We start from the raw sequence: 144,179 nt of genomic DNA on the forward strand, positions 1-144,179 counted from the left end.
CCTCATAAATCAATTTGAAAGTTAGATTCAATTAAAGACTCTGTTGCCTTGCTACAGAATAGAAATCCACGCTCAGCCTAGGTGACTGCTGACAGCTACGCTGCATGGCAGAGCTAGGCACGTGCGCAAAGGCACCTCAGGGTGCAGGCTGGGCTGGAGTCATAGAAAGGAATAAAACTCCTCCCTCAAGTAGCCAAGAACATTATTCCGAATTGCAGACAATGGCACCTTACCACAGCATCTCATAATTCTGGAAGTGTTAAAAGCCAAATTACTGACTTCTGTTTTCCTGCTACACAGGTCAAAGCATAACACAGAAATCCAAACCATCTGAAATACTAGTGCTTTTATGAAGCAGAGCCGAAAAACGAGGGAGGAACACTGAAACCCCTGAGCAGTCTTCCTCCTTCAGTCAGTAGAGCAGATCAGTAAACATCATTTTTCCTACTGGATATTGCTTGGTACGGAAACACTACCTGAGAGGTCTGCAAAGAGCATTTATCGACAGTAAAATAGAGAAGTAGACAGAACCTGCAAGTTCTTAATTCACAAATGTAAACAATAAAAAGGAAACAGCCTAACATTTTAGCTGTTCTTTTTTCCTGTTGCATACAAATCTAGGCAATAAACATAATCATTTCTACAGCCCACAACAAGCTTTGTTCCCCATACTACAGGGGAAGAGAAAATCTCTCCTGGGAGCTTATCTACTCCTTCTGCTGTTCCGCTCTTGGCATTCAGAATCCATACTTTGCCATCTGTAGATACTGCTGCCAAAAGAATTTTGTTCTTTAAGTCATCAATTTGGAAAACAAATGGTGTTCCATATACACTTGAAGTGGCTTCAAATTTCCACAGTAAATTACCTTCCATATTACAGCAGTAGATAAAGCAGTCATGGGAGCCAAAAAATATTTCTTGCTTAGTTAAACTTGAGATGCATGGAGATGAAAACACTGGTCCGTTAGTGGAAAACTGCCAAACCTACAAAAAGAACATAACCATCCATTATCGCAGGTTGTTCACATTATCAGTCTAACAGCAACTGTTATTTTTTAAAAAGACAAATTGTTGACAGGACAGCACATACTTTCAACAACATACTGGATTTTGCTGAAGGCTAGGAAACACTTGTTCCATTACAAAGTAAGCTTTATACACATAGTAAGTAGTTAAGGACTCAAAATTGATGTGCAAGAGTTACTACCTTCTTGTTTGGCTCTCGAAGATTGTTAATTTGGAAAAAGAAATATTCTGGGGCTATCATAACAGAGGTAGTAATGGCCTTTGAGAACATGGCGTCACCACCTCAAAGGCAGAGGATGTTCCTCTTGCAGGATTGCTTTCCTGTCATCAAGCTGCTGCTGTGCAGACCCATCTCAACAGAGTATCAGCACCACAAGACTGCTGCAAGCAGCCAAAGGACAGAGCATGGGTTAACATGTATGCTAAAATCAGAAAAGGCTTTGGAATTACCATGTGTACCACATCTCAGGCAAACAGAAACAGTTCCAGTCTTTTAACAACAAATACAAATCATTAATCTGTGAGGAACTAACAAAAAAAAGTGTTGTCAGAATTAGGATTTGGCACATCTCTGCAATTGCACAAGTACTTGTTTAATAAATGGATAAACATTCTAAGAAAACTCTACATCCAGATAGCCACCACCTTATAGAAGAGATGGCTTTAAACATTTTTGAGAAGTTTTATCTGTTGGCACTACTCTTAACATTTGCTTTGGGTATGGGCAAGCTCTGAACTACAATTTCTGCATCAAGAAACTTGTTTATTTCTAGGTCTGCCATGAACTTGCTGGACAATTTTTTTTTTTTTTTTTTTTAAACTTTTTCCTCTCTACAAAAATGAATACATAGTGCTCTTTGGTTCACAAAATGGTGTAAACAATAATGGCATAAATAATAATGGCATATATGGTATGTTAATCATTAAGCCTCAAAACCAGTACTAATGAAGCATCTTATCCAGTCTTTTGTGAGGAACATAAGAAAAACCACCATTAGTAATAAATTTTACCTTTTCTCCAGAATGAGTAAAACAATATAAGTTTCCATCCACACATCCAACATAAACATACTTCTCATTGCAGTGAGGAGAGGAGAAGAGTGGTTTTCCCAGGGAGCTTTTCCAAGTCTTATTTCCTGTTGCCTGTGAATGACAGCATGGAATATCCCGTGTTTAACATGACTCCCAAGAAGGTAAACAGAATCACCCTTCCCCCAGAGCTTCCCCAGACCTCAGGAATTTCCAAATGTCCCTGTTTTACCCTTCTCCTTCTCCCCCTCGGCAAAAACAAGCCAACCAACCAACCAAACCACCCCACTCCCTAATCTAACATATAATTTTAAGAGAGACAGATTCATTTTCAAATCTATCTCCAGCTCCTCATTATGTGAAGAGAGCCAGTGAAGGAAAGGATATTTTTAAAGTCATATTAATTGTGCACATCATGAACTACAAATGCTGTAGGATATGCTACGATCTACAACCTATGATAGTCACAATAAGCTCCTAACATAGCTTGCACATTCCTAATCGTTACAAATACTCAGTTGGAATTAAAGCAGCAGTTGGGAAAAAAAACAAAAAAACGTGTTTTCTTACTGTAGCCTGCTAGAGCTGCAAAATATACACTGTTCTAACACTGGATCAGGTACTACCGAGGAAATTTGTAGTGGGTGGGAGGTAAAGCTAGCAAGGAGTGATGGTCAGAGTTGTGTGAGCTGAAAAATTGCAAATATCTGCTCCAAGTGACTATTTCCCTTACTACTATTTTTCCTGTATTCTGAAATACAGGAATTATAATACTGACTTGTGCGCAATAATTTAAGATCTCAAGTGAAAAGGAACTTATGTTAATATATAATTATCTAGTTCTTTTCACTAGGAAAGTGCTCTTAACTTCAGAAATACATTCTGGCTTAATACGAATTTGAGATTGGGACCAAAGGGAAGCAGGCAAAGGTACATACAGGGTTTACAGCCAATAGTAGTCCTCCTAGTGTAGCAACATAAAGATGGTGTGGAGAAAAACTTAGACAAGGAGAAGAAAACACAGCTCCACCTTCGCAATGGATCTTCCACATACATGTCTTTTTCTGCAAGCACAGAGGAAAAAAGATAAATACAAGGTTTTACAAATGCAGTTAAAATTCAAAAACTTTGCAAAGAACTTCTAATGGCACACCTTATCAAACAGTGGGTTTATTCAGCAACCATTAGTTATAAGTGAAGATATAATTCACATTCTATTATATCAACTCATATGCCATTGGCTAGTTTCTTTTCCAACAAACTAAGAAATTAAGCTAATGAACTTATGAGCTACTGAGCTTATTTTCCATCTTGCCTCATCTTTTAAAATGTAAGATTCTCCTTCCACCATTAAGTCATAGCCGGTGACCTTTTCTGAAACACCCACACATAACTTAGTAATAGAGAAACTTGAGATGCGTTTGAAACAGTACCAGCAGCAGGAGAACCACGGCTGAGACCACCACTAAAACCACTTACTACCACATAACCCTGACTCCACTTCAAGCAGGCATAACTATCTCAAAGTTTAAAAATGGATTCCTGAGATTACTAAAACCAATGGAGCTTCATCCAGTGCGTTACAAGTCAGGTCTAAGTCAGGCATTTACTCTTCTATATGTAAAAGTTAGTCAGTGTGCTTACATAAATATCCAAAGCATATACATGTTGGTCATGAGATCCTACATAGACTATTCCAGTGGAAGGATCTACAACCGCAGAACTTTTCACAGCGTCCTCTGTGACAAACGTCCAATGTATTTTGCCATCACTGCTTCCGAGCACATATATTAAGCCGTCATAACAGCCTGCGTGAAATAACACAAAGTAAAAAAAAAAAAAAGAATTTTAAATATTTGTATTTATATTGTTAGCTGCATCATTGCTGGAAAGAAATAAGATGATTCATGAGGTACAGTCTCTAAACGGTTTCCAAAGTTTTTCTTCTTTTTATTTCAAAGTCTTTGCTGATGGTTCATACACTCAAAGCTGACTGTTCAGTGCATTCTTTCCAGGTTGCGTATGAAATATGCTTATTTCACTGCTCTTCTACCCAATTTTACAGTGATAGTATGAGAAGACATGATGAGCTGCTTAAAATGGTATTTTTTTTAATTACCTCTCTCCCTAATTTACCCTTCTGGAAACACAGATACGAAAAAATAAAATCTATGTATTTGCTAATGAAACTGTAGTTCTATAGACTCCTGAGGTCGTAACAGAGCAATTTGCTTATCACAGTAAACAGCGATCAAAACACTAGTCAAAATATAGTAATGCTTGCTTTGCATAAGCAAACTCATCACTTAGATAGCTGTGCCAATCAGTGATATGTAAATATTACCTAAAAAGGTAACATTAAGAAGAATAATGACAATTCTATTGACAATACAGATGACAGAAACCAGGACAGATTGGTCAACTGACTAAGTTTTATATAAACAGTCAGTGCTACGAATAGCATGAAGCTAACAGAGATTAGAATTCACATATAATCACAGATTAGAAATTCCGTTTCCCCAATTCACATTAAAAGAGGACTAAATTCATGTTAATAAAAGGAATACCATCTTTACATTTCCAAAAAGCAAGAGTTAAAGGTTCATATTTTTCAAAAGGTTTAATTATCTGAGGCATCACATACTGATTTCTACTTCTTTCCATTTTTATAGACATTTTAAAGCTATATCACCTTTCCATACTTTTAAGTAACAGCTTAACGGTCACACTTTAATTAATCACTAAAAAGAAACTGTACCCATTGATTATTCTCCTCCTCCTTAATAAGACCCTACTAATAAATTTACATATAATAAATGAGAAATTGTTAAATATGTTAAATAAGCTCTTTTATTTATTATCATGAAACTTAATTTACTTCTTCCTTCTGTCTCTGTTTTATAGGCAAATCAGTTTTGAGGCACACATGGAAGTATATGGACAAGTGTAGGAGCAGGGCATTCAGAGGTAAAGCAAGATTCTCTGTCATTCATCTTATATTTAGCAGAAAAAGTAATTTTCAGTAAAGGCTAGAACAAAAGACATACCAACAACAATGAAATTTCCACACTTAGACACACAGGCAGAAGATTCAATACGATCTCCAAGGTTCCTCTCCCACTTTATTTCTCCCAAATCTAGATCAATCGCCTGCACCGTATGAGAGTGAGAGCCAACGTATACAGATGCAGATACTTCATCTGTAAATGGTATGACAACCAATGGTGACGCATCAACACATCTTCTTGTATTTGACTTCCATCTTATGCATAATGTCAACCTAGCCATTGTTCCAGGATTACATTCTGCATAGTTTGGCTGTGTAGCAGAAGTGTCTGTTATATTTGCCTTGTCGATAACCGCTAAACTTCTGCTCTTTTCCATTTCATACTCTTGCTCTTGGCTTTTCCTTGCATTTGGTGACAAGAAATGCAGAAAGGATGGCAGCTGTCTCAGTTCTGTTCCTATCTGCACCATATCATTGGGTTGCATAAAGGACTTGGAGGAATTCATAGAAAACAATCGATTTCCTCGGCTCACTGCAATAAATGAAATTAACCCAGAAGCAACTTCAAAATATCTTTCAGATTTCAGTTTAACATACTTTCCACAGGATTCTTCTCCACTGTCTTCACTTAATTTTCTTTTTATAGTATTGTCACAGGTCATCAATTGGTCTTCACTTGGAAACAGAGTTTTACGAATATGCGTATAAACTTCTTCAATTGAGCAGCTGAGAATAACTTCAAGGAGTCCAGGGACAGCTCTGCCTACTAGAATCTCAATTTCTTCATAAAATCTTAGAGCTTTTAAGGAGTCTCCACCACTGAAGAGAAATACTGAATCTTTAGAAATTTCTGTGGAATCCTCTAGGAGACCCAGAACAGACTACAAGAGGGAAGAAGTAAAGAGAAAACAGTTCATGGGTGGTACACAATGTCACACAGAAAAAAAAGAGTTCACTGAAATCAAGCTGAATATCCTAGAACTCCGACTAAGTCAGCAGAAATTGAGGAAACTCACTCCGCAAAAATCACATGAAATGTTTAAGCACCAACTGGGTAGTGACTGAACAAGAGCTGGGAAAGAATGAAGAAATAGGGAGATTTTGTTTTGCAGTACGAATTTTTTTACTCAATTCCAATTCTGCAGTTTAAGGAATTAAAGCAGATTGTGCTGTATTTTTGTCAGCCTTTTCCAATCTCCATTTATAAATTACAAGAACTCTAAAGATTTGTTTCAGATACTGAGAAGCAGAAACCACCTTAGCACCGGAATTAAGAAACAATAGAATCAGAAAGGCCAAGACAAAATTAAGAAACTGTGCCATCTACGTAAAAAAAGAAAATAGGGAGAGCCTCTCCAGTTCACAGTTATCTACAGAGATAAAAAAATTCTAATAACACATATTTGTTTCCGTTAGGGATACCTTATTTTTGCATGTGAAGTGGTATTCAAAAATCTGCTGACAGATTATGTCCTTCCTATGCTAACTGCACATACCCTCAGAACCCATAATTTTATCTGGTAAGAAAAATATGATTCCCTCTTGGCCATTACAGAGCAACTGTAAGTATTAACTGAATAGACAGTGTATAATACTTAAATGTATAGGCAGATAGAACGTTCTGGTTGTGTTAGTCACACTTCTTAAAAACTGTTTAATTCCTGACACATGTATAAATATCTTCTTGCAAAGATAAAAAGGCAGCTCAAAATACTACCTTCCATAAATACTGCAATCTTTCCCACAGTTCCTCTGCGCCACTCAGCTTACTGTCACATCTTCTGGAGTTTAGCTGGTTGTGGTAAATCTTGTTCAGCTCAGACCTATCAACTTTGCCTTTGTAGAAAATAAAGCATGATTTTTTTCATTTTTTACCATTTATACTTCCAAAACTTGCCTTGCCCAAATAGCCACCTTAGTCTTGCCCAGGCTTTCTTATTCATAAGCAAAATCGTACTTGTATTTTTTTTTTATCCAGTGAATCAACTATACTCTTCAAAACACAGCAAGGTTTTTGAAAATTTAATCTAGCCTCCCACATAATCCCACATACAGAGCCTGATCTTTTCCCAAGTCAAGTCAGAGTTGTCACAGACTGCAAGAGGAGCTGCTGAGAAAATAAATGTGCAATTTTAATTCTAAATGGGTTTTATTACTGCTCTTTGAATAGCAAATGAAACATTATCAAGCAAATACACATGTATGTAGCTGACACAACAAATCAGACATATTTGTTGTTTTGAAATACAGTTGTCTGCCTACACTGATATTTTCCTACAAGGAATAAGTTATCTGATCTATGTATTTAAAAAGTATGAGTCTGTATTTTGGTCAATGAAAAAAGAAACTAAAAGAATGGAGCTAATTAAAGTAAGTCAAAGGGTACTTATAGTTTCATTTACCATGTGATGTTAAAGGCAAAGCTTTAATCAATACAAGCTCGTCAGGGACTGCATGAGTTGGTAGATGTTTCTGAAGTTCTTTAAGAGTTTCTCTCTCTTTGAAATTGTCTTTGGGTACAACAAACAAGATAAGTCTTTCTTGCTGGTACCAGGTTACTACACAAGCTTCTACCTGACAAAGATCTTCAGCAGTCTGTAATTTAAAAATATTAAGTCTTACTCCTTTCACTCTATTACAGAATTACATTTCAAAACAAGTAAAACCCACAATTTTTTAAAAAAATTGCAGACTTAAATTTGTATTTATCTTCCTACATAACATCCTATAAATACATATATATCCTAGGTATTTCACTTATGTTAATTTAAGCAGCAGTATTCAGTGTCAGACACTAAAGAATGAATTTAATATAGCAAAATCAATACAGCTATCAGCAAAGCGAACTTTCCAGTTATCTAAATAACTGTCTCCTGAGAAAAAGCATGAAGAAACACTTCCACACAGTGTCTTTGCCTAAACTGTCAATAAAGACACAGAACATAATCACTGCTCTTGAAACATAGATACTTCTAAGAAAAACTGAAACCACTAATTTGTGATGGAAGGACTATCAGATAACAGTACAACATAGTGGTTAGATGTTACCTCTGTCTTAAATAATGTAGTCCAAACCCCATCTGATTGATTACCTACTACTATAGTAAGAATAGCTTTAATGAGATCAAAAAAAGGCCGAAAGATGATTTTGAAATCTGTTATTCATGTTTAAATCAGATACTGAAAACTAAACATATCAATACATCTGTATGATCTGAGAGCAAAATCTGAGGATAAGCATTTGCAATTAAATGGCTCTACCTGAAATAGCTTAAAAAGAGGGAGGGAAAAAAAAAAGAAAGAAAAAACAAGACTCCTCTCCTCTTTGCCTCCCCCAAATTGTCTTCTGTTACCATAGTATCACCTGGCTGAACACAAAGAAATGAAGGAAGTGATGCCTCAAGTAATTAAGAACAGTATTTCCTTCCATTATTTCATAGAATCATAGAATAGTAAGGTTGGAAGGGACCTCTGGAGATCATCTAAGCCCAACCCTCAGCGGAGCCTCTACGGGGACTGAACCCATGACCTTGGCATTAGCAGCACCATGCTCTACCCAACTGAGCTAAACCTGCCCCCTGAATTTCATTGATCATCTGACTCATTTTATAATTTGCCATCTTATAAAATGCAAGAGCTGACTAAACTAGCAGTTTCTAGAAAAAAAAAAACAGTTATTTTTGACAAAATCATTATGCTCCATGGAAGGGAGAACAGCTATTCATTTCTTGAGAACATAGGTACAATTCCAGCTCTCCACAAGAATATCTTTGCTAGAGATACTCCACAATAAGGACAGACTGGATGAGAACTATCAAGCTTTAATTACCACATTTTAACATTCACAAATCATCTTTCTGAATTCAAGTCAAATGCAGTTGTTGTGCTAGATCCAGACTGCAAGGTAATTGTGCTTACTATCAAGAGAGCCTAAATATGACATTATCTTCCCATGCTAATCTCCCTTTATAGGTCCCTGGCCTGTACCTAAAAAACTTACTCCCCACAAGGTCATGAATCTCTATTGAAACTCTGAACTTATATTTTCCTGGTAAGTCTTTTGGGAAAAAAACAGCAAGCTTGACATTATCAAAATGCGTAAGTAATTTCTAATAATGAATTTTTAAATTGCCATATCAATATTTCAAAAATTTGATTTTAAAAAAGAAAACAAACTTAGTAATAAATCTTTTGCTTTTTAAACATGGAAACACTGTGTTCTGATAAAAAAAAAGAAATGCTTAAAAATTAAAACAAACCCCAAATCCATCTAGAACATTTATTCTGAGCCCATGACTTCCTCTCACGATTTACGAATCACTGCGTTCTCTGAAAAGAATGTTTTTGAGTTAAACCATAATAAGCTTTTACTCCAAAGTTTCTTGAGTTGCCAGCAAGTCTTTACATAGCTCTTTGCTACCAAAAATCTTCATACGGGTTCACGGTCCCTTCTGTTTGAGGGTAATTTACAAATCTTAACTATCACAGTAGTCTCTTGTAACTAAAACTTTGTAACTTTCTTATATAAAAATGAACTCAATTTGTTTGTTTGCATATCACAAATGAGATATAATCTAGGAATCTGACATCTTGTAGCCTTATTACTATGCAAGCACTGCTGCATAAGTCTTTCGTATTTTTCAGATGCTTATACAGCTTCCCACTTCTACTGGAATAGAGCACAGAATAAAACATGTTTCCAAAACCCAAGTTCCTTTCTCTTACATACCTAATCTATATGACTAGATATTTGAATTTCTTTAAGACTCCTAAAAGTCAACTGAAATTGAGCAAATATAGATTTCTGATGATAATGTGTTCTTTATCCCTGCTCTTCTATACTGGCATGCTCTACTCACTAAATGTGATATTACCTGCTGCAAATATTCAATATTAAAACGTTTGCCGTGACGTTTAATCTGATTGTCTTTCCGTCCCAGGAAGACCATCTTTGTATCCTGCACTCTTACAAAATCCCCTGTTTCTCTCATTGTGCCCAAGGGTACAGTTATTTCATCATCCAGAAAACAGATTCGTTCTTCACCACCTAAAAAAAGAAAAGATCTTGGTCATCCATATTAAATATAGTACCTTTGAAATTATAAAGAAAATATTATTTTATCAAATTCTTATAAATTCTAACAAGCATTATCAGTGCCTAAAATTCTAAAACAAATAAACTTGGTTATTCGAAGTGTCAAAATGCAAGCAGAAAAAATAAATCACTATAATGAACACACTCTGTAGATAAAATGATGGTAATTTCTTGTTTATCATTCCAACAACCTAAAATACTATGAGCAGGTTCCTAGCCCAAAGAAATCTAACAATGCCATATTAGTCTATATATCAGAGGCAGATACAAAGTAAAATAATTAACATATTAAAACCCAACCAACAAAGAAAAGCATCTTAAAAGAACAACAAATACAACATAACCTATAAATATTTGTCCCTCGCCTTCTACAACTGCAGAACCACTGGCATCTCTGACCTCAACTGCTGTTCCAAGGAGCGGTGAACCCAAAGGTACAGGGAAATCACTTCTAAACATATTAGAGAGAGAAACAGTAAAAAATCTTTCCCTTCTGAACACAAAACAACTGTTCCAGAAATGAGTAAAATCTTTTAAAAGAAGACCAGTGTTAGAACACTAGATATTCAGGGCTTGTTTTTACAAATGTTTCTTCTTAAAAAAAATGCTGGATGTGTTCAAAATTAAAACTTTAGTAGTGTGCAAGAGTTTTATTAACATATATCAAAAAATGTAGAATGATAAAAAATAAGGCTACAATGGGCCCTGAAACATCCAGAGTACCCTGAGTATTTCAGACAGATTTTGCTGACCCAGGTTGAACATCATCAAGCTCAAGGAATTTAAACACATCTAAACAATTTCTAATTCATTCTTTCTGCATCCTAGTCTGAGCTTTCATTCTTTTATTCCTGATGTTTCATTAGCTGAATTCAGCTGAGTTTTTCAAAGACAACTGAAATAAAAGAAAAAAAGTCATCTATCCATAGAATTCATTGAAGTGCAGACCAGCTCCTTCCTTTTCCCTCATTCTCCAGCCTCTTCAAGCATTCGCAGAACATTAATTTTTGAATATTTTCATCATTTTGCTAGCAAAAATAGTCAATTGCATGCCAACTGTCCCATCAACACTGAGAAATAAAGATTAACATTAAAGATTATATTATTAAAGATAATATTAAAGATAATATAAATATCAAAACAGTTTAATATTATCTTGGTTCGTTATATCTGGAGGTGCTTACTGCAGAGGAACCGTAATTCCCTTTGCAATGACACTTGGAGGAAATATGCTCTGAGGTGAAGAGGAGATAGCACTTCAGCTTTGGAAATCTCAGTTTGAGCTGAAGAACAACATATTATCTCTGGAACACAGAAACTTCGAGTAGAAAATAAACAATTTCACTGAGGAGAATGTAATGTTTGAACTCAGACAAACCAGAATAAAACTCTAGAGTCAGAAATTTTCAGTGCTGTAAAACAAGATCTCACAGCGCCTGTAGAACAGATGCCTAACAGCATCATTCATACTGCATCATTTTCAAATAAAACTCCTTACTGATTTATTACTTTCACTCTACAGTGGTTTAAAAATCAGGTTAATATATCATACTGTTTGCCCAAAACATCCCATTTCATAAGATGCCTCTAACTCAAGCCACACATGTAACTATCATGCCACAGAGTAAGTATGCCTTTCAAAGAGCAAATGAAACCCTGAGATGACTGGAAGCACCTCTCATGGCCTTAGCACTCCTGCAACCTTTTTCATAAAATACAATGAACAAAAATGTCAATAACTGAGTAAAATGGTGGTGCATGCTAAATGCTGAAAAGAAAGTACTCCAGAAAGTCCAATTAAAATCACACTGTGATTTTGGGTCAGTCACTTAGGACAAATTTTTGCCATCATATTTGTCATGTAATATTAATAAGGTCATTTGCTGAATGGTATATTATCCAGTGTTAGAAAAAACAGAAGCCAGTCTTCACTAAATCACTTCTGGAATGTAGATAAAAGCATTGTAGCTGTAAGAAACACATGTACATAGGCTGATTATATTTGAAAGAAATCTTTTTAGTATTTTTCTTAAAATAAGTAAATCTCAAAATTAACATTCTGATCTTGATAGAGCTAAGCTATGAGTATCTCTTTGTTCAGAACCCATGAGCAACAGTTAAATAGCCTCATTTCTTCACAGGCAGAACTCCCACTGATGGCTCTGTTATGCTTCTTCTCTTTGAACGTGTTAGATCTCATCAGCAGAGCGTCATGATGGGGAAGGACAGGCCTAACTGAAGTTACAAGCAACTTGGCTGAGAGTCAGTGGCCTGCAGAAGCGTAACGGTGCTCTGATACCACAACGCAGTCAGAGACAGCAAACCCTGGATTAGGCCATCCCAGGTTCAACGTGTGGAATCACAGGCTAGAACGAGGAGGAGGTCGAGATGCAGGGCTAGCTAAAACAAAAGTTTAAAATATCACGTCATCGTGGTTTAAGAGGTCTGCAAGTGTACAGGATTCTGAACTGCGGTAAACCTGTAGTTTTGTAGTTTAAGAATTATTCACCAACAATTTCTACTTGACAGGCCTGTATTACAGCCATAGAGGATAAATTTGTCTACTTCTACGTAAAAGACAAGTTTAATTTCAACCAGCATAAATCACTTAAGAGGTCTGAGCAGCCCAGGAAATGTAGCTTCTATTTCTAGTGAAATCACATTTCACCATTCACATACCAAGCCAGTGAAAATAGCCAAGTTTCCTACCGAAAATCAGCACTAAAAACCTCTTCAGGAATCTTGTAGCAAGTAGCCCAACTTGACACCTCAGTAATACCATACAGATTAAAAATACTTGTTTTGTTCTCCTTGTGCTTCCAACTTTTCAAGAGATTCAGTACAGGAAATGCTTCACCTCCAAGGGCTAAGACACGGAGCGAAGTATTTGAGGACAACACAGTGGATTTAATAATGTGAGCTCCAAACCTTCTGAGAAGTGTTGGTGTTGTCTGAATGATACGTGTTAAAGAGAAAAAAATGCAAGAGAAATATTTGTTATATTTTTTTCAGTATATGTATACACCTCTTCCTGCTTTAACATATCCACTATTCGGCTAATATCATCAACCATCAGATGCAAGTACAGATGGCGATGATGTTTTCTGAGATTTTATTTATCGTGTGAAACCTATAATGAGTATTTTTAGCACAAATCTATCCTCTACTGCCAAGTTTCATACTTCACCTTTCTGTGTTACAGGTTCATGTTGTGTTTTCAGCTGTTATATCTGAAGTATATGCACATTAGTTGTTATAATAATTCCTTTGAAATAGAAAGCAGCACACATGATATTCTCTTGATACTACTGTTTGGGGCTGTTTTTCCTTCATGGTACACGATTTCCTTTCCAGTATGATACAGCTAAAATATATTCAATTAACCTGAATAAAAAACATTTAAAGATCTTTCTGTAACACTGAAAATTCACAGGATGACAGATACTGGGGTGTTTCTAATTTGGGTAAATATAATAATTTACAAAGATCAGTTTTCTAAAAGTTGTCACACTTTTACACTGTTTACATTTTGCATTATACTGCAAAATGAGGGGTTTTTATCTAGTAAAAGGACTAAAAAAAAATTGAATTATTTCTTGCCAAATTATTTCTCTAACATATCAAGACCACCACCTTTCAACTGATCATTTTAACTTCAGTGAATTACAGTAAGGAAAAAAGGTGAGGAAAAATGAATTTTCCCTCTCCACTAATCACTTTTTCAGATTTTCCAGATCTGTTCAACGAAGTTAAGAGGGAAAGGTAAGGCATTCCTATAATTTAAGAAACAAAATTATTCATCATCAGCTAAACTCTAGAGAGCATTTTGCCATTAATTCTGCTGAGCAACCCTTCTTCCTTCATTGATAAAAACTGCAAAACCAAACTTTTAAGAAGACATCTCAAATAGCTTCATGAGACCAAATCCAGCCTTGTCCTGTTTGTCTACATGCTTAAGAAAAATTACTTGCTAACAGAAATTAAACTCTGAGAACAGTTTTACTTAAAGTAGCAAGTGAGCCAAAGTGATCGTGGAACTTGCATGTGACAGGAAAATCTATACCACCAAGATTTATAGCAATTATAATCAAACAATATAAGAGTAGAGAATAAGGTTATCAAAACATTCACAGACATGGATTATTTTCTGTTGTGGAATCTTCTGCTAACTATTCACTAATCTTTAAATTTAAAATCTACAATCTCAACTACCACTATTTCTCCAAAAGAAAAGGAAACCTTAACATTTCTATGAATGCAGATATATCAGAACTACATTAATGACAAAGCATTACTTAGGGGTTGACCTACTGCAGTTAACAGACTAACCAGATCACAGTCATTTTGCCCAGTAACAAATCAGATACACTTTTAATGGCTTCTACTCCACTAAAGTTTCTGTGCTTAATAGCTTTATTAAATGCCCTTAGTACTACAAAACAAGAGATGGAGCTTATTCAGCTACATTGGATGCTCACAATTTCAGGCATATTTTCCAAAAATTAACTTTAAAGCTATTAGAACTGAGATCATATAAGAGATGGTGTGTATCAAGACAGAAGGGCAGACGAAGCCTCATATAAGCAGATGGCCTGAAGACAAGAAGTGTTGCTAGGGAATCAATCATTATCCTTCTCTGATTATTGTAAACGAGACAAACATTTTATCATCTTATAATAGCACTGTTTTAGCTGTTATATGTACAGAATAGAGACTATCAATAAAAATTAAAAATTATTTATGAATAAAGGCTCCAAGATCAAGCCCATTATAAGGTGCTAAAGTGTTTATAAAAATTAACCTCCTTACCAGATTATTCAGAACTAGCAGATTAATTAATAGACTAACATAATCAATTCTCAAGAATTAATATATTCTTAAGATGTACGTCAGTTATCTTCAGTTCTGTGTTTTCTGTCACAAAATGTTTGAGACGTCAATCAGACAGTAATTTTCTAGAAAGCTAACATCCTACAGCAAAAAGGACAACAAGAGTTACTCTTCCAAGGAAGAACACTCCTGCAATATTATCACTACTGTCTAGTCTGATGAAGAAATAGTACATACTAACAAAGGTGAGAAGCAAGACACTTAAGACATGTATCTTATGTGCTGCCTACCTGCAACACTGTCACATGATGCTGATGAAATAGAGCAGCAGATAGCTTCACAGGCATCATTTTAATGGTGTTTGGTACTATAAGGAGAGAAGCTCCACTTGTCAGAGCAGTGAACAATTCAACCACAGATGGGTCAAATGTTAGAGGAGAAGCCAGGAACAGCATGTCATCCTTTGTGATATCAAATATGGATCTAGAATAAAAAAAGCTAGAAATTACAAACCTGATGCATGCTGTTAAAAAAAGAAAAAAAGGTTCCAAACTGGAAGAATAGCAAGAAAGAGCTTCTGTACCTCACTTTTGTTAAGGGCTACTCTGACTACACAGGCATATTCCTTGATTGTGCAGACCAGAGAATTTGAGCATGTTCTCCTGTATAAAGACCATAAATATTGGCTGTACAAGGTCTTTTACAAAGATACCAATCATGTTACACACCAAGACAACAGGTTCTGGAGCATATTCTAACTCCAGATGGGTCCTCATTTGGTATGCATCTGGATCTGGAATTTTTTTTCACTCCAGACTTCAAACAAACAAACAAAAACCAACCAGTAGTATTTTCTAAAATAAAGATTTTCTAGAGAGTATTAAATGGAACAGAATGAAAACAAGGTAGCCTGAAAAGGAATTGGGATTTAAAGAGAAAAACTACAGAACATATTAAGTATAAGCAGGAATAAAAAAAACCATTTTGTTACTTCTTTGCTTCAAGCAGCAAATCAGCAGTACAATACTTACAACATCACCACATTTTGGTGGGTACACTCCCCCAAAATTCAAGTGAAGAGCCTTATTTAAGCATTAAAAATAACATTTAGACAAACAATTTTATATGACTACTTAAAAAGAAACATGAAAAAGCAAAGGCAAGGCAAGAGAAAGAAGTAAAGCAGTGTCAGCAGAAACCCAATCTACACCCCTCTGAAATACTTAAGAAAAAAACACTTTAAGCCTAATTTGTAAAAATACTTAAAAGAAAAAATAGAAACGATACTCACTTAAGATGTTGAATATTTGGCACAATACATTTATGAGGTACTCTGACTATTTTGGGGATCCCTGTAGTTCCTGATGTATGCAAGACATACGCTAGAGAGTACTTCTGGCCAACATCCATGTATCCCACTTTCGATGTTTTTACTTCAAGCTGATCTGGGCAGACAGTATTATCTGGCTGCAAGTTACCTATAGCTTTGAAGGGTTCATATTTACTTTTTACATTGTCTAGCTGGGAGCTTTTATCAGCATTGCTCCAGCTAATTTGGAAAAGAGTTAAACCAAGATGCTCTATTATGGAAGAATTGTGGTAAAACCAACCCTCATGGGACATCTTGAATTTCTGTAAAAGAAAATACACAGTTTAAACAGGAAACCACAGGACATACTGTTATTGTGTAATGCATGTAATGAATTATGAAAAAAAGAACATTTTCAATAATGACCCATGATTTTTCACCTCTCCATTTTTGGAGGGCACAACACAGGAATTAAGTTCATAGTTTTTTTTATATGTTAAATATGAATGAACACATACTTTATAAATGAGAAATAACAATTATCTTGGCAAATACAAAAAGGAAAAATATATGAAACCATTTCACAGAAGACAAAACACACTGCATTGTAACTAGATGGTCCAGTTTTGTCTATTCCCTTTGCAACGCATGCGGATACAAAGATAATGAGTATATATTATAAGGAGGATTATAAGGAGTAGTAAAATGGAGCAGTTATTTTCAACTGCTTCAAAGACTTCCAACTCCCAATCTTAACATACATGGAAACAACACTAGAGAAGCCTCTGAACACCAAGCCCAACCAGTATGCCTGGACAATCCTGTAATAGGAAAATAAGTAATTTCTTTTAGATAGGTGAAGTACTAAGTATTTCTAAATTTAAAAATATCTGTATCTGAATGAAGACAACAGCCACTTGTCTTGATGAAATAATGCAACCATATCCAAACTTAGACAGAATACAGTCTGAATAGCTACACATTTCTATATGGCTTCCTGTAGAAACCTGGACACTTACGTTTATTTTGTCATTCTCAACAAGAATATATTGAAGATTGCATTTCTTCATGAAGTAGGTGGTTAATATTGGTGGTGTATCTGGATCAACAGGAGAATAGGCAGCTGGAACTTGAAGGATTCTACCAGGATAAAAGTATTACAAATTAAGAAAACTCTAAAGATAAAACCCTTTAAATTTCACTTAAGGTTTCTTTTATACTACAGTTAGTTTCCAGAGTCAGAAAACTTAGTTAGAACATGACTTTAAATATTCTGTTAGAAATAAAATAGGAAGCAAATTATAAACACTTTTCCCTTCTGTTTTTTTACAGCAAGGAAAAAGCCTAAATCTAGATGAAAATACTCAAATTTCTTCCTGGCCAAGGAGGTTGGTGATGACAAAGGTACCACACTGATGTCAATGGCACAATGATTTCAAAGCTTCTGTTATTGACTAGAAACAGAAATATACGCTTTTCACTCACAAGTGTAATACATATAAACACATTTTAAAATCTCAAGCTCCACACACTTAGTATATTACCTTTTTGTTCTGACTAGTTTAAAGAGCCCAGCATAAAAAAAATTGGGCAAGTATTATAATTTATTCCCTAACAAATATACAGATGAATATTAAGTATCATTTTAATCTCATTCATTGTGCTTTATATTACAGTGTTTCTTCACATTACTAGTTCATAACAATCACTGATTATGTACTCCACCTAGTGGCTCAACTTGATAAACACAACTACTTGAATTCATTACACCCCCAAAATCAAAAAAGAGGCAGCAACTAAGACGTGAACAGTTTCCATAAATCTTAAACTTTCTTCTTCTTTCTTAAACTTCTAGGTCCCCATGAACAATTAGTGGTATTTCCTCAGTATGACAGTGATTTATCACTGCCATAGTGAAGAGATTCAGAACAAAGAACCTGCAGCACTCTGCATAGTCACTGTTAAGTTTAACACACTTAAACAGGCACTGAAACTAGCAACTTCAATTAAAGTGCCTAAGCCTGCCCTGCTTAAGAGCAATAGCTGTAAGAATCAAAACGCTTTGGTAGTTCCCACTCAGGTAGCAAGGGACCTAAGTAGGTCTCTCATCCAAACTCATGCTCAAGTAGTGCCAGCTAGGAGGTCAGACCCAGTTGCTCAGGGTTTGATCCAGTCATGTCTTGAAAACCTTCAAGGATGGAGACTTGCACAGCCTCTCTGAGCAACCTGCTCAGCTCCTGGACTCTCCTCATGGAGGAAAACATTTCCTTACCAGTGAGGAAGTGCCTCAGTTCTTCCAAAGCTTAATGATAACAGCACTTACTTTAACAACACTCACTTTAACACAACGGAGCCAGGAAGGGATGTGTGATTCTACAACCACATGCTTAGGCAATCAGCTGCATGATGGACAGAGCAGGTAAGAGCAGAGGCCAGGGTTTCCAGCATATTTCACTTGCAGAGTAATTTATTTTGCATCATTTTACTGCAGTGTAATATTCACACAAGCACATACTGGAACAAAGCTTTCCTTTGGGCAAATGGAAGATTCTGATTTACTGAATATAGAGCCATATTATGCATCTGACTCTGTACTATTCCACATAAGCAAAAATTCAACTTACAGGGAAGACAGAACCCCATACCAATTGTTAGTCTGGTAGTTCATTACTACTCACTAGTGAATCTCTTGAAGTTTCAGACTCTCAAAGGAGAGGAATACAACAAGTGGCCCATCCCTTGGGTAAGTTATGTAAGCCCTCGCTTTACAGGCATTTTTCTGGATTAGGCTTACAGTATGTAGAACACCTACTCAAAATTCCTAAACCGAATGCTTTGGCAATGTCACCAATATCAGGAAGAGTCAGATGTTCCCGGTCACGTTTAGAAACAAAGTTCTGAAATGCCTAAGCAGCATTCTGTCCAGACTAGGGAAGACAGCAGTTAGCAGGTGTATCAAAAATTACACCACTGAGTTCAGTGAAATCTCTAGACAGTTTTCTTTTACATCATTAACTTTGTCTTACATTTTCTTGCACTTCTGTATATTTTAGTCCAGTGTGACAATAGGAAAATACTAATATAGATCATCCCAGTAAGAAGCATGACCACTGTTGTACGTATCAGCTCATGAAAATATGGTATGATGCAGGGATTCTATATTGGATCATAAGCTTAATAAATAAAAAAATACATAAAGGATACACACTATAATTAATCTGCAACAGTAAGATTTTCAAAATTGTGGAGTTTAATACTAGTGTTAATCACAAACATTTCTACTTCTTGGTATTAAATAATCAATGTGTCTTTAATGCTGCACTAACAATTACTTTTTCCTATGGTATCTGTAAAAGTTTTGTAATTGTACATCCATTTAGCTTAAAGCATCGAATTTGCTTTCACTATGTGTAACTGTTTTGCTAGCAAGGTAAGAAGAACATACCAAAATTTGTATACAGAGTTGTTTATGTATGTATTTATTCTGTTAAATCAACTCTATTTTTTAAACAGGCATAACAAACACACTAGCCACCAATAATATTTTCAAATATATAAAAATAATTCTAAAATACACTTTTCTTTAAATAGACAGTTTCAGATATTTTGTATCAGTGAACTTAGGAGTCAAAGAACTTTGGCACAAGCTCTTCAAAAGGTTGTAAACTCTAATAGTGAAGTCTTTTCTTAAAGAAAGCAAGATCCCTATGGCTCTACATGTAAGCAATACATTCTATTACATTTAAACAACGTAATAAAGGAGAACAGCTGCATTAAAAAAAATCACCTAAGAAGTTATGGTTTGCTTTACTGCGTTTTTGTTATTATTAAAAATATAAAAAACTCTGAAAATCTGCTTAAAAAAGAGAGAGATAGAGAGAATACAAGCATTCACATTATTACCCTAAGATCCAAGACGGTAAGTTTACTCCTGGATAGCAGTAAAGACCTATTTCACATTTTCCTCGATGACCGCAGTGCTTCCGAAGGAAAGCTGTTAATTCCACGGCAAGCTTAACTACTGTAGCATACGTGTAGGAAGCTGGAGGTCTGCCATTGCACTCATCAAACCAAACCGCTTTTCTCTCGGGATGCAGGCTGGCTGCCTCATTCACCATCGCCTGAAGAGTCATCGCAGCTGCCTACTCTCAGTCCCCTGAAGGGTAACAGATCAGACCGTGTTATCACCGCCTAGTTTTTAATATTTAGTCAGATGACATAAGGACTGCACAAGAAGGGCATTTCTCACTGGGCGCGTGACAGGCGGCGCACAGCCTGACCACAGCACCCCATATCGCTAAAATGCCCGCACCTGATACTGCCCTCCCGCTCCCGCCGTCCCGGGACGGGACTGCACCAGATCCCCAGCAAGAGCAGGCGGCACCGCACACCCTCGCCACGCTCAACCCCGCCGTTTCCACCGCCCCGCCGGCCGTTACGGCGCGGCCCAACGGCCGCAGCAGGTGCAGGGGGCACGCGCCGCCATACCGCCACCTCAGGCGCGCCGAGCACCAACCCCCATCACCGCGCTCTGCCCGCCGCCGCCGCTCCAATACCGCGCTCCTGATTGGCTAGCCCGACTCTGCCGGCAGCCCGGTCTCCACGTTAGCCAATAGCCGCCGCGCTCCCTTCGAGCACAGCCGAGCTGCGCCTGCGCCGCCGCTGCCCTGTGCCAGGCCGCGCCATTGTTTTCTCTGGGGAGGAAAAGCCGCGAGAGCCCTCGGAAGCTCCCCATCTTCCTGGCAACTCTTAAGGCATGATGAAAGCGGATGAAACAAACCTGCGGGCCGAGATGAAGGGCAAAGCCCATCGCTTCTGTCGCAAAGCCGCCACCGCCCCCTCCCCTTCCGGGGAGATGGTACGGCCCAGCGGCGGGGTGGAGGCCTGACGTCATGTCCGCGGAGTGCGCGCGGCTGCGGTTGGCTGTCGGGGGCGGGGCGGCTGTGTGTGGCGCCGCTCGCGGCCGTTGGAGCGCCGCCGCTCGCGGCCGTTGGAGCGCCGCCGCGGGGAGTGGGGCGCGAGTTTCCCATCGGGGCTGCTCCCCGCCAGCTGGGTTTTAAACGTGTCCGCGGGAGTGGAGGTTAACGGGGGTAAGGTTTGGGGCTGGGCGCCGATGATTCAGGACACACAATGATTTTTTCCGTATTCGAGTGCTCTGTGAAGATTACTTTATTCAAGAAACCTTAGGCACATACTGCCGGCAGATGCAGTAAAGCAATGGTATGACTACGAGAAAATCGGTTAACAACCATTTTTAATATTACATATGGGAGAAGTTAGACGTTAGCTTTCTATTGTCATATTTTTAAAATAATTTAGCACAGGTGCATAGTGGTAACAGCAGAAATTGCTTCACAGTAAAACATTAAAATAATTCAAATAGTGACACCTAAAGCCAGAAGGATTTTCTCCCTCAAAATACTCAAGCATGTGTTTATCTTGCTGTAAATCTGCTGCCTAAAAGTCATGCTATGTAAATTTGCAGGTTTTTGAAAGGTGCTTTTCCATTTCAACTAGTGGTTTATGGTGCAAGAAAGATTCATTGTGTAAGAAAAATTAAAAGGGGCCTGATAACCTGAAGCATAAATCCAGTTGTCAATGAATAAAATGACCTATCTCCCCTTTAAATTCTGGCTTTAAAAATACATATACTAAAAATTACACATGTAGTGTGTTTAAAAATTACAGTGCCTACAGTAACAGACTCTTCGTAATTTCACATGCATTATATGGAGGAAAAAAGGCATCAGGAATTTTCTTACTGAAATCAGAATTGTGCCAGCTAATGCTTGAATCACATTTAAACACTTACTGCCTCTCTTAAAAATAACTCTTCTTGTTAACATATCAAGGGGTATTTGCCTAACTTTTATTTGCAGACTCTTCTGTAAACAATTTGAGAAAATTCTGCTTGCAACCTTGGGTAAAACATTTGTGTGGGTTTTTATCTTGAGTAGTAAAGGCTCCTCACACACGTATGTAACCACAAGTGCTTGACTTACCCTTTCTTTTGAAAGATTTGCTTTTGGAGGGTAGGAAAGATGAAAGGGGAAAAATATTAATGACAGCTTTTCTGTTTTCCTAAACTCCTTCCTGATTAATGTGGAAGAGGGGACAGTCAGAATAACTGCACCAACTTCTCTTTTGCACAGTTTATTTTCAGAATGAATGTTATGCTTCTATTAAACAAATTTACTAATTTGACAGAGAAGATCCACATACATCTCCCCATATGGAGATCAGGGCTTTGGAGAGGAACACAGTAAACAACCTGATTCTTACTAAAATCTAGATTCTCCCATCAGCTTAGCTGCAGGTAGGTTTTGATTTCACCTGCATAAGGCTTAAATCTTGAGGTCAGTGTAATTTACTTAACATCCTTTCTTAAACTGGGACTTCTGTTTTGTGATTGAGCATCAGCAACAGTTGCTACAAATCCCAGATAAGAAAGCACTCTTCTGACCTTAATGACCAGGACTGTAATTCTCAACTAAATCTCTTAAACTTACATTTTTCTCTTTTTGCTTTTTTGTAAAAGGAATCAGGAACAACTATAAGGCCAAAATAAAGAATATTAAATAGAAAATCTAAAATTAAGTTGCTGGTATTCAGTGAAAAAAATGAGGTATACAAAATATTTTTACAATTGTGCGTGCCTCTGCTGCATAAAAAAATCTTGCTGTTTAAATTTGCAAGTTTTTAAAAAGGTGCTTTTTCATTTCAGCTAATAGTTCATTTTGCAAGTGATCTTCATCGGTACAAATAACTATAATTGTGACCAATTAAAAAATACAATGCATTCAACTCCTAATCGTTCTTCAAAACTTTTTAAAAACATTTATATTTTCTATGTGACAGCAGTACTGTAGCAAAATAAGAGTATACCCAAAATATGAGTTATATCCTAAGTTGATATATCATCATACTTACTGTTAAGCAAGTACAGTAATTTTATTTTTGATTTTACATTGAAGGTTGACATACAAAAAAGCACACCGAGCATTAGCCCAGCAGAATTTTGGGGGCTTTATCCTGGAGAAAATCTAATGTCACAGGGAATATAAAATCTCTGTCAGTGCCAGGTATTTTTCTCCTTCCACATTCTATTAGCAATTAGTAAAAGCACCCAAAGATAATGCAATGACAGTGGACTTAAAAAAAAAAAAAAAAAAAATGAACACATAAAACTAGAGAGCTGAACATTTGGCTGAACATTTCCCTGAGTCTTTAATTTTTAAAATCATGCTACGCATCATGTGCACAGAATCTGGACATTTACTAATTACAAAAGGCTTGTTAATAAGGACTACTTAGCTATACATGCAAAAGTTAGGTACGTCTAGTCTTAAAAAAAAAAATGCAAGAACTGCTGAGGAAGCAATTTGACTTCAGAATCTCGTATTTTTACTTCACATACCTTTTCATTAAGACTTTGATAATTTGAAATTTTACCACATGATCCATGATTTGTATATGTGAACAGGTCTAATGGGGGTAATCTTACTTTCAGGGCAAGACTGAACCAAAAAACTCTGGGACACCTCCATAATTAAAAACACTTTGGCTTTTAAATTATTTTTTGAGAAAACAGAATGCACAACTGTGCATCACAAACTATATGATTTTGTATTTTTATCTTATATAGTTTTCATCACCACCACACACTTTCTCTAAGTCCGTAAAGACATATTTTAGTAACAGTAGTTAGATGTAATAAGCTTTTAAGTATTACCTAAAATGGAGGAAGACTAATAGTAAAACGGCATCTTTGAAAAATTTCTGTTCAGCAACAGATGAACTGAAGTTCATCCACTAAAAATTCACCATTCCAGCTCTACAGGATACTCTCCAGTAAGACATGCTGTGCAATGACCAATCTTTCCAGCACGTGACTTCTGTGTTTTAAGGCTGTTCTCACTCTCTTTCCTTGCTTTGATGCTTTCTTGCACTGATGATACCAGCCCTTCCACAGAAAGATAAACAACACTGTCTGCTCCTAGAAGAAATAAAGAATTCACTAATTAAAAGCTGCAGTATTGTAGTAAATGCAACATTCTTTGGAAATGCAGTCACATTATTGTATGGAATGCAGGATGGATCAGCTTCCCTGAAGAGAATGGTCATCAGGTAATAAGCATTGTCCTTCTCAAGTTCTTTGTAAGGGAGCAGCCTCACTCAAATCTAGATAAAAGGTTCTGAGCTGAGAACCACAGTTTGTAAAAATGGAAACAAAATCCAAATGCATATCAAGACTCTCGGAACCCCTGTATTTTCACATTTTATTTCAAGTCAGGAGACAGATGTATGCTTGTGTTGCTTCTCAAACAGAACAACCAGGACTACTCCTTACTGGAACTTGGGGGAAGAGAAGATCATCATGTTAAAACAATAGAGTTCATGTGAATGTTCTAGCAATAGGAGATTTTGATAGCTTTTTCACTTTATTACTTTTCTATCATATACTAATTAATTTGTGAATAATTCTCAAAAGTGAAATCCTAGAAACCTGAAATATTTCAACATGACATGATCATTGTTCTGGGGAAAAGGACTTAAAAAAGACAGGAACTCATTGCAAGATTAGGAAGTGAGAGGAAGTATTTACAGAAGAAATCTGAGTTAAAAGTCTTGAAACACACCTATATTCTTACACCATTTTTTAAAGTATTTTTTTGAGAACAGTGTAGCATATAGCACATCTCCTTACTTACAAGCCATCTCCTACCTTCTATTTCAGATAGCCTGATAAAGAACATATTATTTAATGCATCACAAGCAACATAAGCTGTTGGTTCTTTTTTGCCGCTGCAAACATGACTTATTCTAAAGATTCAAAAATGTTATTTAATATTCTTTTGCTAGTTTCAATTTTCATTTCTTTCACAGTGAAATATGCAATGCCATTAAAGTTATTTACATAAATTCTAAATCTGTAGAAAAATCAGCAGGTGTTTACAAATTGAGAGTATATTATTACGCATATCTTAAAGCTGATTAGCTCTCCATTTTAAGACAGATTTTCACGACTTCTATTTGATTTGTGATATTTTGCTTACAACAGCTCATCATTGTAAATCTTCTGGGAAACTCCTCAATGATCAGAAACTTGTGTTATCACACTTTATTTGTAACCTGTGTTTAAACAATTGTTCTAACGCTTTCCATTATTCAGAGAAGCATAATCCACAAACAGTGTTTTTTTAAAAATATGTCGCTGAATTGGTGTGACCCACAGGGAACACACAGTGTGGAAATATATGTCAAATTAATGATATTTTTGTCAGTTTTGCCACTGTAGCTTTGATGTGTTTTTCTTTATTTTGAGGTACACAATAAATTACCTGTAAGTGAAAACTCTCAGAAAAGTAGCATTTACCTATATAGTTTGCAAGGTCATGAAATTCAGGTCTGTTAGCAATGAGTTCTTCTTTCGTTGGAATATTTATTCCCATGTAACAAGGAAATCTTATGGGAGGTGAAGCCACACGGATATGCACCTGAATAAAGATACAGTTTAAAACCAGACTGCTGTGAGCAGAAAGTCAGTGGATCATAACACAACAGCAGATAGAAACATCCCAGTTCTGCAACATGAAGAAAAACCCCACTATCTACAAGTCATAGAAGGGCTAAAGGTAAGATAAAGTTATTTTCAGATGTCAAAACGTTAAGAGAGAGAAAGACATTTTTAGAATTATTTTTTACGATATTTCCCAATGTTATTAAGAAGTCCTATTCTGATTTTGCTTTTCTTCTGTGGCCTTCAATCCTTGCTGCACATGCTTGCAGTTTACAAAGTCAGAACATTTTTGCTCCAGTGACACAGACTTGCGCATTCTATTTCAAATATAAATCAGTTAAAAGAGAACAATGATGTTATGGAGGATTACAGCAAATGCTTGTTTATATCAGTAAGTAGTTGTACTTACCACAGTGCTACAAGTCACACAAATGGCAGGAATACAACACTAATAACTGTTTTTTTGATACTAATCATTTTTCTATTTTCTTTGTCAGTCATTTTTTTGTAAGTGAAGACCTATTCCCCTCTCCTTCATCTCCTAAAAATCTGTCATAGAAAAACTTTTCAAACTGTCATCATAATAAACACATACTAACCATTATTTTTGTATACTTGATCTTTTAAATAAGAAAACAACATACGGTATAAATTAAGATAAAACCTTGTTCTTCACCTTCCCAACAATCTTGTACTTATTATAGTGATTGAAAGTGCACTTACCTCTTTAGCTCCAGATTCCCTTAGTAGCTTTATTATGGGTGAAATGGTATTGCCTCTCACAATTGAATCATCAATGATAACCACTCGCTTGCCTTTAAAATTGTCAGACAGAACTCCAAACTTTTTTGCAACGCCAAGCTGCCTTAACCTCATATTTGGCTGGATAAAAGTTCTTCCTACATACCGATTTTTACAGAGTACTTCAACATACGGTAGTCCACACTATAAACAGGAGACAGTTAAAATAGAATTAATACCTATAAAACTAGTTGTTCTTAGTTGCTGTTTTTTAAAGCAACCTTAGGACTTAGTATAACTTTACAGTAACCAAAAAGCACTGAAAAAGTTTGAAATACCTTAATACAGTAGAATAAAGACAGAAATCCTAGTGCAGATGACTCCATGGGAATACAAAACTTTGACAAGACAACACTCAAATGGGCAATGCCATAAAATTCCATTAATATGCTTACATAAAGAAGTAAGTTTAAATACCCTTGAAAAAATAGGCATCGACAAGGTATACCTTTTGAGCGTAACCAAGAGCTGCTGGGGTTGCAGACTCCGGAACAGTGCTGACCAGGTCTGCTTCCACAGGTGCTTCAATAGCAAGTTGTTGACCACATCTTCTCCTGACTGAATACACCATCTGACCTAAGAACAGCAAGAAATATTTTTCCCTGCCACACATAATTTAGATTTCCTCTTAGTTTGCTGTATAAATTTCTGAGGCAAATTGTAGGTCCAGAAGTCAGTGAGAAAAGCTCCAGAACTAATAAAGTCATTCATATAAAGTCAATTTTTATTTCCTTTCATAATGCTCTAATCTAACATTTACATTCATATAACTACACGGAGGAAAAAATCCAGTTTGCCTTAACCAGGTAACTAAAAGTCTTGTTGATGTTACAAAATATATTTACAGGAATAAAGACGTAGAAATAATGCCTGCATATTTGTAATGTGTGTATTCTATTTTTACATTGTTTCTTAAGCAGACATCCTTAGTGCAGTCATCCTAGATTCTGCCCACCTTGCACTTTGATTCAATTCACAAACTTCACCTCAAATTTGTTAAGGGGATAAGAGTCTTCAGAAGCTTTTAAGGTCTTAAAATCTTTGCAACATGGGAGGGAAACGAAGGTCTTATGGTGAGTTGAGGCATGGCAAATCATACAGCAACAGTAATAAGCAATAGGAGACAAAAGTCAAAACACTGAAGGATAACAGGCTCAGGAAAGATAAAAGGATTTGGGGAAAACTTTTTTTGTGGGGAGCTGTGTGGTACCAATAGAAGCATGTCCACAGACAGCAAAGCAGAGCTTGTCATGTGCAAGAGTCATGGCTAATACCTTGGCACTAGGACAATTTTAATAATGGACTGATGTCTCAAGTACTTAGATAATGCATGGATAATGGATAGTGCACATGTAGTAAAAGCATCTTCGTGAAGTAATCCTTTCTTGCAAAGAAAACACCAAGATAAAGCTGTTCTTCAAATTCTGTTTCATAGTTTCAAAAAGTTTCTAAAGTCTCACAGTTTTAAGGGATATTGTCTCTACCTTGAGTCATCTTTGGGGCTCTTCTTTTCATCCTTTCTGTAACGCTATGCAGACAATACTTCACCAGGGTCATATACACAGACAGGAATGGGAAGCTGATGTTATATGCACCTCCTGAGTTTCATGTCCCCAAGAGCTGCACCAACCCTTTCTGTTGAAGCCCTGTTCTGGAAGCTCATATTCAGTGCTACCCTACTGTGATCACAGATACTTTCCAGAGTCCTTGTTTTCCAGGATATGATCTGCCATTGCCTAGGGAAGAGCTATGTACCTCACAGCTTTTTACCTTCAAAGATACTGTCTGGTCTTGCAAAATAAACATATTCAAAGATGCAGAATGCTGATGGATCTCCCTCAGGTCTTGGTACAACATCTAGTGTTTGGACCTCATACCTGGATATTTTCACAATCTCACCAGGAAGGACCTCACGATAGTACCTGGAAAGATACATACATAACATTTATAAATGTCCTTAACCTGAATGATAGTTTTAAAACATAAGTAGATGCAATTGAAAGGAAAAATATTTTTGAACATCCTAATAATGCCAGCTGGCTACTGTCTTAGAATTTGACCTACACTGTTTAACACACCAAGACAAGTGACCATTACTAAGAAGTCTGAATTAATAGCTGAAAGCAGTAAATTACTACTCCTAGTATGAGATAATTAAGGTATTCTTCCTCTATGTTAGATGCAGTCTAGTACAAGCTTAACTGAGAGTAAATATACTTAAATCATTTAGTCCTGGATCAGTATTAGAGCCATTTTTCTGGGGAAGCTAATAAGCATAAAAGCAATACAATACCATGATCTAGAATAAAAATGGGAGATTAAAAAAAAAAAAAAAAACCCTGCCACAGAAGCCAATAGCTAGTGAAATAACTGCCTAATGGTGACAGACAGCTAACCTCAAATGAAGTAAAATTGAGTAGAAACTGAGAAGAAAAACTGAAATTCTGTCATCTGAAGAAATATGGAAAAATTGTATCAGGTATATTAAGCATTTTTCTAGATCCTTTAATGATCTAGATGGGTAATGATTAAGGTGGGTATTCTAACATTTTTCTTCTATATTCTACATCTTTATTCAATTCAATGCCTTCTTTCCTTTCTCAAGAAGAAAACTAACATTTTGTGAAACAGCATTTTCTACTGTAGCAGTAGAAATCGCAATAAACATCTTCATTGAAAATACACATCTTGATCTTGCTATGCGTACTTTAAAGTAGCAGGATCTAAACCTGCAGATTAAAAATAGACAGATAGATAGATAGATAAGTTAGATAGATTGGCTGTTGCCAATAATTAATTCCTATGCAGATATGGTAGGAGTTACCACAAAAGAACACTGGATAACACAGCTACAATAAAACGCCATCAAATGGAAGAGAAGGTTACAGAAGTGCAGTCGTGTTGTTTTCTGTTTTTGCTTTACATTTCTTTTAACTTTATGGTTGTGGTTTTAATGCAGCTTTGCCCTGGTTTTGATCTAAGGAGAATCCAATTTTATTTAATATCCATTTTTTTTAAAAAAAAAAATCTGATTAGCAATTTGAATAGACTTCCTCACAATCATTCTTACTTTAATTAAGTTCTATTTCACAGTTGTCTTCCATTCACAGACTTTCAAAGATATCTTTTTGTCCAGATAAAGTGCCTTAATGCCTTAAGGGAAAGTATCCCGTAGCAAGAGAGTTAATGTGAATGACATCTCACCCATCTACTGTAGGTCTGTCCACATAAAAACAGTTTCAAGGGCCTGTCACATTTTTAACATCAGGAAGCTGGCTTGTCAGACAGCGTATTCTACAGCTGAGGTTCAGTCTGTGAGCTAAACTGTAATCTTTTCACAGAATTACAGAATGGTTGAAGTTGGAAGGGACCTCTGGAGATCATCTAGTCCAACCCCCACGTGCAAGCAGGGTCACCGAGAGCAGGTTGGACAGGGTTGCATCCAGGCAGGTATTGAGTATCTCCAGAGAAGGAGACTCCACAAACCCTCTGGGCGACCTGTTCCAGTGCTCTGTCACGCTCATTCTCCGTAGCTGAAGTATTTTGTACTATGACAATCCTACCATAAACTAGGCTAACTTTAAAAATTTTTATGGGTTTAAATAATAAGATATAATGCAATATCCATTAAGTCTTCTTCACTGTTACCTTCTGAATATGTAATTCTTTAGCTTCTTTTATATTGTCTGCCATGAAAATAAACTGAATCTAACAAAAAAGCTCCAAATACCCTAATAAACTAATATTTGGTATCTTTGTTATAGATTATGATCATTGGCAATTTGAGATTTAATGTTTAATTGCTGTTTGAGGAGAGCTTTCAGATAACCTAAGATTCAGGGCACTTACTCTGCACCGATAGATAAAAAGCTACAGGATTCAGAGGAGACTACCCAGCCTTCTGTTTCACTGTTATCTTTTCCTGAAATAAAAGATTTCAGTCATAGTTAGATTCCACAATTCTTGCTAACGTTACCACTACACACATTGCACTTTTACTGCAGCGCTGGCTTGTTATGGTTTGGGTTGTGAAGTCCAAAATTACAAATTTTTGCAAGTTCTAACTAGAAGGTTATCATTCCAAAGTTTCTATAACATTATTCAAAAATATGTAAACATCATAAACCTGTCCCAGGCAGAACTGGAAGTGACAGCACCATATTCACTGTTCACAAAGAGAGACAATTCAGATAATTACCTTTCTTATCTCTGCATTATTTCAAACTTTTCTAATTCCAATTCTAGTACAGTGGCTTTCATTATAAATATTTATTTTTGTCTGGAGAAGAAATTCCTTACTTTTCCTTGTACTAAATGTATCAGTGGATGAATTCCTTTCAACTACAACAGATACTGGCTTGAATCCCAGTAAAGAGGATTTGTAAGAAATAAGCACAGGATAGATCAAATCACAGAACAGAGGGTAGGAGTGTTTGTATGCTTAAAAAGAATCTTGGTCTTTCTGTTCTTAACTCAGATCTTTAGCACATACCTTGATGTTGTTATTTCTTTTTATGAAGAGAAATAATCCACACAATTTTTCTGGTGATTAAACTATTAAGTTTTGTCAATATAAAGATTTGCCTTTTGATTACTTTATTTTTCACAAAAATGAGCAGATTTTAATTTCACTTTGTGAAAAATGTTGATTTACTGGCTAAATGAGACACAAAGAATTTCTTCCCATAAAGTGATTTCATAGTGTTCCATTACCATACTAACTGTGTCTGGCAGTACTTGAAAGTCAGAAGTACATTGCCAGTAATCCAACACTTTTCAGCCATCTATTACAGGATAAAGGAAGAAACTAGGCTTCTTCATCCCTGCTTTCTTCTCTAAGTGACTAGAATTTAGTTATATTTTCACTAAATATTTGATGACAGTTGGGCTGCCTAGTTCTGGCTATCATCAGGAAACTAGGATTTACTTTTGCTAGGAACAGAAAAGATGTTTGCAGACTTCCTACAAATTGTCCTTTAATTATCATCACTTTTATTTTGAAATTTCCGAATTGACTTTCACCTCATATAATCTTCTACCTCAATAAGTGCTGCTGTAATTATTTATATCAGTGGCTCAAGGCTCATATTACATATTAAGACTGTGTGTGTGTTTTACCTTTTCCATTCATATCCCCTACTGGAATAAGGCGACCAATGCAGAGTGGACGATTTCCATACGGATCACGTACTGCATAGATTATGTCTTTATGCATTATTAGCAATGAATATGAAGTTGGAGTTTCATTCATCAAATTTTTTATTCTGAAATGAGACATAGGTTAACATAGTCATGTGTCACACAAGCACATGCATGCATTTAAAAAACTGCGTATCATGCTTAGATTATGCTATTCTTTATTCTGAAACCTATCCTCCTCACCTTGCTACCCAGTCTGCAGTGTCATCATTTTCTAAAGGAGGTGTGAAAGCCAGCAGCTGGGTGATCAGTTCACTGTCAGAACTGGTTGACAGTCCTACACCATGCCTCATAAGCTTTCAAAAAACAAAAGAAAAGTGTTACCAGTATAAAAAGCATCCCACATAACACTGCACAGATTTTACTTTAACAATACCTTTGTGCAATGAACAAATGTTTTAAGACATGACAGTTCAGTGTTTCAGGTGATCATATCATCATAAATCAGAAATACATCAATCTTTTTCTGATAAACCAAATATGTAAAATGAGCTGGTACAGGCATCTATGTACAGCACTGCATTTCTCCCTTTGTATCTCATTCCTTTGCTTCACACACAATCAAAACACAATGCAAAATTAATACCAGCGATATTCAGGGCATAAATTAATGTTTGGACCATTTAATCAGCTTTGTGCTGCTGGCTTATTCTGGCAAAAGACATAAAAGATAGAAGAGAAAATACAAAATTATGTTTCTATAGAAAACACAGGAAGAGAAACGATATGTCAAGACACAGTAGTGGTCAGAGCACAAAGGAAAAAAAGGATTATGAAGGGAAGCAGAGTGTGGCTAAAAAACTTACATCCCACAAAGTAAGTTTTGCTGGATCTGGTCAGTCCAATTGTTCTAGACTTATACTTTTAAGGGAGAAGAGAAACTGTGGTGTATCTAGCCAACTATTATGATCCATTCAATTCAGTACACATTACAATTGCTAATTTTTATCTTTAGAAATCATTTCATATTTTCAGATAGCACTGATTCTCCATTCTCCATCTGCATTTCCACTGTTTTCTTTTCCTATCAGTTAATATACTTCTTGCTCTAACTAACGACAGGCTAGGTTCCTTTGGGCATGTCATACATTTGCCCTGCTTCAATGCAAGAGTATGCCCTCTTGTTTATGGATGGTACTTATTACAGAACAGATTACAAATAGAAACATCTGCTGAATTGTAATTTTGTTGATACATACCCTTCCAGTCAAACACACTATAAAATGTGGTATTTGATGGTTTCCTTATGTGTTATATGTCCTAACAGTGCTCATGAATACTTTCACAAGCCAGATATACAAATAAAGACAATATTCCAAACAAGAATATTTCATATTATAATTATGTCACCTTATGGCATCTCCCCTAACTCTAAGCATATGATTTGCTCCTCCAATAGCCTCCACAAATAGAGCTTTTGCAGAGCTTCAAAGCCAAGCTGTCACAGCTGAGTTAGTTTTCTCACTTTATCAATAGGAATATCACCATTAATCTAGAGGATTGGCAAGTTATCCCCTATGATAGTTACAAACGAGAAGTGTCTTTCCTTCTCAGGATTTTTTCTCCAACAAATGTTCTATTTTGGTTATGGTGCTCTTTCACTACTCCAAATGATGTGGTATTAAGTTATCACAAATTTATTGCTCATTGTAGCCTCACACTCAGAAATAAATGATGCCAGAGCCTCCCAAAGGAGATACTAACCTTTCTTCTAAGTCGTACGGCATTTGTTAGTTCACCATTGTGTGCCACAGCAATCTTCCCATGAAGAGTTTCTACAACAAAAGGCTGGCAGTTCTGCAGCTCAGAAATTCCTGAGGTGGAGTACCTTGTGTGGCCAATCCCAAGGTTTGAAACATACAGCTTCTTCAGGCTGTCTGCATTGAACACGTGATTAATAAGACCCATTCCCTTCAGGAGGAAAAGAAAACAAAAAGTTTTGTTTTAGTTTGCTTTGTTTTCCTGGCAAATTCCTCAATGCTCCTCGTTTTTGGTGTAGTGGTAATACAAGCACCTTTAAGAGAAAGACAAATAACCAGAAACACAGGAGAAAGAAACAAGCCAAGTAGGTGTGTCAGTGACATGTTAGATCCCATTACACCTGCTTTTAAATAAAACAATAAACATTTTTGTACTGGGGATTGTCATTGAAGAATCTATTCTCTGAGTAAAAACACTTACTCTGAAAACCACTGTCAAAAGATACAAAAGAAGAGAAATATTGAAAGAAAGAAATTCTATTCAGATAATACATTTTACCATTAGCAGTATATTGGATTTACTTTTATACAGGGTCCATGATAATGTTTACTAGTTCTACTCAGTCATTGCTGCCAATGTTAGAAGTGAAGCTTTTTCCAACAGATTTTTGTTTACCTAAAACAAACTTTTTATGTACCCAAGTTGCCTTCTGTGTAAAACAGAAAGGAGTCAGAACTTTTTAGTCAGCCATCAGGAACTCCTTTGGCAACAAGCACTATTGGAGTGGAGACAATCTAGGAGCAAGAGAGGTCTGAAAAATTGCTCAGAGTAGAAATTAAAACTGCAAATTTCTGCTTCTTCTGCCACCTCTGGAAAATACTTACATCCTTCTAAGCCCCAGTTTCCCTATCACACAAGATAACTGTGATGCACATGATATTACACATATAAGTGATAATACTCTTCTAGCATCTTTGAAGATACAAAGATTAGAAGAGATTTGAAAGTCATGCATGGTTCAGAACCTCTACTGTAGGTACAATAATAAGATAGTGGGATGGGAAAGGAAGGGAGAAAATACTCACTAAATACTGTTTGAACTTGGTAAGTTGAAGAAAAAGAAGTGTTAGGGCTGAGAGAAAGTCAATGAAAAGTAAAGTAGCACTATGTAAAAGGTCAGAAACAAAGCATATTTGATATAAGAGCATTATAACAGCATATATATATTTGAAACGAGTACATTTCTGCTCTCTGCATTAAGGAAATACTGTTGTGGAGTTTTCAAAAGTTTTAAATCCTTTAAACTCTATGTGTTAAAACTAAGCTCTCCTCAGAGCTCAACCAAAACACCTTAAAGAAAGCCAAGTTTCAGAATATTTTCTTCTGTGACTGCTACAGTCACAATGCCATATCAAATGTCATCTTTCTCCCACAGAAAGCTAGCCTAAATTCTGTATCATGTGCAACTATACATACAGAATGCAACTGTGTACTCATATTTAGGCAAATTTTATACTGTTGGGAGATCTGGCAATTCACAGGTCTGGTATTAATGGATGTAGTGTTGCAAGTGTTGTGTTGTGTTAAGTGTTGCAATGCCTTAAACAAGTAATGTCACTTTAAAGCAGATATGCTTACACAAGCACATAATCTTTAAGATATGATTTAAAATAATCTTTAAATCCTCTGATTTAGATTGTGCTGGTATGAGAAAACAGATGTGAGTTATGCCAATCTATACAATTTCCAGTGAAGATAATTCTATGTCAGTAGGCCCAGTGCATGCCAGAACATGGCGAACAGCTACTTTAACAGATTTTTCTGTATATCCAAGTGTGAAACAGTCAGATCAAGTCTCTTTCCTACAAGTAGAGCTGTGTCCACACAGGAGATTTAAGTTTTTCTACATAGTGAACTCATACAGCTGTGCCAATAATGCCTTATTACACAAAGCTAGCTGAAATGCTCTGACAGACAAACTTTGATTAGTCCTGCTTGCAGAGTTTAAACAAAGTTTAAAACAAAGGATTTTGTGCTTTGTCAAAGGCTATCAAAGCCTGCCAAAGGCTAATAATCCATTGCTGAAGGCTGGAAACAACTGAAAGAAAGGAACACATACCCATGTCTTAGCATGCTATAGGTCGCATTCTCATATATGTATTAGTTTAAACAGTTGAAAAAGGCGAGTTTGCATCAATGCACTGGATTATAAACTGACACTGTGAGAAATAGGCACTTTTTCCATTCTGTTGTCTCTGCTATGAACAAGAGACAACTGGGGTTTGCAGGACAAAGGAATACAGTAGCATCTTAACTGCTAACATTTTTTACGAATGTTTACAAATCAGAGCCCTAAATATATTTTTATGAGTGTAGCCAACCCAAACATTTGTTAAATCACCACTTCTAGGATTAATTTATGTAATATAAATTACACTCCACATGCTCTTTTTTACACTGTGGTTATTACAGTTTTTAGAAGTGCTGTAGGCAAGAAATGTATTTCAGGGATAAGAGAAGCCACTGCAGTCTGCCACTCTTATAAAACCAAAGCTGATACGATGAGATAGTCAAATAAATTCTTAGCATGACAGCTAAGTATCTCAGCACAATAATATGGAATCACTACAAACAATTACATCATCTGCCGGAAGCTTATTCTGAGAACTACTTTTTATTAAGGGACGGAGGCAGCAGCCTACTTTAAAAGAAAGCTGAATTACCTATAAACCTTAAGGAAAGCTGAAGCTCAAGCTAGAACAGGAATGAAGAACAGATACTGCAGTGCTGAAGTGAAAAAAACAGCATTTAAAGGTGAGAGAGAAAAGGCCGCAAGCCACAGAAAGAGGAGTGAAATTTCTGAAGTAGGAACAAGCATGACATTTTGGGAGACAAGATTTTGCATGAGGTATTGAACAGTCACACATAGATACACATACTTCTGCCACAAAGCATTTTAACTCTTGAACTGATTTCAACAGTTTAATTATTCCTCCTTCGGCACAAGTAGGTCTGCCCTACCTCAGGGACGTCAGAACGTGAAGACATAGCTCAGTTCTGGCTGTGGTCAGAGAACATACCCTCTAGCAAGAGTTGCTCCATGATGTTTCTTGACACAGTTGTTTTCAATCCTCTGCTCTTTCAGAATGGAACAGGCTGATGATTATTTTTTCCTGACTACATTTAATACAGAATGAGTAGAAATATTTCCAGAGCATGTGGAGCAGAGCATTTTCGTGGCATAACACATTCACAGGCTATGGCCATTTTATTTCTCTTAACATCCTCTGGAATTCTGTCAGCTTGAGGAAGATTGGGTGACCTTCTCAGACTTCCCTTCGATCTCTTATTTGGATAATTTTTACTTATGGGTAAAGTAGCTGCCACTTTGTTGATCTTCACTAACATACAAATTAGTCTCAGATCCATGTGCTTGTGCACAGACTGCAAATATTTCTCTTTTCTCTTTCTGCACAAGCTGAAGCAGTAAATGCTTCCAAATTTCCAGAGTAAACACCTTAGGTGCAGGATGACTTTAGTAAGTAGTTTTTATTACATCAGTAGGCTGATCTGAATACTTCTGTTTGTTTGCCACTGTGTGCATGGATACACACAGCAGAACGTTGGTATATGCATTTTAGACATGCACTTAAGACAAAAAATGGCACAAGTAACACAATTAGAAACTATCACTGTGACCCAATCAGAATAGTCCACAAAAACATGTTACTTCTGCCTTTCGAATTACTCTAATTCCCAGGTAAAACGAACTTTCAGCATCTCAGTTGGGCATCTCCAAAACATATATTTACATTTTACCTTATGTACTTTGAACGCCTGGGATGACTCTCCATCACTTGTCACAATTCCAGCACTCTCTTGGCCCCTGTGGACAAAACACAATTAACGTAAAGCACTGAAACACTTAGAATGAAATGCTTTAACACAGCATGGATCAGTGGGTTTTCCTCTATTCCTTACAACTTGGAATTTTAAAGCAATCTAATTTGTTGTTTTATTTTTACAGACTTGTAATCAAAATTGTGGTTTCTTGCCCATGTTACGCTTTATTTTAAAACAGTCACATAAGGCTTGTGCTTAAGCCCACTGAATTCAGTGGAAATCTTTCCATTAATAAGCACTGGCTCAGGCTCTTATTGCAGGCCAATTTCAGTGTCAGTATAAAGTAACAGCAGATGCTTAATCTGAAAAGCCACTTTGCCATGATAGTTGTCTGGGCTCCCACTCTACTTCTGTTATTGTTTCTTTTGTGTTCATTCTTTTTTTAAAAATGGTGTTTTCGCCTAAGGGAATGGATTATTCCTTACTGCACTTCAGTGAACATTTACACCTATAAAAATGTGTACCCTTTGATAACAGACTTAGGTGCTCAGCCACATGGATTATCGGGCACCTCAGTTTCTGAACCCAAGCATAAAGTCTGCTCTACTCAATCCTAAAAACTGAAATACTGTACTTATGGCAAATGAACCTCAGAGTGCCAGTTGTGCATGATTCCGTAAAACTGCTGTGACAATGCCAGCAAGTGTTACACAACTGCCCGAGTTTTATAACACAGTCCTCATCCATGAAATATATGTTTTGCAGACTGAAATTCTGTAGGTAACAGTGCAGGCTGCTTTATCTTCCTTTAAAGTCTTCCTAAAATAAGGCAAAGTGTTACTTCTAATAAAACTGCTGCTATAGTCCACTATTCCTATAACATTCACATGGACTTTGGTGGACTGGTAAACTCCCAGTTTGTTTTCGTATAGACAAAGTTTTCACAATCCTGACACAAGAATGTCTAAATTGTTTAGTGGAAATCAGTTAATAGATCAGTTTTTCTTATAATAATGATGGAAAGGGAAAGATTTTTTCTTGGAAACTTAGAATATTATTAGTATATTAGAACAAGATGCTATTCACATGTTAGACTGGTTTGACTGTAATTGAAATTGCTGGAATTACTTAGGATAAGCAACAATAAAATTGCGAGCAAAAATCTACATAATAGATTCTAATCTACCACTGAACGTTTCCATTACAAACGTTCTCTAAGACTAGAATTCCTGTCTTGGTTACTAGCCCCCGTTGCATGTAAAGCAAAATTTTAAAGAACATTTGCTTACAGAAAACAAAACAAAATAAATCTCATACATATCTGAACAAATTTACCCAGTTACTGACACAGATAATCCTCAGGGAAAAAATTGCAGAAGTGAGGACATTCTTCCTAAATTCAAAGAAATGAGTTTAGTATGTCTATCTATAAACATAAAGCTTGGTAATAAAACTCAGAAGTTGATGTACTGCATTCAGGAACTTTTAATTCAGTTTTTAATATTTCAGACAATTTCTATTTAAATGTTGACAGCATTCCTTTAAATATCGACAGAATCAAACAGGATAAAGAGAGAGAAGCAAACATCCCGAACGAAAGGCCTTTTCAAGTAATTAGATTATATCTTTATTAAAGTCCTAAGGAAAGACAATTAAGCTCAATTTCATTATTAAGAAGCTTATATAATTTTACCAATTAAGTGAAGTATGCAAGCTTTTTATTAACTCACTAATAATGAAGGAAGAGTTAAAATGTATCTATATAGATTAATTTCAAAATAAGAGCATGTGTACCTATGTATATAGATAGTCATTCATGCTACTACAGTATGAAATATTTTAACTTGCAACTTATTCAGAAGTCTCAGCAATACTATCTCAAAATGTTACCCCGCTGGGAAACAGAAGCTGCTACAATGCCCACATGGCTCAGTCCCTGCACTTCATTCCTAACAAAGGGCAGGCACAAGAATTTTTTTTAAAGGAACAAGATAGTGCAACTCTCTCTCTCTCTCTCTCTCTCTCTCTCTTTTTAACTTTCATTACACATAGTGATAGTGTTAAAACCATTTTACACAGCAAGGGTTAAAGCAAACATATCTAGCTGCTGTTCTGCTCATTTTCTATCGCACAGAAGGTCGCCTTATCTTAATGCAGACACTAACACTCCTTAGCAATCATTTGTGCCTGAGCTGCTTTATTTGTCTGCCTCTAATACGGAGCCTGCTTATTTGGCAGTTTCTCAAGTTACTCCCCTCAGGCAGCTTGAGCCAGTAAAACTAGATCCTTTCATCTCCGTGGAGCTTACTGACAACCAGCCGTCTGGTTTCCTAGGAAACAAAATCTTGGCTAGAAATAGTGAATCATTTCCAGGTCACTTTCAACATGGAGAGTGGAGCAGGAAAGCATTGGACTGAAGAGGAGGTTAAAGCCTTGTTAAGCGTCTGGTCAGAAAAAAATATCAGAAAGCAACTCCATGGCACCCTGAGGAATAAAGGAATATTTATCTACATTGCTAAAAAATTACAGGAGTTAGGAGTTTGCAGAGATTGGAAACAGTGCCGTGCGAAGTATAAAAATCTGAAGTATGAATACAGAACGGTTAAATATGCCCACAACTCTGGAGATGTCACTAAAACCATGAAGTTTTTTCATGATCTGGATGCCATATTGCGATATGAACCTGTCACACAATTAGCAGCAGAAGAAAACGGCAGGTGTTCTGCAACTGAGACGCAGCTGAACACAAGCCCCACAACAGACAACACGCAAGGTAAAAACTATTTTCACTTCTATTTTCTGTCTTTGCTAAAAAAAAATAAAATCTTGAGTTTGCTAGACTTGAAGCTGAGGTTGCACAGCCTCAACAACGCTGCTAGAACAGTAACTGACTTGATGCACTCCTCACAGAGGGGAAAAATGTTAGCACCCACCAGTGTTGAAGTCTGTAAATACAGCATAATTTTAACAAAATTATATTAACTGCTTGTATTAAAAGCTCACTCAGGACCCACTGGTGTCACGGCTCAGGCACTAAGCAACTAGGTTCAAACATTAAATGAAGAAATGCTACTTTTTTCTTTGCCATTCAATTGCAATACAAAGCTTTTCTTAGAGCTCAAATTCAGAGAGAAACATAAAAAATTAAATGTTGAAGCTGTGATGATTTCTTTGAAAATTATTTATGATGTAACTAAAATTTCTAATCAATTTTTATTCTTTTTTAACTGAAAATTTAGATATGACGACCAAATGTAAATTAAATTATTATGTAAGCAATTCGCTTAAATATTTGAAAAACAAAGATGTTTACCAGGATGTTTAAAAGGGGTGTTTAAGAACTTCACATTAAAAAGTGTAATGTACTGAGCAAAGTAACACTGCTCATACTGATCTCCATTTTAAACATAATATTCTGAGACAAGAAAAATAAATACAAGTGTTTTTATTCTGAAGGAATTTTTACCAAATTAGTTGCATCTCAGGTTTTGTTCAGCCCTCTCTACATACATATTTAGGCTGTACTTAATGTTTCATTAAGGCCACAATTCGCTATTTGACACTCCAAATCTCCATCTCATATCCCAAATGTCATGGAGGTCTAAGCCCCAATAATAATTATGGGTACCAAGATAATATGGCTAAAAAGAGATCTAGAGAAATTCAAAGCTGAGCCTAGTTTGTTCCCAAAGTATGTACAGGTTTACATTAACTGAGGATTGTGGATCTTTTTAAGAAAACAGAAAACATTAAATTAGCATTAGGGGAGATTGCCAAAGGAACTGAAAGGAGCTGGACATCTAGCTTTTGCCCTTTTACTCTTGAAAGTCTCCTTCTACAATGCTGTTTTACAGCTTTGAGAAACAGAAATTGACATTTTTCATACTTTTCATTGTTTATCTTAACCGAAGAGCTTGCCCATAATGTGTCTTCACTAATAGAAAGTGTCTAATCTGTCTGAAGAAATTTAAAAATAAAATGGTAATTTTATAATTTTTAATGCATGCTCTCTGCACTGTATTTTGCAGCTGCACTCCATTTTTTTCAACATGCAGAACTGAGGACCAAATCTTTGGCTAATGCAAGCTGTTACACTTCAGAGAACTGCATGAAACTAGGAGAGCACCCATCATCTCAGAATCTGGCCACAGATTACCCTGTGTGCTTTGATTCAGCTTGCCCAAATTGTTAATCCTAATTCTCACTTGTCTTGGACCTCCAGCAAGTTTAAGTCAGAAAAGGTTAATTTCAACTGTGAACCTCAACCTAGAATAGTAATAAAAAAAAATTACTCTGGGTGAGAGGCATTTAATTTTGAAGCATTGGGACAATCTGTTTTTTAAAGGTGATAATCCTAAATTAAATACCTCATTTTAGTTAAATGCACAAGTATTTCCAATACTTCATTAAAAAAAAAAGATCTGTTTTGTGAATAAACAGAAATCAAATGTAACTAGCTGTAAGAATACAACGCTAATAGTAAGAATTCAAATGTGAAGATTCTCACAGCAACCGTAATTCAGCCACAATGAAACCATATTCAGATATAAATGGCTGCAGGATACATCCCTAACAAGAAGCAGAGAGGATAGCTGTCAGAACATTAACTTTCTTCATTTTAAGAATATAAGTCAAGGAAGTAATGCTGTATGAGAGGCCCAGTCCTTTTCCTATTACAGTCAGAGTTGCAATGCCTATTAAGGGGAAACTGTCAAGCTCAGTATTTAGAAGTGCGGTTCTAAGGCTAAAATGGCATTTGTGGCTCTGCAAGCTGATGTCAAAAGTTTTTCATGGGAGCTGATCCGAACATAGCACTGCCACAGAACAAAATGCCATTCTCCGCACCGCTGGAGAAAGCCCACTATTTCGACTACTGCAGTCAACCCCGCAACTGCCCCACTGCCTTGAGGAGAAATGGGACTGTTCTCACGCAGGTATCTTCCACAAGGCAAAAAACCCAAAGCGCATCTGTGTCCTTGAAAGTCCGCTCCTGGGTTTCTCCCTTTTGACCACAGAGCAACACAGGAGAGGAGAGAAAAACGCTCTCTTCCTTCTTTAACGAGAGGTTGAGAAGCCTTATTTTGACAGAGCTGAAGGAGCCAAGGATGCTAAAGCTTCTGACTTGGATGGGAGGTGCAGCAAAACCAAAATGTTATAAATAAACCAAGAACTATGCCAAAACATTCACAATATGCATATTTCATTTAATTAGGGAAAGTTAAGTTATACTAATTTGTTTTATTTGAAAAACATAACAAGGGGCAGTGAAAGCTCCCAAAGACACTCATTTTTTACTTTTCTGCTTAGCCTCAGTCTAAATATTCATACCCATCCCTACTCTAAAGCCTCAGAGGGAGCCTTGGGGTTTGGTTTGCTGATTCTCTTAGCTACTGAGAGAATGCTGGGGAGAGGGGAGGAAGGGAAAGGAGGGAAAGAAGAGAGTACTCCTGTGGGACTGAACTGTAGATCTCTAACATGGAAGGGTTTTGTATCTCACAGTTTTCTCTTGCAAGTGTAATTGAAGAAAATAGTGTTTTAAAATGATAGTCCAATCTCAGGGCGAGATGTCTCAGGACAAACTAACTAGCAACACAAACTGACTCCCACCTTCTTCGTCAAAAGATGACCCTTTCTGCGTAAAGCATATACAGCCAGTGATGTTCATGTTATCTTCCAAAAATACACATTTTCAGATGCAAACACACAGTCTCACTTATATGATCATTAAAAAAGATAAAACTCAATATACTCACTTCTCTTAAAGTCAGATTTGGTGTTATTCCAGTAATCAACAACCAAGAAAATCCCCGTAATGTGGTGGTGCTCTATGACAGTATCATTGGTTGGAGTCCAAATGAATGATCTTATTTTGTTAATGTGCTTTGATTAGTTTTAACTTTTGAATTTGAACAACAAAAATAAAGCTGGCTTAAATAATTCATGTTAAGTAGTCTATACTCTCTTATATTTTTCTTTGTGTTTAACTATTAACATACTAGCCGCTTTCCCTGCTCTTTGCTTTATAGCAGCAAATGCAGAAAAAGTATCAAGTGAGAACAGAAATAAACCATAATAAAAATATTGTCATGTGTACCAGCTTAGATAGCTACCAGAAACGCAAAAAAGATCCTTCAGCAATGCTGGCTTGAAAATGCTGCTCATTTTCCATGTTTGGACTTTCACATTATATCTTTACAAGTATTTTATATACATATTTTATTGAATAAGGCTATGCAAGATAGACAAATGAACTGTTTTCTTGCTTTTTTTTGCAAATATTGCAATACCATTTTGTGTTAACTTATTCATAAATTTTAAATTGTTTCTTTTTAAATATTACTGCGTAAATAGCACTGCTTAAGAGCAGCTATTCATTTTCACTTATCAGGACTTAAAAAAGAAACTTGTCCATCACAATGCCCGTGGCACATTCAGTGGCACTCCAACAAAGAATTTGTTCCTCCTTTTCCATAGTTTGCTTTGCAGCTCTTGAACAGATAAAAGCACAGCAGTGACGGCACAAGTACACTTTTTCTTCCGTCAACTCAGCTCCAGGGGGTAACAGCCTCTGCCAGAGAAACAAGGCAGACAGCCGAGGGCAGCTACAGAGCAGGACATTTTATCTATGGGTCATTCTGAGTCTTGCTGAGAGTTAGGGGAATTTAGAGTAATGTTTTCAAATGAACATAAATGTAGTTTTCAACTTCACCTAACTCAGGGATACCACATTCCACGTAACTGCTTTAATAATTTCCTTCTTATGAACTACTGCAATACAGACCTGATTCTGGCTCTGATTTTCAACCTACCTGGTTGGAACTGATAGTAACTCCCTCAACATACAGTGAATCATCATTTCAAACCTTCTATCAACATGGTATGTTGAACACAGTATACCATAGTAGAATCATTTAAAACCATCTGTTCTCTGTGAAAATTAAGCTGATTCAGAACCTGACTTATATCTGCTGCTTTCCAAGCTAACATAGCAGTTCCTACAGTATTGTTTTTTAATCAAATGAAGGAACACTATACTGTAAAAAGCACTAGCTGAATTGAGCCCATTACAAATACATCTGTTCTCTAGCCAAAATATTTTCCCACTTTCCTTTTACCATTAATGAATTCCATAGATTTCCAGGACTCTTTGCAGAATGTTCTTGTCTTCTTCATGCACTTCTCTTAATACTCTTCTTGGAAAAAAATCATCGCTATATAAATAATATATATCTGAATCCATGTGCAAAGTAATCTGAACCTATGTGTGAACTCCACATTTATTTGTATGTCTCATACTTTACATTATCTATTTTCAAGCCATACTTTTAATGCACAGTCCACAAATATTGAGAGTCAAAAAAGCATAAACAAGTCAACTAGAATCAAGTCAGTTTCTACAAGAATTTTAAAATTATATATACTTTTAAAAGGCTTCAGAAGTAAGCATTGAAATATTTTATTTTGCTTTTTATAACTTCTGTCCCCTTATGACTAACAACTCTGTAATTTCCAAAATTATTTTGCATTTCAAAATAATCTCATTGTGTATGGACATTTTCAGTTAAACTAATTTAAGCTAATTGAGTCCATACCTGTTTTTCATCTAAAAACTCTTTCCTTCCCAGGTGAAAAATCAGTTTCTTTAGAAGATGATGAGGATGCTTCAGGAGATCCACTACATTTTATGTCCCATGTCAGACCAGTTCAACTAGGTATAGTATGATGGTGCAGAGAGACAGAACAAAAACTAAAAAGCGACATGGCTGTCACAGCAGTTTCTGCTAGCTTGAATATGCCATCATTCCGTTTCTGATCAACACCACTTTAAAATGGTCATACTTTCGCACCATCACCTTCCCATTTTTTAGGACTCAGCAGTCTAACACATCAACAGATAGTGACCACTGTATGCAACAGAACCACTACATGACCACCTTTCACACTCAAAACACATCCCATGCTATAGTTTAATTGTACTAACAACACTGACGAAATACATAAAAATACTTTGCGATATGCTAGTGTAAAGCATTTCAAATGGTAGTGTGTGAGGCACCTACTAACTTGTGGCTTTTCTCTGGCTCAAGTAATTTCTGCTAAGAGTAAAAGGCCTGAGCTAGGACAGAGATGCAGTGGTCAGACCTCTACTATTGAGTAATTCAGACCTGCAATAGTCTAAAAGCAATAGCATCCGCTTCCCTTGCAAGGGGTGGTGAGCAATGCTTTAGGCCCACCAAGCATACGACTTACCTGGGAGCTGTGCTGCTACGGTGCTTTTGCTGAGGAAAGCCATTACAGAGCAAAGGCACAAATCTGGCAGCCCAGAAAGAGGGAGCAAAACTTAGGTGTGAGCCCTTTCAAGGGGCTGCTAAAGGAAACAGAGAAACCTGAACACAATTTAAGCAGCAGTAGGTAACTAGCTATCTTATTCCTTGCCTGGATGAACAGCAACGCTTTCCAGGATTTCTGAAGTGCTTTTTCTATTTTTGACATACCTGCTAAACCCTACCATACATTTTCTCCGAACCCAGTTAAAATTTTTGCTAGAGAATCTGCAAGGTGCCGTATTCAGAGAGAAAACAATGTCCCATCTAATGCTATGGCTTTTACAGTGCACAGTACACCCCTTTGAAGAGACAAGAGTCTCATACAGAATTTTATATTTACATATATATATGTGTGTAAATATATATATATAAAATATATAATAATAATAAATATATATGTATACATTTCTTGCACTAAGTACCTGAATCAATATTTACAGGAAAATGCCTAAATCCATGTTGTTCATGAGTGCTTTTGCAACACCCTGCCAAGCAGATTTGTTTGGCTTTCTAAAAAAAATCATTACTTCTGAGAATACTGTTTTATACAAAGCCAGCAAAATAACTTCAATTGCAGGGGCTCTCAAGCATGCACTGGTACTAAAAAGTCCTTCCTTGTGCCTTTTTTAGTTTTTAAATTTCAGGTACTATTTCAATTGCCAGTGGAAAAAAAATGCTAAGCCCCTTATATCTATGTTGCTTAGTATTTTGGGTTAATTTCAGCAGATTTCCCAACAATTTTTCTCCTTTTGTCAAAGCTTAGAAAAATATCAAAAAATATCAAGACATCTTTCAGACAGAAAATACTGGATATCCTCTCTGAAATGATTTTAAAATATTTTAAAACTAACTAGACTAAAATACATCTGAAACATAAACAAAATTTTCAGTGACTATAATTTTGTTTCAAGGTGGGTAAAATACTTTGAATCACAACATTTTTAGAAGTAATGAGGAACAAAAAAAGCAAACACTTTTGACCATGCTCTACTTACTCTGCATATAGTAGATCACATGAGCAATCCACTGCCTCGTTAGAATCTGTACAACCCAATATCCACAATATTGGATATATTGTGGATAAATTGGGAGGTGAGCTCAGTTGCAAATGAACTTATTAACAAGAAGTACTTGTCCAATTAAGAGCTAAGGAAACTTTATCCCTCCCAGATTATCCCATACTCTATGGCTTTGACTGAGAAACGCAGAGCTAGTTGAGCACCTTCCACATTCTTTTCTTAGGCCTTTTCTCTGGTCTCCATGGTGAAAAATAAACCATTTTGGAAAGAGTTAGTTGAAATAATCCCAGTAGCACTGAGTAGAGACTACATCAAGCTTATCTGATATTGGCAGCTGTCAACCTTGGCAAGTCCTATGGTTGCATTCATATGTGAACAAGCATTTTCTTTCACTCGTTCAGGAAGAAATGAAGAAAGCATAACTGATACGTCACCTGAAAATTGCCTTCCTCAACAACCTATCAGTGAGCTGGCTTCACTGAGTGAGCTTCAAATTAAGGCAGGACTAACAAGAGAAAAGTTGTTATCTTTTAGTACAGCTTTTTCACAAATAGAATGAATTCTGGAGACTTGCAAAGAGTTACTACATCTATTACTATACTGGGGACAAGTTTGTCCCCGGATAGGTTATTATACATAACTGTGCCCCACTGAATCTGTACGTGGAAGCAAAGGTCAAATATTTCTGCCACCACAGAAAGGCTCAGTGACTAAAAAGTATCCAACCTTCACAGCCTGGCTCCTCTTTTAGAATAAGACAGTTGCAAAGGCATTTGTTACCTCAGTGTGACTGCAAAAAACTGTGTCACTTACTATGCACTTTCTTGTCTGCTCTCTCTGATAAAGCACTGAAATTGTTTGAAAGAGAAGCATTTTTTTGCCTAGATTTAAAAAATGCATGGGAAGGAACTTTCCCAACTAATCTGATGATCAGAATGAAGTCTTTAAGCAAATTAATTATTACAAACAAGTAAATCATTAAAAAAAAAAAGACTGAAAAAAGTCAAAAGAATTATTTTACTAGTTTTGAAGATTTTAATTTTTACTCAAAAATTAATTTTTGGTTATTCAAACATTAGTTTTTATACTGACCTGCATGGAAAAAGGGGGAGGCTCTGTTCCATGAGGACTAGGCTCAATATTGCACATATTCTTGCGTGACAACACAAAAGTCTCCCTTCCTCAGCTCCCCACCAGAGGTGTTCTTAGAATTAAGGATTAGATTCTTCATGTCTTTGCCTGGTTTGAAGTGGTGCATGTGTATAAAACCAAATGTATAACATGAATGTAGAAGCTTTACAAGCTTTTATGCTAGCGTCAGTGACTCAGAGCCCAGTTTATTATTGTGTTAATACAGCACTTTGCATCATTCGGATGACAGTCTTCTCCAGACTAATCTCTCAATAACAAAGTAGTTAATCAGTTATTCTCAAGTATATTTCAAGTAAAAGTTCAACGTATTTGGGAACAAAAGAAAGAAATATTCCACTCTAGTTAATTAAATGCACATGCACTATCTTAATATAATTTTCAAGAGAAGAAAAAATGATGTCTTAATTAACAAAATGCTGACAAATACCTTTACTTTAATGCCATTTTTTGTTCCATATTTCTTTGGAGAGAAAAGCCATTAGGAAATAGAATACTTCATTCTCATTCTCTCTGTCCTTTCCCCACCCCAACTATCTAATGCAGGTAACCTGAATCTGTGTCTCTCCCCTACCCCACACGATGCAGGTAATCCAACGTCAGCTTCCAAAACACCGACTTTTATTCCAACAGTAGCAAACGAAGGAGGAAAACACTGGACTGTTAATGAAGTCAGAGCTCTGATACGCATATGGTCAGACAAAAGTATCCAGCAACAACTGGAGGGGACAGTGAGAAATAAAAGAATATTTGAACAGGTTGCTGCTAGACTTCAAAAGTTTGGAATTGACAGGGACTGGAAGCAGTGCAGGACAAAATATAAAAATCTGAAACATGAATACAAGAATGTAAAAAATGCCCAACACTCAGGGAGTACAAGCAAAAGTATGAAATTTTTTACTGAACTGGATGCTATTCTGGGGCACAGCACCATGGAACAAGCAAGTAAATCAAATAATGATGAAAGTGGGAGGCCTCCAGAATGGACTGAAGCAAAATCAGAAAAGGACTGCATAGGTAAGTACTTCAGCTACCCCTATCATTTAAAATTTTTAGCTTTCCAGCACTATGGAGACCCTAAGCTAACATCCCCCCCCCCCCCAGAAAAAAAAAAAAAAAAAAAAAAGCCAACAAGCTAGTTTAAACGATTTGCTGGGGAAGGAAAACACTGAGTGGAAACTTACTTGTTGGATCAGTAGTTTATATTATAAGGTAATCTCTGACATTGAGTAGTTGCCTCAAACAATTCTTTTTTAACAGAACTGAGAAACAGCGTAAACTTGCAAGAGAAAAAAAAAAAGAGATCAACATGTAGGTCACAAGAGAAAAAGATATAAAGAGACCAATCCAAATTAAAATCATGACAGAAGAGAATGTTTCCAGCTTAGATAAAAAATGGGTCACAGAAATGGTCAGACTATGTGATTGGGAAAATGAAGATAATGAGCAAAAGAAGTCTGTAGTGTAGACATTAGTTATATATTGACATTTAAACTCCCTTTCTCTTATAGTTCCAAATAGCCCCACTCTACTGGCCTTTGAAGCAAGACTCCCAAATCCATGAGATAAATGATTAATGTAAAAATAGCACAAAGCATAGCACAAAGAATGCTAGTGGAACCTGCATTTATCTTTTGTGTGGTTATTGATGGATAACCTGCTAATGGATTGATTAATGCAGAATTAGAGTAGACTGATGTACCTACACCATGCAGGAGTTTAAACATTTTTATTGGTACATACAGCCAGAAATAGGCCTGTTGTTTAAGAACAAAGATAAACTTAAAACTGTTTATTAGAGAGTAAGAATTTTACACTGTAGAATTTTGAAGATGGTATTATGGCGACCAAACATAAGACTAACAGTTAGTAAGTGAACAGAAGAAGTGAGTAAGAGCAATACAGAACAAAGATGAGTGTTACAGTCGCTGCCTGAGAACGTACCTAAACCACAGGCTGCTGAGAACTAGCAGTGCATTCTGAGGGCAGCTTCACGCTACAGCTGCCCTGTTTCTAGACTCTTTCCATAAGCAACTACTGCTGACTACTGGCATAAACAAGATCCAAGCTAGACAGATCTCGTGGTCTGACATGGTCATGTACGAGGATAGTACTTACATAGTACACTGATGTGGTACCCTAATTAACACAGCATTATTTACACAGAAATGCCTGGAGACAGAGGTGAAGAAGACTCTATTAGTAATATGTCAGAAGACCTACGGGTTGCAGACATAAAGAAAGTTTCTGACTCAGGTAAACTTGAAAGTCTTTTTATTTTATACAAAACCCTAAATTTAGGAAGCTAAAATGGATTTCTAAAATAAGTCCACATTGCAATGACAGTTAGAAACTGCAAAGGCCTAAAAAGCTTTTAAACAGGACATAACATCAGAGTGATAGCCATACATTTAATAAATAGAGGCATATATATATATATACACATTCACAGTGAACTCCTCTGCTAAATTTGATAAAAACAATCTATTAAGAATTTTTTTCAAAGATTCAGGGACCAGGATGTAAGGAAGAAGAAACTATTAGTCTAAGTTCAGTGCCATGTATTACTGCATTTACTTAAATTATGTCTTGCCAACCTTTAGAACTGTTAAGTATCCTATGCAAAAATTAATGTGGTATTCTTTTTTTCACAGTATAACTTTGATCAATATTTAATGTAATTATGCTCACATCGGGGGATCAAAATTTCAGTTAAGAGTGTCACTATCATCTGTTTTATGCTGACCACCGAATGTGAAACTCATATGTTCCTTTCAAAGGAACATTATGTTTTACATCTGAAAACTCAACGTTCTGGGGAAATGGGAGTTTAACATTCACTGGAGAAACATATGAAGGTCTTTCGGGGAGGCTAACAGACTTGACTCTTCACAGTAAAGATTATCTCATGATCTTCTATAGTAGCATGAGGCATAATATGCTCATAAATAAGGCATTAAGGTATAGTCTTACAGAATTTAAAATGGTCTAATGTGAACATGAAAGGTTTTAATGTCAAATAAAAAATCTTCTGACAGAGTATGTTACTGTAAATACTACTCCAGAGAATCTGGCGGCTCTGCATATAACAAACAAAACAGCTATGACAAGTAAGTAAAGGTATGGTTGATCATGAGAAGTAATTTGAGGTATACTGGACAACAGCATTCTTGCCTTATGGAAAATATATAACTAAAGGATATAACTAGCCTTTACCAGATCACCATGGCCACTTGAGGCATTTATTAGGGAAAAATAGGTTGTGATGAAGAGTGATTTCCTATAGGGACCTCATTTTGAGAGAGACAAAATATGTAAGAGATCATAAATAGTACTTGTGGGACCCAGTTAAGACTGCCTGTAAAATACACCATACCACATTTTCTCTGGAAGGAAGCAAAATTACTACACATATATGGACAGTGGTAAGACACTGTAATAAAAAAGAGGTTTGATAGTGCTATTGCACTGTCCTCTGACAGTTTTCAACTGGTTACAGCTCTGCAATATTGTATCTTTCTGAATCTTCTAAATCAGTTAATTAAAAAAATGTTAACTGAGTATTTCCAGTAAAGTTTTGCATACTCATTTTTGCTGCTTCAACATTCCTTTAAGGTATTTTGTGGATACTGGCTATCTATAGCCTACCTTATTTTGGCAAGGATTAAAATAGCAAGTGTTTTAGATGTGTCTCTGGCTCAGCCTATCCTACTAAAGTTCTAACTTCTGTGGAAAAAAGGCAAAAACACTGCACTCTACCTTAATGTGATGCTGTTTTTACTTTCCAGATTCTTTCCCTTGTTTCTGTATGAACAATACAGACTAAAATCATTTTAATTAAAGGTGATAAAAACCAATTAGATTTATTTATGGTAACATAGTAAGGTATTATCTAATGCAGAGAAAAGATGTATATTTTTTAATTTACAATATCATGGAGGTCTTTATTTTCTGATTGTGGTACATGCCTTTCCTGGATCGCTCAAAGGACTTTAAAGTGAAAAAGTGGTAGTTTATGAGATTGTATTACATTTATATTCATAAGTTCATTTGCTGATTAATAGTGAAAAATGCAATCAGATAAGGATATTACATTACATGGGTTTTTTGATTTCAAAAGTATAGCTTTTAAGTTGTGACATTCTTAAAGAGTATTCCATTTTCAACTTAATTGCCATAGAAAACTGTTTCTCAACAAGCATGTAATTGTAATTTATATATACACTCAGCTGTGACTTTTTTTTAAGAATTGCAAAAAAAATGTAATATAAAAATTTAGAAATTCAGTTAACTGTGCACTGAGGTTTCACAGGACAGCTTTTTCCTAACTGATCATAGCTCTGTAGTCTGAGCTATGGGCAAACCTTGTCCAGAAACATAGCAGCTAACTTGGGCAGACATCAGCTTTCTGTCTACTGTAGAAGAACATAAATGTACAGAAATGCATATGCATCAGATACTACATGTGGATCTGAATTATTAATCATTGTAATGCTGTCACAATTGCCAATCTTTATGAAATATCCAATCAAGTTTGCCATGCATTCTTTGTAAAGGAAGATACTCAGATGTTATTAGTGTTAGTCAAAGTATTAGTCAAATCAGCATTAGCCAAAAGACAACAAACCAATTTCTAGTTATTTGATGTTTCACTGGGTCTTTTTTCTCCCCTGACCAAATGTATTCACACTCAAAGAACAGCAAATGGCCACCTGAGAAGGAATACAGATAAATACATCCTTAGAAGTTCTTCTGTAGACTGCAATTGAAATTTCTCTCACACCATTGCACCGAAGTAGCTTCTTCTACAGACTGCCAGCAGAGGGTGCAGGAGCATTGTATCAATCACAACAAACATTTAGTTTTTGGCAAAAGGCACCAAGGAAAGCAGCCTAGGGTTGCCGCCATTTTCTCTTTTCTGATAACAGATATCTATATTAAATCAATCTGGAAGTAAAACAATATTTAGTCATTTTGACTCACAGTTTTTATTTCCTTGGATCACTTTTAAGGATGGCTGATTCCAGAAATCTGTTCAGAAGATCTGATTGTTTGAGTTTGCGGAAGTAACAGTGGTCAGTGCAAACTCAATATACATATACATTCCAGATTTGTCACAGAATATCCACTATGACCACAGACCTTGTGATTTTTGATTAAATCTGTGATATTTGGTTAAATCTGAACTGCCACATAACAGATCACTGGATTATGAAAAAAAGTATTCTAAAGAATGTTAGTATACTGTTGTGCTTTAAAAAACTACAGTATTTTGCTTCAAACAAATGACTTGTCATTATTTTTAAAGATTCTTGGTGTCCCTTAAGCTTTGCTGTATATCTCTCTCAGGAATAAACTGAAGTCCTGATACTGCCAAGATACTGCTGGTTGCAAAGGGCTTCTTAAAAATTGATTACTTAAAGTTAAGATCTTAAATCTGTACATATTCAGGCACTTAGTCTGGCTTCTTTTGAATGATTGCTGCCTTGTGCTTGGAATTTTTAAAAGTACAGACATAAAGCCAAAAGATAATGTTTTAAAACATCTGCTAACAACTCCTCTCAAGAAGAATGCTTCAGAAAAGTGCCACAGCAGAAGTCCTTGATTGTTCACTGGCATAGCCTGAGGCATACTCAGTCTGCAGAAAAAAAAGTCACAACTGTGCATCCAGAGTTGTTTGCATCCAGTTCCACAGCTCTGTGTGACAGAGACTGCAGCAAATTTGCAAGCTGTTAAAAGAGTTATCACAAGGCACACAGGGAAGAAGTGTTCCCTAGTTTTGACATTCTCTGCTCCCTGTTTGTACTACGCAAAACATAGATGAGGATAAGGATTAGCAGACAAATTCCTACTCCTCCCTCATGAGCAGAGGAAACAGGATACATAGTGATAATAACACAGTGTGCAAGCGGAATGTAGCTAGTATCAGTTTGAGGGAGTAAAAGAGATCTACAGCATTGCTCTGGTGGCCTTTTGAGCAACGCGTCAAATACAAAGTAGAGGATAAGCCTGTTTGCTGGCAAAAGTTTATGCCTTGACTAAACAAGGGGGATGGAGCTGCTATGTTTTATCCATGTGAGAAATTGTTGACTGTTTGCTTCGTTTGGCTTAGCCTTTCTCTTCTCATGCTCACCCCAAAACTCAGAATGGTGGTTAGAAAAAAGCCAGGCCAGGCCAGGCTATCTATATTTTTGTCTTACAAAAAAAGGAGCATGATGCTGCTCATGTCATACAGAATGTCTGACACAAACAAGCGCACTTTGATTTGGGAGAATAATTTTTAATAAAATATCCAGCTACAGAATATATTTTATTGCTAAATACTTAGAGGCAATATTCTTGAATGGACTGAGAAAAGGCCGGGAGCCAGATACTGCTGCCATTGATCTACAGTGTGGCCTTCAGCATTTAATCTCTGTACCCCAGTTTCCTCACCTGGAAATGAGGATCTGAAAGCCTACTTGCATCATCTGCCAGGGCAAAGGGGTGGAGTTCTCCATTAAACACTAGGGAACCAATGGAAGAAGAGTAGAGCTCTCCTCCCCACCAAGGTGAGAGCAGGGCCACGGGGCCAGGGCTGTGTGCTTGCCCAGGCCCCGTGTGACGTAAACCCTTCCACCAGCTGCAGAAATGCTGATGCTCTCAGGGCAGGAATTTAATACTTTGTCTTTATCATCCAGGCAGAACACCATGATGCTCAGTCAGTGAAAGCAACCTTGTCCTTTTGAGGTCTAATTCAGTGACTCCTGACAGAAGTCACAGGCAGCCTTTATGAAAGTCATAGTCTTCCCTGTTCTGCTGCGTACAGGGTCACCAGCTATTAAACATGTCTTACAGAATTTATAGAATGGTTCTGTGACTGTGGTTGTAAATCCCTGATCCAGGTTTAAATAACTTAGGGTTTGCACATTTCATTCATAGACTGATCTTGAGCAACTGTTATACGGTGCTCTGGATTTATTTTAATCTACAGCTTCAAATTGAAGTGCTTAGATTAGGCTTTTAAGCAAACTGCTGAAGAAAGGAGACAATCTTAATGAATTAAAATATGAAAACTTTAATAATAGTTGTCATCATTGCAGACTTCCTGAAGTTGGTGATACGACATAACTGAAGGCCTTTTAAATTAACGAGAACTCTGTAAATTTTTTGCACAGAAATCCTCGAAGATGAGGAGGACTTCACTAATACCACCCAGGCAGCTCTGGAAGCCACACAAATAAAGAAGGAGACAATTGACATAGGTGGGTCAATGACATACTCATGATTAGAACAGCACATTCTACTTTACAAGGAACTGCATATTTCTAAAATTCACAGGATATTCCCACACACTATACTGGTTCTATGTCTGGGTATGACAAAACGTGTTTCTGTTTGTTTTTAAAGTGCAAAAATGCATAAATGCATGAACATTTATCTCTCCTTCCCTCCCACTATAAAAAAAATTTACTTCTCCAAAAAATATACTTATTATGCTAGATATGATAACACTTCTGCATTTAATTGTGACACAAATACCATTTTTTCCGTAAACAATTACTAGAGAGGATAAAATGGAATGCTAAATAGCTGCCCTAGAAACATATTTTATACCTCATCTGTCTTTTCAAACTAATTCATGATAGGTAGTGCATTTAATTTCATTCTGTTCACTATCCAGCAATGGCCATAGATAGTCTGAATTATTTTAAACATGAAACTAAAATCAGAGATTTAGCAGTATGTAAAAGTCATACATTCATTATCAGGTATTCAGGAGAAGATGTTTTTTTTATTAAAAATGTTAAAATTAGACACTGGAAAACATTAATATGTTAACATATGTTAATATGTTAAGGATAATCATTTTCTGGAACTAATGATCTAGAAACCATGGAAGGTCATGAAAAAATGTATTACAGGAAATGAGATTGCTTGGAAATCTATTGGCCTGACATCCTAGATCAAAATATAACTATTAGGGTATTTTTTACATCCACAAATTAATACAAACAATAGAAAATAAACTATTATAATGATTCTGCGAACCATAATTATTTGTCCTTTACTTTGAAAGTTTTTGTTATGAAAATATTTCTATTGTGTAAGGCAGTATTCTGTGATCCAGGCAAGAACCTCCTTCTTAGTGATTATGTTGGTTGGAGTTCGGATGTTCAGAAAACAACAGAGCTGTTACAACTGTTTACATAGGTTGTTGTTGATGTAAGATGAATTATGAAAGACAATTGTAAGGCCTATAGACTGAGGATAATGTTAAAGCAGTTCCATAAGAGCAGTACCACACAGAAAACACAAGTTACATTGAGGATAACATAAAACTTTGTCCTTGAAAGTTCAGAGACACAGCAAGGTCACACTAATGTAAAGAGAACAGTTCATACAGAATGACAGAATAAAATGTCATGTGAATCAATGGACTGCCTTATTAAACAAACAAGTTCTCTGTTCTTGTTATGTAATAGCCATTAGAGGATAGTAATCACTTGAAGTCAGTGGTACACACATGCCGCTGCCGACAGCAGAAAAAGATTAGAAGGGCAGCATGGTTGAGAGAATGAAAGCAATGAAGCTATGGAACGTGGTTAAAAAAATCACTTAAGAACTCAGGAGCAGAACTATTGCTCCCCTTCTGTCTACGGTTGTATTTCCAATAGCCACAAGTCTTAAAGGGAGATGCAAGAATTTTCTTGAGTTATGGATTAACATACTTATGAAAGAACACTTTTTTTTTCTCACACAACAAGTAAATCACACATAGAATAATGGGATTTTAAATTCTGACTCTGTTTTCCTTATTTATAGAATTTAAAGCAGCATATTGGTTATGAAAACAAGCATTTGCCAAATTGTCTAAGATAGAGCAAAACAATTATACAAAACTATTACAAAATAATTAAGTCTAAGCATTAGTTTGGGTATTTATAGCAAGTACCATTATAAAAGGTACACAAAATGATCCACTGCTGATTTACCAACATCTGGTATTTCCAACAGTATCTAAACCATGCACACAGTTTTTCAAAACATACAAAGATTATTTACTTCTGTCCTTTATTGAAAACTTTTTTTGAAGATAGTTGGTCTATGACATCCAACTATTCAAAACTATGACAATTCACAGAACATGAGAATGTTCCAAGCCAAAAAGTAATTCCACACAAAAATGAACTTTCAGGCTCAGGGAAGTTCAAACACACAAAGAAAAACCAGTCAGCAGAGGTGGGTTCTGATGTCCACAAGTGGTTTCAGGAATTCTGAGAGCTCTTGCTCAGCCAGAATATTATTTCTGAAAAGAGAGGTTTTTATGCTGTAAATGACAGCAAAGGTATTGTAGCCTTAGCTTTGCTGAGAAAAAAGAAATTGCTATGTAGACATGTGGAGAAAGAATATAATGATGTTTCTATCCTGTTTGCAAAACAATTTTGAAGAGAACTCACGTGCAAGTAGAATAAAAAATAGTTCTGTCTTCCCCAAAATGCTGTTTTCTCATTTAAGCTGTACAAATGGTTTTGGACAGAGCCGTTCCTGCATACAGAAGGTGCAAATTACATTAAGGCTAAAGATCTCGACAAAGGCACTAATGAATTGTTTGCTTTCCAATTTTTCTTCTGTTTATGTTCTCTCTGTCTCAAAAGTTCTACATCAGAGACTGGCCTTTTATCCGAAAGTATATAAACATGGCCGTCTCCTAAAGAAAGGCAAACGCATACAACCTTTTCCACAAAAATCTGACATTTGTTCCCTCCCTCCTTTCCTGAATCAGGAACACCTCAGAACCCAAATTTGAAACAAGCCTATTGGAATGATCTCTAAATGACTATTTAGTGGTAAACAGGTGAGCTGAACAGAGTAAGTAGGAATAAGGAGGAAATGTTTCTTTCCCGTTTCTTTCTGATGTATTAGGGAAGTTCACAAAGATCTGTGAAAATCCATACTCAACAGTATGAAATGAAGCTTATGCAATCATTCTGTCTGGGCAGGTCTGCATGCATATACTTGTGCTTGTCATTCCTCCTATTAACATTTGAACTGAGTGGACAATTGAATAGAATCTGTTGCCTCAAACACTAATAGTTTATGACATTTTTAATTTAAGTGTTACCTGCAGAACATGAGAATAATATTAGTTATTCAATTGTCTAAATCTATTGTATTTAAAACTGCATGTTTCTTTAGATGATGATTCTATAAGCACTACCTCAGAAGACAGATCTTGTACGCCAGTAGCAAAGCAGATAGTTGGAACAGGTGAGTATTTAGTTCCATGCATTTTCTCTGAAACAAAATCCCATTGTAATTACAATATCAAGAACCAGAGCTACCAAATCTCTACTGTAAACACAACTTCTCCTATCTACTTCTGAATTCAGTTTAATTTTTATCACTAAACCTAATAATTAATTTCATATCTCCATTCCCATGCATGAGCAAAATTTGCATTAATACTCTAGTTCAACTTATTTTATGATTAGCACCTACCTACCTATAAACAGCTGCAAACAAGAATATTTTTTCTTCTGTTGAATTGCTGGAAGCATTTTCCTCTGCATGGTATTTTTTCTTCTCCTTCTAATTTTAAACAAAACTGGAAAGCCATTTTCTTATCACTGTGGATACATTGTTGCTTTTAAAGCTTATAGGTTATTGCTTTTCTGTGTTCCAATCAGTAACAAAATTACACTGACAAAAATCTGGAATTTTAGATGCCTTCAAGGAACAAGAGATTTAATCTGCTATGTATGTTGCATATTTAAGTGATGTATGACCACATATGGGTATTCACACTGCAAAGTTCAAAGATTTTCATAATAAGAGATTACTATGAAAGTTAATTAATCTTCCAGCTCGCTACTGAAACATTAGCTAGAAATATACTTGTATTTCTGTGTACTCAGCAATACTCAGTTATTGTTTCATTTATATTTTCAGACAATCAAATTCCCTTGGATGAAGCACAAAATCACTTTAAAGTTATTACGGTTAATGATACTGGAGCAGGAAAACACTGGAGTGATAATGAAGTCAGAGCTCTGATAAACATATGGTCAGATGAAAAGATACAACAAATGCTTGAAGGAGCCACAAGAAATAAAGAAATATTTGAGGAAATTGCCAGAAGGTTAATGAAACGTGGAATAGACAGAGACTGGAAGCAATGTCGCACAAAGTACAAGAACTTAAAATATGAATACCGAGCACTGCAGAAAGAAAATGAACATCATGGTAATCCCAGAAGAAGAATGAGGTTTTATGATGAAGTTGACTGCATCCTAAGAAGACAGCCTCTAGGTCCAGCAAGTTGGGGATGTGAAAGTTCTAGCCTCCCACCAGGTACTAAAAACTTCAGTAATGAGTTACAGCTTTTAAAATTAAAGTTGCCTGTTGACCCATGCTACAGAAGTGAGGTATGTACCCAGAATGGCTAAGGAAAATAAATGTAGAACCTGTATCTGCATGGTCAAGCAGGCAATATTCACAGAACAGAAATGGTCTTTGGAGGAAATTAGAGTAAGGAATTTAACAAAAATTGAAAACATTTGAAGTGTTCAATGAGATTCTTGGAGAATTTTTGTGTGAGCTTCAGTGAGATATATTGAAATGGGACTAGACAAAGTGACAGGTTACACAGGTGGATCAAATAGGCTCGTGAAATGTTATGGATGGAGAGCTGCAAGCACAAAACCAGGTATAACTGTGGAAATATGTAACAATCAAGTCAAATACAAGGACTCAAAAAAGAAAACTTCCATGAATTCAATTTACACCATAGCCTGGAAAGAAAAAAAACGAGGGCAGTCATGTTTATGTGATTGCTAATAATTATTATATTCATTTTGCTAAAGCAGAATCAAACTCAGTTTTATATAAAGAATTTGCTTCTATTTTGGTATCCAAAGGCCTCTGACGTAGGATTTGCAATAGCTTACCTTGTGTCAGCTGTAAAGAGTTCTCATTACTGGCTGACCACTACAACTTGCAGAGGTAGCCATCCCTGTTCCAGGTAGGTTCCAGGTAGGATACTCATGTAGAAGCAGCTTAACCGCTATGCATAATTCCATAGCTTAATGGAATTACGGTAAACTGAACTAATTCTGATTTTTCTCAATATACTAGATAATAATCTGCAATGTCACAAACATTTGTTCAGGAACTGAACCATTTTTTGCAGCACAAGCAAGATGGACAGCTGGAGCAGAAATTGCTGCAGCCCTCAAAGCCAGCTGCCCTCATTCCTGAATCAGAGCCCTAATGTGCTGTCCAGAAGCTTGCATTGAACACCCTAGCACCACTAGTTGAGGCTGGATATCCACACTCACGAGATGACATTGCTGCTTCCCATCTGCCATGGGCTAATGCTAGATGACCTTCTTAAGACAATTTATTCCAATTCCAGAAACTGAAGATATTACTGCTCATTTCTCCCTCTGTGGATGGAATTTGTCAACACCAAGAGTATTTGAGCTAACCTGGCTGCTTTAGATTTCAGCATAATAGGAAAGAACTGTGTAATCTTTCTATGCTGCAAATGCTGATGCAGCAAAAAGGAAAACAGTAAGCTTTAGAAAAAAGCTGTAATTATTAAACTGCTGCAAGCATCCTTAAAGTAGTGTCTCCATCCTGATTTTGGGTGCTAAACAAGCAACTAGAAGACTCCTGTTGTTCCAAGTCACTTGTCTCAGTACTTGATTTGTGACTGACTTTGCTTTTAGGATCTCTTTGCAAAATACCTAGTCACCTTGCTTTTCTGTTCTAAGTTTCAGTGGGAGATATTACAGCAAACACAGGATCATTCGGTGTCAAGAGAAAAACATGGAATGATGGTAAGAGTCTTCTGCCTTTTTAAAGTATCCATGCACTTCTGCAGAACTGAATGCCAGATACTAGTTTCAAGTACTCTAACAGTTTGAAAAATTCCTCTTTCACTAACTCCAAAATTAAATTCTTCTCTCATCCTCAACAATCCCAGAAAGAAATCTCCTGATCAAAATGTGGGCCTTACAGAAAACTGTAATTTATTTCAATACTTATCCCTAAAAATGAGGGAAACATCAGGAAATGGTTCTTCTTTGACCAAATGCCAGAAAATGCTGAGAAGATTTTAGAAAGAAGAATCTATTTTAATAACCTGTGTTTCTCAGAGGAAAATAAGGATGATATCACAGTGATGGATGTGCTTTTTTGTGCTACACTGTGTGTCAGTAAATGCAAGGACAAATCATATGCACGAGAGAAAAGCAATGTAAGACAGTTGTTACCAAAGAGAAAACATGCTACAAGATCACTTACAGAGAAAAGTGAAAGGATGGACAGAAATATATGGTATGCAATCTAATATAGGAAAGGTTAGGAGCTGTTTTCATTCCTGGAAGAACTGTCATGCCCAGTCAAAAAGTCCAAGAATGAGGGATGACAGTTAGCTCCCAGGGATTTTCCTCCCTTATTTTTAATAATAAAATGATGTCTTGTCTACAGACAGATGAAAGAGGGTGGGGCAGGACTCTTTTCACTGATGCCCAGCAATAGGATGAGAGGCAACAGGCACAAACTGAAACACAGGAAGTTCCATCTGAATATAAGGAGAAACTTCTTTACTGTGAGAGTAACAGAACACTAGAACAGGTTGCCCAGAGAGGTTATAGAATCTCAATCTGGAGATACTCAAAAGCTGTCTGGACACGGTCCTGGGCCAGTGTGCTTTGGGGAACACTGTTTGGGCAGAAGGGCTGGACTAGGTGATCGCCAGAGGTCCCTTCCAACCTCAACCATTCTGTGATTCTGTGAAAAAAACAGATCTAAACAACACATTTTTAATTTGACCTTCTCAGTACATCATCACAAACTCTATTAACAGGACTAACACTAAGTGATTAAATATCTAATTGACAATAAATGAAAGTGTAAATATGCAGTACTTAAGCAAAGCCTAAGCTTTAAATATGAGAGATCAGTATGAATAGTTTTAGAAAAAGGTATACTTCATTCCTATTAGCCATTATGCAATTACCCGTTACACAATACCAGACTTAATAGAAAGACAGCATTAGGAAAATCTAGCACGTGCTAGATTTTCAGTCAGCAGTTTGTTGACTTGTGCACTCTTAACAACGTACTTTGCTTTTGTCCACAGAGATGTCACCTGTTCCACTCAAGAAAAGTGCTTCTGAGAACACCATACTCCAGTTTCAAAAACTTTTAACAGAGAAAGTGCATACGGTAACAGAAGGCAAGATGTTACTGTTAGAAAGGCTTTGTAAGCAGGAAGAAATGCAAGACCTCAACAGATCACAGCTGTATGGTGATCCACCAGCCATACAACAGGTTGGTTTAATGAACTTTCTACCAAATTAGCATGCAGAGAGCTTCTCAGATAGTAAGAAATGAAATAACTTATTTGTGAGGGTAGGACATCCACATGAGTACATGGTTGCTCCCCTTTAATATATTCACCTTTAGTCATATAAATTAAAACAAAGTATGAATTTCCATCACATTCCTTGACAATGATCTTTCAGCAGTGATATTAATCTAATAGCAGATACATACCTTACATACTTTGCTTCAGCTACATACCATAATGAGCAGGCTTAATTGAAAGGAAATATCACTCTGACTGATCAATGAAAACACATACACTTAAAACTTCAACCCATCATTTCCAATAAACTTCTCTGTGACCATCCTATCAAGTTAGTCCTATGCAATCAACTAAATAGTTGAAGGCATTAAAGGGGGTTTCTTTTTGGTTAGGCTGGGTTAAGACCAGGTTGAGTTGGGTTAGGCTGCAGAGAAAAGCAACCAACTGCTTTATCAGCATTTACCCTCTTTCTAGCCTGAACACTGCTCTGTGCTAGGGTAGGGATACAGCCCCGTCAGCCTCATGAAGGTATGCCACTATGCAGCAATCAACTGGAGATTCCGTGATCCAGAAAGAAAAGTACAAGAGGTTGATGCCCACCTAGAAGGGGCAGACGTGGGTTCTGGTCCGTGTTCCAAGGGCTCTGGCATGTTAGGAACTATTTCAAACACAAAAATCTTTTACTGGATCTAATGCTTTGTTTCCTTTTCTATGGTTTAGTTTCTTGTTCAACTTTTATGAGAGACCTTATGGTAAATAATTTCCAAAACAGTAAATTTTATCTGCTATTTGATTAGCACTTCCTGAGAGGTCAGAGAAAGATTCCTAGAAGATCAGAATGTTTGGATCATATCCATTTATACAGTGACAGAAACACAGGATTGTTAGAGTGTATGCTTATCTACTGCTTTTCATATTTTACACTGGCTTCTCAGTACAAACACTCTTTGGCTTGTAATACTAAAACCAGCATTGGCTTATTTTTTTTTTCTCTCTTCGCAAGGAGTTGTTTCAAAGATACATCCTTGAACTTGTATCTGTTATGCATACAGAACTGCAGTCTCTGGTAGGTGTACAAGGGATCTGTGCATTCCATTACGGCATATTCTAGAACATGTTGTGCCAAATGAAAAGCTTACCATTCCCAGCAGCACTAAAATCATAGCTTACTTCCCTCCACATGTGAACCAGAAGAACTTATGATCCCACACAATTCACTCCAATGCATTCAAACAGCTTAATTCAATACGAATTTAACTTAGCTTTTTTAGATAAGCTATCCAACTGTGAACTGAAGTGGATATGGATCACTAATATTTTCTGCCTGCTCTGCTGCATGAGTGCAAGACTAGCTGCACAATACAGCTCAAGTTGATTAAATACTTCATTGCAATAAGAAGGTGCACTCTTCACCATGTCTATCCTGAGCTTGCTGGATCCCCTGTAAGCCAATTCAGCTGACTAACCTGACACAGTTAAGAAAAGAAAAAGTGAATGGCTTTGTACAGTGAGTTGAAGCAGCCCAGCAGATTCTGAGCTGTCCTTGCCTTGTACCTTTGAGCAGATCAAAAGTTGCTTTTACTGCAGTGTGACTGCCCTCATAGAAGCAAGGCTAACCTGAGGAAGGCAGCTAGCACTGCAAAGAAGACAAACTTCCCTTAAAACTCTGTGAGTGATGCACAAGGATGCCAGTCTTTCTAAAACATTTCTGTGATTCTAGCTTCCTCCCCCAAAGTTTCCCTTCTTCCCAGAAAATAAAGAAATAATAAAGACTTGGTTTAGTCTTTAAATAAGCAGATCTTCCAAGAAATATACATCTGTTTTGACATGCCATTATTCAGGCAAGAACTGATCCTATCTCACAAATTTCTTCCTGTATGAATTCATCACTAGTATGCTATTAGTATCATGTAGATTTTAAGCAGTTCACAAAAATATTGAGGCAAAGGACTATTTAAATTCTTAGCAGGACAGGGCAAATGGCTATGGATCAAGCTAGTAATCTCAAAATTGGAAACTGTTCAATATCAACACTAGAGGGTAGCCATGAATCAAGAACTGATAGAAAAAAGAAAAGCACAAGTAGCTTTCTAAGCAAAGTTTTTTTTTTTTCTCTCAGAAAACAGACCTGCATTTTCCACAGAGCAAGATTTACCTGGCTACAAACTAGCAAAGAGAAGTGAGCTTCCTTTTCTATGGGGGTCTATTTCTATGCTGCTTTGCAGCTGGAAAGCATAGCTTGCATTTTGGTTGTCTGTCAGAAAGCTATCTCCTTTTTTCTGCTGTCCATGTTTATTTTTGGTTAATAAAGGTAGGAGACGTCAAGTGTATGGGTCACTTAGTGTTATGTTCTATAGCTGCTCCCATTTATACAGATAAAAATTGAATGTGTAGGATGTTTAGATAGATAAATTGAAGGGACATTAAAACTTTCTTCGCTGCAGAATTTTAGTTATGATTCAGCACCACTCTTTGCTTAAAGACAAAAAAAATGAATGATATACATTTAGAAGTTAGATTGTCTAGCAATCTGGTGTGTCTTCTTTTGACAGCATCTCCTGGGGTACTGACAATGGACCAAATCAAGTGTCACTGCAGAAGGGATTTCTCAGAAAAAGTCCCTTCAAAAATGGCATTGACTAAATTCAACTCTCCCTTCCAGTGTATTTTTTAACCACCTAAGCTTGTGCTATGGCTTTGCTCTGATCACAGCTTTAAACTGAGTATCAGACGCGTGGTATTTAGTCTAGGCACCCTCATAGGCAAGTTAAGTGGAACTTGAGGCATTGACAGATGCTAAGTGGTTATGCGAGAGAGCATTACAGTAAGATTGAAAGGGTCTGGGAGGAGATTATTTTAAACTATGGATCTACAGCATGTTTCTTATAGCAGTGGGGCCAAGACCAACTTGTTTCCATGTAACTGCTCCTGGGAATGTAATTTAAATTGCATCACAGAAATGATCCAGGCTAAAAATCAAATCCAACATTAAGTAAAGACAGGCAACAACAGCAAGCCTTAATTCCATGAAAAACAGAGACTTTTGCTCTTCTTCTCCACCTCTCACTCCAATATCTGCATTATTTCCTGGGAGCCTTTCAGATTAGTGGGATGGGAAATTGCTTTGTCTCTTCTCCAGTTTGCAATTGGGATACTGAAATTTTTGGATGGGGCAGATAAACTACATCTCTAAACTACATTCATTCTTTGAGATGAATGGGTCATTTTACACCTCTCTTGATAGAGCTATTACCCTGGAAAGACTTCTAAATGTCTCATTTAGCTTATTTCCTGGTAGCCCAAACTATATTTGGGCCAAATGCATGTAGAAAGTGCTTCAGGGCAGCAGAGGAGATTGCACTGTTAGTGGATCCACAAGCACCATCAGCATCATTGTTGGCTTAAAAGCACCACCTTTATCCTTTGCTCCTTCTCTTGCAGTAAAATCTCATTGTTTTGGTACAAGCATTCATGTGGCCAAGTGGTTAGGCAATAGACAGAACACCTGTAAGTTAAAACAAACCTACTAAAAAGCCTCTCTGAACAATCCTGGGTTTTTTTTTCAATTCAAGGGAAAGAGAAGGAGACATGGGAGAAAGAGTAGCCAGTACAGTTTTTTTCAACTTAACTACCTAGCGTGAACCTCCTATGCTGTGTACAATCTTCTTCCCATGCATTAGGCTCAAATTTAGGAGGTGGGCACAGAAGCTCCCAAGAATCAAGATCTTGAGAAAGATATTGGAGCATTGAATCATGGCTACATGGATGCCTTAAACTAGGCACTTATTGTGAAAAGCTTACATCCAGTTAACTCTTCAAATGGGAGGAAATGGGGAATTCAGCCTCATACTCTAGGAAAAAGACACGCTTATGCCCATTTCCAATGACAGTTTATCTCTGCCAGTTCTATGCTAGAATAGCTCTACTGACTCTTATTATCTTGTGCCATCTTTTCATATCTTCAATTTGCCCCAGACCAATCCATTTTCTTTGCAATAGATAGGAGAGCCAAGCTATGCTGGGCATTCACTGAAATGAAGGGAAAGTAAAAATGAACAGTCTAATCCCCTCTCTGTGGCTAGGTTAATGTGATCAAATTGATCTCCACTAGTCACACTAAACATAACAGCTGTCTTTAAATGTCCTCACAGGCATTTTGACACCACTTCTCTCCTGGTTTACCCATTCCTGTTTATGTTAACGTATTCCAATTTACTCCACACAGAAGTAAAGAGCTAAGACTGAACTGCATTTCATGACATACGCACTAGATTTCAGAGATTTAAACTTGATTAAAATGTAAATCTGGCTCATTTTCACTTTCTGGAAATCATCAAACAGGAACCTTAGCCCTGCAGGAAATTACATAAGACAGCTGAGCTGATACAACTGCTCACCACAGCCAAAAGATCTCACTTCTCCCCTCTCTTCCTCTGTTCCTGTGGTAGTAAGTTTTGTGGCATATAATTAACACAGCTGCCAAAACCTAGCAGCACAAAATGACCTATAAATTTCAACCAATATATAACTAAAAGATTAAATGTTAGTATATCCAAAACCAGTAAGTGTTTCTGAAAGTATTCAGGACTGTCATACTATTATCGGTGACATTACCAGCACATATAGCGTGATATCCAGCCTGGATAAGTAGCTTGTCAAACATCCAGTAAATTCCATATAAAAATATGGCTAATTACCATATTTAGACGATTACCAGATTTAGACGATTAACTTTGTTGCTCTTGCATCTGTTAAGGGACCTGTTAAACCTATACTGGGCCCTTTAAATGAAATTGGCTCTTCAGATGAAATTAAAGGGAAAAAATGTTATGTAACAAATTATCAGTATCACTACCTGTAGCACCTAGGTGTCCCTCAGAAAATTCCTATCCAAATACTACTGGTCCAGTTTGCCTAGGAAAGATTCACAGTCTAAATTAGGATAGCTACAGCTTGGTAAATAGTCTTTAAAAGAGATCTAGCTTGCAGCTAACAGACTGTATAGAAAATGTCCATATCCGCTATGCTATATTGAGCGTAGATATTTGGATGGATGGCTAGTGGAAAGCAACTAGTAATTTACTAGACTGAAAGAGACAGAATATTTCTTCACTTATGTTGGTGAAATAATTTGGCTTTGTTATTTAAGTTTTAACAGTGGTCAACAACAGGGAAGGGATCAAAAAGCATGCTAGCCAATCCTCCATTCTCCATTTATTTTGATTTCTATAACAAAGTCCATACAAAGAACTCGACTGAGTTGGATCAAGGAATAATTTAAGTCCATGACTTTAGTAGGACTCAGAGGAGAGGATGTAGAGGAGACCTTTTAAAAGCATTTTTTTTCAATCAGTACAAAGCTGGATACATTCAGATTTCAGTACCCAGCATTACTGCCAAAAATATTTTCCAGAGAATTTTGCGAAAAGTTAACAGAAGTCACAGTTGTTGCAAGATTAACTTCACAAATTTGTCCTGGTCAAGGACTCAAATGACGTTTAATAGGCTTGTAACTCAAAGTACTCCTCCTCCTTCGCTCACCACCCCTAAGAAAAGTCCTCTCCTTACCAATATGCTTTGACTTTATTTTGACATGCTGTTAGAGTGGCCCCATGGACAACTCTGTTCCTTGGTTCACAAATGGTAAAGATGATTTAAAAGATTCACTCTGATGCCTTGCTAACATTAAATCCAGAGTAACAGTGTTAGTTTAACAGCTTTCAAGTTTCAAACATAATGAGAATTCACTGCTAACATAGCTATAAATGTGTTACAACCAGATGAGCTCAGCATTTTAGACTGACAAACTTAAAAATGGACCTAAGTTAAATTGGCACAATGTTCTTAGTGTATGGAAGGCCTTGATTAGCCTGTGATTAGAAATATACCTGGTTTTCATTTTAATTCGCAGTTCACCATTACAAAGTAAGAGCCAATAGAAAAGCCACATTCTGCTTTCTATCACAAAGGACTCTGAATTTAAGCCTCAACAACCTAGCAGCTGTTTTTTTAATTAACAAAACAAAATTAAGTTTTTACTTATATCAATATAGTGAAATTCAGTCTTTCAAGCTGTGTCTGCTTTTGGGCCCTTTCCAGAACCCTGCTTACAAATACATATAATTTTAATCAAAATAGTCTCACTGCAACACAGGACACCACTCAAATTCACACAGTTGAATACATGCTAAACTATTTTGCTGGATCAATCCCCAGTGTCCTCGATTTGAAGCTTTCATTTATGAACATCGCCACTGAAGTAAAGCTCTCCAGAATTCCTAAATACTTTTTAACACTGTAATTCAACTCATTTTAGGTCTATTAGAACAAAAACAAATTCTTCTCAGTCCTGCAGCCAAGTATATCAGAACACAAAGCATAAAGATTTGATGGCATTTGTGTTTGTGGCACGTAACAAATATTCTGCATGTGTACAGATAAGATTTCAAATATGAGAAATTATAATATGTTGCCAACATCTCTCTCTTCTTCATAGATCAGTTATCTAAAAAATGCAGTTTGATACACCGCTATGTTCATGTATTGTAAATTTTTAAAACCTAAGATGAGTTAAGGGTCATCTGTTTTATTACCAAAGACTAATTAGAGTATATAAGAATCGTGAGCATGAGTATCTAAGGCCAGTAGTCATTAACTGAACATCCTTATTCACTTCAATGTGAGCTCTATGAGCTTTATTTTCTAATGGCAAATCAAATTTCTGTTAGGCCTTATTGGGACTGTCTATTAGTATTTACCATACCTCTCTTTTATATTTACCTACTTTAAAGGAACATAGTTAAGAGACATTTCTTAGCTTTCAGATTTAAAAGAATGGACTTTAGGAAATTTACTGATACAGTTAATGCTGAATCACAATGTTGTTTTTTAAGAGACATTACAAAAAAAAAAAAAAAACGAAGAATAGCTGCAGTCCTATTTCATGCTGATAGGAATGTCACCTTTTCTATACCTCACAGTAGAATTATTAAGGAAAAATGTGATGAGATTAGAGAGAAACATTAAAAAAAACAGAAGCACTAACATCTCAACTATTTAATATAATTTTATTGAGTAAAGGTATACCTAACTGAACACACTGTAAAGAAAATAGCATTCACTATAAAGACGCAATAAGGTTTATGTCTTTAAGAAAGCATCCCCTGAAAATTTCAGCCAACTGTTGAGTTAGGAAATCAGAATCAGAGGTAATCTAATGTCTTCAGGTGCATATCTTCCATTTATTTAATGGAACTTGTGAACTGTTCACAATTTCTATCACTATATTAGTGTTTCTGCCTACAGCTGTGTCTGATAATAAGGTTCTATAGGGGACAATTAATGTTAAAAATGGAAATCAAATACATGTCAAATGCCCATCAGAAAGAAACTGTGTTTTTCATGAAAATCACGAAATGTTTGTAATGAAAATTGAGATAGTAAGCCACAAAGTGACTAAAATATACCAGTCATTTAATTTCCAATTGTGACACTCCAGATCCACCAGTGTAACTATACAAGGTTAAATGAGGTATGACTTTTTACCAGCCTGTTTACAGCAAAATGGCTAAGCCTAAGAGGAGATCATTGATTAGACAGCTTCCTTCCTTGGGTTTTGCAGCTTCATCTCTCCTAGCGAGCATGTTTTTGATAGACACTGGCAAATATATGTAGTACATGAATGATACACCTGCAACCCAAAGAAAAGATTAGGATGTGGGAGTCATGTAGGGATACGGTGTTTTACCAGTAAAAGTATATTAAACTTAGCTGCAATAAAAAGAAAATCTTAATGTAAACATTTTCTAATGTTGTCCCAAAACAAATTTGGAGCAACCATTTCATGTCTATGCCCTCAAAAATACAAAAACCTGTAACATTTTTTCTATTCAGTGCATGTGTAATTAGAGAAGCCCCACCTCACCAAACTGTCATGAATGTGATTTAGCCCACTTTTCACAAATGGAAAGCTAAGCACATAAATAGGTGTTTGCACTGCCAAAGCCAAAACTAGCACGAATGCGTATGACTGCACATATTCCCACAAAGAAGTATCTTGGTACTGTTGTGGAAGAAAAAGATTAGTATATACTAGCATATAACATTGTAACTTTTAAATACCAAATGACAGCAGAACCAAAACTTCATTTTGCAGCTCTGCATCCTTATCTTGCAAGGGGATCAACTGTGAATACAGTCTTTTCTATTTTACTATAAACACAGGTGGAAGACAAGTTTTATTATATCATGATGATGCTTCCCAGTAATTATTTTATTGCTGCACGGGGGCTTAGAAATATTTAAGAGCCATTTACTTAGTCTCAAACTCTGAACTGCATTTGAACATATGCGTTTCAAATAATGTTCAGGGTGAGGGCCTGGCCTCACTGCAGCTCCGTTAGGAGGTCAGCGCCTTCATTACAAGCCGCGGGGCGACCGAGTCGCTGGGACGAGGCTGATGAGGAGATGCGGCAGCGCCGGGCGCCCCCAGGCCACGAGCGAGGCCAGGCTGGTGACGGCAGACGCGGCTTAGTTAGACGGAGCCGAAGCGCACAGCGCGCCCCAGAGCGGCGCTCGCGCGGCGCTCGGCGGGAGGCGCCGCGGCGTTTTTGCCGTTCGCGCTCCGCCGCCGGGATGCTGCAGGGCGGCCGCCGCCGCCCGGCGCGCAGCGGCAGCGGGGCCCGGCCCGCCACGGAGAGGTCCCTGTGGGACGGCGGCCCCGGGGGCCCGGGCCCGACCCCACGCCTCGCTCCGGCCGCCCGCCCCCTTACCTGTGCTGCAGCCCCACCAGCCCCAGGGTGATCACATGGGGCACGTCCAGCTCCGTGGGCCACACGCCGGAGGCGATGCAGCCGAACACGCCGCACTCCTCGCGGATGCCCAGCTCCTCCAGCTCCATGGTGCGGCCGGCACGTGGCGGCGGCGGGCGGCGGGCGGCGCTCCGGCGGCGGCGGCGGGCGGCCTCGCGGCTCCGGCGCGCTCCTCGCGGCGCCGCGCGCAGCCAACAGCGCGGCGCCGCCGGTACCCTGCCGGCGCGGCCTCCCTCATTTACATACGGGGAGGCTCCGCGCCCCGCGCATCCCTCCTCCCCCGCCGCGCCGCCGCCGCCGCCGCCGCCCCCGCTTGCGGCGGCACCTGCCCCCGGCCGCAGCAGGCCGCCGTGCGCCCGCGGGGGGGACGGGACGGGGGTGCGCGGGCGTTCGCACTGGCCGAGAAGTTGGGCCGGGACCGTTCGCACCGGGAAGGGGAGGAAGGGGGGGAGGGCTGGAGTTCGCCCCGGCGGCGAGGGGGGAAGGGGGTGCGGGCCGGCGGCGCGGCGATTGGCGGGCGGCGGCACCGCTGCCCGCCGCCCCGCCTGCCCGCCCCTTCCGCCGGCCCCTTCTTACCCCGGCGGCGGGGCCCGGCCGCGTGTGCTGAGCTTCTGCTCTGTGCCCTAGGTGCCTGCTCCCGCCGCCGCCATGGCTCCCGCAGCATCAGGTAACTCCGTTCGCTCCCGGGGCGCCCTGAGGGGAGCGGCCGGTGGGCGCGCGCGCGCTCCGCGGCCGTCGCGCGCTGAGGGGGCCAGTAACGGCCGAAGGGGGGGGAGGGGGCGCCGCTCACAACGGAGCGGGCTGTGGGGCGGCGGGGGGGGCTCGGGGCTGCCCCGCGCTCCGGCGGTCTGAGAGGCGGCTGCTGGGGTGTGGGTGCTTTCAACCCAAACTCCTTCCGCGCGAAAGTTCTTCTGTTTTTTTTGGGGGGAGCACCCCCGGGAGGCTAGTTTCCCCTCGCCCTCCGCGTGCGAAGCTGCCTGTGAGCAGGTTAAGTCTCGCTTCGTCGCCTCAAAGAAGCGAGGACCAGGTGTAGGTGAGCGCTAAAGGCGCAGCGAGCTGAAACTTGCTACGTCTTTTTGTCTGGAGCCGTTCACGTGCCCGACATCCCCACTTAAGATCCTCCGTGAAGCTGCTGCTTTAGATCCGTGCCGCTTAGCAGCGTTATCTGAGCTCCGAGGTTTCTCTGCCTGTTCCGTCCTGGCGGTTGAAAAGTAGTGAAACTGACGTCAGATTGGAGGTTTTGTGTTAGTAGTGTCAGTGCAAAGTGTCAGCTGGCTATGTGTATATATATATTAAAAAAAAAGTTAATAGGGAAATAAACATAGCCGAAAGAGTGCACTGCTTCTTTCAACTGAAAGATGCTTACATTTAACAAAACAAATACAGATCTGTTGTGTCAGTAGAACTTAGGACAGAAGTTACAAGCGATTGCAGGCTTCTACCCTTACTGCTGAAAGGAAACTTCCTGAACAATTGGTTCTGTAGGTGGGAGTGTTTCCGTAGTGGTTGCTGACTAAGGTCTAGGGTCCTGCTGGGCAGACTTTGCATCCAACTAAAATCATGCTAGCTTGGTTTGCTAATATACAAAGGTAGTGTTGTTTCTGTCTGAAACTTTTTTGTTGTTTTTTGTAGAATTGAAACTTGGCAAAAAAGTTAACGAAGGCAAAACAAAAGAAGTCTACGAGTTGCCAGAGATCCCGGGATGCGTTTTGATGCAGTCAAAAGACCAAATAACTGCAGGAAATGCAGCCAGGAAGGATCGTATGGAAGGAAAGGCTGCAATTTCCAATACAACAACTAGCTGTGTGTTTCAGTTACTTCAAGAAGCTGGTAAGTATTTTAAATGTTAAAATAAACAGCAGACACTCTGTTGCAGAGACACTTTAATAATATTGTTTGGAGAGCCTTGAGGCTCTTCAGTTTTTTTTGACATCATTTTCTTAGTTGTGTGTGAGGTTTTTTGTTTGTTTCAGGCTTTTCCTTCCCCTCCGCCCCCCCCCCATAAGCTGGGTGACTCGGTCATTTGGGACACAAGAGAGTCTGAAGCAATCTTTCAATCACAGATAACACTACTATAGTTTGTCTTTCATGTTTGGTTACGCCCCTACATCTCCTCTCCCCTCTGCTCTTGTCAATCCTTGCTTCTATTGAGTGTAATAACAGGCTGGATGCATCTCATCTTTCTTGTTACTTTAACTTTAGCTTAGAAGCCACTGCTAGCTAGTGATAGTATCAGACTATAACTAAAAGTTACTCTAACTAAAAGTGAGTTCTGTACCACACTTCCAAAAATGGAGTCGTTATCTTCACTTTACAACATTTCAGAAATATTTTCCTTATCTGAGGGTATAATACTTATCTCTTCCTAGGTAGTGTGTTTTTTTTTTCCCCAGAAAAAATAAAATAGGTAATTGCCATTGGGGTGTGTGGGTAGTGGTGTTTTTTGTTTGTTTTGTTTTTGGTTTTTTTAATGTTTGCAGGAAAATTATGTGCAAGTTGCAAAGAACAACTTGAATTAGTAGGTTCTCAGCTTGTGTCTGGAAATAGTAGTATAATACAGGCAACAATAGACTGTCTAAGGCAGTGTTCATAGCTGCGTGCTTCGTTACTTTTGAAGCATTTGAACAAAGACTGCTTCGTTTTGAGTACCAATTATGCTAAAAGTTGTGTAGTTGGCAGCACATATAGTGTAGCAATAGATTTGAGATGCTCAAATGCTGAAATTCTAATATGCTTCATATGTGGAGAAGAGAAATCTTTTCCCTAAAGTTATATTCACCTATATTTCTATGCAGGTAGCTTAATCTCGGCACATATTTTAAGAACTATTTTGCAAAAGGACTAGTGGGGAAGCAGGAAAATATGATCAGGTCATAATCCTCAGTCACTAGGCTTTCCTGGAAAGCCTGTTTTGCATATAGTACCAAGAAATCTCCAAGATCATTCCTGATAGTTTAGGTTTTTTTTTCCCCCCTCATTTTTTTAAAAAAAGTAATTTTCACTTTGGAGCAATGAGTAAGATGTTTTGCCTAATTTTCATGATGTAAAATAAACTGTCAGATATTAAATATTTTAAATCTTATATATAACTTGCTGTAGATGTTTCAAAGATCTTTAAACGGCTTTTGCTGAGTAACTTTAGGTGCTCTGGAAAATTCTGTGCAGAATAACCTGTAGCTGCATTTTACAACAACAAAAGTAGTTTCAGTTTTTTTTTTTTCCAGTTTGGTTATTTGACTGGCATAAATTGCAGATAATACTAATGCCTTATTGTAGAAGCAGTTTGTTTGCTTTGCGCAACTTCTCTTAACGTATTTTTTCAAAGGTGATGATTTACAAAGAGTTCTGTTAAAGTTTCTTGCTTGTTTGTAATGGAGCTGATGTCAGCACTTCTAAAGCACACATCTGCGCTGATTAAAAATGCAGTAATAAACCAGGTGAGGGGGTTGGGAACCATATTTAGAAGTGACTTGATATGCAGTTATCAGTTTCAATTATTTCATCCTCTGGGGCAGTATGAAAAGTTAATGTTCATACTGTATTTTAAGCTTTTTACTTGTTCTTCTTCCTTTATATCTCTGGAGATAGAATGGAATATAGCTGCTTCTTGCACTGACTGGCTGCAAATTCTTTGGCCTCTGTCTCTGGCAGATGCCAGCTGGGCTTGACAGTTGTCTTGCTGGGGTGTGTGGGGGGGCTTTTTCTCACTTGACTAGTTAGGGGGGAGGAAGATTTGTATTGGACTTAGAATGACAATCAGCTCGCGTTGGCTGTCACAGTATTTAGTGTGGGTCATCTCGGAGTTATATAGTACTGTTGCTTTGCTGCAGCAAGCCTGTGTGTGCACATATGCTTCCAAGTCTTAATGTCTTTTGCCAAATAAATCACTGGAATCTAGTGGCCTAAATAAAATTTAGTTAGTAATGAAAGGAAGGACTAAGTCCTTCCCTGCCTCTGATTCCCTTTATGAACACAGCAGTAAAGATTACCATTTTGCTGCCTTTCAGTACTTCCTCTGAAAGTCTACAGTTACTGTTCAATGTATATGATGTTACAGTCAATAGCTCCTCTAGCAGAGAATGGCAAGTTACCTGGTTGTTGCTGTCAATTATTGTTGTTTAAAAACAAGCTATTACAAGGGAGGAACTTTTAAAAAGCTTTGAACAATTTCCTTTTTTTTCCCCCTCATTCCTCATCAGGTGTCCTCATTTTTAAGTACATCACACTGCAAGGGGCATGTGTCCATTGGAAGCTTGAGTGTATATAAAGAAGGATGTCTGAAGGGAGTGGATTGCAATTTTGGATCTCTTGTTGTTAGAGATGTCAATGCAGTAGTAACTTTTGACCCTTAATAAGTCTCTGTGCAGTAGAAGAGATGTCAAAAATTTAAATCCCTGTCACTTCCTTTCTGTAGGCTCAGTACCTGAGCAGCTATTCCTAGTCAACTGTAGGCAGGAGGAGCATTCTGGCTGCCTAGACAGAGTGTATTTTCTGACCAGATTTTATCCATGCTTGTGAAGAAAAGATAGCTTGTGAGCAGTGCAAGAAAGCTGGGCCAGAAGAATGTTGCTGTTACAAAGTGTTTTATTATGATTAGAACTTGGAGGTCCATTAGAGAGCTTCAGATGCACTCTTTTGGTTACAGCTCAGCCTGATACAATGACTTCCACTTCCAGCTGAATTACTTACATTGATTAGTACGATTTGTGTAATCATTTCATAACCTGGTTATGTTGATACCTGGCCTGGCTTAAACACATCTGAAAGGAAGGACTTTTTTCTTAAAAAAAAAAAAAAAAAAAAAAGGGGGGGGGGGAGGAAAAGAAAAAAAAAATCTTGGAAAAGCCTGATCAAAGTAGATTTGGCATCTCTTAAATGACAAGTGTGACAGCATGTGAGAGGACGGCAGTTCTCTGAGGGAGGTGAGACCTCTTAAATTTAGTTACTGCAAGAATAGGATGTCTGACCAGAACATATGTTTGAGTTGCATATGAATTTTAAACTATAGAACTGTTGAAGCTAACAAGTTGTGAAAGATAACAGCAGTGACATCCTTTTACAGGAAAAAATGAAGAAATCCCCTCTCCTTTCTGGGAGCTTTAAATACCTTGAAGAAGTCTCGGGTGTCCTTTAAGTCCAGACAAGAACAAGATTTGGTTTTGTTCTACATGTAATTAGACAAATATGTTTCTGCTTTGTTTCAGCTGCAGAGTGTGCATAGTAACAGAACTAAGTTATCCCCTTTTATATTTAGGAATCAAAACAGCTTTTGTCAGAAAACACAGTGATACAGCATTCATAGCAGCTCACTGTGAAATGATCCCAATTGAATGGGTGTGCAGAAGAATTGCTACTGGCTCCTTCCTCAAGAGAAACCCTGGTGTCAAAGAAGGATATAAGTTTTATCCACCCAAAATTGAAATGTTTTATAAGGTAAGTTTCCTTTCCCATGACAATTAAACAAAGCCAGAACTCTTAAGCATCTCTTTAAAAATGCTGACAAGTAAAGCAGGTAGCACTAGAGGCTGACAGATCCTCTTGGTATTGGTAGTTTTGCCATCCTAACATTTTCTTGTGTTCTCTTCCAACAGCTCTCTTTCAAACTGTCTACACTGCAATGCTGGCTCACAGGGCCACCAAAGAATAATGAGCCAAACTCTACATGTAAAGTAGATAACTCATCTTTGATTGAGAATATACCCCTAAGAAGCCCCTATACTTCAGAAAAATAATGCTTTATAAATAAAGTATAGGGGCTTCTTAAGGTATTTTCTCAAATGAAGTGGACATTTTGGTGTGTTTAAAGAACTTTAAGTGTACTTGCAAGCTGACTATAAGTGGATAGCTAATCACTTAAAACTCTGTACTTCAGAAATGTGCACTGAAAGAGATTTCTTGTGAACTGTGATCTAAAAAGTGTTTTTTAGTGGACTCTGTCACTCCTGATGCACTATCCAAATCTGAGAAGTGCCTTTAGAGATGTTTAGGTGTTACAGGAAGTGTTTTAGTGTTGCTGTTACTAAGCTTTTCTGGTGCTAATTATGAACTACCAGTTTGAAGCCTGTATCTTTTAATCAAATATTGTCTTGTAATGGTTATTTTTTTTCCCTTATAGCAAGCTTCAACTACATGCCATTCTCCCTTTCATTTTCTTAACAGGATGATGCCAATAATGACCCACAGTGGTCTGAGGAACAGCTAATTGAAGCCAAGTTCTGTTTTGCTGGACTTACTATTGGCCAGACTGAAGTGGATATTATGGCACACTCTACTCAAGCTATTTTTGAGATCCTGGAAAAATCATGGCAACCCCAGAACTGCACTCTGGTAGATCTGAAGGTATGAGGAAAATATGATTTGTCATGATGTTAGTTCTAATGGGACACTTCTGTCATTGGATAGTTCCTAAAATAGACTTTTTTTTTTTTTTTTTTAGATTGAATTTGGTGTTAATATTTTAACAAAAGAAATTGTTCTTGCTGATGTAATTGATAATGATTCCTGGAGGCTGTGGCCATCAGGAGACAGAAGCCAGCAGAAGGACAAACAGGTAATGTTTTTAATCTCCTGAGTTGGTTGGAAAGAAGGAAAAAATAAACCCTACAGCTAAGCATCTGCTCTTAGAGTAGCTTTTTTTTTTTTTTTTTTTTTTTTCCCTAGATAGTCTTCTCTTTTTACAATATAGCCCATAAGGCACTGAGTGTCTGATCCTGTTCTCATTAAATATTTGGGAAATCCTGATTGTTTGTCTAGTAGAAGATAATCCTGTGCCTATACATTTTTAATAGGAAGCCTGGTAACAGTATTGCCTGGAGGTATTGTGCTTAACTGAAGTTTAGAGCTTGCAGGGATGTTAAGAATATCTGACTTGGTGTGCAAATAATAAAATAATTGGACAATAAATAGATAGCAAGAAGAGAAGTAGCTCTAGTTCCCAGATCTGGCTTGGAGCTGCTTCATTATTCAGAGTTGTATTTTGTACTAGTAGAGATATGCTGATAAATGAATACTTCCCGGATCTGTGTCTGGGCGGGGAGGAGGGTTGCTTCTCTTTGCTACTTGTGTATAGGCTTAAATTGAATATTTGTTTGTCTACAAGTGTTGCTAGCAGATTGGGTCCACAAATAAGAGGACTGTAAGGTCTGAAGTAAAACTTTTTTTTCCTTGGTCGTACAGCAATTACACTTATTAAATAAATAATTCATGGACATTTGTCAAACATGTATTTAAAAAAAACATTTTGGGAGTGCTGCTGCTGTGGAGCTTTTGTGACTATCATTGAGCTTAGTAACAGAGACCCTGTGAGAGAGTATCTGTAAGCTCCAAGGGGAAAGCGAGGGGGGAAATTCCTAATATAAATTAGGAAGCAGTACTGGTAGTATAGCACTAGTGGCTATAAGCCTTTTGTGTTACAAATGACCAAATAGTGTAGTGCAGGAGGCTGCACACACCTGCTGAGATAGTGTGTTATTTTTTTTTGTTTTATTTATTTATTTTTTTTTGGTTTCATTTAATAGTTCTTGGTCATTTCTCCACCTACAAAGTAATCGATTCCTCTCCAGCTCTTTTTGTTAGGATAAAAACTTGGCTGTTTACAGGTCCGTATTATGTGGGGGGAAAAAAAAACAAAACAGCTCATCTAGAAGTTCTTTTCTACATGTGTATCACAATTCTTTCCTGAGGAATTACTAGAAACTGCATAAACATTCCAGCTGAGGTTTTCTCATCACCTATGGTAGCAAAATAAGTGCTTTGTGTACCTAAAGCAAAACATTAGCCTTTAGTGTTTTTTTCTTTCCAGTCTTACCGGGACCTAAAAGAAGTTACTCCTGAAGCACTGCAGATGGTTAAGAGAAACTTTGAATGGGTTGCAGAAAGAGTAGAGGTATCTATGTGTATGAACAAACTATCCAGAGTTTGATAATTTGTATGCCTTAAAGCCCTGCTGACTGCTTTTCTTCTTCCCCCTCCCCCAACCCCTTCACTCTTCTACACAGTTGCTTCTGAAAACAAAGATCCAAGGTAGAGTTGTGGTGTTGATGGGATCTCCTTCTGACCTCAGTCACTGTGAAAAAATAAAAAAGGCATGTGCAACCTTTGGCATACCTTGTGAGTTAAGAGTGACCTCTGCTCACAAAGGGCCAGATGAAACTCTAAGGATCAAAGCAGAATATGAAGGTAAATGCAAAAGAACTGATGTGGATTGAAACAGTAACATGTGCAGAAACAATTTGTCCTATTAAGGATTTCTGGTAGTTTGTTTTTTTTCCTCAACAATAAGCTCTTACAATGGTGTTCTACATCTGCTAATTATTAGTCTATAGTCTATAGAATAATTAGTCTATAGACTGCACTAAATAATTATGGAGTATTGCATTGTCCTATTGCCCAGCCACACTTTCTGTTAATTAAAGTCCAATCTCTGCTTTTATCTCAGCATTTGAATCTTTCCCCCTTTCACCCCTGCATCCCCTCGGCTTGCAGCATCTTGTTACTGATTTTTGGTGTTTCTGAAACAGGGAAGAGGTGGTTTCTCAAGCTGACTAAATACTTTTCATACTTATAAGAGACGCTGCTGACATTGTCTTCCTACCTGTTTCACAAAAACATGTTTAGTCATTATGTTAGATTCCAAGAGAAGACGACACTGGCTATGAATTTGTGTTTATATCAGGAAAACTTTACATCCTTTATGAAAGATTTATAGCCTAACAGAAGTGAAAAGAGAACTTTTTTTTTCTAGGAGTATACTTTTTACAGAGGAGAACTGGCAAATAGGGGTTAAAGCAGCAGTTACTGAAATGACAGATGTGGTAGGCTCAGTCTAAAGACACTTATATTTTAGAGACAAGTTGCTTGGTATTTTACAGTATGTAACTATTTAATCTTTGGCATCTTTAAATGTTTCTCTTTAAAAGCCAAGCAGCACCTATTTCTCTGACACTGAGACTTTTCCCTCAAACACAGAGTAAGATGTGTCAACTTCCTAATTGTTTTAAACAGTAGCTAGGATATAAAGCTGGAAAACCCCTTTTTTTCTGCAAAGGGGAAAGTTAGAAATGAAATTCTACAGTATGCTATGTAACTTACTTAATCAAATAATTGTAAACAGAAGAACTGGGTATCCAGATAAAGTTCCCACAAAAGCATGTGGGAGAAGGGAAGATGGCTTGCTTATCTGTGTGTGTTTTTCCATTTTAGGAGATGGAATCCCAACAGTATTTGTTGCAGTAGCTGGCAGAAGCAATGGTTTGGGGCCAGTAATGTCTGGTAACACTGCTTACCCAGTTGTTAACTGTCCTCCTCTCTCAGCTGACTGGGGTGCTCAGGATGTGTGGTCCTCTCTCAGACTACCCAGTGGTAAGATAATCTTTACCTTACACACCTGTAGTGACCTAGCTCACTTTCTGTAGATACCCCTGCACATGTGGCAAAACACTTCTTAGAACAGTAGCTGGATCACTATTGAGAAACAGTTCTAGAAATCTCCTGCCTACAGTCTTTTGTCCTTTTGTAGCGAAAAGTTAATGGAGCAAAGATTACTCATTCAGATTATACATAATACTCCTCAAAACTGTAATCCTTTGCAGTTTGTGAAACTGGAATTGGTATTAATGGGCACTTAAAAGAATTGTTTTTGTTCCTGCTTATAGAGCTGCATTTTACTATCATCAAAGATCAAAAAATACCTTCTTTTACAACTGGAGTAGATAAGAGCTTGACTATTGTAGTAGTGCACTGCTACCTGCATGAACTTAAGTTTTGCTAGTGACTAGAATGGATGTTTGAGGATGCTAAGGACTCTAAGGCCCAGAATTACTAGCTCCTTGTGAGCATGAGCCTTCTGGTATGCTGTTTTTAGTTTAAAAATGGAATGAAGCAGTCCTGTTTAGAGAGAAGTAATAGAACATGTACCACTGTGGCAGCTACAGAACTAGACTGTGACACTGTTCAGTCATAGCTCCTGAGGGTTTAAACAAATATTGTCTTAAGTTGCCATTAAGAAGCAGTATTTTGCTTGTGACTATAAAACACTTGCTAAATGGCACTTGTCTGTCTTTGCAGGTCTTGGCTGTCCTACTACTCTGTCACCTGAAGGAGCTGCCCAGTTTGCTGCCCAGATATTTGGGTTAAATAACCACTTGGTATGGGCAAAACTGCGATCAAGCATGTTAAATACATGGATCTCCCTGAAACAGGCAGACAAAAAACTTAGAGAATGCATCTTGTAAGTCAAGCTAACAAATAACTTATACTAGTTACACAACAATAATGGTGTGCATATTTGCATTAGGATTTACACTTGGATGAGCTGAAAAATCCTTTCTTCTATAAGAAAGGATAAAGTATTGTTAGAACAGTTAAGTTTGTGTCCTCATTCTTCCCTCTTTTTAATAAACCTCATACTAAAAGATGAGGGAGTAGTATTCTCTTTCTGTTGCTCCGAACTGGTGCTGTTCTGCTTTTTAGTGTATACTGTTAACCTCAGTCCCTGTTTAATGTCAAGATAATGATTCAGTGTGATCTACATAGAATTTCACTTGTTTTGAGTAACACTACTCTTTAGTAATAATGCAAGTCTTGAACATATTGACTGCTAATGAAAGCCAGTGTTTCTGCTGTTTTGCTTGCAACGATGGTATGCTTTCTTTAGCAATAAAATGGCAACATCCTATACCAATAGGAAAAACCTGGTAAGACTAGAATACCTGCCTTAAAAAGCTTATCAATATTTTCTGGAATGATGTGGTAAAAGTTAATGCCAGTTTTCTTGTTCATGACAGGCCATAAACCTGAATAGTCTTGAGTTCACTCAAGACTAGGTTTGTTGCCTAGCTGCTCTAACTAGTCTTTGCCCTTTTAAATACCTTATTTCCCTAGTTCTAAAGGACATATGTTGTTGTCAAATTCCCTTCATTCACTTAGCTGTAGCTGTTCTGTATCTGTATTTCCTTACTTTATTTCTTTGGAGATTTTACTGAACTGAAGGTGGGAATAAATAATAAAGCAGCAAAATACTAGAAGAAAATCTAGGCATGACTGTCTTGGCACATACAGCTCTTTTGTTAGAATCAGCACCTATTTAACAAATATGCAGTTACTCAATGTATGTAACACTTGTGCTTCTACAACTACAAATAAACTACTCTATTCAAAGCTTCCTTATGGAGATCTATTGAACAAGTACACTAATACAAACTAAGCATCAGCTGTAGCACATAACTTCAGGATCTTAAGTGCAAGTTAGACTCAGACTTAAAGCTTACCTGAGCTAAGATTACATGGGATGATACTAAATGACACTATATCCTGGAAGATAACCAAGCAGTAGACTATTTCTCTAACTGTTAGAGAAAGCTCTCTCACTTCCTTCAAAAAAGTGTCTTACTCTTTACTGTGTGGTGGGTCAGGTTTACCCCAGGAGAGGAAAAATTAAACTAAATGCTGCTGTGGCTTTCTCATTTACAGGAAGTAACCATATCATATTATAGCTAAAAGAAACACCTTTTTTCAGGACTTATAAGTGCCCTTCAGAACAAAGAAGTTGAATCATACCATTTCTGTAAGAGTACTGACTTGCTGAAATATTTTCATTAATTAAGTTACTAGCATTTCACTAACCCACATGCATTTGAAATTGTGTTCCTGACAGTGCTATTTGTCTGTAGATAGCAGGAAAAGAAATGCAGGTAGTAGTGAACTTGTGTAATTCTTTAGGTAAGTGAATTGGATCATCCTGTAATCTTACAAGCAGCAGAACCAACAACTGCAAAGGGTGGTGTAACACTTTCTCCTGGTGGTAGCATTCTCCTGACTCTAAAGCAGCACATAACCTGAAGGTGAAATTACAGAAGAGAGTTGTTATTTCCTATTCATCCTGTTCCTCTCCAACGTAACTACACTGAGTGTAGTCTGACAGTTAATCAGACTGACAGCTTACTAGTGACCCTGCCACTGTAGTACCACTATGATAGACAACTGCAGTCAGCTATTCAGCTCTTCCTGGTTTCTTTTTATCCCTCACAGTGCTTTGTTCTATCACCATCTCTACAATCTTCCATCTATACACTAGAAGTTATTAACATGATAATTTGTCTGTTACACCTGTTAGATTCTGTAGTCTCTAGTTACATTTCTCAAGTTACTTCCATCTCGACTATGCTAACATCACTTACAAGATTGCGCCAAGTTATGTTTAGACATTAGCATACCGAGTGCTTTAGTTGCCATGGAGATTATTCTTCAGCTTTTTTTTCCCCCAAGACAAAGTTACTATTGAACCTTCAGCTAGTCTTGCAAAGAACAGAACATACATCATTAATGCTGACTGCTATAAGCAAAGTATCCTGCAAATTGTCATATCTGCAAGAATTGTATAGAAGGGTATAAAAGGCAGAAGTGCTACCTATCAGCTGTTTAGCTGCATTTAACAAAAGTTTTTCACAAAGATTTTGCTGTGAAATGAAAACGCTTCAACTTATGCTGAGGCAATAACCTGAACATCTCTTCAGCCAGGAATTATTCTTGTAGCACTTGCTTTTTGTCCAACTCTAAAAATTATCTCTCTAAATTCTAAGGAAAAAAATGCACACATTGGTTTTTGTGACAGTGTGTAGAAGGGGATAAGTGTAGGAGAGGATATGATTTATTATTTTGGGAGTGACAGTAGTAAGACGCTCCCTGTTTCTGAAGCTCTTCTTTTGGAAAGATGTTTGTATAGTTTCAAAAAACACATTACTTCCCCCACTAGAGGGGGAATGCCCCACTAATGCCCCACTAGAGGGGGCATTCAAACCTTTTCTTACAGCCCTGGCAATTGCATTAATAATTAATTTAGCAATGGAATACAGTGAAAAGGAAATCTTCAACTATCTTTTTAAGTAAAATCAGAGTTGTCCATTGCACTGCACTCTAGTCACACTTATAGTCATATAGCAGGCATTTTCAGAGCACACCTGCCCAATCAAACTTCCATAGGCTTCCATATGAGAATAAAAAACTTTATTTTTATCTCAACCCAGAAATTAATTGTAAGAATTTTTGAACAATCAAAACATGTTTCTGGGTATGCATAAAAAGAGAACTTTAAAATTTTATAGAGATACTTAAGCTCTACATGAAGCTGGGTTTTTCACATCTACTCTTTGGTGGGTTGCAGTAAAAACCGCTATTTAATCACCATAATTTCAGGCTTAAGTATTTGCATCCACAGCTTGGACCCTCAGAATGCTCAAGCAATTGCTACTTGATGCATGAGATTGAAAGCCATTAGGTTCATAGTTTTGGTAATAAAATTCCCCTACAACTTAAGTGACTGCTGTTGTGCTTCTGCAGAAACCTCTTAGGCCTTGACAAGACAAAATAGATAAGCATCTTATTCATCTAAGCCTCATCAGGGTACAGTTAGTATTACAGCAACATTCCCAAAGCATAACTGTTCACTCAAAACCATTATGAAAGAAAAAGATATCATAGGATAGAACAGTAACCCAGTGAGAAAAGGACAAAACTCAATCTTCTGTCTTATTTTAAGAAGTGCTTTAACCACCACTGGCATTTGGAGATCTATGGGAAGAGAAGCTCTCAATTTCCCATTTTAGTGCTGTTTCAATTTGTTCCCTTAAGTAACTGCAGCAACAGTCAGATGCAATTATCTTCTATAACATACATGTGTGTGTGTGTATATGTCTAATTCTATTGGGCATTTTCTGATTTGCCCTGTTAATGTTTGAAATGCAAGAGACAGACTTGAAGAAAACAGAAGGTAAAGTTCAAAAATTCGAGAAAGAATTAAGATGTATTTGCATGAATTCCTAACAGAGAGAACACAATAAAAGAATCAATTGTAACAGCTTTTCTTTCTCCTCCTGATGACAGATGTCATCACCAGTGGGAGGTTACCTTGAGAGAAAAACAGAACAGCAAAAAAGTTGTTAAAAGCTCAACAGATGCTTGAGAATATCAAGCTTTTTACAGAGAGGAATAAGATTTCTTTTACAGGAGTTCAGAACATTCAAATACCCAAACTGAATCCTGCAGAAGGCAATATACTGAAACATCTGCTAAACAGACAATGATGAACTTATGAAAGAGGCTGGACTGTGGTAGCCCCAACAAGTAACCCAGACTAAGGTCTGAGGCAAGAAGAAAAGGGAATGTCAGAGGAAAGCTAGTCCACTTTGCCAAGCATCTCTTCTTGTTTGAAGGAAAGAAAACAAACAAACAAAAAACTTAATCAGCACAAAGGTCTGACAGATCAGAAAGTTCTTGTATGTAATGAGCCAATATTAGCCTAAATGGATAATATAATTAAGGTCAAAGTCACACCAAAGTTCTATTTTGATTGGAGAAACATTTGTCTTAATATAGCACAGCCTCTGCCCCCGCCCCATATTTCCTATTACTTTATCTTCACTTCCTGATACATTTAAACATCTAGTGAATGACTAGTTTCCTAGCTACTTAAGGTTTATGTTCATCCCGTTTTGAAAGTTATTTCCAGTACAAGGTATTTTATCTTATTAACCCCCTCCCGCCCCCCAAAAAAAGATCACTTACAAGTACAAGGACTTCTTCCACCAGCTTTTCTTCCGCCTAATATTTAGAATTCTTTTGGTCCTACCTAAAAAGAATAGAGCCTGCCACACCCACATAAAAATACTTGATAGCATTTAAACTATACTGTTTTTACTATTGCTAACAATTGCTAGATCATTTAAATCCTGTTATACTTTGGCCTCCATTTGCCCACCAATGCCTTTCCAGTAGAAGGCATGTCAGACAAAGGAACATGAAGTCAGAATTTCACACCCAGAAAGGTTGAGACTTCTGAATCTTAAGCTCATTGGTTCTCAGGGCCACAAGATGTTACAAGAAACACCATTTGGGAAGAGTAATTAAGGTAAGAATACTAAAAGTGAAACTAACCATGGGTTAAAGATTTCAGTGAGACTGCTGGCCATAGACCTGGCAAATCTGGGAAAAGGATCTTGACAGAAAAATCTACAAAACACACCAGCAGTGGGCAGATGCATCTCAGTACAGTCAATCCAATGCCTCATGGTGAAGTTTACGACCTTTCTTGTATTAGCATATTTGCACATCCACTTTAGTTACATATACTAATTCTTGGCTGACATATTTGTAACCTGATTATTCTATGTATCAGAAAAACAGAATTACTCTAAGAGTAGTTTTTTCAAGTTGCTATGTTTCATTTTCATCTCTTGTCCAGAAGGACAGTTTAAAGTATGCGTTAACTTCATACAATAAACCACAGACTGATTTTTACTGCTTTGCAATAATCAAAACAAAACTGTTGCTAAAAAGTTGCATTCTGGAAGCATAGTACTTCTACAGTTAGAGCTGAAAGAAGTTCAGCTCGAGATTTTTCAGGAATCTACAGCTTTGGTATGGTCTGAATAGCCTTTCCTTGCTGCTAGCAACCAGTAACATGTTCTAAACATGTTCTTGGTTTCTACAGCAACTAAGGGCTAAACACACTGCTACCATTTGCTGAGGTTTAGTCTCCCTTCACCCTGCAAGCATTAAGTTGGCAGGAGTGGCAAAGGGACTACCACTTGTCCAGTCAACATAAACAGATGATGTGAAAAAAAAAAAAGTTAAAAGGATTTCATTTATCCACATTATGCAAAGCTGGAAGGTTATAGTCAAAGATGCCATCAAGCAGTAGGAAGCAGAAGGGGAACAGCATCCTTGTTAATATATGACAACCAGGCACAAGCAAAACACATTTTGAACAGTTGAAGAATCAAAGGAGAATAGGGAGGAAAAACACAAGAGCAAAACTATATACAGTAGAAAAATTGAGTGTGCTTTGTCATCATCCAGTTGAGATAAACTGAAATGGAATGAGCCTGTGTCCACAGGGAGAACAGTTGCATTTGTAGTCTGCAGAGTACTCTAAGTATAAAAATTCTTTCATCTTTCATATTAGATGAAAGTTCACAAGTTCATGAACAGGATGCTTATCTGCAGTATCAACTGAAAACAAAGCTCATTTTTACCTCAAGTCATTGACAATAACTTGCATAGCCCATATCGCTTCATCTTTCTCAAGCCAGTTTTATGAAATAGTTGCCACAACTATAATAGTTTAGAGCTCAAAAAGGCAAGATTTTCAAGAGACAATGCAGAGAAAATACAGACTGTCCTTTCCAACTATTGTGAAAGGCAAGATAAACATTCTCAGATGTATATTTGAGTCTTATTTGGAAAGTCATTTTGTTGTTTTAAAATATCAACTCATTAAAAAAAAAAAAGACTTCTATATTGATTGAGCTTGTAGGAAATAAAGTATATTTTAAGTATAGCATGATACCGCTCTTCAACGTATGTGATGAAACATCTACACCAACATTCAGTTTGCTGTTCTGTTCCATTCTAACAGTACAAAGCGAAGTCCGGCCCACAAAACCAACACCTGAAGAATGCCAAGTTAAGAGGGCTCTTAATCTTTCCTCCCCATTTTCAATTTCATACCATTCCCAATAGCAGCTGCAGTGATCGCTTCTGTGGAGTAGTTATTGGACAATAGTATTTAATCTTAATGCAGTATGTATTAATCACAAATTTTGTTTATTTGCTTGTTTTCTCTTAAGGTTTTTCAATTCCAGGTGCAGACTTTCTATATTCACAGGACCATCCCAGCCAACCAACATTTCTTCATCTGTTCTTACAGTTTTGAGTTTTTAATAATAAGAAGAAATAATTTAAAAAACCCACACACCACAACCTTCAAGCAGACTAGGGAATACTCTACTTCAAAATTAAAGCTCTTGCCAAGAAAAATATCTGCCACAGATTATTCGCAAGAAAAAAAAAAGGAAAAAAAAAAACCTAAATCCTGTCACCTGCACTCTTAAGATGATCATGGTGATACTAAGACAAAGTTTAAGGTTGCTAACATACTGTAGCAGAAAAACAGAAGGCTCTTTCTTCTCCTGTACAACTAAAGCTTTTCAAGCATTAACCCAGGACTTTATTCAGACCTTAAACAGTAAGGGGGAAATTTACCCTGGATAGAAACTAGCTCTAAAAATGATCCAGCAGATTTCAAACTGCCTGTAATATCTCAAGCCTTAGACTCCAGAACAGAACAAGTCAGAGTACCTGATTAACAAGCCTATGAAATACTTATTTGTTCTTCATGGACAGTTCCCCACAGTTTAGTGAAATTCCAACATCATGCCTCAAACCCCTTGAATTTAAACAAAGTAGAAACAAAAACATGACAAGCAACAAACCTGTCTGACAAATTCAGAGACAAGTACTATAGTCAGAAATGGATTATGCACATACTGCTTAAATCATGAAGTGCCCACAACCTTAATCTAGGTTAAACAACTGCTTCTGGCTTTACTTAAGATTGCAGAATAGGAGCATATGGAAAATGAAAATTATTTTTAGTTTCTGATGAAATTGAAAATATTACAAATTTTTAGCTTTTATTGAAAATTAAATATATTAGCAAAAGCAGGATTTAAGAAATACTTTACAAATGATTTACATACAAGAAAGCCAGTATCAGACATTCACAAATATGCAAACTTTTAATTACAAAAAGTACCTACTGGTAGCATGATGCTAACCTTGCCACTGCAGTGTGCTCTACTATTGATGAGTAAGGCATAGAACTCACATTTGCACCAACTTAAGTCCAAAGAAAACTTTAAGCTTTTAAATCCTGGATGCACAATCCCCAATATGCACACACACACTCACCCCAAAGTTTCTTAAAAGCTCTATAAACTAAGTGTGTGCTCTGGAAGAACAGCCAGCTTGGAAAGCCCAGTAAAAGTGTAACTGGAACTGAGGTTTAGTTTTCAGTTTCCTTTTTAACATTTACAGGTCTAAGTATGTAAACCATATTCACAGTTTAAGTATTTTTAGACAGAAGTACCTTTTTTTTTTTTTTGCATCTGTTCCTTACAATTGGCTCTCAGTTTAGCATACAGTTCAAACAGTCACCTGTTTTGTGATACATACATTTACAAGATAACTTAAAACGGTGCCATCTTCATGGTCAAGACAATTCAACGTGAGCAGTAATATCCAACAGTGACATTCAATACTATGTTTCAATTGTGCAAATAGCAACAGAACAATTGTATGAGGCAAACTTATTTGCAAAACCCTTAATACCTCTTCAATGTTGTAAACTTGGACTGTCAGCCTTAAGTCCTGCACTTCCCACAGCTTTAAAAAAGTCAATGGCGAAAATAAATCAAGTCTCAAAATGTTCTCTTCTACATAGTGCAAATTGTAACGTAGATAATGTGAAAGAAAGTATCTGGCTGGATTGACTTTGTGCAAGTATCAGTGGTCTCTCATAGTTGAAGAAAGTGTGCATTCAAGGAACCATGTGGTTCAGGAAGTTGGGGGCAAGGGAAAAGAAGTTCCATATTACACTTCTCAAACCAGCGCTAGATGTGCAAAGGCAGCAAAAATTCCAGCTGCTACTACAACCAGAACAGAATAGCTTTTCAGGAAGACCCAGGCGGTTAGTCATTTGGACTGGTCTCTAGAAAAATACGTGAGTATATGCTGGATTTTTATCAGACGGTCTTTTAAAGACATCATAGAGAGAACTGAGAGTTGGTATCTGGGATCCACCGGGAGAACAGCTAGAAGCCACCAACACCAAGCAGGACCATTGGGCATTGCCTAAAAATAAGCAGTAAGTTATTCATAACCAGTATATTACAGCTGACTAACATGATAAAGATTTCAAAAAGACAAAGTTGTCAGAAAAGTAAGTTAAACTGTGATACCAACTAGAGAATCACAGATCCATAGGATCAGAAGAGATCCTAAAGACTTCTGATCCTTCCCCAACTTAGAAGTCAAATAAAGTATACTTTAACTAAGCTTGAACAAAGCTTAGCTTGTGGGTGGGTGTGCATTTTTATAATTATTATTTTTTTTAAGATAAAGACAGAGGAAATGTACAGCTCTTAGAAAAGGATGGCTAAATATAGGACAGTCATTAACTAGTCTCCCTGATACAAACTAAATCCATTATTTGTCATGCCATTCTTGAGGCCTGAATATTGAAACCAAACATTTTCTTCTCAGTGGCCCTTACCATATTTTAAGGTTACCTCTGCAATCATCTACTCATTCCACCCCTTTCTCAATATTTCCTAGACAGAGCAGAACTAGAAGATCAGTTCCTTCGAACTCCTAAGTTTATAAAACACATTTTGTAACTTCTCTGTTCTTTACTCAAACCTCTACATCATGCCTGAACTATACAGTCCAAAACTGGGCATAATACTCCTCTGCTGAGGTCACCCTGTCTGCTCTGCAGTGACATATCTCCAAAGAGTACAAAACTGTTCTTGTTGATACGCTCCAGGATATCTCCCCCCTTTCATCTATATTACATAGCTGGTACATTTATGTTCTGCATCTCAGATACACACCTGCAATACTGCTGCTTAGCTAATTATCCTGTCTTCAGGTACTTCCTCCTCTTCCCTAAGACATTTTTTTAATCCTGTTATTGTGGGTTTTTTTTTTTTTTTTTTTTTAAATTAGAGAAGTGTTCTGAAATCACTTCTGAATTCATATGCTGGCTGCTTCCTCATTTGGAGGCCTCCAAAGCATTCATCAGCAGTCCTCCCAGATCACCTAATATAGTCTTAAAAATATGCGGCAGATTGGATGAGACAGACTTTCACAGGCTTCTGCTTTGTATTTATCTTCCACTCTGAAAGTAAAACTATTAAAAACTGTAAAGATTAAGTGATTAGCTAGTTTCAATGTATTTTCAGCAACCATAAACATAATTTCTTATTTATAACCTTCCAGGATCTCCTTTGTGCTCCTTTTTTAAGTGGAGCTCCCCCTGCATGTTATCCTTCTCTAGCCTCCAGTCTCCCAGAATTTTCACCATCCTTTACTAATTGCTTACAATAGCCTTTAATGAATTGCTTCAACTAATTCCTCAAGCTTAAGGTAAGTATTTGTCAAATCCTAACAGCTGCAGCAGTTTATGGCACTAGTCTGGCAGGAAAGACTGATCACCTCTTTGCCATAGATTACTGCCTGTGTGTGTCACATGGGAAAAAAAATACTGGAGCATTCTTCAGCTTCTTCCATTTCAATTCTAATGGCTTTACACAAACCAACACTTTAAAATGCTACTGATGCTCAACCAGCTCAAGCAAACTCAAACTAGCTACTTTACTAGCTTTATCTATACAGAAGCATAACATCCTTGCCCACAGAAATAACAGTAACAGAATTGCCTTTTGTTGTTCCTCATGAGATAGCTTGAGCAGAAACACCACGTAGCCCTACTTACTCTAAAGGTAGAAGAGCAGCTATTTTTAAGCTGTTAGCAGGATTTTTATTTTTATAAAATAAGCAATTAATAACTGATATCAAGTGACGTCTCACCTGTATATTTTCCTCACGGTCAGGCATTGGCCCAAAGTGTTGAAGAATTTGAGTGCGAAATTTGTTTCTTAAGTTTTGGAACCAACTACAGGCCTGATTGTAAACAAAATTGTGAAGTTCTCTCAGTTTCTTTAGCTCTTCTTCATCAGCAACCTAAAGGAGGAATGTTAAGAATACATTATGGATAAAGATACAATTACTAAAATATTTAAGTTAAAAAAAATCACACCCCATAACACATTTCATTTCAATTTTGTTAACACAGGTTTCCTGCATTTTTCTCAACCTTGATTGCGAATGACTTCATCGCTTTAAACATGAAGGTATTTGGTTTAAGGCAGTAAAGAAAAACAAGTGAGGTATATAAACACATATGAGTTCCTGCTTTACAAACATCATGAAAAAAAAAAAAAAAAAAACACAAAAAAACAAACAAACAAACCAAAGAACTTCTAATGACAACTCCATGGCTGTGAAACTCCAATAAGTAAATACTCGAAGTATAGACACACTCTCAACAGCATGCAAAGCCAAACTGTCTCATTTCAGAAGTCACCAAGATATTTCATCTTATATACAGTTAGAACTTCAAACTACTGTTCAAATAGTTTTGTCTGTTTAAACAAGCAAAAAGTCATTGTTTTACTATTTTGTAATAATAATTTCCATTTCTTCTACATGCTGGGACTATCTTCTAGTGGTCTGGGTACCTAAACATTTGAAACAGAGTCCTCAAGAACATCAAGCATAAATCTTCAGATATTAACTAATATTAAGTATTTGGAAAGCATTCTGGATACCTTAACATCTTCCAAATATTCAATGTCTGCAGTGCAATAACCATCTTTCATCCCTCTTCGTAAAACTCTAAATCTCTTTCCACCAACTGTATCAACAACGGACCGCCCATCAGGCAGAAAATGAACATTCCTAATTTGCAGCATGCATCCATGATCTGCAAAACTAGAAAAGAGACCTCGTCAGGAATGCAACTACACACTCCTGTGAAGGTATTTTTTATTTTAAAATCAAAAGAAACATAACAGAGCAGGAGCATGATATGATAATGCAAACCTACCCATTTTGAGAATCACTTATACACATCCCAAACTGTTTAGTCCCAGTTTCCATACTTCTGCGAATCATTAGTCGGTATCTCGGCTCAAACACATGTAGAGGGCAAGGCACAGTAGGATATGCCATAGTGCAAACAAACATTGGAACATTCTTGGTCAAGCTTTAAAGAAAAAAGAAATGAGTGGCTTAAAATCTGATCACTAAACTATACCAAGAAAGCACACTTTTGTATTATGTTTGAGTCTGAGGTCAAAAAGCACCCGTACCAAACGGCACCTTATCCAGAATAAGCACATTATAGTAAGTTTCATAAACAATAAAAAGCAGTACTATGAACAGCAGCTGAACCCCTGCGTACTGATTTAAATACATAATGGATAGTAACTAATAATGGAAAAGTTGCCTAGTCAATGTTTTGTTTTGTTTTGTGTTGGGGGTGGTGGTGCAGGAAAACAAATAGCAGCAATAAAATAGCAGCAATACGACAGTAACTAAGTCACCACTTGTACTACTTTCAAGGATAGACTCCAGATCAGGAGATGCAAGCCAGGGTATGATTTTTACCTTGCAAGTGTCTCAGGCAAGGCCAACCAGTTGAAAAACAAAATAGGTTTTCAAGCTTTTTTTAAGCACGCACAGTTGATATAGCAGATCCCATACAAAATAAGTTAGTATTAAAACATTAAAACATATTTACTTTACTGTCTTTCAAACTATAAAAAGATAATTTTAATGTAAGGATTCTGCTGTGCATGAACTGTAGCTTAAAACAGTTCTCCAGCATTCACACCTACATACACGAGGCTTTAGAAATCTAAAGCAATCTATTAAATATTACAAAATAAAAAGAGATGGATTTCTCTTCATCAAACCTGTATTAAGGTCTATCATGAATATTTTTGAAAGAAATTGAAATATGAGAGACCGCAGCCAATTCAAGAGGATACTTCCATCAACAGCAACAAAGCTAAAAGTGAAACCTTGTTTAAGTGCTCACACAAAGAAATGAAAGGGCACAAACTTTATAGAGGACTCTTATGAACCTCACATTATCAAAGCATGGATTTTTATTCTGGAACTAATTAAAAGCATTTGTTCAGTTTCTGAAATGCACATTTGAGACACCAGATAAGCATAGGTCTTCATATGCTTTCATAAGTCTACAATATTCCATTATTAATAACCACTAAAATAAAACATTTCCAAAAACAATTTCCATACTAATCTCTCGAGTTTTCTAGGTAAAAGAAAGCAAGCTTACTTTGAGTGTTCAGCAGTTTCTTCAGCATGAATTCTTTTTCTCTCATGCAACTCATCAGACAAATATTTCATTATTAATTCTTCCAGCAGTTCTGTGATACTGTATCTCCTGCTTGCTAGGTACTGGAAGCAATGTTTTAAAAATGTATTAATATTTCTTTTCTTACATAGTAACACAAAACTTAAGAAAATACAGCTTTCAATTAAAACAATACATGAAGTATGATCTAACAAGAGTTTTAAAGCCATGAAAAGCTACAGCTTTAAAGTTTTTATTTCACCAGTTCACACCTACTCTAATATTTGAAAATTCTGTTCTAGTTCTTAAGAGTTTGACAACTCCTGTATCTAAAGTTTCTTTTTCTAGTAAGCACAGAAATACAATTGATTTCACAGATTATACAGCCATACAGAAAAGGAAAGTTTACAGAAATTATCAGGGGAGTCTTTTAAACAGGTAAGAAAGTTTAAAAACACTAAGTTTAGTCATACCAATGAAGTAGACAATCCCTGAAACAAAAACCTTTGAGGTCCTGAGGCAAACCTGATCAGCTTGTTTGACAGAGTCTGCCTCAAGTTTTTCCCTTCTAGCAGTAATCCATGACCCAAGTGAATCCAAGTTGTTGGTTTTAAGTGAAATAGCCAATAAGATTTGTCTTTAGAAGTTCCACTAAGAAACAGTACCTCTTTCAAACTCTCCTTACAGAGTGGACACTGAGGAGCATGGTCTAAACACCGTTCCAAGCAACCTTTGCAAAAAGTATGTCCGCAAGGGGTTGTCACTGGCTCAAAGAACAGTCTGAAACAAAGTTACTAAAGATTAGATAACACAACAATCTTGTGTTTGGCCAAAAGTCAGTGACCAACCTCATTTAAAGATTTAAACTTTAAATAAGAAACTGCATTAAAAAGCAGAGAAAAACCAATCTCCTGTTTCTTCATGCTGCTTCTTCATGCCTCTACTACAGTTTGTTTCCCTTTAACACTGCACCTCTAATTTTTTATGCTTTCTAATGCAAACACATTTCAATATTCCAAATAATCATTTATCCCAATATATGAAGATTTTGAGCCTATTACATTCAGAATACACAAAATTAACCGATTCTTTAATAATCTAAGTTGATATAATAGCAATAAACATACTATTTCCATAATTATGTCAAATTTAGCATACATAAGATACACTCTGCACAACAAGATGACTTAATAAGAGCTCTCAAATATATCAACGACATTTAGGTAGACTGACATTTTGAAGTATCTAAATTTTAGACAGCTCTCAAACACAGGCAATTTATCTAAGCATTAGCCTTCTCAAAATAAAAAAAAATTGGTGTTATTGAAACAGGACAAATACTTAACTACAAAAGACACTGTCCTTTTTGTGTTTGCAGTTAACACTACCAAATTTAACTTAAAAGGCAACTTGATTTAAATAATGCTGCATTATACAACACTATAGCAAGTGACACTAAGTATTTAACTGCTGGGACAGAGAAAGGCTGAAAATTATTCATAAATGGCATTGGGACTCATTACAACCCATAAATGCCTCAGTTCATGTATGTAAGAGACACATGGCCAAATATCTATAGTTAAAATGCTGAATCAAAGAAAACACTACCTCATACACAGAGAACACTCAAAATCGGACACATCAATCAAATTCTCCGGAATTGTTCCATAAGCCAGTGCTGTGTCCCTTTTTGTATTTTCTGAGGAAAAGGAAGACAAAAATTACTACTTCAAAGACAGAACACAATAAACACTTTAAATTTCAAATTACATGACTGTTTACCTCCTTGCTTTTTATGTTTATTTCTTCCATCTTCAAATACAACTGTATCGTGCTCTGAAAAGGAAAGCTTTCTTTTCAAGAAAACACTTTTTTCTTGGCCAGAGAGAAGAGGTTCAGAAGATACTCTCTTTAAGCCATCTTCCTTGGCAAGATCTTTTGTTGAGTTAAGAGCATGGGCAGATTGTGCACGACTTAGGCTTCCGCTGACAGGCTGCAGTATTGCTGATTCTCCTAAACTCTATAAAAATAAGATTAGCTGAACTGCATATACAGAGTACCATAAAGATTTAAGTATAAGACATAACCATGGAAAGAAACATAAGCCAAACTGGCATTCACTGTTAGTTCACTAGTTGACTAGAGGAATCTGACAAGTCAATACAGTACTCAAATTTGCTTGTCTTTAATGAATCAAAAGCCTCCATTTACTTCAAAGTAAAGTATATAATTTATTTGAAGTTATTGAGATCTGAAATAAGTAGTTTACTGGAATGAGGAGCCTAATGCTCCAAATGAAAGTACATTACTCCTAAAACACAATTATTTTCTGTCCAACATAGTCAATTACAGAAAATCAGCATTTAGGTTGGAAAGTACGTATGACAAATAAGGGCATCAGAGCTTCTTAATTTTGCATATTAGCCAAAGAAGAAAAAGTTATCTTGTAGTTTGTTACCTGCTCAGGACAAAGTTGTAAATTGCAGCAAGACTCAGTCACCTCAGAACCAAGTATAAAAGGTTTATTTCGAACGTGTGGTGAATTCCAAGAAGATTCCTTCAGACTCTCTCCTAAAATTTCTGGTGACAGCACATCACACAATGTCTAGAATATAAACAGCTGAGTGTTCATAATAATGAAAAAGGATTTAGGTATAGCTTTATTATAAAGCTATGAAAAATAAGAATTAATTTACATGAAGTTATCCTCGTGAACAGAACTTAAGTAACAACTAAGAACAGTTGAACAGGCAAAAAGCTACAAATCTATGTAATGAAACAAATTTATCTAGAAGTCCTTTTCCACTAGAACAGTCACCTCTTCAGCAGTAGACATTATATTTTGAAAAATCTTCATGATATATTTTTATTAATAAAGAAATACAACTAGCTTCTGGGTATGGAAGACTGCTGTTTACAGTATCTAAATTTGCTGTCTGCTTTCCAGACTTCTGTATTTTTCTTTAGTAACTTCAGAGGCATAAGTACTTTGGAACATATATTTAGAACTGGTACACTAGGACTATCTATTCAACACAATACACTGTATCTTGAAAGGAAGTAATCTAAATGCCATCTGAGCCTTCTTTGTATGCACTGAAGACTGCCAGATGCTCAGAGTCTATCATAATGGGAGCTTTATAAAGGAATAAAGACCAGAGCAATAGTAATGCAGCTTGATATATCAAATTACCCTTTCTACTTCTAGCTTGGCTGGAAGAAAATCCTCATCAAGGGCTAAGCACTGTAGAAATAGTTGTAAGGCATCACCTACAAAGCCAGAGTCATGCAGCACTTTTCCTTTCTGGAAGTAGACCTGAAAAACAGATAACAATGACATTTGTAGAGAGGATGTAGACCTGTAATATTAAAAACTTACAGGCATTACAACAAAGCTAGAATTAGAAGCCTAAATGATAAAGAGAATGTACCTCTTCAGCAAGCCTCAGCTATGCAGAATGTGGAAGATCTACATGCCTTCTCCAATATAAATCCCCTACATTGTTTTAAAAGAGCCATGGGATAAGCTAGCATTAGTCTCCTTCCAGTGAATTTGTTTTGGTTTACACAACGGGTTAAAATCCCGCCAAGCATTAAATGCACACCAGGCCTTAATTTCTCCTTTCATGAGCCTTTGGAGGAGGGAAGGGGGACATAAAATGAAATTTATCACATTTCCCTGTATGATAGCTTACACAGGATACCCTTTTTGCCTTATATCAAAAGCCTTATGGTTCTAGTCTGCAAGAAAAGACTAACTATGAACAGAACAAACCATACTACCATCCATCCCTTACATCTTACATATATCCTAATTTAGATCTTCAATATAAAACAATGCACTTGTATAATTATTTTTCAACCACATTTTATTCTTGAACACTAGGTACCAGTTAGAAAAAATGTTTATTATTTTCCTCTATTAAAAAAAAGGAAACACCACTGAATGCTGATGAACCTATACATCATAGGATGTTACAATTAAGAAAATTGAATTAAAAGAAAAAAATCAATGCAGTTTCTACAGAACTGCCAATATTAACAGTAGTCTGTTAAAACAAAGCTGTCAGATGAGGCCATACATCTCCTTTGATGCATGTGGGCAACTGCAATAAGATATCCTGAAGAATGAAAGCATGCAAATTCTCCTCTTAGAGACTGCTTATCTTCCTAGAGAGATAAAAATTGTTAAAGCAATCTATCAAACCAAGGTCATTTAAGTGACACAAGGTTTCTTTCCAAACATTTAGAAAAGTAAGCAATACCGCCAATTCTGAAAAACAAAGAAAAAGTAGGATGCTCTTCTGAATTTGCAGAAGTCATGGAAGTGCTGATCACAGAAGAAACCAAGCAGAAGTAGTTATCTCCCCTTCCTCAGCAATATCCAGCCACTTTTGCTGTGTTCAGAGTTCAGCCAGTGCTGCAATGAGCAGTATCTTGCAATCAGGAAGGCCAGCAACTCCCCAGCTGCCTGAACTATTTGCAAAGCTCAGTTCCCACTGAGATTCTCTAAGCCTTCCAAAAGGAGGAAATCTTCCAAGCCAAAGAGCAGTGTCCTTATGAAAAAGCAACAAAAAGCACCTCCCACCCCAGGGAAAAAAACACCACACACACACACACACACAGACATTGCAGGTTATACCAGCACAGACTACCTCAACTCCTAATCCTGGAGCCACTAAAAAAAGGCCCCAAACACATTTGTATTTTTAACCAATACTATTGCAAAGGGGTTTAGTATGTGTGCCAAATATATTTCATTCTTTGATAGCATTTGAAAAAAGAAAATTGTTTTCATATTTATACACACTGTTTCACCAATTAAACCTGAAAAATGAGATGAATGTTAACTTAACATAAAGCCAAAATTCTAATGCTGACTGGTACCAGTGCTCACTCATTTAACATGATGTTCTCAAGGTACAGGTAATATCAAAAACGCTTTGACTTTAGGAAATATAGTCAAAATATAACTCTTCTGGGAAGTACAAAGCTTTAAAAGGAGTGACTTGTAGATAGTGTAAGAAATTTCAAAACTCCCTTACTTCAACCTACCAAACACAGGCCTCAGAAGTTTCACCTTTAAGCAACTGAAGCTGGCTGCATGATTTCAACCAGCCAGCTACCCAGTCAGTAACATTAAGCTGAAATTAATAAATATTTGATATTTAAGAGAACACAAAAAATTTCTTTCTATAAAGAAATAAAGAGCTATCAAATAACCGTAGACAGTACAAAAATACTTTATAATGTTTCCCAAGACATCCGTTTTGCTCCACTTAAGAAGGTGGTTATTGACAAAGGGTTATGTTGTGTTACGAGCTAAAAAATACTTGATGTTTTTATAAGGACTAAATTAACATCTCCAGGTGGATGAGTTCGCCATACACACACAAATCTTTCCCGAGTACGAAGCCAAAGACTAACACAGACAAATAACATGTCAGTATGAGAAGCACAGTATTCATCCACTCATTCTAGCTTTGCTGTACTTACTAATAGTCTGTCTTAGGAAAGAGACTGGTTTAATACACTTTTTAGTAATCTACATATCTTACAGAATTAAGTGTTTTCTTAAACTAAATGTTCAGGTAATTTGTACAAAACTTCAAAGTATTAACTGATCAGTTCCTTAACTTGATGCAAGTATAATTTATAATTAGTTTCATAGATAAAACACAGATTTTGAAAAATGAAACCGTCACATCAACTTACCTCTGGCCAATTTGGCATTTTAGAAATAACAAAATTTAGGTCTTCTATGGCTGTTTTATACTCCTGGAGGCCAGCATATGACTCAGCTCTGTAAATTCTTAGCATCAAGTCACCAGAATCTGAAAATAGAATTAAACAGCATTTTTAATTAGATATGCTTTTATAGAACATTAAAAAAATCATAAACATTATAGACAAAAATAATATACTTTTTCTGTATCATATTGTCAATAACTGCCATAAGGTTTGCTCCTCCCACTCTTTAAGCATTTGGATGAAAAGTGAAATAATTCTAAGCTCATGTCTTTCACGCTAAAGATCATCTCTGATGTTTCTGGTAACAACAAGTAAATATTGAAAAAAAAAATCTAACTGTGGCTGACAGACTGAAATACTGCCCAACACTTCCATGACAGATGTTGACTAAATAAATTTTAGTTTTACAGTGCATCTGTTTAAAACACACAAATCTGGGAGCTCATCTCACTTGTAAAATCTGAATATTAAAAAGCTAGGTTTGCTTTCAAATGTTTGAGTTCTGTTTAGGCTAGCATTTGTTTTTCTAAAGCCCAACCCCTGCCAGATACAGTACTGCTACTTTTACAGTGACATCATCTGGTAAGTATCAGAAGTCTTTATCACTATGTTGTCTGAAAATAAATAGGCAATACCAGATAGCCATTAACACCAGCTGGCAGCCCAGTTGTAAGGAGTTACACTAACAGAACTTCTGCAATAGAAAAAAAACATTAGTGTGTATTCAGTAAAGGCATGTTCTCATGTTCAAAATACAGCATTTTGCACTTTCAGAAAAGCAACTGCACTAAAGAGAGCCACCTACATTCAATTAAAATAATGGTTTTCACAATACAAAATTTTTACTTGGAAAAAATCAGTAGACCATTCCCTGTTCTTGATTTTTTTTTTTTTTTTTTTTAAGTACATCTGTGCCTTCCACTGAAAGGGTATTGAACAACTCAAACATTGGTCTGTTGTAACCAGATACTCAAATTAAATAGTTAAGTTTGTTTCAGTAAGACTTCACAGTGGGTAAAAATCATTTCAATATTTTAGTGTCTTAGTCTATTTTAAACACCTAGTTTAAGCTTTCACAATTTCCAACCGTTAGCTTGTTTTACATTTAAATCTGCTCCAGCAAGAAGCTAGATTAGTCAATGTCCCTATGTATCCCAAAGCACTGCTTTGTATTTTTGATCCACAATGCTACATGTAAAAGATCTCAATGGAAAAGAAATAGTTGGGGGAGGGGGGAACACTATTTCACAGCTGAAGCTACTCAGAATTTGTTTTGATTATGTTTTGAATTGACAGCTTTTCCCAAACCATCAAACAATTATTTTTTCTATTTTAGACATAAAAAAAAATGTGTATTAACAGAAGATTGGGAAACTGTCTGCCTAACTTAATAGACATGCAATTCTGCAACTACAACTCTGAAGCCCGCTTTCCTGTGGTTTTGTGACTATTATAGTAAGACAGGGGCTCTGATCAAACTCTTCAGATAGTGATTTTTTGTATTTGACTGTTCAGTGTCCAACAGTTAATATAAACAGTCTTTTCTTCAGAGATTGCAGTAATGTGGGGCTTCGCCCTCTAACAAGCCACTTATTTGTACATAAAAAGAATGAGCTCATCTTTTTCAGACCTCTGCTACACGTAGGAGAAGACCTGAGCAACTCAGAACTTTGTTTCCTGTGGGGAAGGCAAAGGGAAATTTGAAGCTAGAAATGTCACTTTAAATCTAGAGCAGGTGGACAGTCTGTCCATTTGTCTTTCAAAGAATAAAGCATGGTTCTAAGTGAACTGGTACAAAATAAAGGTTCAAACAAAAGAGTTTAACTAGGACCACAACCCTGCTGCTGAATACAAACACTGCTAATGAATAATCAATGCAAATAAACTGAGTCTTGCAAATATTTAGACCAAGATTAAAATTTACCTATCCACTTTTGGAACCAGAAATTAATTTCTAAGTTTAATACTTTTGAAAACATTATCTGGCAATGTTTCAGAAGTTATTTTGATGTTTTCCACCTAAAGCGAGAATGCAAAACTATTTTGACTCATTATACCAAAGAATAAATACGCAGCAGGAACAATTTGTGCTTGAATTTTCAGTTTCAGTAGCTCAAATATTATAAATATAAAAATCACATCTAGTATATCCAAAGAAATAAGTGATTTTAATAAAAAGCACGTAGCAGTTATTACATTAATAAGAAAGTACACAAAAGGGGAGGAAAAGAAGCACTTAATATGTCCAGGTTTTACATACTTCTTTCAAAGCATCTGCTCCGGCTACCATCAGTGAGAGAATACCAATAAACGAACCATCTTTGGTGTAAGCCAGTGTGGTTATTTATATGTTTCTTAGAAAATACTCTGAATTTTTCAACATAAGAAACACACTGCACTTACTATATAGAAAACCTATAAGACTATAATACCATGTTCATAAATACTATTGCAATAGAGCCACCATGGCAGTTGGGGTTGGAACATACAACCTATAAAAGGCTAAGGGAACTGGGCTTGCTTAGTGGAAAGATCAGAAGGCTTCAGAAGAACCAAATAGCCTTCCAGTACCCAAGAAGAAGCCACCTAAAAGACAGAAGCAGACTCTTCACTGAAGGTCATGGAGGGAAAACAAGAGACAGTCAAACTGAAAAAAGGGCAGTTCTGACCTGAAACAAGGAAACAAGAAAACCTCTTCACTATTAAAGCACTGAAACAGGCTGCATAGAGAGGTTTTGGAATCTTCATCCTTGGAGGTTTTCATGACTCAACTGTACAAAGCCTTAAACAAGCTGCTTGGAATTCAGTGTTTGCTCTGCTTTGAGCAGGAGGTTGGACTGGAGACCTCCTAAGGTCCCTTCCAGTCAGAACAAGTCCGATCTTTCCCAAGCCCGTTTACTCAAGACTATTAGTTCATTAGCAATGTCTTTCAGGATACTTAACTACAGACAAGCTATATTTGGATTTTAATTCAACAGACTGCCTTTAAACTATTTCATTTCAACCCCCTACAAGAAATATTTTATCAATATGAATATTAACATTCCTCATGTTTTTCAAAAGTAACTTTTGCACAATGGCAAATCACTAATCAGTAGTTTATCTTTCAGATATTGGAACAGAAATTATTAAGAGATGCTATTTAAATAAAGACTTAATGATGATGCTTCAGTTTTACATTAGTGCAGATACAGTTAAAAGCTTGTAACTAAGAAGCAGCAGAGAGGAGCCAGCAATCATGGAACTCTGAAAGAGTACATCAATGATTTATCTCTCATTGTATGCTTTTTCCATTCCCACGTGTTGGTAGGAATTCACGCTCTAGAGGAAAGGGGAAATTGTACCAACAAAACCTTAAGCATTTTTTAATCAGGTCCCCATTGGCCTCAAATCACCCGAAACTTGAAGTTCTAAGCCCTTAACTCTTTAAACTCACACTCAATGAAAATCTATACACTACTTCATGGAATTCTTCAGGATCTTTATCAAAATGTAATTTTGATACAAATTACAAATCTGATCCAATTACAAAGATGTAATTTCACAAAAGAAAAAAATCAAAATAATTGTCCCATAGATTTATAAAGCCTTATGGTACTGCTAAATCCATAGAAAAGATACTAGAGTTAACAGATTTAAGCAGTGTTCTGATTAATATTCTACTAGTTTTCTCTTTTACTCCTTTAAAAAACAATCTTGAACCATGAAACAGAATCCATATAAACCTTTGACCAATAACCAGCACATTATTTCTGTATATTTCACAACACACAAAGAGAAGAATAAGCTACTTCCTACAGTTCCAAGGTTAAAAATAGATCAGTCTCTTTGGTCCCATCTATCCTACAGAGCACTCTGGCAACCAAAAAGTATCTAAGATTTAATCTCACCTATATTGAAAACACGTTTATTCTGGAACCAAATCTGACATATCCTCCCAGGACTGATTAGGAGAATCAGACTTACACAAACTTTTGTTTTTTTCATAGCTGAAAACTGAAATGCAGTGTAATTTATAAAAATATTAATTCCTGAAATTCTTAATTGAAGCAAAATGGGTAAAATTGGAAGTGGCAGCCCCATATGTCACCAAGTATTAAAACCCCCAGAATAACTTGTCACCGGATCAGTCCAGGTATATCAATCACCCAAATGCGACTCCCTGCACCGAGCCTGAACTCTGCAAAAACTGACCACACCGCGGGCTTGCACGGCACCACACACCGGGTAGCACTCCGGGAACATGCCTTCGCCCCCCCTCCCCGCACCCTCCCGCAGCGCCGCGTTATAAAACTTCCACCACACCCACCCGTGATGTCACGGCCATTACACAACCTGTCCCCCTCCACGCCCGCCGGCTTATGCAACGGGGCCCGGCCTGCGGGGAACTGTCTTGGTGACACTCGAGACCGAAAATAGGTCTCTCCCAGGAAACAAGGTTAAAGACAGCAACGGAATTTCTCTGGCCCCGGCTCAGTCGCTACTACAGACCGAACCCAACCGACCCCGCAAGTTCTCCCGTAGACAAGCTCCGCAACAGGACGAGGAAGAGGACCCGAGGGGACTGCGCGGGACGCCCCACCGCTGCTCGAGGTCGCTGAGGCGCGCCCGGCTGCCCGGCGTGGCCCGCGCACGCCACAGCGCCTCCCTCCACTGTAGGGGACTGCGGCGAGGCCGCCTGAACCCTCTCAGCAAACTCCACGAAACTTTTTTTCTCTTCTTTTTAAGCCCAGTCCGCCCACTGGCGGCCTCCGCCCACGTCGGGCTGGTTCCCCCTCGGGCTCGCGGGGCCCGAGCTTCGCCGGGCCAGGGAGGCAGCGCAGGCCCCCCCACGCCGCCCTGCTCCCCACAAGCCTTACCCGCTCGCAGAGCCTGGCTGGCGGCGCTCAGGGCTTCTCGGAAGCGGCCCTGGGCCAGCAGCTCCTCCAGGCGGCCGCCGGTCCTCGCCCTCTGGCACTCGCCCGGGAACCACTTCTCCGCTAGCTGGTTGAGGACGACGCTGGTCCGCAGCGGGGCAGCGGCCGGGCCGGTGCCCGCTGCCGGCAGCAGCCAGTCCCGGCAGCGGCGGCAGCGGGCCCGCAGCCCCCTCCGCAGGCAGCGGCGGCAGTAGCTGTGCCCGCACGGCACGGTGACCGGCTCGCTCAGGAACCTGCGGCAGCCGCAGCAGCGCAGCGGCCCGCCGGCCGCGCCGCCGCCCTCCGCCGCGGCCCCGCGGTCCCGGCTCCGGCCCGGGCCCTGCCGCAGGCGGTAGTTCAGCGCCAGGCAGTCCACGAGGGTCCCGAGGCGCTGAGGCCCGGCTAGGGGGCCGAGGCACAGCGACGCCAGCGAGGAGCCGACCACTTCCTTCAGGCGGTTCCCCGGCACCAGCCTCTCACCCAGCCGCAGCAGCAACTCCCTCTCGCCATCCGCCTCCTCGCCGAGCCTCCCGCTGCCTCCCGGCTCCGGCGCCACCTCTGAGCCCACGGCCACAGGCGAGAACGCCATCGGCTGCCCGGCTGCGGCACGGGGGTGTGGCGCTCCCGCCGCCGCCGGGCTCCGCTCCGCGCCGAGACACCGGCGGCGAGGGGCGGCGGTGCGCGCAGCCCGCAGCAACGGGCGCCCCGCTCCCCTCCCCGCGCCTCGAGGCGGCGGCGCGCGCGCGCCCAGCGCTGCCCCCTTTCAAACGTCTCCGCGGAACCGCCGCGCGCCCTCGCCCCGCCGCCGGCTTACATAAAACGCGGCGTCACCTGACCGCCAGGCGGGCTTCGCATTGGCCGGGCGCGACGTCACGGCGGGGCGGGCGCAAGGTGGAAGGAGGTTACAAAACACCGCTCCATGCGCGTTCCGTAACGGCTCCGCGCGCGGGGGGGCGGGTCCCGGGGGCAGCCGGGGCGGGAGTCACGCGGGGGGCGGGGCTAGGCGGAGGGTGAGCCCGCGGGTTCGCGGCAGCGCGCGCTGCCGCCCTGGGGCGGGGCGGGGCCAGGCCGCGCGGGAAGAGGCGGTGGCCGTTGGGGCCGCGGGGGGCCGTTGGGGCCCGTTGGGGCCTCTCAGGGAGAGCGCCTTGCCGGGGCGAGGCGGGTGTTTCGCCGGAGGACGGGGACCCATGTAGCTTCCGGACCCTGGTGGTGTCTTTTTAAAGACACGATCCCACGAAAGTTCCAATTATTAACCAAAACTATTTGTCCTCAGGGCTGACACATTCCTCGTTCTTCCCTTGAATGTTTCCAGCGTGTTGTGTAGCACGCACGTTGTATGGGGACTGATGGTTTCGGTGTTAGAGCTGTTACGTATGCGCTATGCTGTAGCAGGCAGTTGGTTAAATAAATGTCATGCTTTCTAGGAGTGTAAAATAGTAAGGTCAGTGCTGCCCAGGAAGCACCAAATCTACTTCACATATACTAAGTAGTTGTAGAGCATTTTCATGAGGAAAACGTTATAGGCTTCCAGATACATGTCAGCCTCTGATGCAAGTATGATATCCATTGCATGACGGATTGCACCTGTGCTTTTACAGCACAGATCTGATGCCTTTTTTAAAAAAGATACTATAACTCCTGAAATATCCGACAAAGATAGCAGTTGCTCTAAAACCTTCCAGGTGAGACTTAAACATCTATGAATTCATGGTGTTTCTGAAAGGAACAAAGCTACATCTGTCTTCAGCTGTATTTCTTGTATCACAAGTTGGGGAATGTCACTTGACAGGCTGTTAGGAGAGCTATAGGCAGAGATACCATGACTGCAGAAAACCAAGGACATACGGATTTACATTCCAGTGCTTTGTCTGAACTGATGTGCTGTAAAATGTGTCCTCTGCAGTGCCTTTCAAGTTCCTAAAGTCAAAGAAAAAAGATGTCACTGTAATTGAAAGATCAGGTAAGAACCTGGGTGTGTTTTAAAGGAGAAGACATAGGAAAGATAGCCTCTTAGAGTAAATATTCATTAAATGTAGTCTGCGTAAGTTAGAAAGTGCAAATCTAAGCAAAGAGCAAAGTAGAAGACATACCCATAATGAGAACTTGAATGATGGTTAGATAAGATAAAGTGGTTTGAACCAGAAAGGTTAAATCTGCTTTAGATGTGGCAAGTGTGAGCTGATTCTAAATGAAATACTGGAGAGAAAAGCAGAAATTCAGAATAGAAAAAAAAATCTAAAAGAAATACTGTGAACTGCCATCAGAGAGAACAGTAGTTTATTTTGCATTTCAGATTAGATTGCCTATGGAAATGAAGAATAAGGCAGAACAACGTTCGTGTATTTGTGGAACATCTTAAAAAGCTGGAATCAGGGTGATAACATTGTTCTCTGCAGGAACAATTAAAACCAGGTAGAACTGAAAACCCATTTCTCTCCACTATTGCCACCAAACATATAAAAATTTGTACATTAACACCCTTTCTACTAATTCAGACAACATTCTCAGCCATAATTGGCTAACTTTCATAACCCTCAATGTGGAGGAATAGAATGATAGTGGTTTTACCACTAATCTTGGAGCAGAAGAGTTAAGTTTGTGGTGTGTGTGTGTGTGTTTTTTTTTTATTCAACATCTTCATTTCAAAATAATGGAAAAAAACGAGTAAAGAAAGGATGAATCAATGGAGAAACACAGAGCCTGCTGTTTTCCACTTTTTCCACTGATTTAGATGTCTATCTTTAATTAGTACATTTCTTCAGAGCCTGCTCTTTATGCTAACAGTACCTACTGTCTCTGTAATCCCTTACTGTCTCTTAATGTTGGTGATGTGTGCTGTTCTCTGCATTCACAGTTGGTCTTATTTTTTTATTGGAAACTGAGGACTTCCACATGCACAGAAGTTTTTGTCTAAGAATAGATAGACAAAAGATTTCTTGTTGCTTATGTTTTACAAGTTGTAGAAAGACACTGAAGCATTTCACTGGATTAAACATAACAGACTTTAAATTTGTTGCTAGATAGCTAGTGGTATGCTGCAAGTTGAGAGGGACTCTTCTGTCTATCAAGTAACTTTGCAGCATGGTATACTTAGGCTGGGTTCAGAAAGTGTTTAGAGAAGTTCATAGAAAAGAATCCGTTACACAAAAAAAGTCACTCACTGAGTTGGGAAATCCCCAAGATGCAGATCTCTGGAATCTGGGAGATTATTCCAAGGGAAATCTGACTGTATTTTCATCTTGTTCTCTAGGCACTCATTTTTGACCACTGTTGGAAATAGGATACTGGGCCTTTTTGGACTTTGGTGCAACTGATTATGGTCGGTTTATTTTTTTAAGGTGCGGTTTATTCTTCAAGCTTTCTTTTTTGTGCTTTATTTCTCCTTTCACATATCAACCAAACAGGAAAAAATTTGATTTTGTAGTCTTTTGCTGTGTTATCAGGTTGTGATAGCGATGCACAATGAGGGGGAACACATGTAACTTTTCACTAGTTTAGATAATACACCCTCTCTCCACCAATCACCTCATTAAAAAGAGTAAGCAGACAACAAAAATAGTTATTTCCTACTGGATGGCCAGAAAAGTGGTACTTTAAAAAACGACAACAACGACAAATCCTGCAGTTGTACTGTACATATGGGCCATGGGCCATTCTAGGAAAGCTCCTGTCCTTCCCCATCCTATGTACATCAGTATTTTAAAACTTCTTGCCTAAGTCTTGGTAGTCCTCATTCAGAAAGATACCTACAGAGTTTTATCCCCACAGTAGAGGGAGGCAGAAGTATATTCCTTTCTTCTGCTTTTTAACCTGCTGATTGGATGTTTCTTTAAGCAATTTCTTGTACAAGTAGTGTCTGCAAATCAACTAAATAGAAGATAACAGTAAAACCCTGCTTTAAATGATGTTTGGCTCTATTTCAGGAAAATATGTAAAATTAGCCTAATTCAAGATCTTCAGCAATAAACAGTAGTATAAACAAAACTGAGCAAAACTAACGCAGGCTGAAGGAACAGGCAGTGGCAGGCAGTGGATCTGAAAATTAAAACCTGCGTATTGTATATATGGAGCTGAGCCTCATTTTTTTAGTCTTTCTCAGCATATATCTCAATAAAAAGCAGTTAATCCAAAAAAGTACATTCCAAGAGAAATGTGGTAGTGTCTTTTTGGCTTTTTTTTCCCTCTATTTTTTAAAGGTAGCTAGCAAACTATCCAGCTGTTGTAACTTTTTTGCCAAGGAGTGTGTAGCAAAGACAAAATAAAATTAATTGGAGAAAGATCAGATTAGATTAGGCAAATAGGATTAATATTTTCATTTTCTTTTAAAACAGAATGTTCCAGAGAACTATTTTCTACAGGAAAACTATTACACTTTTTCTTCTACCCGCTCCCCCCCAAATAATTAGAAAAGAAGAAAAAGCTCTAACAGACATTATTAAAAAAATATTGAATGGCCTAACTTTTGAAGACCTTAACGAGTGATATTTAAGTCACTTCAGCCTTGACTAAGGAACAATGAGTCCTCAGAAGCAGCTTGATTTTCTTTTATTTGAGTTTGTTCTTTGTTGCTTAGTAGACTCTTTAATGTTTCAGTGAGATAGCTCCTGCAGGCACACTTTTAAATAGAAAAATGCTTGACATTACTGTAGTAAAGCAAATACTAAATTTATTTAAGTTTTGTGGAAATGCTGAGATTTAACAAATTTAACAATTTTATAGAATTCCATCTTTGGAGGATTTTCTGATCCACCTGGACAAAGCCTTAAACAAGCTGCTTGGAATTCAGTGTGTGCTCTGCTTTGAGCAGGAGGTTGGACTAGAAGACCTCCTGAGGTCCTTTTCAACCTGAATTATCCTATATACCAAGAGATTTTAAAAATACATAATTATTTTACTTGTAAAAAAAAAAAAAACACTCTGTTGACTAACGGCCACTCCTATTTCAATAATTAGAAAGTAAAATTAGTTTTTAAAACATTTGAAAGGTGGATATTCACCTTTCCAAATCTAGGTTCCAGTTTAAGCTGTAGTGATTTCTGAATTACCAATTTTTTAAAAAAGTCGATTCTTAGGTATGGATATGATCAGAACAGACAATGCTATCAAATATGCAGTAGTTGTAAAGATCAGATCAGTGTTGCTTTTGCTGCTCTTACTCTAGTGCCACACAGTGTATGTACAATGACAGAAAGGTCAGAGATGATAATAAGCGAAGTAAGTAATTTTCAGTATTTTTTGCAACAATCAATGATCAGTGGAATCCATGATGCCCTATGTTACTAGCATTACAGAAAAGTTTGAGATACGGAGTATGAAGAAAGCAAAGCAGCACATATATATGGCTTTTAGTTGTTAGATCTGCTGCTGTCTTAATGTATTGCCTGGGAGGCAGGGAACTGTACCTTGTTACGCATAACAGTTGAAGGATGAAAAAAGGTGAGGAGTATGGTTCTGTGGGTAATGATACTTTTTTGGTATTAACAAAGTAATAATAATCGTGAGTTTGAAAATGCTCAAATGTTGACTTCCACTGAAGCTAGATACTGCAGGGTTTAACATGAGATTGTAGGAAACCCATTGGAGTTGGGGACAGCTGCCTTGTTACCCAGTCAGTAGTTGCAGGCTGTAACTTCTGCATAGCACTAAGATAAGTAGGCATCAGCATATCATTGATGGCAGACAAATCTTGCACAGAGTTGCCCAGCATGTAGTGATTTATTTAGAAAAAAGAAACGACAACCAAACAACAAAATATAAGCTGGCAACTGTTTGCTGTTATAATGAAAAGTATCTGTCTGGTGTTTTGTCAAAAGCTGCCTCACTGACTATATTCCAAAGTGCTTCTTTCATATTGAAAAGATGAATAAACTACAGTAGGCAAAACTATATCAGACATTACTGTTGCAGAAACAGTTCAGTAACCATTCTAATTTTATAGAAGTCTTAAGAGCAAAAATGATTGGAAAGTAGATTGCAAACAATGTAAAGCCCTGTTTTAGGGGGAGAATAAAGTCAGTGAACTAAGAATATATCTACATAGTGACGTGGTATTAGGTAAAAGTTGGCTTTGAACAAATTTGTTTAGATATGAGATGCCACAAAGTTGCATTTGCAGCTGTATTTTAGAAGTTAGTTAATACGGGCAGAACAGGGCTAGACTGGAACCAGTATCTCTGGTGTTTCTGTACAGCGCTGAATTATGGGTTTTTCAAGGGATCTTAACTCCCTTTGAGTGAATTGGAGCTGTGGGTCCTCAGTACTTCTGAAAAAAGGCCCTTAGTAAATTATTCAACCACACTTAGTAATTATGTATGAACTAGTGAATATAAAATGCAATTACACATAGGATAAATAGTTAAGTACATGTTAGAGAGATAAAGATCTCATTAAAAATAAAAGGGAGGCAAAACATAATAGGATCTAAAATACTTACCAGATAGAGTAAAGACGGAGGGAGGGAGGGAGGGAGGGAGGGAGGGAGAGAGAGTTTCTTGGCTAGATCCAGTAAAGGACTTAACTGCCTAAAGCAGGATTTAGGGAGAACTCAAGAGCGTGAGTCCAAAAATGCGATCTAAGAAATCTCACATGGCTGCTTCCCAACCTAGGAGATACCTGAAATCACAAAACACTTTCTTGATTTTAATTTATTTCTCTAGACTGTCAAGAGGTTTGCTTCTCTGCATATTCAGTATACACCAGCTAAAGCAGTTTAACGCTTGTCTTTTCCTTCAGCCGATTACAATCCTCAGCTTAAGTCTACAAGTGGCTCTATTTTGTCAGCATTCTCAAGGCCCACCAAGTACATTCACACACTGATATTCAGAGATTCTTGAAATTTGATGTGGCTGTTTTCTTCCAACATGTGGCTGAAAGATGGGTAGGTTGCATAACCTTTTATTTAACAGCCTAGCTGTTAGATTACTGACATAAGATGTGGAAGATTCAGTTTGGTTCTGTCTGAGAGTGTTCAAACCACAGTCTTCTCCCTCCAAGTATTTTATTTTAAAGAGCGACTGCATGAATTTTTGTTGTCCCAAGAGTGTGAGTTAGAGGTGAAGATATGTTTCTCCCTGCTAAATGCCCTTTTCTTTGGGGTAAATATCACAAACTATTTCCATCCCTTAGTAGACTTTGAATTGTTTACTTCAGTGGCATAACTTTAACAGAAAAGGAGCAGAATTGTCTTTGTTTTCAATAGCCCTGTCTTTTGCTGGGTAGGAACACCGAGGTGAATTCAGAACTTCCTGAAAGGCAGAGCTCAGAGGGTTGTTGTCAGTGCTGCAGTCTAATTGGAGGCCTGTAGCTAGCAGTGCCCTGCAGGGGTCAATACTGGGTCCAGTCTCATTCAACTTATTCCCCAGTGACCTCCCTGAAGGGACAGAGTGCCTCCTCTGCAATTTTGCTGATGATACCAAGCTGGGAGGAGTGGCTAATATGCCTGAGGGCTGTGCTGCTGTTAAGAGAGACCTGGACAGACTGGAGAGTTTGGCAGTGAGGAACCTCGTGAAGTTCTATAAGGGCAAGTGCAGGGTCCTGCATCTAGGGAGGAATAACCCCATGCACTGGTACAGACTGGGGGCTGACCTGCTGGGAAGCAGCTCTGAGGAAAAGGACCTGGGAGTGCTGGTGGACAAGTTGACCGTGAGCCAACAATGTGCCCTTGTGGCCAAGAAGGCCAATGGTCTCCTGGGGTGCATTGGACAGAGTGTTGCCAGCAGGTGGAGGGAGGTGATCCTGCCCCTCTCCTCAGCCCTGGGGAGGCCTCATCTCAACTACTGTGTCCAGTTCTGGGCTCCCCAGTCCAAGAGAGACATGGAGCTACTGGAGAGAGTCCAGCATAGGGCTATGAAGATGATCAGAGGGCTGGAGCACCTGCCCCAAGAGGAACGGCTGCGAGAGCTGGGCCTGTTCAGACTGGAGAAGAGATGACTGAGAGGGGATCTTATCAATGTGTGTATCTAAAGGGAGGGTGTCAAGGGGATGGAGCCGAACTCTTTACAGTAGTGCCCAGTGACTGGACAAGAGGCAACAGACAAAAACTGAAACACAGGAAGTTCCACCTGAACATAAGGAAGAATTTCTTCCCTGTGAGAGTGACGGAGCACTGGACCAGGTTGCCCAGAGAGGTTATGGAGTCTCCTTCTCTGGAGATACTCAAAATCTGCCTGGATTCGATCCTGTCTAACACACTCTAGGTGACCCTGCTTGAGAGGAGTTGGACTAGATGATCTCCAGAGGTCCCTTCCAACCTCAACCATTCTGTGATTCTGTGACCATGTTTCTTCCATGTATTTATTTAAACCTTTTTGAGTTAATGGGGATGCACAGCAACAGGAGGTTGCTACATGACAAGTGTTTGTTTTCTCACTTCCTTCTGTTACCCTCGCTGTGATTAAGCAGAAAACAGCAAGCCTTGCTCCATTTTTTAACAGAATGGTAGTTGGATCCTGCTATTAGGAGAGCATTCTGGGCTGTAAATTGTGAGTACATTGAGGGTCTGTGTGTTTGCATGAGCAAGTTTCTACGGATTTGCAACATCACTGTTTGCTACATTTCCTGTGGACAAGCATTAGAAAACAGTAATGGCTAAGGATGGTACCAAAACTCCTTATACATACTGTATAGCAAACCTGGGCATTTTATATGGGGTTCTGGATTCTTTGATGAGAAGGGGGATGCAGATTGCTGAAGGACAGGACTTGCATTCACATGATTACATGATTTCTATGTGTTTGGATAACTCAGTCCATTGTCTATACCAGGATTGGACCCCTTCTAAAATGCTGCACAGTTGTCACACTTAATATGGATGTGGTATGGATATGTATGACTATATATATATGTGTGTGTGTGTGTGTATACATACATATATATATATATATATATAAAACATGGATATTAATGCCTTTAACAGGTAGAGTTCAGTAAATCCAACAGTTATCCTTTGGAATTGTGGAAGTACATTGAGTATTCTGGAAACATCAGTGAGTCATTCATTGCCTTGTTCTCATGTTAATTTTTTTCTCTTTTCCCATATATCATAATATATGGTTGTATATTGCAAAGGAGAGCTGAATGTTTCTTCATGTGCAGGAGAACAAATTTATCAATGTTATAAAGGAGTTTTATTTTAAACTTATCAAATTTAGAAAAGTATTTTAGCTGTAGATATGACATGAGTCATATTTCTCTTCTCTTTAGGAAGAGAATCCTTGGACTGATTGGACTCCTTCATTCTACTATTGTTGCCTGGTAGGAGAATCTCATACAATCAAATTTATCAAATAGCTAAATATTCAGTGGAAACATATACATTTGCTCTTATTAATACACTTTGTAATTATTCAAATAGTAATACAGTTACAGCTTGAAATACTAGATTTAAAGAGATCTAGAACTCTGAACAGTCAATTATATTTATTCTTGAAGCTAAAGCTTTTAGTATAGGACTGTAACTGAATAACAAAATTAAAAGCAGATAGTTGCTGAAAAAGCACCAAAAAAGCTTTCATTAAAAAAGGAATTTCTTTGATAAAAATAAAATTGCTCTGCAGGAAAACCTACAGAAAAGCAGTGAAGAGCCAACATTTTTTTCAGTTCATCAGGATGTTGTCTTCTAGAGAAAATATGTTTTTTTTCTATGTGATAATGGTTTCACATTAAAGAAAAAGGACAAGCTGATTAATTTTCAGAGAACATAGAGCAAAAATTGAAGATAATGATTGGAACATGTGTGTTCTGTATTACAATGTGATGTTTATACATCAGTTTCTTCTGATATCTGTTTATATATTCTCTAACATGTTCCTAGCTGTAAATATTCTGTCATATATTCCTTGCTTCAAATTGGATGTTTTGCAATGGTTGTGATCATTCCTTGAGATATATTATATTGGAATGTGTTGTTTTGAATATATATTTTGTCAAATAGGAAATTTCTCTTTTGTCTTCTAACAATTATTGCTGTTCACTGTTACACAATTAAAAAAAGAACACCATCTAGTCATGACATCCTATTTGCGTCAAAGTATGCTTGTATTTTGAAAACCAATCTTAAAATGAGAGAGAAGGAAAGAGACAAACTTGTTAATCTTGATATCCAGCTTTTTGAAAAAAAAATTATCTTTTTTGAGCAGTCAGTAGTAAATGTGGAATGAAATTCAGAATTTCAGTCCAGTCAAATTGATTTTTAGAAATGCATGGAGAAATCAGAAAATTCTTTGCAATCTACTTACGCTGGTAAATGGGGAAAAACAGATTTCATGTTTTTATATCTTACTGCTATACTAGACTTAAGGCTGGAATAGTGCTGTTGTTCATGACTGTAACTTTTGGTTACAACTAGACAATATATGTCAGTACTGCTAGTACTAGATATATCACTGAGTTTCTAGATAGTTAGTGATTACATTGCAAATCTAAAAATTCCAATTTGTATATTCTTCTTAGATTAACTCTTTAAGATCAGAGGAGCAGATATTGTCTGAGATACTTCTCAAGTGCAGAGTTCCACATTTGACATATTTATCTACTTGCCTTCGAATGAGTGTCCTTCCTTTAAAGGTTTTGGAACAGCACGCGACTATTCCTAGTTGCTTTGATGAGAATAGGCAATAGATGCGTTTTCTTCAAATAGTATGAATAATGCTGTTTTCCAAATGTAGTATTAGGTGAAGAAGTTCTGAGCTGGATGAGAAGTAATTACTTTAAACTTAGTCAAGGTGACATAAAACATTTATTCAATTAACTGGCCTAATTAGCAATAATTTACCTCTCAGCAGCAAGATACACGTTCTAGTTTATGTACATTGAACTAAAAACAAGAAGCTTATTAGGAGTGATTAGATAGGAAATTTTAGATTTTAATATTGAAAAAGTCTTGTTGTCTCCATTATCCAACTGCCTAGAAAACATGTAAGTGCAAACCTTTTAACATTTTGGAATGACTGTGTTTTATTTGTGTTAACATGTTGTGGACTGGTTGGAGGGGTTCTATACATTTTTTGGCTATTCAGTATCCACTTTCTACTTTGTCTTGTCCCTCTTTACTATTATTTATGGCCTGTTTGGTTCTTAAATATTTATAGCATCATACAGTACATCAGTAGTCCATCCCAAATGGATTCTACATAACCTTGTTCAGTCTTCATCATGCATTTGATTCTTGCCATACATTACAGAAGCTAATTTAGGTATCATTTTAATGGTATCCCTCCATTGGTAGAATCCAAGTGACTCTTGTTCCATGGCAGAAGAAAAATTAAAACAAGATTTCTGTAATATGTCTAAGAGTATCAATACAACATGTTTATTGTCTAGTTCTGATAATCTCTTTCACGAGGATATTTAGGCTTTTTATGTCTACTTGACTATCTCTCCTTCCTCTGAGTGAAGAGACCCTCTGTAGGACTGCCAGCGGTTTACAGAGTGATTTTACCTAACCTGTGTTGACCAACTCTAGCTTCATAGTATTCACAATAGAGAGATTTGGAAAATACGGGGTTGTTCTTTTTCATGTTTAGAATTTAATATGAATTGGATATTTTCTTCCCTTAAAAATTCTTAGGGTTCTTGCAAATATAAATTGTTCACCTTCTTTCTCCAAGATATTTTATAGTATGTCATTTTTGTTACACCAGCAGCCTTTTGTCAGCCTGGCTGATAACGGAAGATCTCTAAACAGCTGAGATGCACAGGAACAGTTTCCTAAGTTTCTCCACAATATATGTGCGGGATACCTACTTAACCTGCCACATTGCTAAACATGTTGGCAGCTCCAACATCAAAAGTTTACACCTTTCAGTCCATGGCTAAGTGATTATAATGAAATAGTAAATAAGCAGTACTGTAGAAAGATGGCAGAAGGGTAAATAATCCATAGTATGAAATGGGCTCCAGACCAAGAAACAGGCAAATTGATCACAAGTATAAACAAAATTCAGATGAAACCATACCACTCAAATCCCTCTTCCTACCTCAAAAAGACAAGGCAAATGATGAAATTTCATCGTCTACTGGATGGGAAAAGGATGCACCACCGTTTGCTGGCCTGTCACCTACAAAAATGGTTTTGGGATGGCAACTGGTTGCAAGTGATTGTACAGGGTGGTTTAGGTAAGGGCTGAAAGACTGAGATAAGCCCATGCATGTTGAAAGTAACTTTTTAATCACATAATTTTTTGATAGTCTATTGATCTTCAAATTTTTACCTCTAATCAACAAAAATCATGATCCTTAAAGTGAACAGTTCATCTTGCTGTTTTTGAGGGATTTGTTGGTGCACTGGACCTATTTGCCACTTGCTTTTCTCTGAATTCCAGTTAAGTTAGATCACTACAGTCATTACAGAAGAAATGCTTAAAATCAGACATAGTAATACTGTAACTACCTAAGTGTCCTACATACTATATTTCTGTAAATATAGATAGGTTGTTATTTTTGTAACATATTGCAATTTATCATCTATCATAGTAGATAATATCTGACAAGTGAACTATATATTTAATTTTTTGAGTGTCTTTGCTCTGTACAGTATTTACTAGCTTGAGTAGTTAATGCAGTATAGCTTTATTGTAGTGCTTCCATTTAGTGAACTGTGCTGCGAACTAGGCTGGGCAAAACAGCAAACTAATATGGCCACACTGCTTCTACTGCTCTGATTAAAGTGTAGGCCTAGCTCATCTATCTGTATGACACTGTGTGGTATGCCTTTTAAGTCATATCCTGTGTTCTCAGCTTTGTATTAAAGAGTACAAGAAGTACATGATAGGAAGAAAGATATTAAAGATTTTTAAATGCCTAAATCTAAGTGGGATTGGGCTTTTTGCTTCCCCGATCCCCATAGAAATATCATTTTTTCTTCAGTTTTTCACTTTGTATTTCTTTCCAATTGTAGATTTTATATCCTGTCTGTGAATGGTGATGAAAGAAAGCAAGAAAGCTTTTTCAAAATGCAAATAAAGTTACATTATACTTTTGCTTATACTTTTCTTATTCCTCCAAAGCTTTGGTGTCCAGTCATGAAAATTTAAATCATATAAAAAACTCTAAATTACACAGTAGAAATTCAGATCAGTTTACAGAGATAAATACTGCCTGAATGAAAAATGATTTTAAGGACAAGGTCCTAAATTTTTCATCCTTATATACAGATTTCAGAGAAGATCATACAGTCCTTAGGCAGTCATTCAGCAATAGGCTTTTTTTCTTTTGGCGAGGGGGAGGGGGTGAATCCATGCAACCAGTAATTAAAAGTGCTTCTGTAATGTTAGTTCTAAAGTTGTCTTTTTGTCATAAAAAAAAATCCTCAAATTAAATGCCCTTTAAAATGCTTGGACATCAATTATTTACTTCACTTAACTCTTCGTGGAATTAAATGGGTGTTAAAGTAACTGAATTGCAAAAATATTTCCAAGAGGTAGACAGCTCTTTAGTTTTGAATGAGTGGTAAGATACACAGTTTTTTAGCCTATTGAAGTAATTCAAAATCAAATAGTATGTTTTCTTTATGCAGTGTTCTTAAGGTACATCTCATCTGCCATGGAAATCAGGTTATATTTGCTGGAGGTCATAAAAAAGGGTGTCTCTGACCCTAATAAATCAAGTATTGGGGAGTTTTTATTGTTGTCTTAAATTATTTACTTTTTAATAGCAAATACATTCCGGCTTCAGTTATCTGGAAATAGATACTTGATCACTGAGGTAAAGCAAAAACATATAAAATAGTTTGTGCTGGCTTCTGTAAGGCTTGATGTGTTCTCAAACAACTAAACAGAGAAAGTTTTAAAAGAAGAGAATAAGTAGTACTAATAGAAGTAAAATATGTTACTACTTTTGTTCCTATTACTACTACTGTCTGGAAAAAATGATAGTGTGCTTTTCTGAAATCTAAAAATTGCAATAGTTTATCTTCTCTAAAGTACAGAAAAATATTAAGGCCCCTGTGAATATAAATATAAATATTTTTGTAGGATGGTGATATGAAAGGCTTCTTTAGAAGAACTTGGAAACAGCTGGTACGTTTTGATAAACCAAAATATTTTAAAATATTGGGACAGAAAGCCAGACATACTATGTTTGCAAAATTATTTTCACTTGAGCCAGGGCTACTGAGTATTTTGTAATATAAATAGAACATGTTTGCAAAATTTGTATGAAAATTTCTGTTATCAATCTTTGTAACAATTGTGATCATTCTTATTAGTTTAAATGAGTGGAATTCTGAAGATTGCCTAGATTTTTCACTTGGCATAACACAGACTGAAGGAAAGAAAAGCACTGTGTTTATAACCTGCATGAGCTTCTCTCCAAGGATATTGGCATTAGTTTCATTTGTAAGCTTTACCAGTGCATGCCTGTATTCCTGCTTTGCTCAATATCACAAACTGGGGAGACTTGAAGAGTTGCTTCAAAGACATGCAGAACCCTATGAAAACATAACATACTGCTTTGAGAAGTCACTGCCATTTCTCCTACAGGTAGTGGAACTGCAAGGTCCTACTTGGCCTTTGGACTTAGGAGTAGGCCTTGTGGATGAAGTCCCTGAAAATACTCAAGAGCAATTAAAAATTAGTTGTGAAGCAAGTTCTGGAATACATATCAGAAATTCCACTGTTACTTGTGGAAGGTGGCAGGTAGTGCTGAATGAAATTTGGATTTTTTTTTTCTAAAGCAAAATCCAAAGATACATTTTTTGCTTTCATTCCAAAAAGAGTAAAAGTTAACATTTAATTTTTCCCCACTCAGTGTGATGCATACAGACAGTCCCCAAACCCCACATCTCTAAAATTGATTTTTTTTTTAATCAACCGACTTAATGTACTTTATTTCATGCAAATTGATCTCTCAGCATTTTCCATTTTGGGTCAGTTATCACATGGGAATTTTAGAAGTGCTTGATGGGACTAGTCTGCTGTACAAGCCAGATTCTCTGGCCAAAAAGTACTTCCCATGATGCAGAGGAAAATTCGCAGATCTCCAGGCAGATGTTGTTTTCCTGCAGGCTTGGACCTTAGAAGGAATGGAAGTTTGAATTCCTGCTTAATTTGGGAAATGTGCTGACAGGGAGATCTATTCAGTGTTTAATAAATAGTTCAAAACAGAATATTTCAGATAAAGTGGAGAAAACAAAATATCATAGTTTGAAATTATCTCTAGTTTTCCCACTAGAAAATTGACAATTGACAAACTGCATTATTTGTCAAAAAGTCCCTCAAGCAAAAAGCTGAAGTCAGCTGTAGTCACATGAAACTGATGATCTAGGATTTTAAGCAATTTTCTAATTTCCTTCCATCAAACATCCTGTATCCCAGAAGCAATGTGTGTTTGGGTCTGAAAACCCTGCATTTTTAGGAGTAAGAAAACAAATATGGAGACCACTGTTAGCCTTTCCAATAAATATTTAGTATGGTACATTCAGCAGTGAAGTTTTAAAAACTATTTTTTTTATAGATGAGATTCAGTTTTCAATTAAAAAGTGTAGTTACTGAAACAACAGAAAATTAAACTATTGTCTAGTAACATGGAACAGCAGATCTGTTCTTTAACTGTTTTCATTCAGTTACGCACATCTGTTTTGATTAGGCAGGAATTTTAATAAATAACTGCAACTATATATTTAATTCCTTTTGGTTTGTTGTCAGAATTCACGAGTATCCCAGGACAATTCCCACACTTAAGTTGTATAATCCCCACAGAAGGCAGCTGAGGTCAGGGTCACCAAACCGTCATTAATGCTGGAGACTGTGAGCATTCCAGGCATGAGGCAAGCATATAGAGTCATTTATGTCCATATGGAGAAGTGTTCCTGCAGTCATACTTTCTTGTAAGTGACTGACATTTGTCCTTACATATTTCATCTGTGTGCAGTCTCCAGTTGTGTTGGGTCAGAGAAACTGGAATGGGTAGTAGCAGTAGAAGTCCCTGTGCTTTGTTCTTTTTCCTCTAATCTTACCTCAACTGATGTATCTCCACCAGTGCCAGAACAATGAAATGCCTGTTACAGCCCCAAGCTACCAGTTTTACACTAGAGAAACTTGCACTGAAGATTGGCTTTGGGCATAGGCAAAGTAGGCAGATGCCAAGAGCATTAGGCTGCAGAGAGCAGTTGCTGTCCTGCCTACTAGAGTGCAGCCCATAACCCTCTCCTGCCAGTGCTTTGCTAACTTTAAGGGAGGAAAGAGTTGGGAAGTGCAGAATGGCAGCTGCTAGGGGAGTTGTCAGTGGCTCCTCCCAGCAGTAGCCACCAATAACTTTCTCATTTTTCTCCTCCTTTTCTCCTATTATACTTTTACTATTATACTTCTGTAACAGCATGGTCAGTAAAACTTGTTTTCTAGGAAATTTACTTTCTAGACACAGCCCATTTCCAACCTCCGCCCCTTTCCTATGGCAATTCCTTTCTGGTTCCCGAAACCTCAGAAAGTACAGAAGTATTGTAAGGTAATGCTGTTTTTGAGGAAACTGCTTGCATGAATAGTATTGTGAAATGCTTGTGTAGGGGCAGAGTGGGAATTTGCTTTGACACACTGGTGACATACAGTGAATGATCTTTTTAATGACCTTTTGTATAGCTTAAGTGGATTTAAGCTGGTGATTTTGCAACAGTGGAGAATTTCTCCAAATATTCCCCCATTATATATACAATATATATATACTATATATATTTTTTATATATATATATACACTATATATATACTATATATACCACTAGGTAATGCCACTGCGAAGAAGTGACAGGACAAGAGGCAATGGGCACAAATTGAAAAACAGGAAGTTCTATATAAACATAAGAATTTTTGTTTGTTTGTTTTTTCTCTGTGAGGATAGTCATAGGCTGAAACAGGTTGCTCGGAGAGGTTGTGGAGTCTTAGAGATACTCAAAACCTGACTGGACATGATGCTGAACAGTCTGCTGTAGTTGATCCTGCTTTGGGCAGGGATTCAGACTGGATGATCTCCAGAGGTCCCTTCCAACCGGAAGGATTCTGTGACTGTTGTTCTGAGAAGAACATGTAGTCATCCTTTGTGAAGTGGAAGACTGCAAAGAAAGTGGTAATTACTGGAATATTGTTCTGGCTTCTCATAATTTGTGGTTCAGAGACTTAATGCGTTCTGTTGTCACTTTAGGGACCCTTAATTATTACAGAGGATGTAAATGTAAATTACACATGTCAAAACCACACATTAAAGTCCTTATTACTGAATATCCCCAGTTGTGCAGTTACTAATTAGAAATATTTTCAGTAATAGAGACAGCTTTTGATTTCTTTGAAGTCTGTAGTTAGAGCTTCCATTGACTTCATGGGGCTAGAGATTTGACCCATTAAATTTTATATGTGGCATAAAATGTGAATTAAAGCAAATTTTCAGGACTAATTATATGCTTAAACATGCTATAAAAACATGACCTGTGATAATAGGAAGCAAGTTGCTTCTGCCTCCAACCAGCAAGCTCTGAGTATCTGTCTCTGGTTGCTCTTTGCACACTATAATAATTGCCATGTACCTGCCAGGTGTCTGCCTTACTGGCATGCTGATCCCTCTGCTTGGCAGGAAGGAGGAGCTGTGAAGCTTCGTTATTCTTCTGTAGAAAGGCTTTTAACGAGTGGAAGCAGACTGGGAGCGCTCAGTCGAAGAATGAGACCTCTTATATGAGAAGATTCTTTGGTATATGGTTCTTTGCTGTAGAAAGAAATATTTTTTGATTTCTGATGTTTGAGAGCAGATAGTGTTATTCTCTTCTTTGAAATAAGAAACTGATAGTCTCTGAAGCAAATATATAAGTAATAACCTAAACATATTTTTCACCGAAGGGGTAGTTTTGGGAAAAGAGGATTAAAATTCTTGGAAAATCAGCAAAGCAGCTACAAGTGTCAGGTGATTGTACAGTCTTACATAAGTGCCATGTTTGGCATCTAGCCAAATATTTTTAAAACTTATAGGGCAACTTCTGTGCGCATTTAGACCAGCATACATCTGAAAACACCTCAACAAATTCAGTATTGTTTACTCTTATGTTAGAGCTTTTCTTGAAAAAAGAAAAAACCTGTGTCAAAGAAATTTTTGCAGGGAATTCCTAAATGGGACAATCTTGTGGTTAAAACAGGGGCTTGCAAGAAATGAGTTTTATTTCTACTTTTCTTGTAGCTCTTCTGTATTGTCTAGGGCAAGCCAGGTAATCTTTGTGGCTCAAATTCCATCTTAAATGTGACAAATGTTGTATGTGTGTAACTGCAGTGTTGGGGGAGGAAGACTGGTAGGTTGTTGTATGGGTTGGAGATCCAGTATTTTAAAAGAATATTGTTAGTATTTTTGTTTTAGGGAGAAAAATCTCTGGTTGGCAGTAACTAGGAGGAAATCTCTATAAGGATTTGCTTGCTTGCTTGTTTGTTTTTGTAGAATTTTTCTCCTGTTTGGTCTAGTAGTGCAGGTGGTAATCAACACCTTCCAAAGTGAACATGAGTTCACTTAAGTAAACATGAATTTCACTTAAGTAAAACAGATCTATTTATATGGTTTGGTAGAGTCTTTTTATGTGTGATTGTTGTTTTTCCAAATAGCCTCCAGAATGAAAATTGGGCTCTCTAATGTTACTTTTCTTACTTATCTACTTTTATTTATCTCATGCTTAGTTTTTGTGCATTTTATATTGCATTACATTTTCATTTCAAGTTTGAAAAAAGACTATCACAATTATAGACTTTGTGAGAGACATAATACCACTGAATAATTCTGCTTGGCTCAGACAATCTTCAGGTATATAGAATTAGAAAGGAAAATTTTATGTTGGTAGAACATTGTTTGAATGCTGAAAATGACTGGATAAATCCAGTGAGTACTGATTAAACAGAATTTGTCAGTCTGTCCATCAATCAGTCTCATAGATTTTCCTGATCACATACTGACTGTACACAAAGCAAGAGAGCAGACATAGTGAGTCCAAGAAATGTCTTCAGCATAATCCTTCTTTAGAAAAAGATTTATGAACCGATGTTCAAACAGAAGCATAAAATGTTTTCAGACAACAACAGAATAGAAGAACTCTCAGAGATCTCAGGAGAGGAAGTCAAAACAGACAAGAATGTATTTAGAAATATATTAGCTTTTACTCAAAGCAAAAAATTGCACATTACAGAAGTGCTGGAATGCCTGCTAGTCTTTATTCTTTGTGTCCACTAGGCCTCTAGCACTGTGTTGCCCACGAGGCAACATCAGATGAATCATTGTGAAAAATAAACAAGACAACTTTAGTTGAGAGAGAAAATAAAGAATACGAACCCCTGCTGAGACAATCCAAATGCCATCTGTCTATTTTTCTGATGAATGATGTTATCATTTCTTTTGTGCCAAATAAGTGAACTATTTTCATCACATGGATACTGTCTATTCCAGCACGTATTGCATGCAAACTACCAACCACAAATTTGAAGGTGATTTTGCAATATGAACTCACTTGGCCAGCTGGAAACCTATCCAACAAGTTATAGTTAGATAACTAATGCCAAAGGAAAGGTAGGCCTTTGGTGAATTGTGGGGTTATCAAAAACCCAAAGCTTTCCAGAATCTTATTAAATGCGACTGTCCAGTACTGCTGAATTACTGAATAGGTATAGAATTGTTGCCAGTTGACTCAGTTACACAGAGATGTACAAGCTGAAAGTGTATACCAAAGACAAGAATGATGGCAAATAGGAGGAAGATACACAAGATCATTTCAGTGAAGAATTGGAAAGGAAAAAAGAGAAGAATTAAGTTGCTGAGTTGCTGAATTGTTGTCTCTAGTGCTTTACAGAAGTCTTACTCTACATCTGATCTACTTTCAGCAAGGAAAATAGTATTTATATATAATATATTTAAATAATATGAACATAGAGTCTATATTTGTATTAAGAACTCTTTTAAATCAATACTTACATTAAGTTTGATTTTTATAAAATGAACATTTGCCGTAATAAATATCGTAGCTAAGCTATCTCTCAGAGAAGGTTATCATGTCTAAGCAAAGCCTAGAAACAGGTATTCTCGAAAAACGTTCACTACCTTAGATGTACCAGCTTTTAAGACCTGAAATTTTGTCTCATTGAATAATTATTCTTTGTGGAATTTGTCTTCCTGTGTAATAAAGCCTACTCACAGATTTCCCCTAGGGCTGTAGAAGACTAGAACCCATTGTTCGGAAGCCCAGAGCCTCTTTACAAATCCTTATTTTCTGGCAGCTCTTGCTTATGCCTTTAGAATGTGGTTACAGTGGAATAATTTTAGTAATGGACCAATGGCTGCCCAAGAAAAGCTCTTTGGAAAGAGAAGAGCAACAGAAGTTAATATAGTGTAAAACTACTCTCTATCTGCTCTCTGAACTCTTTGGGGGAGTACAAAAGGAGAGGCAGTGTACGTTTTCTTTAGCTCTTCATTTAATCCTTGCTCTTTTGAGATCTGACATTGTTTTCTTGCCTGTGCTTAGGGATATGGAAAGAGGTCTTGGCGTTAAAATATACAAGGGCAGTAGTGTTAACTGTTTAACTGTTTTGCTGACGCAGCCTTTGTTTTACTAAATCTTTTACTACTGCAATGATACGAAAACATGATCATGCTCCATCTGAAGTTGAAGCAGAAGTGTAGTTCTTCTACTAGTCTAGACTGAATTACAGTCCAGACTCCAATACAGTTAGAACTGTATTAAAAATTAAAAATGTGGATGGATCACAACTTCCCCTCATAATTCAGTGAAGGGTCAGATAAGATAGTCTGTGGCTTTGTCTCTGAATTCTTCACACTGTTACAGAATAGGAAAAACTTCAACTTTTCATATCTATTAAATGTAATTATAGCAACAGAATACAGATGCAAATAGAATTCACATTATAACATGAGTACGTGATGGAAACAATGTGTGACGTTTGACAATTATCCTTCCTGACCTTGCTGCTTTTTGGTGCTTCTTGTTCTTCTGTCTTATGCAGCACTGTTTAGTAGTAAACATATTCAGAAAATAGAGGATATGAAATGGCTTTAGCAAATCCCCTCTTCATAACACCAGTAGGTTCAGCACTGGCAAATACTACCTTTACATAGTCATAAAAGAAAATTTACCATGAAGAATACCTCTGTTTCAAAACATGTAAACTGCATCACAGAACAGATAGAACTGATAGGCCCTGATTCAAAGCCAAGTGAGAACAAGTGTTATTTCCATTTATTTTTGCATAAATCTCCCTGTCTTTAAGTATCTGAGGCATATCCCTCAAAAAATCTCCAAGTTCTGTATATACATTATTTGCTGAAAAGAATCCATTATGCAGCTTTTAGTCATAGTGCAAAAGGACTTTTTGGAATAGTTTTGGTATGATTTCACTCCTTGAAAACACAACTAGGATTTTAGTTACGCTTGTAACATAATAATAGTACATATTGGAAACAGTTGACAAAAAGTTACACTTCTTTTTACTTTTCCTTTGTTTAAGGTGTGTATTTATCTTACATTTTGGGTGTACTTTTCATCTCAAAATATATTTAGGAAATCATTTATGAAGGACTGGAGTTTTTTTGCCCTCGCTTTTGGGTGGAACTTACTGCTGTATGGCAGAAACATGATGTGTTAGTACAAGAATTAAAGAGCTATAGCTAGCTGATACTCTAGCGGAAAGCTTTGGAAGGCAAAAATTACATTTTTGGAAGAGATACATCTCTTGACATTGAAATGAACATCTCTATTTTTCAAAAAACTTATTCAAAATTACGGAAGTTATTATGACAAGAACCATTGTTTCATTGGAAAGATGCTGCTTTATGAAATATGTTTTCAGTAGAATTGTCACACTGTGGCAATGACTGAGTACAAGGTCAGAGATTACCTAATGAATCACTTATGCCAGTTCCTGCTGTGTCTTGGATTTATATGCTTTAGCTGAGTATATGATCAGCTGTTTAACTTTGGGAAAAAGAACTAAGAAAACAAGAAGATTGCAAGATGTAAATTCAAAGATGTACAAAAAGTTTGAACAACTGAAGTTTAGTCAGATAATTTGGACTATTTCACCTTTCTAACAAATAAAGCTAATATAAAGATTTTTTTGATTTGTGTCTCAGGCTTGTAATTCAGTGATATGTGTCTTTGTGGGGAAGAGACTTTTTTAAACATTTCCTGATATTTGCCAAAATCTGTTAAATGATTTACTGAGTAGTTTGAGGGCTTGGTTACTGTACAGTTCTTCAGTGTTAATATTTCACTTTTTCCTCCGGAATGAAATTACCAAGGAAGTTATTTCTTTTGATGTGTTTTTGGAAAGAGGAATCTCTCTTTTTTTTTTTTTTTCCTGATGAAACAAATTTCATGATGATTATTTAAATATTTTTAATTTTTGTGAATGTCTTTAATTAATCTTTTCCACCATTTCTCTGTCTTTCACAAGGACCTCTATATTACTAGCAGCAGTACTGTTTCTTCCTGTCATTCTTGGCAATATTAATGACTTCACTGACTCTCCCTTGCCACAGGGGAAACATCTTTTTCTTTCAGGTTGTCTATTTTTAAAATTAATTAATTAAAAATAATTTAAAATCAGTTAAGTTAAACTTATTATTACTTCAATTTCAAACCTCAATAAGTAACTGTGTGCTCTAAACTTGTCCTTTTTTACCAACTACATCAGCTGATCTTGTGGAAGATGCTACTCCTCCAATGAACTTTACCTTATTTATCTGTGAATTGATTTGTGTTCACCAGTGCTATGACATGACTAAAATATGACTGAACGAGCAATGTGACTGAAATCACTAGTGATTACATAACAGTTGATTACAGTTCTTTGTTGAACTGGAATCTGTTTATGATTCAACTGGAGATGAGTGGGAATTCACATTCAGTAAACTCTATCATGAAAGATAGTGATCCTTCTTAGGACTATACAGTCCATCTCCCTCCCAGCTACAGCTGTGTTTTACGTTGACTTGGAGTTCAACTTTTGAGTCTTAAATGACCCAGGATGAGAGTTATACTCAATTTCCTTGAGAAAGCATCTCTTAGCAAAGTCCAAAAATGTAACAATTTTTTTCCTGATTTTTCAGACTGAAAATTATCTATATTATTTTTGTTAAATTATTCTAGTTATTATACCATCTACAGTGCTAAATACTATCTCTGTAAACATTTGACTTTTAATTGTTGCTTAGCTAGTAGCCTTGTGACACCATATTTGATACCCAAAAGTGTGAAAGGAAAAACATCATGTTTCATTAGTAATTCTGTTTTCACAAGTCATTTTCTGAAAATTTTCAGTGAAATATTTTTCAAAATAGGAACTTTTGGTAAGGCAAAAGAGGAAGCAAGAAAAATTCACATTTTTAGTTTGTTGTAACTTCTCCAAAATGTCTCCTGTGTTGTTGACTCAGACTAGCTTTCAGAATGGTAGAACTGGATCTCAGCCATCATGCTTACATAAGAAAATTAAAAAAACACAAGTAGCTCTTCAGTCCTCTGACTGTCTAGATTATCCTTACAATAACCTTTCAAAACCTTTGATTAATAATGCTATACAGAAATAGCAGTTTAACAAAGCTTTGTTGACTTCTATTGGAAATTAAAAAATTGGCTAGCTACTTTTTGAACCGTAATACAGTGAATTGTTATGTCACTGAGAAGGATTGGAACACAAAAGCAAAGCAAAGCAAAACAAAAACATAAATAAGAAATCCTGAAACTCGGATTAATTAAGTTATGATATACAGTAGCTTTGTTAATTCACCAGAAAAGAATGTTTTTCTAACTTCATGAGTACATGAGTCTGTTTATCACATGGCTCTATAAATGTCTTTGCAGATGTTTTCTCTTTATTGAAAATACTTTTGCTCCCCTCAGGGCATGTTACACCACTAAATTAAACTATGAATTTCCTTGCTTAGTACAGAAAACACTTAGAACACTGTGGCAGGCACAGAACTGGTGCATTTTATCTGACATAACTTTTTAATACCAATTTAAGAACTATTTACAGATTATTTCAGTAGTTGAATGATGCCATTTCTGGTTAATCAGAAATGATCAGCTAATTTCACCAGTAGTTATATTTCTGCTAATACCATAAATATCAGGAATTCCACAGACAATTAAGTGGTCTGGGTCACTTACGATGATTTCATTATTATCCTAATGAATTATTAATTATTTGTCCATCCTATTTGTCCATCCTAGCTTCCTGTATCTGAAACCTCCATTGCTTTCATAGTGTAGTTCAGATTTATAATTCTTGCCTAATTTCAAATGTCATATTGGCAGTCTTATCTCATCTCTTAATGACTCTGGGCAGTTTCTCCAATAGACAGAGTAAACACAATCACAAAACTATTTCTGGAGAGGTTTCATAAAGATCTAAGGATGGAAAGAGGAATAAAAAATTAGAAGCTACTGTGCAGATTAGCAAAAATAAATTCTAAATGATAATGTACTCTGATATATTCCCATTTATTTTATATTTTAACCTGATAGAATTCTGTGTTCCTGTCTTTTATGGTGAAATACTGAGATCACTTGGAACAAAGAATAATAATAGGTTTCATTTAGATGAACTGATAAATGTAGTACTTGCTGACTTCTGACTAGTAAAATTTAGCTGTATTTTTAAAGTAAAAATATTCAAATCTGGGTCTGCTGACCAAGTTCGTATCTGGGGCATTAAATATACTGAATCTAAAATGTTATCTTTAATTTCCACTCAAGGTTGGCCTGTAATGATGCTTAAAATGTTAAACAGTTCACAGAATCACAGAATGGTTGATGTTAGAAGGAACCTCTGGAGATCATCTAGTCCAACTCCCCTGCTCAAGCAGGGTCATCTAGAGCATGGTAGACAGGGTTGCATCCAGGCAGGTTTTGAATATCTCCAGAGAAGGAGACTCCACAATGTCTCTGGGCAACCCCTTCCAGTGCTCTGTCACTTTCACAATAAAGAAGTTCTTCCTTATATATAAACATAGGTATCTTGTCATGGTATAAGAAACATTCAACAGAGTTTGCATACACTATTCTTCTACTTTGGGCTCTTTCTGTTAAGTTCCTTTGCTGAGTTTCCAAGACTCATGCACCCTGATTAGAAGAATAGTGAGGGGGAAACAGGTACGAAGCAACAAGAAGTGATAAAGAATGGTAAAATTAGCATTATATTTCGTGATAATGTTTAGAAAACTTTCTCAAGTGATACAGAGTGGATGTGATATGAAAATACAGTGTAAAGAGGCAGAGGTTATATAGAACCATAACAGAAGTCCTGACAGGGCTCCCAGTCCTCCATTGTATAACGGCTAAGGACATAGATGCCTTTTGCAAAGAAGTGTTCTAAGGTAGTTATGTGTCTGTCATCATATAACCTTCAGTTCCAGTGAATAGCCTTAGTCTGAATCAGTCACCAACACGTTTGTATTTAGACATGATCAGTATTAGTGTTTATGCAACACTAATGTCCATCAGATACTCTGAAAGCAGGGAATACAGTGGTCCTGCTGGGAGGACATGAGTATGCTAGATTAGCCTGCTCTAATGCTGACTATGGTTTGCACCATTTTAATCGTGCCTCTAGTGTCACTTGCAGGTGAGCCACATTACACCGTTATTGCTGCAGTCTGTGACTTAAGCATGTCTCACGTGTGGAATTTGCTTTTGTGTCTGTAGTAACTAACTGCTGACATTCTCACTAAGTGTTATGCATAGGCTGAAAGTATATGATTATTATCTATGTTTCATAACTTATGCCAGAAGACAGTGTAGTATATAATACCTAAATTAGCATGAAACAAAACAGTTCATGATCTGAAGTGCTCCAACTGTGGCAACAAGAAGCTCATGTGGTTTAACTCACCCTGCCAAAAATAAACATTAGCGTGGACAAATCCTTGGGTGTTATAATTTAGCTCTCTTTATCTCTTTATCTAATAAACTACAGGGGCTAAACAGGCTATAACGTCCTCCACCCCCATCATGATAGACTTGCTTTTGTGCTTTTGATGCCTCAATGGCATGGTGGTTTTGTATTCTCTTCAAAACATTGTTTCTAATTAAATGTTTCAGGATCTTACTGGTGTCCAGCTCTACTGAGCTGTTTCTATTCAAATCGTAAACACTCCTTTGCATGGAGCGTATACTGAGTAGTATTATATATGGTGAAGAATTACTTGATGGCAGCATCTTATCCTACTTATATAAGGAAGACTAGAGGTTGTATGATTGTGAAATTACATTGTGAACAGAATTTCTTAATGATAAACCCAAGGAAATGAGTTTGAAAGCAAACATAAGGTTTAAAACGTTACAGGAGAGCAAAATCATGACATCACATTTCCAAATGGCCTCTTTTAAAACTTTTTGAGCTGTCACTGTGTGGCTTGCACCACTACTCCCTTTCTTTCCTAGCACCCAGTTATGTAGGCTTAGTGGCTGTATGGCTGTTGATTCCCCCATAGTGTCTTTTTACTATCTCCTTCTTTGGGCTGGTGGAAAGGGGAACAATATGAGGGAACTTAGGAGTAAAAACCATAGAAGAATAACTGTGTTGGTATGTCCTCAGATCTTTGGATCTTTTCAAGTGAAACAACTTATGGAGAAAATCTTTCATTCTGTGTTTCTTGTCACCTTCCCTCTCTCATCTTTTTACAACATATGTTTTACCATTATAGCTTATTTCTTGGTAGGTAACATGTTACAGAGCATCTTCTTTGAGTAGTGTGTTGTAGAGCCCTTACTGCATGTGTTAAGATACATACAGTTTCTTCTAGCATGTGATGTGTATGTAGAGGACAGTCATGACCTAAAATATTTTGTTGCCCTAAAAAGCAGACAATATATGAAGACTTGTATCTTGTGAAGCTGAAGTTCAAATGGAGTGTTACATCACTTTGTAAATGCTTTGAATTTAAAACTATGTTTGACAAATTGTTCTGAGGTTGGCACTCCAAAGCACAAGTTAAATGAGTGCTTGAGAACAAGGGAATATGTTCTCTGTCATGCTGAAAGTGAAAAATGCAGCTCTGGATCCTGGAAGTTCCCGCCAGACTGCCCAGTATGTATTAAATCATCTATCCCTTATGTTGATGCTTTGCTGCAGTGATGCTTTTCTCTGTTCTGTCTTGTGTAGAAATGATTAGCATGGATTTGCCTCACAAGAAAAGGTAACTAGGCTAAACAGAGTCATTCTGATTTATTGTTACAAAATCATGGCAGAGTAAAATCTCCAAACAAAAGAATCAACAGCAGTCCTAATCCATTGATATCATCTTTAGCTTTTCAGGTACCATCTATATGTAGAAAGAGAACACCTCATGATCTGTACATACAATCTTTAGCCTTTCCTGTGTACATTGTTCGAGGATTCTTGAAGTGTCATGATTCATTCACAGCTCTCTAAATGTATTAATTTTGAAATCCTTTTTAACTGGTTGAAATTGATCTCCACCATGATATTCATAGGTAATAATGGTTGTAGGTTATTTTTTTCAACATTATTGACAGAGTAACAAATGATGGATGATCAGACAAGTATTGTAATATTCTGGCATTAGTGAGTAATTATTTGTTTATTTAAATTACTAAGAGATAATGTAGGGTATGAGCTTATAGTAATTAACTGCCCTGCTGCAAAGCCCACCTGTACAGGTAAATCTCAGATAATGTACACCTCCTTCATGGGTGTAAAATTCCCTAAATTATTTTAAATATGGAGTAAGAGTTGCATAACATGTACCAGCTGACCTACTAGAAATTCACACTCTAGATTATGCAGAGATAAAGTTGTGGAGTTATAATATCAAGCATTTGTCTGTTTCTGTCTTGTCACAACCCAAAGTATCAAAATCATAGTTCTCAAAGGCATGGAAAAGAAACAGGGTATGATTTTAAACACTCCTGCCTTGTTGACAATCCATAAATATAAAGCAAACAGACAAGGTAACAGCAAGCATCAAATCAGCAGCTTTTGGCTCCACCTAAGTTTCAACTGTGTTCCTACTAGACATGTGAAGCAAACTGTGAGAAGTATCTTCCTTCAGGCACTAGGCAGCAGTTTCCAAGTTAGCTTGTTCTACAATGCCTGCAGAATGCTGATGGGAACAGCAGATTGTACCTTGCCTGGAGGTTATAGTCTGTTGCCTAAAAAGATGGCTGTGATGGTCTGTCTCATACTAAAAATGCAGTAGTACAGTATAGAGCTTACATATTTATCCACTGGGAGGACCATAAAAGGATTCTGTTGGGGATATCTCGACCATTCTCTTTTTCATATAAGCAGGGACAATGCCCCTGGGGCTTATCTGCATACATCTGAAGAACAAATACTGCTTTTAGGATATCCTTGGCTCATTTTCCTCACTTTTTTAAAATCATGTCCGTACTTCAAACATGTAGTTTGAAAAGTGTCTACTCTAGCAGCTAGTCCCTTTATCCTGGGGATTGCTTAGCCTTCCACTTAGAAAAAATGTTTCTAGTCTTAACAGATATTGAAAGAATTTGATGTAAATTGCTGCTGTTTACTTGCAGGTGCAAGCCTCAATAAATAGGTTTGACAAGTGAGCTGTTCTATTAATTCTATTCTAGTGCCACTTGGATTCTGAGATCTTTAGGTACACCATTTGGATTTTTCCAAAATTTCTCTGAATTATCTCATTAAGTTGAAGTTTATTTTGCAGCTAGTGAATTGGGAGGAGGGTTAGAAGAGTAGATGAGTGAGTACAAATCCCATAGAGCATTGCAAGCAGTGAGGCTTGAAGGAACCAAATAGAGTTTGTCTGAGATATGTGCAACAGTTTTGAATGAATGCAAAGCTATCTGTATTTCCCGTTTTCGTAGACTCTTCTCCTATTAGAACAATACCAACTAGCAATCATCTTGATTAAAAATGACACTTTAAATGTTCCTGGTTGACACAGATATGCTTTTTGTTGAAAGAATGATGAAACTCTCTTCCCAGCATTTCACTGAAGAGTGACAAATAACCACAAATCCAACAGCCTTACAGAGGTTTGAGTAGATTAATGAAACTTCATTCTTCAGAATTAGCTACTTTATTCTAGCTTTTCAAGATCATAGAACTCACAGGAACATAGGAATTGATTTCCCTCTACCTGGATATTTCCTTACAGGGAATGGACTGGTAGGACATGCTGGTGATTCTGTGTGGACAGATGAAATGCTGTCTATGCTACCAAGCTACTCATGGTAGAGACAGAGATAAGTTGAAAATCTATGTGAAGATGCCACAAAGCAATACCTATTCTGATAGGTAATTCTCATTTGATCATTAACGCAGGAGGAAAAAGTCATTCCTGGTAGTCAGGCACTACTTTTTTTTTTTTTCTTTCTTTTTAATCTTCAGAGTCTTTCTGTCAAATGTGATCATGTGGATTCACTAAAGCATTTGACTCTATTTTGCTTAATGAAGTTCCTCTTCAGAAAAGCTTTATGCTGCTCTTCCTTTTTTTCTTTAGATGTGAGGAAATCAGACAAACAAGAATCTAGGTAGAAAGACAACAGGTCAAAGTGAGAATATGAGGATTTATAAATAATCTTGTTTTGTTTTATTGTTTTTATGTGTTGGATATAGTCAGGGAAGTTGTGTAACGGGATGTGGGATATGTAAAAGCAATGACCTGAGAGGATAATTGAAGAACACTGTCAAAATCTTTGTTCTGTAGAGATCTAAGTCTAGAAAAAAAAATGAGTTTCATTATCAGCACTTCATTATTGACACTATTGAACAGCCTGATTACTCCAGCAATTTAAAAAATGCATATTAATTATGATGACAATTAGCTTTGCTAGCCAGATAGAAACTCAAGCTAGATTTCTTGTCATGGCCTGTCTGAGAGAATGCTAGTAAGAATTCTGTTACATTGACTCTTCTTAGAATGAAAACATCAAACTTCCTACTTCCTTCCTACATTTTTTTGCTCAGCCCAGGCCACTAACATTTTTATGTCCTTCCTTTCAGCATAATTTGGCCAATGAATTGACCTATATATTTTCAGAACTGGTTCTAAAATTTCTTTATCCTATTCTGACCATTATCTGTGTCTGCTTTCTCTGAAGTAGTTTATGACTTGGCTTAGTGTTGTATCTTTGTTGTATCTTTTTTTTTTAGTTGTAGGCATTTTCCTGTATTATGAAAGTAATGTAAGTAATGTGTTTATATCTTCCATGAACAACTCTTTTCTCTTCCAGCTCTTGCAATGTCTGTATTCATAGAGGTGGAGAGCACCATGGTGAGGTTCTTTTGAGATAAATAAGCAATTGAGAGCTGAAACCTTATCTCATATGAAAATGATTTATCTTAGGTTATGAGGTTATGACTCCTTGAGGATTTTGAATCTAGAAAAGTGACTAGTAGTTTGAGGTTAGTCTCTATATGAAAGTCAATGCCTACCAGAAAATGCCAGAAACATGCACAGGCCTGATTTAGTATCTTCTATTGGTGCTTAGTGCTGCTGTATTTTGAAGAGTATTGTTAAAGCATACGCTACTAGACACTATCCAGCTCTATAATATCCAAATGTTTTAATGTGAAGAATCATCTGAAATTTTGATGGATTTATTTGTGGCCTTTTCTTTTGTAACTTCAGAATTGGCATACGATGCCAATAGTCTGATTGTACTTGATGCTTCTGTATGCGTAGTTGTCTCTGATTCAACACAGTCCTGAATCTTACAATTTGCTTTGTGACTTCTACTGTGCTTGTACATCACTAATTTTGTTTGCTTCTTAAAGAAACTTAACATACCTGATTCATGTGACTAGTTTCTGTTTTCATGCCAGCACTAAAAGAAGGAATCATTCTTAGATGTTGACAGGAAAAGAGATGTTACTTTCACTCTAGTGTCCACAGACCTTACAGTAATTTTGAAAATCTTGTTCTGTTTTAAGAGCCGTCTTGATGATTCTCTCCTTGTAAGAGTACAAAGCATTTTGATTTTTCAACATATCAGTAAAGCACCCACTGTATAGCTGGATTGCCTGGGATATAAGATTGTCTTCTAAGTGTAGAACTTGATTTGCCAGGTTTGTAATTTCAAATTTAATGCATACTGTTGTAGAACTTCTATTACATAGTTTTGCTTGGAAGTGTGCATGCTTTTATCTTCCTATAAAATGATTCTGATTTCACAGGCCTATAAGCAGCTTGTTTTGTTTTGGCGTCTGTTTCATACTTTTCCAAGAAACATAGTTAGTTCATTGTGATCACCTTTTATGGCTCAAAGGAGGTGCAATGTACTTACTGAGACTGGTTCCTGAAAACAGCTTTTGCGGGGTAGTTACATAGCACACAAGCAGATTGCATGATACCCTTCTTTTTATAGGTGTTTCTAGTATGACATTGCTGGACAAAGCTGTCATGTTTTGTAATACCATTGAGGATTCTTTTGTTCTTTTTCTATTCCTTTTCTTCATTATATGTTATAGCTTGGAACCTTTTGTGTTTGTACTGGTTTAGGAAGGTACTCTTTCTGGACATTATTAGTGTTTATTTTTGATATCTGTGCATCCTCAAAAGATGGCGTTTTTTATTTATGACTTTGAAAAATCATATTCCTAGCTATCTCCATGTGTATTAGATCATTTGGGGACATTTCTAATAATTGCTTATCTCTCAGCCCCACAAGCAGTCTTGTTGCTGTTAATATTTTTTCATCTCCACATAATCACTGTGCAGGATTAGACTGCACAGGGCTGTCCTGAAATTATTTGCTGACTCACCTTTATTTTGCTGTGTGCCTGAAACTGTGCCTTCTCAAAAATCACTGTGGTGTGGCATGAAACTTACTGAGTTCCTTATTGAATGGTTTTATGTAAGCAGCTGTAAGGCTTCTGGAATGGATTATGTCCTCTCATGCACATCCCATTAGATGCACCAGGGTATTTCTTTGTCTCTTGTTGTTGATCTAAACCAGATGTAATTACTAGGATCTGCTTATCCAGCACGATCGTCACTCTAGAGAGAGGTTAGCTCACATGTGGCCATTTCTGTTGTTGCTGCCTTTAGCCGAAGTGGTGTCACTCTTTAAGGAATCAGACTAATGCCTACTGCTGAAGTCTAGCCTTAACAACATACCTAAGCCCACTGCTTGTTACATCCTGGATTGACTATGGTGCCTTTATTTGAGCTTTCTGTGTTTTTAATCTTGCTTTACTTCTAGTACTGTGCAAGTTTTTGGGCTATTGTAGCTAAGTTGATGCTCTGGCTTCCCTGTTTTCTTTACTTTCTTTTCCCTTTTGCAAACAAGTTTTGTCAACACTTAGATCCGTACCTTAGGTCTGATCTCTAACATCAAATGAAGATTAGAGACTCCAGCTACTGTGGTTAGGATTAATACAAGAACTTTTTTTTTTTTTTTTGTAAATGCTTTTTAATGTTCACCTGAACAGTGCAGTATACACAATTAGGGTTTTTAATTTTTCATTAGAAGCTTGATTGGTAAATGACTTGGATTAAAAACACACATGACAAATTAAAAAGGAAAAAAAGGCAATAGCAAAACCCAATGACCATTCCTGCTCCCATCCTGGAAGTTTGGTCTGCTTTGAAGCAACACTATCCAATTTATTTAACATTCAGTATAACTCCATAAAGATCTAGGACCTTCCAAAGCCAGCATACAGATGTTGTACAATTTTGTTGATACCACAGCCAATATAGGAGGCTACTTCCTCTCCTTTCTGCTTTGAATCTAACTTTTGTTCTCATAGTCCTTGCTATGGTTTTTGTCAAGGGAACCCGACCTTCGACATTGATAGAGTTTGGATTTTGTCCCATAGATTTCAGAAAAATATGCCCAACAAGTGCAGTTTGCCTTATTGTTTGATTACTTCTTTGAAAACCTTTCAATTTAAATGGAAAAAGAGATGCTGCTCAACTTGCTTAACCTTGCCAACTGCTCAACCTTGCCATCAAGGACATGCTCCCAGGATAAGCACGGTTTAGTAGAGGTTAAGGGGGAACATTTGTACAAGAGCTACTTGTTAATATATTGATGATTTATCACAGAAAGATTCACTTCAGGCAGGAGCTAAATAGGGGCTTGATACATCAGCTTATCTTTGACAATAAGCTCCAAGCTAAACTAAATCTTTCAGTCCTTTGAGGTTTACTGATTTCTAGAATAGTATTTATTGCTTTTTAAACTGCTTGAGTAAATATTTACACTGATAAAGATTTCATGAAGAAAGTCCAGTTATCAAAGAGAGTGTTTTTTTAACCTCAGATGAAGAGTAGTTGAAGTACGATGTTAGTTTTTATACCTTGTCAGCTACTATAGAAATGTGCTTTCTTTGGAACAAGTGCTTAAAACATAATCTGTGTAAATTATTTCTTGTATATTAACTGCTAACACAGAATGTCCCTGAATGAAACCTAGAGCATATCTGAATTAAATTTGGCATTGTTACTGGAAAGAACCAGTTAATGTCCTTGCATAATGCTTATGTAATAGATTAGATTCCCTGCCTGCCTATTCTAGTTGTCTCTGGTGGTATATAAAAAGCATGCCACTTTGTTAATACTCAATTAGCTCATTCACTATTAGTAAGCTAGTTTTCTAGCTCGCAGAAGGAAAGCACTTCCAATATACTAATTGATTTATGCATATAAACTTTTCCACACATTAACTAGTACAAAAGTTGATGAGCTAATAGAATCAGAGAATAAAGCAAGGGAAAAATGATGAAGAAACATCTAAACTCAAAAGAATGATTTGTGTAGCAATAGCACCACTTTTTATCTCTTATGTTCATTTTGTTTACTTGAAACAACAGATAAACCTCACTATAGAGAAAAAGAGATCAGTGACCTAATGGAAAAAATATTTGATTTTTTGAGATACATAATTGCTGCCAAACTCTCAGAACAGCTCTGTGATGCATATATGTGATGCATAAAACATAATAAGGTTTCCTGTTTTCATTGTAATATTTTTAAAGGATACAGATAGACTTTAGTTGTTATTTGATAAAAGTTTTTAATAGGAATTTGTAAGTTTTATGAAGCTTAGATTATAAATCTGATAAAAGAGAAAATTCTATCTCCAGAAAACACATTTCGTGATACCATGAGAATGTTCAGTTCAGGATCAGTGAGAAATAATGCTGCACAGTATCTTTTATTTCATAAAGATGAGTTTTCATTTTTTTTCTCTGGAAAAAAAAAGGATATTTGTAATGGATATACTAAGCAGGGGATCTTGAAACAGAGTTTCTTCAAGCTTTTGAGTGTGGTCATTGTCAGGAGAGAACCCAGGCAGTACTGGACTTATGTTGATTGTCTGGTTCCTTACAAGGGCAGAAGCAGCCAGCCTGAAATGAAGTGTCATCCTGAGACTGGAGATATACCTTCCATGCCTCGCCTGCTTCTCCCGCCTTCTTATTAGTTTTTATGACAATAAAAAAATGCAGTGATGCCTGTTCTAGAACTATGATGATTCTCCACTTTAAATCTTTTTAGGCTACCCATTAAGAGTCCTACCATGAATAAAACTTTGGAAAGTCTTGCCCTAACATCTTAATCCTTCACTGTTAATGAAAAGATATACATACTGGAAAGCTGTCAATAACATCTACTTCATATTCCACTTTATTTACTTAAAGTTCTTAAAATAGCGTAATCTTCTTTTGAGATCTTGAAATATTTTATAAATATTTTCTGTCTAAAAGTAGTCTTCTAACCTGCTAATCTTGTAACTATTATGTGTTCGGAGAGCTAATTTTATATATGAGCATAACAAAGTTATAGGAAAATACAAATAGTTTTCAGTTTAAAAATCTATTTGAGACTAAATATTACCTGGAAAATATTAGGCAAAATAGATTGAATTATTTAAAAAGGCCTGATCAAAAAAATGATAGAGTTTCCTGTTGCAACATAACTGGGTACACTCATGTGTTCTGCCAGAAGCTTTAACATACGCCAGTTAACCTCCATTCACTGGACAGTATCTTTTCCACATGAGCAATTTAAATAACTGCCTCCCAAAACAGTATAACTCTGTGAAGAGCAGCACCTTCTGGGTATTCCTGGGCTGGACATTGCTGAATCACTCTGCCAGCCTGGTTTTAACCATCATGTAGTAAGAATGAAATGTCTTGTTTGCCTGTTCCTCTGAACCTCTATGGCCCCTTTTAACCCTGGAAACCTTCATCAAAGAAGCTGGATGTATGTCTCCTCCCTAAGCATATTGAGTCCCAGAGACGGAGAAGAATGACACCTTGAAGGATCTCCTTCTCATACTGACTCAGAACACACAAAACACTGAGAACTTCAATTCTCTCTCAGAATGCAGCTGTAGGCTTTTTCTTCTTCATAGGATGAAATGACTGAAAATGATAATGACCTTCTTATATACCAGTTTATTGAGTTGAACATAGATCTAGGAAGCTGATTCCGGTGCTCTACTCAGCCTTTACTCAGCCAATACTCAAAGCCATGTCTTTTAGGAGACTGCAGTGGCCACCATACTGAATGCTTCTCCAGGTAAGGGAGACACCTTCCACCATTCTTGCTGAAGTCCTGCTGAGCTAACAGAAAAGCTTCAGGAAGAAAAGTGAAAATAAAAGTGTATATGTGCACACACATTTACTTTCTCTGAACTCCATGTGCTTGATATGTAGGAAGTCTAGCATGTGGAGTGCCCATGTAGGAGAGAAACTGCAGGCTACTCCTGGAGGGATTCAAACCTCAAAGATCTATGTTTACAAAGGAGATCTCCTTAATAGCCCTCCTCTGATTATGGTCTAATGCTGAAGCTCTTCCTCTGTCCCATGACTCTGTGTGGAGCATTCTCCAGCTATGAGCAACAAGGCTGGGTATATGTATGTGTAGAGAAGGGGAGTGGAGCTGACTGCGATATGCTAAAAGCTGAGAAATCTACAGTGGAAGGAAGGAAGGAAGGAATGAATGAGTGAAGGAAGGCAGGCAGATAGGCAGGCAGACAAACCAGGCTTTCTAGGTGTGGAAAGAATTTGCAGATTTATTGGAAAAAGCATTTTGGTTTCATGGTGGGCTGCTATTGTAACTTTTCTTCACTGTGATGTTACAGCCTCAAAAGAACATTGATCTGTGGAGCTCCAAATATGTTCGAAATTACAGAATGCTAAATCATTGTAGTGTACAAATCATGATATGAAACTCTTGAAAGTTCTTGCTGTCAGTTCAAGGATATTAATCCCACTATCACTTATATAGGATTCTTTGCCTACCTTGAGGCCACTGTCGTCATCATGAGTCTCTCATGAGTAATTGAGGATGTCACACAGAAGATGGTCAGCTCCTTGGATGCCCTAACACCTCTACGTAAATGTCTTATTTTGCAATTCAGAGTGCCGCTCAGTGCATCAGCTAACTTCTAGCTGCTAGCATATTCTTTGCCCTATACATTTTCTGCCTCTTTTTGTACAATTATCTTGCCTCACCAATGTTTATTTGCAGTTCAGATTTCAGAAAAGTTAGCCATTGGGTTGTACCTCAGTCAAGAAACCACACATCCTATTTTCATGTTTATATTTATATGGATATTTATTTATCATCTATCCAAAATATAAGCCCAGGCCACACAGCTGGACCTATGTTTTTAAAGAAATACAATTTTCATCCTAAATTACTTTGTGATTAGTTGCCTTGTCATATTCTGTCAACTAAGGAGGGTGTCAGAGAGCAGTGAGAGCTGGTTGCTCTGCCAGGGAAGGTGGGGTAGGAGCAAAGCACGATAACAAGGCCAGCAGTGGCAAGGGCCTCACCAGCCAGGACCTAGGCCTGCAGTACCTGTGCAAGATGCACAGGGCAGGCCTGGTGAGAGTAACCAGGATCAGGCACAGCATAGTGATCACCAGGCAAATCTATAGTGATGAGACTGTACAAGGTCAGGCCAGAAAGTCAGTCCATGGGTCAGGGTCCAGGTCCAGGTCCGGGTCCAAATCAATAGGGCCTATGGCCAGGCACAGGCAGAGTGGCAATGTAGCAGAAGTTGTAGCTCAGGCAAGGATAAAACAGGAGAGGCTCAGCTTAAAAGCAACTTGTGTGGTAGGGGGGTTGGCTCTGGCAGAGGTCTCCCTCCAGCACTGTCTGGGAGCACGCTATCCAAGGTCACCAGCAGGAAGGAGGCCACCCTAAGCTGCGCTATCTCCAAGTTGGCTGTGAGCCCAGGCAGCTAAACCTCCAGAAAGGGAGATGCTTTCAGGGCCATTGCAGAGGGATGTAAATGTGTCTCTATTTGAACATTTCCACTGATGGATGGGCCTTTCTGTGCAGCGTCCAGGCTTTGTGCCTGTTTAGCAATGCTTGCAGCACTGATTCCATGCTCAGTGCATAAGTCTGCCAAAGGCTGAGCTAGCTTTCTGCATGTGACAGGGAATGTCTGTCACTGCAAGCAGAATACTCATGGGGAAAATAAACTCCTGAGTGACTAGGAGTTCAGTTCTATTAATAGATACAAAGAAGTTATTTGATATAGATTGATTTTTCCTTAAATTGTTAGTCCAACACTGGCTGCAGAATCTGCAGATTTATGTATTAGTAGCTGAGAAGCTTGCTAGAAATGAGCCACCATTATGCAGTCATTTATATCGAATAGCATGGAAAGGTTAAATATTCTCCTGCAGTCCAAAAGTGAATCATGATGCTTACCTTAAGGTCACATATTGCTTTGGATGATGCTATTGAACAAAATACTGCAAACAGGATAGGCCCTAAAGCACATTCATAATGCTTGTCATAAGGAAGAGGTCAGATGGGATTTTACAAACTGCCAAACATTCTGTATTCTGCCAAACATTGTGAAAACCTCTCAGAATTCACAGAAACTTTTTTGGACTGCCAAATCTTTTTAGAAGGCTCTAAAATCCTCTCACATTTTCATAATTAATCTCTTTTTTATAATAGTTCATCAGATATTCCTCTTTTAAAAATGTACAGTCTAGTATTCAACAAGCAACATTGTTAATCTATTACATTTAAATATTCAATTTAAATCTTTACTAGAAAAAATAAATCTAAATCAGTCCATGATGGAAAAACCTCTGTGATGCTGTCATATTAGAAAGGAAATGACAAAAGTTTTTGGTTTTTAATCCTGCATTATCATAGCATTGTAGTGTACAGACATTTGTTTGGATGGAAATCAAAATAAAAGGATTGGACTCTCCTTCACTTAGTATCTGTGCCTCAGAGAAAAGCATTGGCAACCGTGGAGTTTTTCAGATACTCCTGAGAAGCAAAGCTTTAGAGAGTGCCTTTTATGAAGGGAAGACGGAAATATCAACCATGGGAATGGGAGTATTGTTTGTGGCACACAGATATTTGTTTGAGATTCTTTGTTGAATTCTAATGAAGAACTCCAAGCAAAGTCCTAATACCACAAATAAAAACCAACAGAAAATAAAGGTATATTGGATCTTATGAAAAGGCAGTCTTCCTCTTAAAAATGTACATATTAAATTATTTTTTCTGTGATTGAAGGTTTGTTAGTAGCTACAACCAAGCTGCTTTCCAAGTTGGCAGAGAGACCCATGAAATCTTTGCTTGTTACTCAGGATTCCTTTAAATTGCCCCATGAGAGAAAGGAGGCTTACCGATTAATTATTTACCTCTGCTCTTGCTCTTCCTCCATTTTCTCCCCTCCTTCTCTTATCATGTGCAAGTACTAGAAAATGTGGCTCAAAACCACTAGATGTGTATGTAAATCAGCAGTGACAGTTCTAAAATCTATTCCCAAATTGCCATTATTGGGTTTATGGAGAGTGAGCTAGGAAAGGCTGAGGTGAGAATTTTACACGAATCCTTGAATGCCGTGTAGTTACACAGTTGTGTCCTTTTTTCCTGCATTGCTGCTAATTCCTCCTTGAGAAGATAAAGCATCTGCTAGTACCAGTGTGTACACGAATTTCTGGATTAACATTTTTTTAGTCATGTTTTTATCTGTAGAAGCCAGAATTCTAAGAACTAGAAATGAGTATTTGAAAGCACTATTAACCAATAGTGTGTTTTGTCCACAAAATAAAGTTGAATCACCGGAATATTTTTGTGGTTTTAATTGCTTTTGATTAAACTGAGTTTGAACTTCAGGAATTCATTTCAAATAGATTGTCACATTTCTCAGGTATTTATGGAGAAATATTAAAAAATAGTTACCCGCATTTATAGTTTGCTCAAGAGCAGAACATTTGGACCAGCAGTGGCCTCGTTGCACACACATTTTCATTTCCTTGTGCACTAAAAGCTTAGGGAGGAAAGATATAATCAACTTTCATTCAGTTCCTTTTCACCACTTCTACATCTAAGAGGAACTGTTTACTGTCTGTCATGAATTTCTGGTTCTTTTCTCCCCTCCTCTTTCAGTTGCTGGTGTTTAGTTAGTTTACTATGTATTTAAAGTGTTTGTAGACCTTTAAAATTCTATGTAGACTTTATATGCTGAAGCTTAAAGGTCAGATGTATTACTTTTTAGATGTAAATAGTTTAATCTATTTTGAAGCTATGCAGATAGTTGGATCTAAGTTTAACACACATTTATGGTTTATATTAGTTAGCAGAAAATGTGTAATGTCACCAACCGATTAGCTTTCCATTATAACTCTGGCAACAAGTATGAAGAAGGTGGAAGAATTTATTTTCAAGATGTGATATTCATATCAACCTCAGTCTCATTTTTTTTTCTAGTTCTGATACTCTGTTCAGAAACCAGGACTATGAACAATGTGTGATATCTGGAAT

General features: G+C 37.3%; 4 protein-coding genes across 19 annotated transcripts; 1 reads left to right on the forward strand and 3 right to left on the reverse strand.

Annotated features, from left to right (window-relative positions):
- Positions 1 to 513: 513 nt before the first annotated feature.
- Positions 514 to 21,142, reverse strand: AASDH (aminoadipate-semialdehyde dehydrogenase). 12 transcript variants are annotated; one of them, XM_062575611.1, is made up of 16 exons: positions 20,609 to 20,829; positions 20,200 to 20,452; positions 17,316 to 17,436; positions 16,279 to 16,619; positions 15,278 to 15,470; positions 12,867 to 13,108; positions 10,502 to 10,608; positions 9,937 to 10,109; positions 7,465 to 7,657; positions 6,780 to 6,898; positions 5,103 to 5,943; positions 3,700 to 3,863; positions 2,994 to 3,119; positions 2,038 to 2,169; positions 867 to 984; positions 514 to 767 (listed from the first exon to the last, which is right to left on the reverse strand). In XM_062575611.1, exons 2-16 carry the CDS (start codon positions 20,427 to 20,429, stop codon positions 586 to 588), a joined length of 3,282 nt encoding a protein of 1,093 aa, XP_062431595.1. In that variant the 5' UTR covers positions 20,430 to 20,452; positions 20,609 to 20,829; the 3' UTR covers positions 514 to 585. The 12 variants fall into 12 exon arrangements, with proteins under 12 accessions (XP_062431595.1, XP_062431594.1, XP_062431589.1 ...); XM_062575610.1 differs by having other exon boundaries at positions 514 to 770; XM_062575605.1 differs by lacking the exon at positions 20,609 to 20,829 and adding an exon at positions 21,077 to 21,142 and having other exon boundaries at positions 514 to 984.
- Positions 21,143 to 23,194: 2,052 nt separating this feature from the next.
- Positions 23,195 to 71,113, reverse strand: PPAT (phosphoribosyl pyrophosphate amidotransferase). Its single transcript, XM_062575621.1, has 11 exons — positions 70,986 to 71,113; positions 37,337 to 37,403; positions 33,521 to 33,727; positions 32,000 to 32,112; positions 31,736 to 31,881; positions 30,467 to 30,539; positions 28,388 to 28,539; positions 27,066 to 27,193; positions 26,540 to 26,761; positions 25,673 to 25,793; positions 23,195 to 24,292 (listed from the first exon to the last, which is right to left on the reverse strand). The coding sequence occupies exons 1-11, from the start codon at positions 71,111 to 71,113 to the stop codon at positions 24,117 to 24,119; spliced, it is 1,533 nt and encodes a 510-aa protein (XP_062431605.1). The 3' UTR covers positions 23,195 to 24,116.
- On the forward strand, positions 39,746 to 82,181 carry PAICS (phosphoribosylaminoimidazole carboxylase and phosphoribosylaminoimidazolesuccinocarboxamide synthase). 5 transcript variants are annotated; one of them, XM_062575616.1, is made up of 19 exons: positions 39,746 to 40,133; positions 44,986 to 45,072; positions 48,402 to 48,872; positions 50,022 to 50,111; positions 55,013 to 55,099; positions 58,035 to 58,106; positions 58,788 to 59,189; positions 60,614 to 60,679; positions 61,987 to 62,177; positions 63,218 to 63,280; positions 71,652 to 71,691; positions 72,657 to 72,854; positions 76,279 to 76,457; positions 77,184 to 77,363; positions 77,461 to 77,574; positions 78,826 to 78,909; positions 79,022 to 79,202; positions 80,226 to 80,384; positions 81,090 to 82,181. In XM_062575616.1, exons 1-19 carry the CDS (start codon positions 39,746 to 39,748, stop codon positions 81,254 to 81,256), a joined length of 3,219 nt encoding a protein of 1,072 aa, XP_062431600.1. In that variant the 3' UTR covers positions 81,257 to 82,181. The 5 variants fall into 5 exon arrangements, with proteins under 5 accessions (XP_062431600.1, XP_062431601.1, XP_062431602.1 ...); XM_062575617.1 differs by having other exon boundaries at positions 48,444 to 48,872; XM_062575618.1 differs by lacking the exon at positions 63,218 to 63,280.
- A 6,285-nt stretch (positions 82,182 to 88,466) lies between these two features.
- Positions 88,467 to 105,243, reverse strand: LONRF1 (LON peptidase N-terminal domain and ring finger 1). Its single transcript, XM_062575622.1, has 12 exons — positions 104,418 to 105,243; positions 99,523 to 99,641; positions 97,001 to 97,123; positions 96,266 to 96,412; positions 95,590 to 95,827; positions 95,416 to 95,506; positions 94,473 to 94,587; positions 93,790 to 93,911; positions 92,530 to 92,688; positions 92,252 to 92,414; positions 91,452 to 91,604; positions 88,467 to 89,711 (listed from the first exon to the last, which is right to left on the reverse strand). Exons 1-12 carry the CDS (start codon positions 105,040 to 105,042, stop codon positions 89,553 to 89,555), a joined length of 2,214 nt encoding a protein of 737 aa, XP_062431606.1. The 5' UTR covers positions 105,043 to 105,243; the 3' UTR covers positions 88,467 to 89,552.
- Between the last annotated feature and the right edge of the window lie 38,936 nt (positions 105,244 to 144,179).

The sequence above is a fragment of the Rhea pennata genome, chromosome 4 (assembly GCF_028389875.1).
Source record: "Rhea pennata isolate bPtePen1 chromosome 4, bPtePen1.pri, whole genome shotgun sequence".
Classification (NCBI taxonomy): Eukaryota; Metazoa; Chordata; class Aves; order Rheiformes; family Rheidae; genus Rhea; species Rhea pennata.

What these genes read in the sequence shown, in the direction of transcription:
- AASDH (XM_062575605.1), bottom strand. Translation starts at nt 20,429, where the DNA reads ATGACTCTTCAGGCGATGGTGAATGAGGCAGCCAGCCTGCATCCCGAG. An exon ending in TGGAAATTTCATTGTTGTTG is followed by an intron (nt 3,864 to 5,102) that starts GTATGTCTTTTG and finishes TATTTCACGCAG; the next exon opens with GCTGTTATGACGGCTTAATA. An exon ending in TTACTCATTCTGGAGAAAAG is followed by an intron (nt 985 to 2,037) that starts GTAAAATTTATT and finishes TTCTTTTTGTAG; the next exon opens with GTTTGGCAGTTTTCCACTAA.
- PAICS (XM_062575616.1), top strand. Translation starts at nt 39,746, where the DNA reads ATGGAGAGTGGAGCAGGAAAGCATTGGACTGAAGAGGAGGTTAAAGCC. An exon ending in AAAGCAGATAGTTGGAACAG is followed by an intron (nt 58,107 to 58,787) that starts GTGAGTATTTAG and finishes TTATATTTTCAG; the next exon opens with ACAATCAAATTCCCTTGGAT. An exon ending in GAGAAAAACATGGAATGATG is followed by an intron (nt 60,680 to 61,986) that starts GTAAGAGTCTTC and finishes TTTTGTCCACAG; the next exon opens with AGATGTCACCTGTTCCACTC.
- PPAT (XM_062575621.1), bottom strand. Translation starts at nt 71,113, where the DNA reads ATGGAGCTGGAGGAGCTGGGCATCCGCGAGGAGTGCGGCGTGTTCGGC. An exon ending in AGGCGTTCAAAGTACATAAG is followed by an intron (nt 33,728 to 37,336) that starts GTAAAATGTAAA and finishes TTCCTCCTGAAG; the next exon opens with GGAATGGGTCTTATTAATCA. An exon ending in CCGTACGACTTAGAAGAAAG is followed by an intron (nt 32,113 to 33,520) that starts GTTAGTATCTCC and finishes GTTTTTTGAAAG; the next exon opens with CTTATGAGGCATGGTGTAGG.
- LONRF1 (XM_062575622.1), bottom strand. Translation starts at nt 105,042, where the DNA reads ATGGCGTTCTCGCCTGTGGCCGTGGGCTCAGAGGTGGCGCCGGAGCCG. An exon ending in GAGTGTTCTCTGTGTATGAG is followed by an intron (nt 94,588 to 95,415) that starts GTAGTGTTTTCT and finishes ACTTTGTTTCAG; the next exon opens with ACTGTTCTTTGAGCCAGTGA. An exon ending in GTAAGGAGAGTTTGAAAGAG is followed by an intron (nt 93,912 to 94,472) that starts GTACTGTTTCTT and finishes CATTGCTTCCAG; the next exon opens with TACCTAGCAAGCAGGAGATA.